This window comes from Lontra canadensis, unplaced genomic scaffold, assembly GCF_010015895.1.
Source record: "Lontra canadensis isolate GAN:19392208 unplaced genomic scaffold, GSC_riverotter_1.0 scaffold69, whole genome shotgun sequence".
Taxonomy (NCBI): domain Eukaryota; kingdom Metazoa; phylum Chordata; class Mammalia; order Carnivora; family Mustelidae; genus Lontra; species Lontra canadensis.
The window spans coordinates 6,644,970-6,789,148 of NW_022631063.1; the positions used below are offsets into that span (position 1 = coordinate 6,644,970).

At 40.5% G+C, this 144,179-nt stretch overlaps 4 protein-coding genes and 1 pseudogene across 8 annotated transcripts in view; 4 read left to right on the forward strand and 1 right to left on the reverse strand.

Annotated features, from left to right (window-relative positions):
* CERS6 (ceramide synthase 6) overlaps positions 1–8,337 on the forward strand; it is a 308,524-nt gene extending 300,187 nt beyond the window's left edge. Inside the window, exons 9-11 of one of the 2 annotated variants that reach the window (XM_032880376.1) lie at positions 3,950–4,106; positions 4,633–4,656; positions 7,183–8,337. In XM_032880376.1, coding sequence (XP_032736267.1) covers positions 3,950–4,106; positions 4,633–4,656; positions 7,183–7,335 — 334 coding nt within the window. In that variant the 3' untranslated portion in view covers positions 7,336–8,337. The remainder of the gene's footprint in view (positions 1–3,949; positions 4,107–4,632; positions 4,657–7,182) is intronic. The other variant, XM_032880377.1, reaches the window with a different exon arrangement.
* Positions 8,338–31,441: 23,104 nt separating this feature from the next.
* On the forward strand, positions 31,442–87,758 carry NOSTRIN (nitric oxide synthase trafficking). The gene is made up of 16 exons (XM_032880378.1): positions 31,442–31,625; positions 41,806–41,891; positions 53,616–53,699; positions 56,673–56,735; positions 56,975–57,056; positions 59,413–59,475; positions 62,619–62,717; positions 68,550–68,675; positions 74,588–74,686; positions 74,782–74,907; positions 78,868–78,976; positions 79,858–79,946; positions 82,705–82,830; positions 83,615–83,729; positions 84,824–84,913; positions 87,532–87,758. The coding sequence occupies exons 1-16, from the start codon at positions 31,599–31,601 to the stop codon at positions 87,636–87,638; spliced, it is 1,491 nt and encodes a 496-aa protein (XP_032736269.1). The 5' UTR covers positions 31,442–31,598; the 3' UTR covers positions 87,639–87,758.
* LOC116880870 lies at positions 51,631–52,963 on the forward strand (annotated as a pseudogene).
* A 14,434-nt stretch (positions 87,759–102,192) lies between the features above and the next one.
* SPC25 (SPC25 component of NDC80 kinetochore complex) lies at positions 102,193–112,561 on the reverse strand. Of its 4 annotated transcripts, none has more exons than XM_032880381.1 (7): positions 112,348–112,368; positions 111,489–111,641; positions 111,329–111,394; positions 108,254–108,400; positions 107,699–107,803; positions 104,174–104,272; positions 102,193–102,418 (listed from the first exon to the last, which is right to left on the reverse strand). In XM_032880381.1, exons 2-7 carry the CDS (start codon positions 111,625–111,627, stop codon positions 102,294–102,296), a joined length of 681 nt encoding a protein of 226 aa, XP_032736272.1. In that variant the 5' UTR covers positions 111,628–111,641; positions 112,348–112,368; the 3' UTR covers positions 102,193–102,293. The 4 variants fall into 4 exon arrangements, with proteins under 4 accessions (XP_032736272.1, XP_032736274.1, XP_032736273.1 ...); XM_032880383.1 differs by lacking the exon at positions 112,348–112,368 and adding an exon at positions 111,844–111,860; XM_032880382.1 differs by lacking the exon at positions 112,348–112,368 and adding an exon at positions 111,805–111,821.
* A 12,613-nt stretch (positions 112,562–125,174) lies between these two features.
* On the forward strand, positions 125,175–131,470 carry G6PC2 (glucose-6-phosphatase catalytic subunit 2). The gene is made up of 5 exons (XM_032880278.1): positions 125,175–125,392; positions 125,957–126,066; positions 127,962–128,076; positions 130,070–130,185; positions 130,959–131,470. The coding sequence occupies exons 1-5, from the start codon at positions 125,175–125,177 to the stop codon at positions 131,468–131,470; spliced, it is 1,071 nt and encodes a 356-aa protein (XP_032736169.1).
* The last annotated feature ends 12,709 nt before the right edge of the window (positions 131,471–144,179 follow it).

The following is a 144,179-nucleotide window of genomic DNA, read 5'->3' on the forward strand; positions in this document are numbered from 1 at the left end:
GGTGAAAAAACTGTAGCTGTTGATTAGGTTAAGCATTTGGCTTTTGCTTCAAGAACCAACATCCATTCTTATATTGCAATGCAGGTATTTCTAAGAGGCAGCATTAAAACCAATATCAGGACTTTAAAATGTAAAATAAAGTTGCAAGAATATATACATAGTAATAGAATATCCTCCCTTTTCTAATCCTATAATTCTAACTTTTGATCTCCAGACCTCTTTATACTCTTTTAAAATTTATTAGATACCTGGATGTCAAAGAGCTTTTGTTTATATAATTTATATCCATCAATATTTGCCATATTAGGAAATAAAACTGAAAAATATTAAGTATTCAAAAATTAAAGTTTATTACATGCTAACATAAATAACATTTTTAAGAAAATAGCTGTATTTCCTAAAACAGAAAAAAAAATTTGTGGGAAATGGCACTGTTTTACATTTTCAACTGCTTTTTGAGACATGGAGTGAAAAGACAACTAATGCAAAGGCTAATTTCTAATGAATAGCATAATGCAATCATTGTTGCTATTTCTACAGGACCTCTTTCTGTTCAAATGAAACTAGATTCCTTCTGAATGTCCAAACATACAGTATGTCAGGAAGCAGAGCTAGTTCTGAAATAAAATTGGTTTATTCCAGACCTGTCTTGTACATGCCTATTTAATTGATTACGAAACAAACACACAATCAACCAATACGTCTCGTGAGCATGTTACTTCTGGGTGTTTTGCAAGGTGCTGGAGATAGAAAAGCATAAGACAGATGGGGCCTCCCTCACTGCCTTGGAGTTCGACCTTGTTTAGATCTGCTGGCCTCCGACTTGCAAACTGACATTTAGAAAGATGGCTATTTCTTGGGATAATAAACAAGGATAAAATACAGGCTTATCCTAATGTGCTCCTCCTTTCAAATAACTTGTATTTTTTTCTAATTATTTGTGATGTATTTGGAAAAAATGAAGACTGTAAAGAAGAAAATACAAAATTCCCTAATGCACCCAAAAAAGCCTATAATGGCATTGTTTAATTCCTCTCAGGGCATTATAATTTTCCATTTTTTCTGTGTGTGGGTGCATGTAGTTACAATTGCAGTTGGCTTTGAACAACATGGATTGGAACTGTACTGGTCTGCTTATACATGGATTTTTTTTCAATAAATATAGTACAGTACTATAAATGAATTTTTCTTATGATTTTCTTAATACTTTTTTTCTCTAGCTAACTTTACTGAAAGAAGACAGTATATAATATATATAACATACAAAATATGTGTTGACTGTTATAGGTAAGGTTTCTGGTCAACAGCAAGCTATTAGTAGTTAAATTTTTGGCGAGTCGAAAGTTACACGTGGATTTTTGACTACACAGAGGGTTGGTGCCCCTAACCTGTGTTGTTCAAGGGTCAATAACATTTATTTTATGAAGTTGAGGTGATATTATGTATTTTGTTCTATCATAAGAAACTCTTGAAACATGTTTAATATTTGAATGAGTTCATAATTTCTGGAATAAGAATGAAAAATAATTACTTAACCATTCCCTACTATTGGGAATTTTGATTGTTTGTTGTTTCTAAAACAGTTACAGAGGTTTAATGTTTACGTATTTGAAATGAAGTCTTTGACTTTCTACCACACGCAAGGCCAGAACTTTCCAGATAGTGTTAAATAATACTGGTGATGCTAGCTGGCTGTGGTTTGTTCCTGATTATAAAGGCAGTAACTGTGGTGTTGTTAAATATGAAGGCAATGGCTGACTTGAGTTGGGTAAAAATCATATTAAGGAAATCCTTTGAGTTCTAGTTTTTAAACATCAACAATGGGGAATTGAACATTACCAGCTGTCTTTCAGTGCTATTGCAATAATTAGGTTTGTCCCAGTTTGGCCTATGGGTGTAATACATTATATTAACAGTTTTCCTAATATTGTCCCTGTCCACCAGCATGAATTCTACTATACTGAAGACTAATATACTTGCAATGAATTGTCAAATTTAATTCCATAGTATTGATTTTGAGATTTTAACATCCATGTTTATTGTACATTGTTCTTGAGAGACAACTAGTGTGACAGGATCTAGATATACTCTGTGCATTTCGTTCTGGTCTGTAAATGTGGGTTGCTGAAATTAGGGACGGGGAGCCTGTTTGTGTCTATTATTCACTCTCCCTTTTTCTTTACTTCTTACCCCAGCTGCACATTGAGGGTTTTTTCCCTTTAGTGAATCGACAAAGTACTCCTCTTAACCTCTCTCAAAACATGCATCGCACTCTTTCTTATATTAAAATTTTCTGTCTGTTTTCTGTTCTTGCAAAAGTGGTCTTTGTCTTACGAGTTTGCCATCCCTACCCCTGACCCACTAAGTGTGGTCCACCTAAGCTGTCTTATAGGGCAGACAGTGGAAATAGATGAGTTTTGGCAACATCCTTAGTGTCCAGACAGAGCCCTCCAGTACGCAAAGGAGGAAAGCAAAGAAGTCAGAGTGATCGCAAAATCCGGAGCCTACCGTGCTTCTCTCTAGCAGCAGTATGAGTCCAGGAGGCATGAATCAGCTTCTAAAGGCGTAGGAGAGGGCAGAGCAGGGACAAGAGTGGAGCCAGGTGACTGCCCCAGGTGGCTGCCCATTCTGCTCTTGATAGTAGGTTACCAAGAGAACTAATTATTTCGAATACTTATGCCCACCTCATGTACACACCATTTGTTATCTTCAAGTAATTAAAAAAAAAAATCAATCCAGGTGCCTGGGTGGCTCAGTTGGTTAAGTGTCTGCCTCCGCCTCAGGTCATGATCTCTGGGTCCTGAGACTGAGCCCTGCATCAGTCTCCCTGCTCAGCCCAAGTCTGCTTCTCCCTTTTTCTCTGCCCATCCCCCTGCTTGAGCACTCTCTTTCAAGTAAATAAATAAAAATAAAATCTTTTCTTTTTTAAAGATTTTATTTATTGGGATGCCTCGGTGGCTCAGTTGGTTAAGCGACTGCCTTTGGCTCAGGTAGTGATTCCAGGGTCCTGGGACTGAGTCCCGCATCAGGCTCCTTGCTCAGTGGGGAGCCTGCTTCTCCCTCTGCCTGCTGCCCCCTCTGCTTGTGCTTGCACGAGCTCACTCTCTCTGACAGATAAATAAATAAATAATAAAAATCTTTAATCTATGAGAGAGAGCACACAAGAAGGCAGAACGGCAGGCAGAAGGAGTGGGAGAAGCACGTTGCCTGCTGAGCAGGGAGCCCGATGTGGGGGCTCGATGCCAGGACCCTGGGATCGTGCCATGAGCCAAAGGCAGACGCTTAACTGACTGAGCCAACCGGTGCCCCCAAAGTAAAATCTTTTAAAAAAATCATTCCAATACTCATCTCAAGCATCATCTCAAAATGATATCTTTCAACTGTCAATTCTTTCCCAGAGGAAGGCTTATAAAATTAAGTACATTATAGGGTCTCCCCAACTGGACTGTAAACCACTTGAGGACAGGGATTGGGTCTTAAGTGCATTCTGACCACTGCTGTGCTACGCATAGTTTAGACTTATTAATGAGTGTCTCTGGAATTAATTAACCTTTTTTTTCCCCCTTGCACTGTAATGTTATCGAATGGTATTCCTCACGCTTACTTAAAGACCAAAAGCAACTTTGAAAACAAAACAGACCTTTTAATAAGTAGTAAGAGAGAGCGTCACAACCAAAAAAATGGGACGGAAATTAACGGAGGAAACGACAGCAGGCGAAGGAAGAGCAGAAGCACGTGGCTCAAGCTAGAGCTTAAATGGGTGTTATGACACCAGGGACATCATTCCAGCGATGACTCTTCTAAGTACCTGGTCCAACTTCAGACCATCCTTGCAGGGTGGGTCTAGTTAGTGGGTATTGCTGGCCTTGTGCTTCTGGACAGCAACTGACGCTCCTTGGAAGGCAGACTGAAAAGCTGTGTTCCATGATTCCTTTCTCTTTTTCCTTAGGGTGTTAAATACCACATTATTTGAAAGCTGGGAGATCGTTGGACCTTACCCTTCCTGGTGGGTTTTTAATCTACTGCTGTTGCTAATACAAGGCTTGAACTGCTTCTGGTCTTACTTAATCGTAAAAATAGCTTGCAAAGCTATTTCAAAAGGCAAGGTAAGATGAAACTTACTGTTTCTGATACATCCCAGAAAATTATGTTTTTTGCTTGTTCTTAATCAACAAGAACATTATCATTTTGAACTTTATGAAATCTTATATTTTTTCTTCATAATTTAGCATAACCTCCTGGAAACACAAATCAAAATTTCGTTTTACTTCTACTTAGTTAATTTTTTTAAGTTTTTAGCATTGGTTTGCTGATGATTCCCACTGATCTGCATTTATAATTTTAGACTAAATGGTATGTTATTTGTTGTGTTCTTTCTTTCCCTCTGTCTCCCATGGTCCTTCTCTGATTAAACTTGTGCTGAACAGAAATTTAATAACTTCTTGCCTTTTATGATGCAGTATGCCCATTTATGATTTTTCCAATAAAACTTAGTTAAATCTCTCTCTTTAAATAAGGACTCGTGAGGCTGATTCAAATAACGTTTCTTGGGAGCAGTGACTTTTCCAGAATGTTCTCTGTGACATTTTCTTACTTTCATTGTTTATTCTCTTCCTTCTGCCACCCTGGAAGGCTGGGAAGTGGAACCCTTTACATGTAAGTTCCTCATACCTCTCTCTCTCCCCCCTTGTTCTGGGTGCCACTTTAGCCTGTTGGAGGGCACTCAGAAAAAATGCTTTTGTTTCCACGTGTCTCGTTCTAGCTAATAAGTTGGCACTGACCCGCAGCTTTCACTGAACTGTGGTTCCCACCAGGTGCAAGGGATACTAGAAACAGCTCAGTGAGTAGTGCCCTTTTGCAAGAGCTTGCATTCTGCTAAACTTTGCACCATCCAACAGAAGGAGAGGAATTTTTTTCATCAGTGTGTAACATGTTTGCTAAAAAAAAAAAAAAAAAAATAGACAGAAATAGACAAAAGTGAAGTAGAAGAAACAACACTAAGTTGGGGAGAGGATCACCATGGACCAGAATGGAGGCCTGAGCGTCAGCTCTTGCCCCAGTCTGCCCTGACCACCTTGTCCTCGGTGAGGTGAACAGAGCTGGCCCCTTCCATGGGACTTGGGACATCTAGTACTGTGCAGCCAATTCTCAGTATCAGCTCTTATATAAATCCAAAATATTTTGATCAATTAAATGTTCAGAGATGAAAGTTCATTTTTTCCTCTGTGACCTCTTATTCTTTAAAATGAGCACTTGTAAGCACCGGATGTTCTACACAAACAATGAATCTTGGAACACTGTATCAAGAATTAATGGTGTATTGTATGGCGACTAACATAACACAATAAAAAAAAATGAGCACCTGTATTTCTGTTAAACACTCCTTTTCCTCCTCTGGATACAAATTACATCAACATGCACAGTGTTGTCCTCATGGTAACAGTAACCAAGGACAGGTGGATCCGATTACTTGTATCCTTACTGCATTGCTCTTTCCAGCAGACACAGTCTTACCAAGAGACGATTATTAATCTCATTTTAGATGCCAGGCTGCAGAATATCTGCCCTTGCTGTTCACCTAGGACAGTTAGATTCATCTTGGCCATGGTTAAGAATTCTGTTTTTCTATGAGTTACTTTGAGACCTTCTAAATTATTCCTTTCCTTGAAAGTGACATAAGCATCTTTTTTTTTCCCCAAATACAATTAAAAATCATCTAACAAGCATGCAGATGTAAATTGATCACTCTCTGAAACTGGAGTTTTCTTTCCTATTACCAGCTTAATTTATGATTAATGGATGTCTCAGTGTCGTGGGGCTTTACTCTCATGCTGTCTTTGTGACCCATGTTTGTTAAGTTCAAGTACCCTAAACAATTCAGTCCTTTTGGTCTTTCAGTATCTAAATAGTCTTGGAGACGGTCCGTGTGCATTCAGTCTCATCGGAGGAGCATTGGAATGCAGTCCATTTGTACCGTTTCTATTTGGTTGTTTCTGGTGAGAAAGGAGCAGCAGTTCTGAGCTCTCACACGGCCTCTTCCCCACCCACCTGACAGAGATTACGTTGTCCTGAAGCCACAGTGGTTTCTCCAGTGGGCAGCATGGGGGGGCACAGGGAGGATGTGATGTGAAAAAGCCCCCAGTTCATTCGGATACACCTCCCAGGAGACTGCCAGCGCACTTCTTAGAGAAAGACAGGCAGCTAGATTTGGGGAAGCTTTGTTGAAGCCAGGCCGCCAGATCCCTTCTGCCACCCGACTCGAAAAACAAGTGAACAGGGCTCGGTTATTCAGAGGCCCTCAGGCATGTTGGGTAAAAATGCTTACCATAATTTAGACGGATGGAGTAGGAGGTTCAAACTATTTTAATTTTAAAAGCAGTTGAGTGTTTTCTTAATCTCTCCCTAAATTACTTCCTTGCTAGACTGTGACTTTGTCCTTTATGGTAGCCCATATGCTGGTGCCTGAGCTTGCCATCCTCATTACATAATGAGACTGGGTAGAGGATTGAAGAACTCTGGAATGATGGAAGCCCAGTTGTGATGACCTGGTCAATAGATTTTCTTTGGGAAATATTTTAAACTAGACCTCACCTAGCAGGTTCCCAAAATGCCTCCTGCTGCCATGAGTTGTTACATAGTATATAAAACAAAATTTCTACTTAATTTTAGCAGACAGAAGAGAAAAACAAATTAAGTCATAAAATAATATATTACAAAGCCAAATAAGAATGATGCTTTAAATTATCTGAGCTAGTGTATCCCACCATTAGTGCAGCGAATCCTTTACAGGATTCTCGTGGGGAATGTGACGTGTGAGAGTAAATTGATCCATTTGTACCAAATTCCTATAGTACCATTCCAATTTTATAATATGTTACTTTACCAGTAAGAGTGGATTTCAGGATCTAGTACATTCTCATTGTGCAAAGATACCTTAATGCCTAGGCCCCCCTGTAATGCCTAAACCCACCTACATTCCATTCCTCAATAACGGACTTCCTCACTCAAATTGCGTATCTCCCCTGCAGGAGAACTAACTATTATGGCAATGTTCCTATCCTCTTAGATTTTTAACGTTTGCATCTGTTTCCCTTCATGGATGATTGCGTGTACTCTTCTGACCATGCCATACCTTGATGATTCCTTAGGAGCTGGTTACACTCACCTTCTTGTATTCCACAGGTGTCCAAGGACGACCGAAGTGATATCGAGTCCAGCTCAGATGAGGAAGACTCCGAACCTCCAGGGAAGAACCCTCACACAGCGACCACCACCAATGGGACCAGCGGTACCAACGGGTACCTCCTGACTGGGTCTTGCTCCGTGGATGATTAGTTCCTCAAAACTACAAGTCCCGAACAAAGTGAACTGTTTGTTCCTGGAAGTATTTAATAAGTTGCAAATGCAGTTCCTTTCATTATATCTCAGCACCAGAAAAAAAAAAATTAGGATTATCAAAGCATTTTGAATAGTGCACTGCCATATGTCCTGTCTGTGAATGAAGAAGAATTACCATTCTCTCTACGTAGGCATGCTGTATGTAATTGACACAAGGGAACAGTATTTGCATTTGTACTGTCTTAGAATATTATTTATATTTCTTTTTTGTTTGTAAATCTGTGGACAAAAGAGGGTTTCCTCACCCTTTTTACTCTCTGGGTTCATGACAGTGAGGGAGATGCTCCATGTGCTTCTACCCCTTTCTATTGCTGTAACTCAGTTTGATAGGAGTCTCAGCTTACCTTGTCACTTAGAGCACGCAAAACCCAGTGCAAGATTCTCGTACTGCTCCGAATAGGTTTGCTTTCTTTGTGTTACTGTGCCGGTTTTGAAATTGCCTATATAGCCTACAGTGACCATTTTCCCTGTGTAAAGTTTAAGCAGGATGAGCTAGGCTTTTTAATTGCCACTCTTCATGGTCGATTCGCACAGCTCAAATTAAAGACTATGGTTTTTTGAGAACTTTAAAAAATTGTTTTGTATTAAATTGCTATGGAATAGACATCGTTTCTTGTGCACATGGCCAGATATCCCCAGTGAGTACGGTAGCCAGCTGGAGATGAACTTTGTAGGTTACAGAGGTTTGTGTGTTTGTGTATTTTTGTTGTTGTTGTTTTTATTCCCTCTTATGAGGTCAGTGCTCTGGCTCTGAAGGAAGACCTTTGCTTAAGGTCATAGTTAGAGACAATGAAATTGCTCTTACTACTGGGAATTTGTCATGCTCTGAGAATAACAGAAAGAGAAAGCTGATTTCAACCAGATTTCAGCACTACCCCTATAATTGCCACAATCTCCTGTCATGTCATAAAAAAAAAAAAAAGAAGCTAAGTATATTTTGGCGCAGCAAAGGAGACTTTGAACAGCTGGCAAAGGTCAGCCATAGCCCAAAGCGCTTTCTTGCAGCCAGCATTCGAGGAAGTGTGCTATCTAGTATTTGATCTTGGTGTCTGGATTTTTCTGAGCAAAATAAAGCCAATGGGAGAAGGACAATTTTACTGTTTGTCTTTTCTCCTTAAATATGACCCAGACTGACTCTCCTGTTGCTAGAAACTGAGCAGTGTTGCACCTGAAGCCCTCTGGTTTGTTTCTTTGAAGACTTGTTCGGTTTCCAGGAGTTTTTATTCAAATGGAGCTATTTCCAAAAAAAATAATTAAAATTCTACTGGACTATGGCAATATCAGCAATGAGAAAGACTGCTGAAAATAAGTTGCTATAGTCTCCTGACACAGCAGTGTTATTTATGTATAAATAAGAAAACCATTCACATAAACCAAAGATTTTATCTCTTCCCTTCCAACTTTTAGTAAGGGGGAACAAAAAGGTATTACAAACACTTATTTCATAAACAAAACAAGAGTCTAACACCATAATGTAGTAAGTAGCATAAATGTGTGAGTTAGGGGATAGTAAAGACCGCAGCATCAGAAATACTAAGGAGTGCATGTCCTGCTTACAGCCATTCACATTCGATTCAAACTTTTGAAAAAATTGAAATAAATCTTTGTGCCCACAATTTGTAACCTTAATAGTTAAGATAATGCCCCCAAACAGAAAAAACCTCACACCGTAATATTAAATCTTTCCCTACCTATATATGAAATAGTCTGTTTCTGATAAGGCCCATAATGATAATTGAAGAGCCTTAGACATATGTCTGCTTGTTTATTGAGAAAACGATGCAACTAATTCTTCTCGTAAAACCTTGTTATTTTATTTCACAAAACAGGGTTATGTTTAGGAGTGTAATTTGTGGATGGTTTGAGACCAGTCATAAAACATCAAAATTTCTTGTTAGTCATCTGAACATCTGCTAAAATACAGATATATAAAATGAAACAGCATATTACAGCTGAAAAATGTTGAGACGGTGCAAGTTTCCTTTCTTATCAACTAAACTATGGGGAAGAGAAGTGAATTGTACCTTGCTGTAGTGTCTGGGACAAGTCTTCAAAAGGGAGAAATAAACCAGAGAACCACCATGTGTTCAAATTCGGGTCATCTAATACTCTACCACAGAAGAATAATTTCAAAAGATTGGCTCGCAAATTAGTGGTTTGGGGGAGTTGCATGGAAAGACGTAAACCGAGTCTGTCCTTAGCAAAGGCAAATCTAAGCAATTTTTTATTTTTCCCAAAATTCCTTTGGAAGGAGCTTCAGTGACCAGTGACATTCACTTAACACAGTCCCCTATGTATCTATAGATTTTTATTTCATTTTGCATTCTAGGGCAAAGAGTTCTTTTTGATTAATCCAAGTGGTGTTTGTAGACCGGTGAAGATGCAAAATAATATATTTCTGTCTACTCCTCCCCCTTATCATGGTGGCATGATAAGACTGAGAGAGAAAAATATGTGAGATATCTTATCTTCTATTGTGCCAGGCCATAGCTTTGGAAGTGCGTTTTGTATATGCAGCTGTAGGTTACTGACAGTGTTGTTTCCCATTAATTACCTTAGCCCGTGTTGATAGCTCCTTCCTCCTGGTCATATTCAAACCCTTCCAGGATACCAACGGGTGTGTAGGAAGGAGTCTAGAAAAAGTAATATTTTATTCTCTAATGCTGTATAGCTTTTCTAGATCTCTTAGTGGAGAAAAAAAGTAGAAAACAAGTAGAATTTGGCTGTGGGTCAATAAATGATATGACAGTGTGTGATCTATGTATGTACATTTATGTTTCTCCAGAAACATAAAACCAAAAGAGCACTGACTCATCCTTATCCATATTCTTTTCATAAAAACTATCCACTGTATATACGAGAAACTTCCCACCTCCCTCTCAACTTCCTGTTCATGCCACTCACCCAGATGAAAGTTGGTAGGATCGTTTCTCTTGCCTCAGGCTAAGATCACAGAGGGCCTAAGGTCAGCATGTAAGCCAAATGTAGTTCACATTTCCAAACTAAGTGGTACACCTGTGGAGAATTAAATAACTGTCAGTATTTTGGATGATTAAGCTGAATGTTGGGGAAAATGCATATGGGTGCTGTTTCACCCCAAGGTTTTGTTATCATCCAACTCCTGCCAGACTGCTAGACAGATGGTGTCCTGAGGTACCATCAGATAATGAAACAGGTAGCAGAGAATGATGGGCTAGGAAGAAAGGTAGACTCCCCAAAGAAAGCAAGAGGTTGGGTGAGAGAAATCACTCTTTAGTGAGATAAAATCAGACCATGTTTAGCCAAAATGGTGGGTGAGCCTCAAAATGTCCCATTCTATTGCCAACTTTCCATTCTGAGTATTTGGTAGAGGTTGGGTTTGAGTGAGCTACATGCTTTCACATGAGGCAGGAAGGGCCTGGATCTCCCACTTCGTGTGTTTGAACCTCGTCGTTATTTGGGCTGATGTAAAAAAGGAGATTTCAGTTCACCTGAGTCTTTGCAAAAGAGCTCTTCTGAGAAAACTTTATGGACCCCCATGATTGTTCCCATTCTGTTCATGACTTTGTATCGATAGTTATTTTTGTCCCTTTCTCAGAATGTTAATGCCAAAGTTGCCTGAATATTTGCGTGTTTTTTTCTTAATTTGAAGCGTACAGAATAATTCCAAAGGTGTTAAGAGATTCTGTTTGTTTGTGTATGTGATGATGTCGTTAATGTCCAGAGAGGCTTCAAGAAATCCTTTGGAAACAAAAGGTTAAATGTTTACATTTCCTGTGATAGTTGAGGTCTTAAGATACTAATTAGCTTACTTTTTTTTTTCTTTGTCTTTGGCTGATTCTGCTTTGTAGATAAATAGTATCCCTGAAATCTTTAGGACATTCAATTAAGAAAAAAACCAAATTAGGTCAAACTCAGCCTGATGAGAAAGTGATGACAAGCCGCTTCAGTTTTTAGGTAACTCGTGTGGGACGAGAAAATGCAGTTAGCTCTGGTTATTACACTTGCTCTCCAGCATGCCGTTCATGAAAGGAATACCCTCAGTAATCCTAACAGTCTTTGAAGTCATGCATAATGCCGCAGATAGTAATTGGTACTGGTTCACTGTGGCCACAGTAGTTCTTGATGGAAGCAGGCCAGAGAAGGACCCTGTGGTCCGCCTTTATGTATACGGTCCCCTCCCTTCCTCTAAGGGACCCTCAGTAGACGCTGGGGAGGCCTATCCATTTGTCCACTCTGTGCAGTTTTTAATGTCTCTCATATATATTCAGGGGGAACATCGCTGATGCTGGTTTTCATGGAGAAAACTTGATTAGAGGACATAAAGCATTATAAGGAACAGTTTGTAAGCTCCGCAGACACAGAAAGGAGAACCTGAACTTTTTCCAAGTCTTTGTAACTGAAGTTCAGCCTCGAAGCCTTTGAAAGGAATGGCTTAGCAAAGGGCCACAAGCTAGGACCCCATCAGCTCAAAGAAATAAAAGTCTCTGCAGCCAGATGGCCTGTCGTTTGGCATCTTCACAAGACTAGGTCTTCTCAAGATTGCCAGGAACTGGTGGGAGGGGTCGGTTAGCCCAAGATCTATCTGTTCATCTCATCCACCCACATTCCTCTCAGCCTCCTGGAACTCTTGATAAGAAGAAACCAAAATATTGTCACTTATCTGCCATCAACTTCCCAGCAGACTTTGGATCAGTGGTTGACCACACTTCTTTTCTCTGACTGATTCCATTTTTCTTAAAAAGTATTGGGCCCATGTAATCTTGTTTTCCTCCAGAGGCCCATGAAAGCTTGGTTTCCTGTTTTGCTATATGTTGCATGGCCTGGAAACCAGGGACAACAGCTGTTGGTATGATTTCTATGTTAAGTGAAAAATTAGATCTTAGATCTTTTTTTTTTTTTTCTCTTGGATCTACAGTAATTTTTCTAAACTGTCGTAAAACTGCCCTTAAAAAATTAGAGGCTTTTAAAGATTAGTTGCCAAAGCTAAATGAGCTCTATAATAGCAACAGTTCTGTGGCAATTCTGGGAGTTTAACTTAGAGACTCATTGAAGATGGAATACCCCCTCCAAGTTTGATCTCCAAAAGTTTCGTAAAGCCTCTAAGCCTATGATTCTCATCAGCTCTAGGTGTGCCCATAGAATTGATTACCTCCATAGCCATTTATGGCCAAGCAAGGGGGAGAGGGTTCGTTGGGGATTTGATTTTTTTTTTTCAATTTGCAGTGAGAAATAGGATAGGTGACAAAAGCTTAACTTGTTTTCTTAAGACAATTCAGTGCTTGAGCATCTCTGTCAGAAATGGAATGACGTACTGTTAGCCAATTAGAATTATTTTATGTATTGTTACTGTGTTTTGCTGATTTTTATATGAAAATATAATTATTCATTCTTGATCTCTGGAAGCAATCATTATGAGGATCATTTTACTTTGGAAAACACTTTTCATAATAAAGATAAGTATTAACAGTCAAGTGTCAATGACATTTTCTTTAAGCGCTCTTCGGCTGCTGTGGGTAATATGTCTCATCATCCTGGACAGGATTTATTTCAGGACACACATCATCCCTAGTTTCTTGCAAACTTTCCTTAAATCCCAGTTATCATTATGATTACTGAAAAGGTAGTATTATATTTATATGTCATATATATATGTCAAATATATATATGGCTACATATATATAACATACAACATATATATCTCTATCTTGTCAGGAATTTAGCTAAGCTATTCCATAGTATTGCTGCCCCAGTATCCATTTTGTTTGCAAGGTGCCCTGCAGGAACCCTAAACTGCCCCTAGCCCCTCAAACAGATGCACACCCTGCAGAGCGGTCCTGAGACTCACAAGCAAATGCAGGTCCCTGATAGGACCTCCCCAGTAGCCCCTGTGATCAACAGTCTCCCCTTCCAGCGCCTTGAAGGCCTTATGTTGCCCCTAGTAAGACCACCATGGGGTTTACCAAAACCCCACTCTTTTGCATTGACCCATCCAGCCTTAGCCCAGGAAGCCCAAAGCATTCTACTCACAGACCCTAATGAAGGAATGTGCCCCAAGCCCTGTCCCAGTCTTCACCCTGCTGTCACCAACCTTTGTGGCCATGTGAATAATAAACCTAATTCAAGTTCTCTTGTGGTCTCTTGCTGAGCTTCAGTTCACCATCTGACACCATGTGCTCCACTTAATAAATATTAATTTAACGTAGTTAACACATTTGTGTGATATATATATATATATATATATTTAATAGGTTGCACTCTTTGGAAATTAAGATATAAAAACTTTAATGTTATGTTTATATGTAGTGCTTTCTGGAAAAATATTAAATATTTTTTATAGAGATAAGAGTTCACATAATCAGACTGCACTGATTTTTCCAAATCATGACAAGAAGCTCTTAGGACAAACCACCCAGAGCATAGCACACCCAGACGCATCACTGTCAGCGTATGCACAGCTCAAAGGAGCTTGACTGATATGTTCTCTGAGCCCATGTCCTCCTTTGTTAGGGCTTCTTTCCCTCTTTGTCTGCATTTCCTGTGTAACACTGTCTTCCCCAGCCGCTCTTCCGCTCTAAGCTTATGTCATCTAATATCTCCAGAGCCATAAAAATAGCACTGACATTCAACCAGATACCCCACTATCCCCCCACCAGTATTATGGAAAATAAAGCAGGTGCCCTATTAAAAATCTTACAAATATTATAGCCACCCCCAACCACAATCTGATTGCAAGCATGAGTTAGCCTAAGAAACTACCAAAATTCCTCCAAGGCAGAGAAAGATAGGCTACAGGCTACTATGCCACTTTGGGAAGCCATGAACTCTTCTAGTTCTGTAAGCAAAGTATCATCTCGCAATTATCCATATCATGGCTCAGCATCTCCGGGCCCCTGACTCCTGGGGCTGCCACATCCAGCTTCGGCACATGGTATTTCTGCCCCCAATTCTATTTCCACCAACCCTGCACTTGCTTCACCAGGAGTAGCAGCCGCAGTACCGACAAGAGTGACAGACGGCATGATAGCCAGCCATGGGGGTCGGACACCTGGATCTACCAGGATGCAAGGTGATCCCTCAGAACCAATGACCGGTGGTGACCGGAGCCTGAGGGCCATACCCTTGATCCTCCCCAAAGCCGCTGTAGCACAAGGAAACAAAGTTTCTATCATTCCTAAACACTGAAGTTAAAACATTATATAAAGTCTGTATCTGTCAGGATACAGACTATCCATCTAGGCAGGAAACAGAAAGTCATCGTCAGATGATTCCTTTGGAGAAACTTCAAGAAAAAGACTGCTGTCAGAGGAGTGGGCAAGATTAGGGAAGGTAAAGCGCCCAGAGGCCAGCAAGCATGGGGAGCCGTTAGCACCCTGGGCTGGGACCAGATGCCAACGAGAGAGAGCATCTTGGAGGAGAGGCCGTGCTGTGGGCTGGGGAGCAAAGACGATGACACCTTTCTCTCTGCTTTCTCATGCCTTCGCCCCCATTGGCTGAACTCAGAAAGTTGTCGGTGGGAACCACAGAAGATGGAGGTGGTAGGGGTCCGTCCCTCACTGGATAGAGCAGAGACCTGGTGGGAAGAAAACAGAGGAGCCCGCATCAGGCTGGCATTCCTGCATTCCTACCTGGAGCCTGGCACAGAATGGCACACAGCAAATGTTTGCGGGAGAAACAAATGAACCCACTTCAGAGAGCGTTGGTAAGATGCGAGCTCTTAGCAGTTAACCTGCCCTCTGCTGAGGAAGCAAGATGAGCGAGAGAAAGCCCTTGGTCTCTGGCTCTGAACTTGGTACTGCTGTTGAGTGTGTTGGGGGGTTGGGGGCGCAGCTACTCTCAGCACAGCAGCCGAGAGGCATGGTGGCCGCGCTCAAGTTAGAGAAGCCGCCTGCGGTACCAGCCTCCCCGGCCCAGGGATAAAGCACATCAGGGGAGGAGGACGGAGGCCTGTGGCTGGAGAAGTGTCTAGAAACAGAGAAGAACTGAGAAGGAGCTGAACTGCAGGAGCAGTCATGGAACAGAATCGTGAAAGCTCTCAGCTCTGGTGCTCCTGACAAGTGTTTTTATTTTTGTTTTTGTTTTCAAGATTTTATTTATTTATTTGAGAGAAAGAGAGATCACAAGCAGGCAGAGAGGCAGGCAGAGAGAGGGGGGGAAGCAGGCTCCCTGCTGAGCAGAGAGCCCGACGCGGGGCTCGATCCCAGGACCCTGAGATCATGACCTGAGCCGATGGCAGAGGCTTAACCCACTGAGCCACCCAGGCGCCCTCGTGACTAAGTTTTGAAGCAATTCTTTACCCAAGAGGCTGGGTTGTTTTTTCACTTAATGAATGATGAAAATATTTGTATGGCCAAAGATAACTTGAACAACAAAGGCTTGAGTTCCTGCCTGCATCATTCGATCACTTAAAAATATTTATAGAGGGCCCACCAGGTGCCAGGAATGGTTATGGCACTGAGGACGGAAGGGTAGAGAGTACAGATAGGGTTCCTTCTTTCACGGGACAATCTAGAAAGAGAAAGAAAACACAAAACAAAGAAGTGCAGAGTGTTCGGTTGCTGGGTTACTTGAACACCAGCAATTTATTTTCCCCAGTTCTGGAGGCTGAAAGTCCAAGATCAAGGGGTCAGCAGGGTTAATTTCTCCTACAGCCTGTCTTCTTAGCTGGCCTTCTCACTGTGCCGTCACACAGTCACTCCTCTGTGCATCTGTCTATGTCCTAATCCCTTTTTTTAAGGATGGCAGTCATATTGGATTGGGGCTCCCCCTGAAGGCTCCATTTTACCTTAATCACCTCTTTTTCACCATTGATGAAATTTTTATATTAGTTTCATTTTTCCAACAAAAACGAAACAAAAGTTTCAAGGGTATTGTAATTTGGAGAAAGTTAACAACCTCTATCTTCTGCAATAAATATTGATTCATATACGTACTCTATTTTTGGAGCTTTTAGGGATGTGTACACAGAATGCATAAATGGAAAAGTTACCTAATTATCTCTCTAAAAGCCCTGTCTCCCAATACAGTTGCCTCCTGGGATACAGGGGCTGGGACTTGAACGTGAATTTTGGGAGACATAAATCTGCCCATCATACAAGGTAATTTCACACAGCGACCAAGAACAAAAGTCATGAGGAAACAAAGTGATCATATGGTGACTTCCAGGGCTCTTCAGACTGGACGGTCTCTGACACCTCATGGACAGGTGACTCGGGCTGAGACCTAACGGACAGGAGCTGCTCAAGGCAGGATCTTAGGTGGTCACAGACCAGGCAGTGGGGGCCGGAAACACAAAGGCTCTAAGACAGGAATAGACTGGAAGTTTTGAGTTGTAGCAAGAAGGCCAATGTGATGAAGCAAAAGAAACAAAGTGGAGAGTGTGGGTGATCACATTCTAAAGTTTAGGAAGGGGCAGATCACATAGGGCCTGTGTCCCATGGTGAGGAGAGCAAGTGTCAGGGTAAGAGTGATGGGACACCCTTCAGGGATCAAAGCAGGGGGCAGCACAATCTCGTCTGTTGTTCTCTTTGATGAGAGAGAAACCATGCCCATCACAACCATGACGGAGAAAACCAACTTCGTGTGGGTCAACGGTGACTTCAGGGCTGTGCTGGGCACCCCATGACCAGGTGGGGTGAGGAGCATGTGGCCACTGGAAGAAATAAAGGACGAAGGGCTACTGAGGCTTCAATCCATGGGCAATACACGAAGTCTGGGCAGAGAACGGGAGGTGGAAGCTTTTGCCGCAAAGATGCTAAGACCTGGGACAGGAAGAGCCTCCACGTTTCCTCTGAGGAAAGCAGCTTGAAAAATATGACCGATGGGCCGCTGTCAGCCAGGGGAGAGCCTTAGGGAGAGGGCAGACTTCCTGACTGAATGACGTTCTTTGTTGTTGTTACTTACTGTTCGAACCTTTCTTTGTGTGATTCCAAGGCCGCTCAGGACCGGCGTATTAATGGATGACCAACATTTCCAAAACACCCCTCTAGGGGTGGCATGCATCCAGCAACCATCCTTGCTGTTGGTAGGTTTTACAGCTTCTGAGTAAGCCTGCCTGGTTTCGCAGAAGCTGCAAATCAGGGTTTTATTCATGTGTTTGTCTATTTGGGTAAGCCACGGCCAGACTTTCACCAGCACGCCTCCACCACCTGTCATCGGTAACAGGGATTGTGGCTCGGGAGAGTGAGTGACTTGCTTTCTGTCACCCAACTAACAAGTGATCGAGTTGAGATTTGACCCAGACCTGATTGATTTCAAAACTTAGACATACCTTCCCAGTACCTTATGCTTCTTCCAATGTTTGCATTTGTTTCTGAAGACAGGCTGCTTTGAGTCCTACTGCATTTCAACTGTCCTTGGCTTTTTCCTTATCTACCTGCTTTCATTCTCCTTACAGATCTCAGACTTCCACCCCAGTAGTTTTTATCCCTAGTCCCCCTCTTTTTGAGATTAGATTTCAGGGCTCTCAACTAAATCAGGAGCCCTTCTCTGGAAAGATCCTCAATAAATCTTCTATGCCAATGACTGAACTCAATTGTCAAAGTTCACTGTCTTGTTCCAGTTCACAAAGCACACACCTCCTTCTCCAACCTCACCCAAGGAGCTTGCAAGTGCCAAAGTATAAGCCAGAACACAGGTTTAAAAGGCATCAGTGCAAGCAGTTCAATAATTCAGTGCATTGCAGACTAGAAGGAGAGAAGATATGTAGGTTGTGAAACTAGTTCTTCAGTGGTTTGGATTTTAAGAATGGGCTGGAAATCTCACAGGAAAATATTCCTAGGGGGTGAGTGAGGGATGGGGTACTACAGATGAGGAATGTCTAGGAAATAAATCAGCAGTCACCAGCCCTCCTTTTGGGGAGTCATAGCAGTCAGTTAGATTCATCAGGATTAAACTCTCAGTTCCTATTAATTTTGTTCAACCAGGACACTAGTAACTACCCAGTCAGCCAGCCAGCAAACGATGTATAGGATGCTAGGCCAGTTGGAGCCATATCACCAAAGATGAGCTCAAAAAGGTCCCTAGAGTCTTTAAAAATAGTGCTGTCTCTCTCTGTTGAAGGCACCAGACTGTTCATAGAACAGAACTCTGACATACTATATCCCCACTACCATTTCTTGGTTATTCACTTGTAAGTCATACCATGACTTTAGTGTATACCATGTTAGCTGCAAACACACAGAACCACAGTGCTAATGAATTCAATAAAAAGCATACCGAAATGAAGTCAATGTGTGCACTGAACACAACTCTCCATGAGCCGTTGTGTGGGGCATTGTGAGAGATACAAATAAGCCAGAGGCAAAGCTGTGAAGAGAAGGGGCTCTCCATCCAGTTAGAGAGGCTGATCACAAGCAGTGATTATTTTAATAAATCAAGGGGGCACTGAAAGAAATGATACTTATTCTGTTATGCAGATCAAAGTCTATGATAAAGGAAAAAGGTTTTTGAAAATGATAATTACTCTATAGACATGACATTATCATTATCATCTTATCAAATCTATTGTTAGGATAGTAATCACAGAAAAGTTCAGAGGAGGGAGAAGTTGCTGCAGAATCAGATGAGAAAGACTTCAAGGTGAAAGCCAAGAATGAATTTGGAAGAGTCAAGTGGGAAGAGGACGGACATTGGAGACAGAGGGCATGGTGCGAACCAGGGAACACGGCCATTAGCATTGCCTCTGCCTCTTTGTGGCCTGACCACTGATGCCCTTCAGTCTATCCTCATCCCTCCCCACGCCTCTTGACCAGGTCCCGAGTCCGTGGTCTCAGACGGGCTATGCTATGTTACATCTCCAGCACAGTGGCCCCACTCTGCCTCAAAGGCCTTTTACCTCTTTTCTATAGAGGTAACTCTCATATGGCCTTCAAGATTAACACGGATTCCTCCTCCCAGAACGCCTTAGTCGCTTGGAATGTGGTGCTCTTCCTAGAGAAGAAAAGGGCAACCACTGAACTCCATCAGAGTACTTATCACACTCCCCCTCGCTGGACTGTAAGCAACCTGGGGGCAAAGAACTTGCTTTTTCTATCTGGATCCTTAGCCAACACATTCACTACAGAGTTAGCACTCGATAAATACTTGTAGAATGGATGTCTGTATTTACAGAAATAGGAGTTTCAGGAAGATAAAGAAGTTTTGGAAGGAAAAATGAGTTAACATCTACATTTTGAATTTGAGCTCATGAGCTCATTCATTTGGAAATATTTATCCAAAATTGGCAAGATGGACTGTAACTAGGTACCATCATTACTTCCATTATTTCAGATCAAGAGCTGGGTGCACAAAGAGCAGTAGAACCTTGCCTTGGGCTCAGACCCAATAGGCAGCAATACAGATAACTTGGCCAGAGCTCTGGGCATTTCTCCATTGCCTGCTAAGGCAGAACCTTGGGACATCACTCCATTAGAGGGGTAGAGGAAAAAGCTAAGTCAGCAAAGAACTCTGCGATAACAAAGATAGGAAGAAATACAGTGTGTTAATGAGAATTCTCAGCCTCCCTTCTGCCTCTTTCTCCCTTCCCTTCTCTTCCTGAACTGTTCAGGTCCAAAGCTCTCAGATGGGACAAAGCAGGGCGGATGTTTCTGTCGGGTGAGGGACACGTGGTGGCCCAGAGTAGAGTGTTGAAGGCCACATGGGCTTATGGAAGTGTCTGCAGAGGAGGGTAGTACGGCCCAGAGAATCAGCGTGGGGTGCAGAGGGGACCTAACATTAGTTATCAAGCCTAGGCGGGATGACGAGGGCATGCCTGTGGGGAAGCACTCTGGATGGGAAGTCAGAGCATGGAAAGTCAGGGTGGCTGCAGTAGGAGAACGGCTGTATGCAGGGGAATGGAACAACAATTGAAGCCAACTTCTTACTGGTAGGAAAGGGAATTATATATATGGAGCAGAAGAATATGGGATAAGTATAGTATTGGATTAAAATTATTATAAGCATCCATGTAAAGTCATGGCTTTCAATATGTAGGTAGATAACAGTATAAGTGCAGAGGTAAACATATCTCTGGGTGTATGTGAGTGTATCTCAATACCATCCCAGCTGTCCACCCGTGACTCCCTGGCCAGCGCAGCTAGGACCCCAGGTCTTGGTTTTTAATCCATTCTAAGTCCATTTTCCACTAAAAGGAACCAGCCTCCTGAAGAAGTGGCTGAATCTTAGGCTGGGCAGGATAGCACAGGCTGAAAGCAAGGATTTTTTGAGCCAGGAAGCAAGAAAGTGTGCAAAGAATGTTGGGGAAATGGTTTAAGGATGCAAAACCAAGTTGTAGGGCCTCTCACTGGCCAAATCTGAGACACTTTGTGCACCAAAATGAATCATAGTAATTGATTATAAGGCACTGAATAACAAGGGAAACTGAATTCATGTAAATTAACACATGAATAAACTGAAAGTTTAAACTTTAAACTGAAAGGAACGAGGTATTTGCTTAGTTTCATGGTACCTCCCCACAAAATATTTATTAACTACAAAGGTGAAAGTAGTCATTTCACAGCCAAGAAGCCTGGCAGACAGCATCCTAATCAAGTAAATGTCATCAGTAATGGGACAAATGAAATCCTGAGTCACTTGATTGGATGCAGTAAGAAAGTGGCATCACCTCTGTGATACTCCTGCCAAAGATGCATTTATCAGATCCATGCAAATTGAGGGGCATTCTACAAATAATTAATTGGTAATCTTCAAATGTGTCAATGGCATGAAAGTCAACCAAAGACTGAAAACTTCCAGAGCGAAGGAGACACTAAAGACGTGACAACTGAATGCAAAGCAGGATTCTGAATTGGATCCTGTTGCTATGGAGAATGTAATTAGGACAATTGGTGGAACTGAGGAGTAGATCGTGGTCATCAATCAATGTTAATTTCCTGCCGTTGATGGTTGTATTGTGGTTTTGTTGAAGAATGTCCTTGCTTGTAGTAAATACACACTAAATACTAAGATGTAAAAAAAGAAAAAAATTCTGTGTCCTGAACTTGCAATTTGCCTGTAACTTCAAGATAATTTTTTAAATCAATATCTTTGTTTTCAAAACCCTAATAATATCTCAAGAAATTTTCAAATATTTAGATGCAGTAAGGACTCTTTTAAAAAACGAGAATGCCATCTTTGAGTTCCAAGAGCAATAAAGTAATAATACTAAATGCCTCCCTCAGCCTATTAAAGGGAAATTTAGTGAAAGAAGAAAATGTGTTAGTTAAAACTTCTCAAGAATTCAAAATTGTTTCAGGTACCTGGGTGGCTCATTCGGTGAAGTGGCTGCCTTCAGCTCAGGTCATGATCCTAGGGTCCTGGGATTGAGTCCTGCATCAGGCTCCCTTGCTCAGCAGGGAGTCTGCTTCCCTCTCTACCCTTGTCCCTGCTCGTGATCTCTCTTGCTCTCTCTCTCTCTCTCTCACTCTCACTCTCAAATAAATAAGCTTTTAAAAATCTTTAAAAAAAAAAGAATTCTAAATTGGTGAGTAGTCATGTTAGTTTTTGCAAGTTTTTGAATTATAGTAGTTGTATTCATCAATGCTTCACAAGTATAATAAACAATCATCTTTAATAATGCCTTGTTATGCCAAAATAAATTAAAATGGTAACAGTTATAATAAACAGTGTTCATTGAATATTTATTATGCATACTCTGCTATGAAGCATGTGATATTTTTACTTCCAGTTTGCATATCAGAAAGCCAAAGCTTAAAAGGGTTAGGAAATATCCCCCAGGACACCTGGGTGGCTCAGTCAGTTAAGCGTCTGCCTTCGGCTCAGGATCCTGGGATTGAGTCCCATATTGAGCCCCTTGCTTGGCGGGGATCCTGCTTCTCCCTCTGCCTCTGCCCCTCTCCCTGCTTGTGTACTCTCTCTCTCTGACAAATAAATAAAAATCTTAAAAAAAAAAAAATCCCCCAAATAAGGATACTAATGTATAGTATAACCAACTTTTGAAAACACATTTTTCACACTCCAAAGCCTATATTATTATTAATTCCTACCCTCTGGTGCCTCCCAGAGAGGCCATAGAGAAGGGGATTTTAGGGAGGATACCAGAAGCCTGGGCTTTGCTCTAGAGCCTCCCACTCCTTCACTGTTTATTCCCAATCCAATCCATCACTGAGTTCTGCTGGTTCCATTTTAAAACTCTACCCCTTTCTCTCCATGTTAGTTAAGGCCTCTCCATTTTTTCCCCTGGTTCCTGGCAACAGGCCCCCTCTCTTTCTGATTCTTAGCTCAGTCTTTTTAAGAGTCTCCGTGCTGTTGTCAGAGTGATTAGTCTACAATGCACACCTGAATATCACAATGTCCTTAAAACTCTGTATGGAAAAAGACTCCTATATGGCTCTAATTACCTTTGGGTTAAAGTCAAAACATGGCGCCCAAATCTTTCGCTGTCTAGGCTCTGTATCACTTCAGCCTTACTAACTATAAGGTCCCATGCCAAGATCCCCCATACTGTGTGCTCAAGGAATTCTTGTGGGATTTTTAATTCCCCGAATGCACCAACACACACTAACAGACAATATAATACGTGCCCCCCCAGCAGGTGTGACCAACTTTCACCTATGTTTTCTGGCATCTCTCCTTTCCCAGCCGGGATGAGCTGGGTACCTCTTTGGAATTCCCATCACATTTCTGTACAGACCTCTTTTATATAATCTATCACAGTATTATATGTCCTTCCTTCGTCGTACTGAGCTCCCTGTAAGAGGGATTAGAATTTATTTGTCGTTGGACACCTCATTATGCCTGGATCAGAGAGGATGCTGCATGAAAACCCCACTGAATGAGTGAGTGAGTGAGTAATCATCAATGAATTACCAATTGTATAAAATGCTCAGGAGATGCAAAAAGACAGAAAGAGTAATTTTCTGGAGAACCATTTCCGGTTGGGGGAGAAGCTGACTAATGGGTGAAATAACTTGAAGACAGAAGGGGAAGTGTTTCTAAGCACGTACATGGAACTGGTTGGTTAAACCTAGTTCTGAGTAAACGTGCTTCAAACCCTGTGGGCTCTCAGTCCCAGAGGTATGCGACGGCTTTAACCAATACATCAGTTTCTACGTCCGAATAGATAATGCAGGCACATCATATGAAATTCCAAATGTGTGAAACTCCCTCTCGTCTCTATGCCCATCTCCAGCCCCTCAGCCCTGGGTACAGAAGGCACCACAATAAATAATCACTTGGAGAGCTTTCTTTTTCTTTCTGAGGTTCTATCTTCATACCCTGGCAGTGTTATAGGAAATAACTATAAATTGATGATTTATAACATGGATATATAACCAAGGTGGAAAAGGCAAAGAAATCCCGCAGTGACATTTTATTTACATGTGCAAGGCTGTCAAACTCCTATTTTGCCCTGGAGACTAAAGCAGACCTAACCTGGACATTCTGACGTGAATATTAACTGAAATCTCTAAGACTGGTCCTAGATGAGCTTAGAAAAATGGAAGTAAATGCACATGACTATTAACATAGGTGATCAAATGAAGAGATAACACCATTCGGTTATAAAATATTCTTCTTGTGCTTTTTTTTCAAAGTTAAAGCCATCGATCATTGCTGTAGGATGACTTGATTATTAATTAGTTGTCCATTAGTCTTCATTTCCTACGGCTTATGAGGGAAAAGTAAGCGTATGCTAATTTGTCTGAGGCAATTTAGTCTATTTAATTTCATCTTTATTCTCTATTAATGCCTGGAGATTTTAAATTAATATATATGGAACTGGGACACGCACGGTGACAATTCACCCAAGCACACTGAATGCAAGGCTAGTGTGTGTTTATAAAGTCACTTATGAACCTTTGGACTTCAATTTAAAAAGCAGGTTATTCTTTATGAAGCAGAAGGTGGTAAAAAGGCTTATTTTGTGCAGCTTTAAAAACTACAATATAATTAATATGAACCGAGCATAAGAGTTACCTCAGATGCTACAGATCAGGCTGGCTGTTGACAATCCCGGTATCCCTGTGTGCCTCCCTGCTCCTGTTACAGCGTAAAACACTCATTAGTGCTTCTAAATGAGAAGGATTTTTTTCTCCAACCTGAGGGTTTAGGCAAAGTTACTTTTTTTTTTTTTAATGCATACATTAAGGCAAGGCTTTAGAAATGTATTTTTCAGCTTTGGGAAGATATGGAAATTAGGCACACTAATCACTGTAGCAACCAGAGACTAAAAATAAAAAGGCAATTTAGTCAGAATGAGATTGCTTCTACACTGCTCCCTGAGGGTGATGGGTGGGAGTGGTGTCACGTCTCGTAAATACTGTCCATGGTTCTCAAGGGCCTGACATGGCCACGGAGATCGTATCTGTAGTCTGTCAGCTCAGACAAGGCAAGGAGTCGGCTTTGTCCAGAACTCAGAAATGGGATGGCCCCGGCAAGGTATGTCAAGGTGCTTAGATGTGGTGAGTTGCCGGCCAGCCTCTCTGTCTGACCCCCTGAGCCCTAGTACCCGGCAGTGTGGCCCAGGCCTCTTGCTCACTCTGTCACTGGGGACACAGGCCAGCTGCCCCAAGCCCAGGGGCTGTCCCTTTACCTCCCTCTTGCTGGGGAAATAGTGATAATTCTCTTAGACATGCTCAGCGAAGTTTGCAAAACATAGCTCATTTTAGACTCCAGCTTTCTCAAATGTATTCTTAGCATAAGACCCCTCTTGATTTTATCTTTGGTCCCAAGACTCTTATCTCATCTCTTTCTACCTTTTTAACCAACAAATCTACAAGCAAGTTCTCTAAGTGGTCCTTGGGGATTCTTTTGATTCCTTCTCAGTTTCCTGTTTGTCAAGGCCATCTTTAATAAGAGTGTCAGAGATTCTCAAGTGCATTTGGGCCATTTCCCATTTTAGAGTTCCTGCCCAGGTCACACTTATCTTCACCCTCAATGTTTTGAACTCTGCTTCCTGAGAACTGAAGATAGAGGTCTGCCCATAAGCAACATTGCCTGTCTTGTCAATGGAAAGGAACTAGCTAATGAGGTCACTTTCTCAGTAAGGAATCCAGTGAAATGAAAACAAGTATTTACTGAACAGTTCCTTGCTCCAGGCACTTTGTTATAAAGAGCAGGCTGAGGAATGTGGGAGGCAGACCATTAAACTAATAATTTCAATACAATGGAATAAACGAATCAAAAGAGGTATGTGCAATGGATAATGGTAGACAAAGGTGAGAGTGTCGTGTCTGGAGAAAATGACACTATCTGGGCTTTGGAGAGAACGCAAAGTCAGCTAGGCCAACATAAAGGTAGAAGGGACTGGCGTTGTGGAAAGTCTGGAGGTATGAACTAACAAGGCTGGCTGACATCATTTCACTGATCAGTTTTTCCTTTTAAAAAATTAAAGTTAGTGTGACTGTTACTCTCTCTTAAGTGTTATTTGTCTTATTTTGTTTCTAAAGCAATGTATGCTTGGTTCAGATGTGAATATTATCCAGAAATGTATGCCAAGTCTCAACTGTCAGGGGTATGCTATTGTCTATCTAGTGTATGTGTGTCCAGATCTTTTTTTCTTATATATGTACCAAACTAGAATATTTATTCTTTTGCAACCTGTTTCTACGTCAATACGTATAAGTAAGTATTTTATACTCCATCATCAATTCTTGGGTATTTTGTATCCCACTGTTTGGGTTGACTGGCAGTGTAGTGCAGTAACTAAACATGGCAGTTTTAGAGTCAGATGAATCCCAGCTACACCACTACTAACTGCACGACCTTGGGTAAGTCATTTAACCATCCCGTGTAACCAACGTGAGTTCTCTTCTTGGTGAGTCATAGAAACTACACCAGGTGAGTTGTCACATAAGGAAATTTTATTTGCAGCAAATAAGGAGATCATGGGGCATAACTTCCGAAGCCATGACTCCCCAGGCAAGGGTGAATGGGTTCCTATATAGAGGCAGGCATAGGCTGCACGTGCACCTTAAGGCAACATTATATGTTATACAAACGAGGCTTGTGCTCTTCCTTGGGCAGAGATTTTAGGGTAATAATGAGATAAAGGTAACTGTTGGTCATCCCAGAGGTCACTCCATGGTCCATCTGCACAGGTGCAAATGCAGGGGGGTTACCTCAAACTGGTCTGGGTGGTCTGGGCCATGAGAGCTCTTCCTCTGGGCTGTTGTTATTGCCTGAGGGGTAGTTTCAGTTTCCCTTTTGGGATGTCCTGCCTGTAGGGTCCTTTGCCTGAATTAAGAGATAAACTGGAAAGAAGAGCTTAAGGAAAAATGTGAGACAGGTGGGTGGGTACAAGCAAGAGAGCAGTAAGGTTAGGTCTCCGGGTTTAGTGACATCTGTGCCCCAGTGTCCCTATGTGTATTAGAAAGATGAAAACAATACAGATCTATCTCAAATTATTGTCATGGGGATTAAATAAGTTAGTACTGTAAAGCAGTTAGAATAGCACTGGACAGATGGTAAGTCCTCTAAATGTGAGCTCATATCACCATAAAGGATTTAACAGGGTTGTGATACTGTTTAATTAATTTTTATTGAAGTGTAGTTGATACATAATGTTACTTAGATGTACAACATAGTGTGATTCAGCAAGTTTATATGATGTGCTATACTCACCACAAGTATAGATCCCAGCTGTCCCCATACAATGCTATTATAGTACTATTGACATACTCTCTATGCTGTGCCTTTCATTCTTGTGACTCATTCATGTTGTCACTGAAGCCTGTACCTCCCACTCCCCTTCTCCCACTTTGCCCATCTCCCCACACTCTTCTCCTCTGGCCATCATCATCAGCTTGTTCTCTGTATTTATGGGTCTGCTTCAGTCTTTTGCTTGTTCGTTCATTTGTTTTATCTTTTAGATTCCACATATAAGTGAAAGCAGATGCTATTTATCTTTCCTGCCTGACTTATTTCATTTAGCCTACCCTCTAGTTCCGTCCATACTACTGAAAAGGCAAGATCTCATTCTTTTTTATGGCTGAGTAATATTCCATTGCATGTGTGTGCATGCGTGTGCGTGTGCATATACATTCACACCACATATTTATCCATTCATTGATCGATGGACATGGATGGCTTCCATATCTTGGCCATTGTAGATAAAGCTATAATAAGCAGAGGAGTGCATATGTCTTTTTGAATTAGTGTATTGGTTTGGGTAAAAAGCTAGTATTTACTGAACCATATGGTATTTCTATTTTTAATTTTTTTGAAATTACTGGATCATATGGTATTTCTATTTTACTGGATCATATGGTATTTCTATTTTTAATTTTTTGAGGAACACCATACTTTTTATCACAGTGGTTTCATCGGTCCCTAGTGACAGATGTTAGTGCCATTTCTAATTTTTTACATGCTTTGGCATCTTAAAGAAACTTCCAAGGCAAGTTATGAATTGCCCTTAACCTCTATTACATTCAAGCTCCTGTGTCTTTCTGAATTAGCAATACCCAACAACTGCTTACAAGCACTTAACAAATGTTACTGAGCTATTGACTCCTCTCAGAGGCAGTGCTGAATGGGTTCAGTGGAGTATGGTGACGTGGCTCCCAGGCTAGACCCAAGGGAGTCCACTGCGAGTTTTCTCTCTGCAGAGATGCCACTCCAGTAATGCAAATGCCACGCATAGACAGGGAAAGGAAGCAGGAAGAGCAACGTCTGAGATGTCAGTCAATGAGTCAAGTTGGGCACCTGGGCTGGAAAGAAGCCAGAGAAAGCGTATAAAAGCCAGAGACAAACCTGAAGACAAAGAACTCAAAAGGATGCCTTGGGAACCAAACATTTTAGCGTTCCTTCTGTGAGATGCTTCACTTTATATAGTTCTCATATACCTATAGCTAGAGAATGATGTTATTATCAATGCAAGTCAAGGACAGGCTGCCCCAAGATAGGCCATTTGACGTGAAGATGATTTTGAGTTAAAAAGTGACCAAAACCCCACAGATTCAGGAAAAGCTCTTTACCTTCCTCCACTACTGCCTAAAAGAATTTAGACAGAGGAGCTGCTCCAGGAAGAGAGCTATCATGATAGATCACTACATTACAATATAAACTAGGGATGGCAGAGAGGGAGGAACCTGAGAGGTCCTATTTGTTCAAAGTCTTCTCCTTGTCCCACTGTCTCTGAGTGGCCTAGCAAGCGTTGATTTACCAAACATTTACTCTTTTTTTTATTCTTCCTGAAAATTGCATCCCTTCTCTTTGAAGACCCAGAGCCTTGCCCTCTTCACCTTAGTTCAGAATGACATGTATATCTCATTTTGCCTGATTGTCTTTGGAATTTCCTTATGGGGCCTTCCTGTACATATGCTAGTATTAAATTTGATTTTCTCCTGTTAATTTGTCTCATGTCAATTTGAGTCTTACTGTGGCTAGAAGGACCTTGAAGAGTACAGGAGTTCTTCCTTCCTCATAATATTAATTCCAAAACTGCAAGGCTCTTCTCACTCATGCTCACACAGGAACTCAGCTCCCTCCTCCCAGTCTCCCTGGACCATATCTGGGAGTCAGGGGAAAGGGGTTCTCGGAGGCGCAAGGACAAATGTACTCACGCCCAGGTGCCTCACCAGTGACAGCCTCTGGTGCTGGAGACATCCTAGAGAGCCTGATTGGCTGTTTGCTCCTCCCCCACCAGCCACCCCAGGGTGAGTGTGCTTTGCTGTGTTCTTTGGGTCAAAAGGAAGAATGAATCTCCTGAAGTCCTTAGAGAATTAATTCTTTATTTCTCTCCATAAACTCAGTCTCTGCCGGAGTTCCAAACATGTCCCCTGAGGCCGAACTGGGGCAAGGGAGAGGATGGCCAGTAGCAGCCATGCCCTCCGTCGTCTTTTCTGCCTTATCTTTTTAATCGTTCAAGAACGAATATTGACTGACCACTGTAGTGAATTTAATGTAAAACTAATCCCGATTCCCTGCCTTCTCTGTATCAGGGGTGAAATCTCCCCCACCTCCATGAATCTGGGCTGGTCTGTGAAAGGCTTTGGTCAGCCGAATGTTGCTGAAGTGATGATGTGTCAGTTCCAAGCCTGCACCTCAAGAGGCCTTGGGTGCTTCTACTCACTGTCATCTCCTCCCCAGACCCCTTGAACAGCTCTGGTTTGACTACTGGCTGAAGAAAAATCGCCTCAGCCTGCAGCCAGCCATCCGCCCAGCAGAACCCCGAAGAGCCGTGCTGGCAAGCCCAGCCAAGATCAACAGTGTGTGTAGATGACCTGCTTTCACATGAGGGATCCTGGGGAGACCCAAAGTACCACCCAGCTAAACCACACACCTGTGAACCAAGGAAGGTCTGTGCCATTTGAAGCCACTGGGTGTTGTTTGTTACACAGCATCACTGAAAATGGATAACTGATACAACCCTCTTTCTGATCTCCAGAACCAATTTTTTTTTTTTCCTTCAGATTCAAACACCTCTCTGAAAAGCTCAACAAATAGCCAAAGTCTAGTTTTTAGGCCAGATTCAGTCCGGATACCTGCTGCCCTCACAGCAGTCTGTGAGGAGGATACTGCAGCCACAAGAAGGTATTTTAGTTTAGCAGATGTCAGAAGCCTAAAGGAAAACTAGTCAGCCTGCTGGGAGAGACACACGTGAGAACGATGGGGGCAGCAACACCCTACCAATCTTCAATAGGGCCACGAAGATCCCAGTAAGTGTGGTGTGATGGCATTTCTTGTGCAAACCAGCAAGGGAGGTCGATCTTCCCATTTTGAACAGAGCTGGAGCTGAAATGAGACCAAGAGCCTGGGAAATCAGAAGGAAGGCCCTGAGCTGCCCCAGGCCCTCAAACCAAGGCTCCAGCCAAGTTGATCTACAATCTCTGGTGGCTGGGAAGCTGCCCAGTGGGTATCCGAATGACAAATTAACTTCAGTTTTTAACCTGTCTCTGCATGTCTTTCAGAATGCCGAGTGGCCTGATCTGATTCTCACCCCTACTTGCTACTGCTCCATGTTGGAACCTCCAGTGGTAAACGTCCTTGGGAGAAGCTAAGAGGAGAGCACTGTGTGAATGATGATTCCCTGACTATGGAGCACTCTTCTCCATCTGATTGCAAGACAGCATCTCTTCCCCCCTGACCGCTTCCTCTTCATTCCTTATTTCTAGGGACTTTGAAGGAGCCTGCATACCTAGGGTAGATGAATAGAGTTTGCGCCTACCCCCGGGCAGCTCTGAAATGTGCCACTGGCTTCTCCTGACAGAGCTCCTCTCAGACTGGGGGCCTGCCAGTCATACCAAAGGTGTCCGCAGCCCAGCAAATGGCCGCCGAAAGGCAACAAGCCTTTAGCTGGAAATCTATGGATTGACGACTGGGTGCAGAGAAAACAATGAATGATAAGTTGCTGATAGTGGATTTCTAGTTTACTGTTTACTCTTTTGAGTAATAATAAACAAGAAAGTGAGGGTGAACATAGGAAAACCCTCCTTAACTTCATAGTTTGGCCTCTTGGAGGGAGAATGATGGTTCTGAGAATGAGTTCTGAGAATGAGGGTTGAGTTGAGTTAGGCCCTGTGAGGTGGTTAATGTGTGTCACGCTCCCCATAGACTTTTCTAGACATTTTCCTACCATAGTCATAGTTCTGTGAATGTGGTCCTAATTGTTTGGTACCTGGCCCTGGGGTGATTTGGTTGGCGGGGGGGAGGGGGGATAGTGACTCCGTGTGTGTGTGTGTGTGTGTGTGTGTGTGTGTGTGTGTGTGTGTGTTAGATAAAGAAGGGTGTTGGGGGCATCAGAGCTCAGGATTGGTCAGTTTGCATATCAAAGTCACTCTCACAGGCAAGTTGTTTGTTATCTCCAGGAATTAGCTAATCCCAGGAGGGGCCCTCCGTCCTTAGGTCTGAAAGGCCCCAACATGCCAAAACGTCATGAAATAAAGAAAATGTTAAAATGTGATAAATACAGTAGGCCAGGAGACTGGGCGTCCTCAGCATATACCCTGAACACCCGAATTATTGGGACACTTGACGGCTTCTGGGCCTCCTCGCAAAGTCAGGCAGTTTAGGACTTGTATTCTGCCCTCTAAGTGTTTACAGAAGTCATTCTCAACATGTCAGCCCAGCTCTCTGACCCAGAGCAGTTCTTTGCTTTTTCAGGAAACAAACGGGATGAAAGTGCTGGGGCCGGACTTCCTCCTCAGGGTGTTTGACAGGGACTGACGCACTCTAGGCCCTTTGACTGCGGGAAGTCCAGGACACACCCAGCCTTGATTGTACTTTCTTGAACGCTGAACGCCGGAGCGTAGGTAAAAGGACAGAAGGAAAAACATTCCAACATGAGGGACCCGCTAACAGATTGCTCGGTGAGTAGCTCCGTGTGGTTTTGCGCCTGTGGGTGAGAAGGCAGCCTTAGAGGGCTCAGTTTATATATTAATGGGTCTAAACTTAAGGAATTTGAGACATTCTGAGGACAAACGTGTTTAGACATTGGCCGTGATACAAAAGTCTTGTGGCTTTTCTTTGGTTCGATTGCAAACAACCCTTTCTAGCAAATGACAGGGCAGGTTAATAATTGTCATCTTTTATTTTCATGTGGTTGGAACAACTTTGAGTGGGTATAGCATCATATTTGCTTGCAGATGTGGCTGTTTGGAAAACATTCTGAAGACAGATGCCCAAGGGGCCAACATGGTGTGGAGAGCGGCTACCCAGACGCTCAGAACCTGCAGGCAGCTTAGGGCTCTATGAATGAAGTTGGGGTGGGAGATTTTGGCATATTTCTCCAAATCCTGTAGAGTCCAGAACTGTAAGGCCTGCAAGTGGAAGGACAGGCGCCCCCACCCTGCCCGGCCTCCAGTGGTTCTCAGACTGGTCTCCCAACATGTGTGTTTAGTTCTGGGAGTGTTATCAAAAACAGAAGATGGGTCAAGAGTCCGAAGATGGTGTGAGGTTGTCAACAGAAATAGCAGAGATGAAATTTAGGAAATAAGGAGCAATTAAAATAAGGCACGTGGCCAGGGGTGGGTGGGGGGGTGCTCCTATACTGTGGATGTAAAATAATCTAGAATCATCAGGGTGTCAGCTCAGTAAAGGGTAGCAAAAACCAAGATCTGTAACATCAGAAGCAAGGAGTTGCATTCATCCCTCAAGTATTTTATTAAAAAAACAAAAACAAAAAAACAAAAAAAAAACAAAAAAACCTCCCTAACAATAACAAACTGTAGAAAAGCAGATAAATGAGGGCTGCAGGAAAGCCATAAAGAAGAGCGGCAGGGGATTACTGGTTACATTTTTTTTTTTTTTCAGAATTTATTTATTTGACAGAGAGTGAGAGAAGGAGAGAGAGCACAAGTTGGGGGAGCAGCAGAGGGAGAGGGGGAAGCAGGCTCCCTGCTGAGCAGGGAGCCCAATGTGGGACTCGATCCCAGGATTCTGAGATCATGACCCAAGCCGAAGGCAGAGGCTTAACCCACTGAGCCACCCAGGTGCCCCTACTGGTTACATTTTTGTTTCCACAATGGACAAGCACAGGTTTAAAGAAGGTGGAGCTGTCAAGGCGAGCCCACAAAATGAGTTCATGAATCAGATGGGCTAGATGAGATGAAGAGCATTGGCTGGTACTATTAATAATGACCGTGTAATAGCAAGTTCTGTCCACTTTCATTTTTTAAATGCAAAAGTAAATATGTGTCTAACGTAAAAACGAATTCCAACAGTATAGTTGTATGCAGATTCTAAGATGGAAAATTCTCCCCCTCCGTTTCCTCCTTCCCAATCTTTTCTTCATTGGTAAGCACAGACAATTAAAAAAAAAAAAGAAGTCTTTTATTGTTCATGTATTTGCTCTTTATTTTTCTCTCTCTGCATTTGCCCCCTTACCAAATGTTACCTCCTCTCCTTTCTTCCCACCGATACCCTGATGATGTTTTTGCATGGGGGTGGTTGAGCAAGGCAGGGATGGGGTAAGTGGAGGCAAAAACTTGACAGCAACAGTCACCAAAGAAGAAAGTCAGGACCACATGAAGAGTGAGATAGAAGAGAGAGAAACTAGGACCAAGCTAAGTTAAGGGAACAACACAAACACAAACTAGTAGGCTGTTGTTTTTTTCAAAGGCTGCCTTCAGATCAGGATCTGGGAGATATGTTTCCTTCTGAGCAGCCCCCCAAGAGAACCTGTCACCACATGTGTGGGTCAGCTTCATGCTCCCTCTTTAACATTCTTAAGGGTTCTTTTCCCTCAGCCAAGCCGTCTCCCCAGGGACTCCCATCTTTATCCACAACCTGAAGTTTTCTCTCTGGGCCCGGTGCCATCAAAGGTAGTCTGGGAGTCAAGAGGAGGCCGATACCCATCCATTCTGCCAGAGTTCCCAAATCCTCTAAGGTCATGGAATCTTTATTTAAATTTGCAACTGTTTCATTTTCAAGGGTTCACATTGATTTCCTGGTGCAGTTCTAGCTTGTGCTTGGGGAATAATGTTGTACGAAGATAAAGCTTCAGTTTGGCAGCAGAATAAAACAAAGGAATGGACTGCTAATGAAGGCTTCATGAAACACAGGAGTGGTTTCGTAAGGAAACCAAACAGAACCCAAAGATTTAACCCACCTGCAGAATGTTCCATTCCATCCCTATGGCTGGCATGGAACACATTTAATTCATAAGGCCTTAGCTTAACGATAGTTTTAAGCTAGTCTGCCCCAGGGGTTCATGTATGAAAATCAGTGGTTACTTGAAATTCAATGGGAAAAACATGGCCTCTTTATTTCTACTAATCTAACTGAAATTTTAGAATTTACTTCAGATGTACCTGGATGGCTCAGTCGGTTAAGCATCTGCCTTTGGCTCAGATCATTGTCGCAGGGTCCTGGGATGGAGCCCTGAGCTGGGTGTCAGGCTCCCTGCTCAGCAGTCCCCCTCGTGCCCCCACCTCATGCCTCCCCATGTCCCCCCCATGCCCTCCCTCATGCTCATGCACCCTCTCTCTCTCTTTCAAATAAAAAGAAAAAGTCTTTAGAATTTACTTCAACTTTGCATATAAGCAACAGACTTTGGTACTACCACAAGGTCTGTGATTTGTAACCAAATAAATCACAGATATTTTTATATAATATCACAGGGGTTGCAGTTATCTAGAAATCTTGTATATATTCCGTGTGATTTAGAAATTTAAATTATTCTGAAGACTTGTTATTTAGTATGTTAATTGAAGAGCACATGTAATTTTTAAATATGTTTTAATAAATGTATATCAATATAATGTTTCTTTTGTAACCCTATGCCATTTTCTTGAATGCATTTTAAAAATATTCTGAGTAAAGTATAGATTTCACAGCACACCCAAAAGAACCATAATACCAAAAAATATTTTAAAATCTCTTACTAAGGTCATGCTCCAGTGACCAAGATAGGCTAATAGCTGTCAGTGTCTATGCTCAAATTATTAGTTACCAGGGTAGCACAAAGATGGCCTAAATGTTGTGTGGGCTTTTAACTAATCTTAAGCGTGTCAGAACTTATTTGAGGAAGATTTTGAAGTTGTTTCCACAAAGGCACAGAATTGTCTCTGGGCCTTAATGTCTTGATGCCTCTGAGTTTAGCTTCTATACCTACAAAGAAAGGAAGGAAGAGAGAAAAGGAAAAAAGAAGCTCAGTGAAATTTTCAAATCCAGGTGCAAGGCAGTAGACAGGAATCGAACTATCTCCAAATGAAGTGATCCGACCATTTTTCTTCAAAATCAGCCCTTCCTGTGAAATAAAACCATGGAAATCGTGGGCAAATAATGGGCTGTAACCAAGTTTAGGCTTTTACTCCCTCTGCAGTGTCCAGGTAGGAACCTGTCAAAGCAGGCATTTTGGGCTCCACATAGTCTGTTCCTTCCCTTAACACCATCAGCTGCTGAAGCAGCCCCAGCCAGGCGGTGGGATACCTCCTCTAGCCGCCTCTAACCACCTGCCAGTCTGGGCAGCTCAGCCTGGGTCATGGGATGTTCACTTGCGCTAAGACAGAAGATAACCGTTACAATGGTCCATGACTTCTGAGGGATTCTGGTGCTTTGCACAGATAAGGAGGCAGGTCGGGTCTGACCACATAGATGTCCTGTGGCCCACAGCATCCCTGAGATAGGTGATATGTCCCCCATGTCTCACAGGCCTGTTTCCTCCTCTGGAAAGGAAGAAGAGGAGATATGGAGTAAACGATGCTTTTTAGTGTTCTGTATCTCATAACTTATGATGGTCTGCCATGGGGATTCCAGATCTCACCTAGACAGTCCCTTGGTTAGAGGAGCAGTGGTTTGAAATATTATCCCCCGTGAATCAGGATTCACATGAAATCAGTACCACCATGCCTGTCACAGGAAAGACATCAAAGAAAAGCTTATTTGATTAAATATAAATGGAATATCACAGTTTATCTGATACTCTGAGGGTATCACTGTCCAAAAACTTTCCATACTGCCATCTAGAATAGAAATGGGCTTTTCTAGAAGAACAGAATTTAACCTTCATCATTCAGATTGTGGAAAATCAGAAAGAACAGCTAGTCTGGGGTTGATACATTCTGTATTGTTTAGAAGTTATCTGATTATTCCATGTGCCCATGACTTTGCTCCATTTTTGGTGATGACAATGTTTATACAACAGAATTTGCTTACAAAAGCTGGGCAGAAATATCTTTTTAGACTGAATGGGAAATGCCTGTGTATACCAGTTTTCTTGGTGAAGGGGTTTTTTTATGAGCTCAGAAATGTCCCAGATATTCCATCACTAGCCTGAACTTACTTTATCAGGGAAAAAATACATAACCTTTTTCCTAGTAATTAATGAGCCCAACGAGAGACAGCACATTAGTAAAAATTCCTATGGAGATGTAAGATCAACAGTAGGTTCTTTTCCTGGAATGAGTATTTGGTAAGGGTGGGGTATTTGAAAATTCAGTGGGTGGGGAAAGAACACCAAAAATCCGCCTTCCATATGATTTTGACTAGAGAAAACATTCTTGTGTAGTTGATAACATTAGGAAGCCATTTGTCTGATCATAACACTTAAAGGTAACTATTACTCTGAATGAACCTAGTGCAATTATACTGATTAGCTATTTATAAATATATTTATTTCTGGTAGTTTCTCTAATTGATTGGCTCACTTAATATTTCTAATCACGGCTCTGCCCTTAACTAATGAAGTTAGTTTCAGCTCTTTGGTGCTTAACTATAAAATAAAGGGATTAGACGTTAGTGATTTTCAAGCTGTGCTCCATGGAATCCCTCCAGTGGCCTCTGGTGGATGAAGTAGGATGGGAAGGAGAGGTGAGATCCAAAGGGATCCAAAGGTGACATCGATCCAAAGCCAAGGTCAAGAGATTTCATCACCTCAAAGTAGACATGTTCCAAGATTTTCTGATCTCTCTCTCTGTCTCTCTCTCTCTGTCTCTCTCTCTCTGTCTCTCTCTCTCTCTCTCACACACACACACACATGCGTGCATGACAAGATGGTCCTGGGTTCTGCTTTGATATTTATGCAAGTCTGTTCTTCACAGATTTTGTCTTTAGGTCTGAGTAGATGGTACATGAAGAAAGGTACACAATGTCTGTTTCTAAAGAAGGGGTTATGCTACACGAATGGGAGTATTCTTAACAACTGTTTTATTTATCGATGTCACCTTTATTGCAAGGGAGATCAGGGTTTGTCAGGGAGTGTCAGGTACATTGCATACGAGGTGAAAGATAAAGATCCTCCCCATTGCTGTGATAACAACAGCCTGCTGTTGTCATCTGATCATGAGGTTAACAACAACAGAACGTATTGAGCGGCTTCTGGACTAGCGGGTGCCTGGGCATCCTGGAATTTGGTGAATGGGTTATAGGTATACCTGGGACGTGAACCGTGGCAATCCTCAAATTGATAGGATGTGGCTTGGGGGTGCTGCAGAGATCACAGGCCAGTTTCCTCTGCCTCAAACAACTTTGTCCATTTACCACACACTGTCCCAGTACAACTATCATTTTCTCTTTTTTTATTATTTAGTTTACTAATTTTTAAAAATATTTATTTGCTTGAAAGGGAGTGAGCACATGGGGGAGGGGCAGAGGAAGAGGAAGAGAGAGTCTTAAGCAGACTGCACGCCAAGCACAGAGTCCAATGGGGGGCTGGATCCTAGGACCCTGAGATCATGACTTGAGCCAAAACCAAGAGTTGGATGCTTAACTGACTGAGCCACCCAGGGGCCCCCCAGTGATGATTTCCTAGGTGTGCCATGATGTGAGAACATTAGGAAGTAACATAACAGGAAGTTATCTTTCAAAATCTAAAACTGGCAGGCCCAGGGTCAGTTGAAGCATAAGCTATGCTTTGAGTGGCCTCTGCTTGAAACCGTTGAGTTTGGATGACTGGGGAAAGACAGGAACGCTCCACTTTCTCACAGGATCTCCAACTCCCCCCAAAACAACTGAGTTTTGAACTGGCCTCCTAGAACTAGTCCACTGGAGGATGTACTTTAAAATAAAATAAGGAGCATTTTGATAGCTTGGTAAATAGAAAAATTTTCAACTGGTTCTGCTCATTTCTGCCTTGGCTAGGGGCAAGATTTCCCCTCCAAACCCCCATCCTCACACATGTCTGAGGTACCCTGTTCTCTCCTAGGACTGCCGGACACAGACTCCTCAGGTGATGGGGCTAGTGTGGGCCCGTCCCCTAGGGACAGCTCAGCTCACAGTCCCTTCCCTGCTCTCCTGGCTCTGCTGATGGTTCTTCTCCCTCCTGCTCTGAAGCCTCCAAAATCCTCTAATCCATGGGTCTGCTTTGTCTTCTCCAAGCCCCAGACCTTGGCCTCATAGGTTTTCAGAGCAGGAGAACTCACTCACTCTGCAAACAGACGTTCCAATCTTTCTCTCTTGCACATGGGCCCCTGGTGTTTGTGTTGGGTCTTTGTTTCTGTTTTGCTATGGGCTGGAGAGCGAGGCAGATAGAACATTACATAAAAAACTCACAATTTAATACTGTGAGACATTTCTAAATAAATCAAATAAGAAAGCTAAAGAACTTATAAAGGAAATCGTAAAATTTTACTGAACATAAAATAAGATTTGAACACATGAAAAGACTTACTATGTCCTTGTATGGGAAGTCTAAATACCATAAAAAAGCCGATTTCCACAAATTTATATATATATGTGTATATATATATATATATGTATATATGTATATAATGCAATTCCAATTAGGATCTCAACAGGGTTTAAAAAATGTAATTAGCTAAATCTTCATATGGAAGAATAGATGCCCAAGTATAGCCAAAGAAATTATGAGAAAGAAAAAACGGTTGTTTAAAGAGAAATCAGAAGTGTTAAATGTCTCTATAACTTAAGTAGTGAGTTCATAATGGCTATCATTTTTATTATCTGTATCATTATTATTTTATGAAACATAAAAATATTTCATAATTTAAAATAAAAAGTTAAAAGATTGTGTATGAGTTAGAACTATGTTCAGCTGCACATTTCAAAATCTAAAAATAAGAGTGGCCTTAAAAAATCCTATTATTTTGTTTCTCTCACACAGAACATAAGTCCAAAAGTAGAGAGCTAAGGGCTTGTGTAGTGGCCCCCAGGACCATCAGGAACCCAGGATCTTTATCTCTTTCTGCTCTACTATCTTACCACAGGGCGTCTATCCTCAAGATTACCTTATGGCATCAGCCATCATTTCTTTCTCTTCTTCAAATTTAAATTCAATTTAATTAACATACAGTGTATTATTAGTTTCAGAGACAGAATTCAGTGATTTATCAATTGCATACAGCACCCAGAGCTCATTCCTTCAAGTGCCTTCTTTAATGCCCATCACCCAGTTACCTCATCCCCACACCCACCTCCCCTCCATCAACCCTTAGTTTGTTCCCTATGGTTAAGGGTCTCTTACAGTTTGTCTCCCTCTCTGGTTTCATCTTATTTTACTTTTCCTTCCTTTCCCCTCTGTTCATCTGTTTTGTTTCTTAAATTCCACATATGCGTGAAATCATATGGCATTTGTCTTTCTCTGACCAACTTACTTCACTTAGCATAATACCCTCTAGTTCCATCCACATCGTTGCAAACAACAGCAAAATTTCATTCTTTTTGATGGCTGAGTAGTATTCCATTGTATATGAATACCACATCTCCTTTATCCATTCATCTTGTCAGTGGACATCTGGGTCTTTCCATAGCTTGGCTATTGCGGACATCGCTGCTATGAACATTGCAGGAACCATCATTTCTTGAAAGTTCAGGTGTCAGGAAAGAAGAGAAAGGAAACTTCACTGAAACCCCACACAAAACTCTCGCCCATGCTGCCTTGAGAAGCATTTAGTCACATGGCTTCCCCTAAGGGAGAGACACTGAGAAATAACTTTATGCCAGGGGCATGAGCCCCACTCAACATATACCTGTTTTCTTCTCATGATACTTCTGTGTGATTTGTGGGATGTTATTTGGTGATGTGGGAAGAAAATAAAAGGCTTAAGGGGAACTTAGTCAAAGTGTTTAGTGAACAGAGGAGCCAATAAAAAAGCTAAACGGTCTTAAAATGTTCTCTAAAACTTTCCCATTGTCCCAGTAAGGGGAGGAAGGAGGACTTATAATATCACATCATTCATATGCCAAGTTATTTTTATGGAACTAAAAATGGCTTGATTGCCAAATAGTGATTTTACTCTCATGACTTGGAGGAGAATCATTTCCTCTCGAGAGCCTACACCTAAACCCCATGGGATGTTTTGCTTGCTCTGCAAAGAGGTTTAAAATCTGTAAATTATTTGCTGCAGTTGTTTTCAGAAAATCATATTTCAGCTGCCAATCCTTATTTCAGCTTCTTGGGACAAATTGGAATATCTGGCCATTATGGGCCACATTCCCTGGGTCCAGAGCAGTGGGGGCAGCTGTATGTCCAGCTTGACCTCCCCATCCCCACTGCTCACTCATTCAGATGCTGACAGGTGCCTGCAGTCCCATGATTTTGCCAACCTTGCTTTAGGAGTTAACAATGTCTTTGTAAAGAGCTTTGCCCCCGGACCACTGTCCTTGAGCCCAAGGCGGTTTCAATGAAACCTCCTGTGTGTCTACCAAATCCTGCCCTGGTTTTCTGTGCTCAGTTCAGAGGGAAGTGAAACCACTGCATGAAGACAAAGAAGTTTAGTATCTATAGAATGATTGTTTTCCTATTGCCTAGGTATTGGTTCTTTCCAGCCCTGAAGGTAGGGACCTGGTCAGGTCATTTCTTTAGGTCCTTTCCTCCTCCATGGCCCCATGTCCTCTGCTGGCTACTCTGCTCGCATCAGACACCGGGTCCTCCCGTGACAACTGAAAGGTGACCTTGGCCCTGAGGATTCATGGATGTGAACCTGCCGTCTGTGTAGTAGGTGCTCACTGAATGGGAGCTCTCAATGCAGTGCCCAACAGAGTGCTCCTGGAGCACAGAAGAGGCTGGCTCATCAGATGAGCAGAGAGCTACAGCATGGCACTTGTTTCATAGAGAACGTTCATCCTCTTCTGTAAAATCTCATTTTATTTTTTTAAGATTTTATTTATTTATTTAAGAGACTGGGAGCAGGTGGGGCAGAGGGAGAAGCAGACTCCCCACTGAGCAGGGAGCCCAACTTGGAACTTGATCCCAGGACCCTGGGATCACGACCTGAGCCAAAGGCAGATGCTGAATCAATTTAAAAAATGCAATGAGGTATCATACCTCCCAGATGAAAACTCTGAGGGAGGGCTCTTGGGACCGTTCCACCACCCAACTGAGCTACTGTGTGTCAGGAAAGCTGCAGAATTCATTCACATTTACTCTGTCCATCTGAACACTTAAAATCTATTGTCATCAGCATCTACTTTTACAAATACGATTTTCAGGAGGACATTGTGGAGTTCTGAAGTAAATGACAAAATCTTTCCCTTGGAAGTCTTATGTCTGGAGGCTAAATTCATATAGAAATGAATTCCTAAAGGTTTATTCCTACATGTATAAGAGTTTGGGACAACAAAAATGTTTAGCTCCTTGTTCCAACATTCTTATTACTAGAATTAAATGAGATACAGAGGGACTAGGGAACATATTACTAACTCGTTATTCACTTACATCGTCATATCTCAGCCCTCCTACGATATTCACTTTAATGAGTTTGGGTTTTGACACCCAGGGATAGTGTTGTGAAGTTTGGGAGGGGGACACAGAAAATGGTGACTCAAGATACTTACTGCAGAATGTACTTTGGGACCCATCCTGGGAACAAAAGAAGTGACAGAAAGTCAGACTTCAAAGTCACCCCACTGCTGAGTGGTTGCCTGGGGAGAAACAGACAGACCAGCTTTATTTTTGAATAGTTCTCCAAGATAGTTCACAGCCAGGCGGAAGAGACTTAATCTTTATTTTAGGAACTCACCCAAAAGGTGTGCGTCGCCGTAGCTGCACGATCATTTACGGTGACAGTCATCATTACGGAGCATGCTGAATTCAGAGGAGTTCTATTTTGGACGTGCTCATAACCCGTCTGTGCATCTTTTCTCTTTCAGTATAATAAAGTGTACAAGAACCTAAAGGAGTTTTCTCAAAATGGAGAGAATTTCTGCAAGCAGGTCACATCCATTCTTCAGCAAAGGTACAGAGCGCACGTTTGCAAAAAACGGTTCTTCCTCTTTACTTGGAGCTAGCGATATGACTGTTGGAGTGATTACAATCTGTCCTACTTTCCAGAACTCGGTGTTATATTTTGGTACTTGAGAGACTGATTTGAAGAGTGATTCTCCTCTGTTGCACATTTATCACTGCGGTACCATGATAATCAAGAAACAACAGGAAGTAATTCTGCGTGGGAAGACTCAGTCAAGTCTCTTTTGACTCCTCAGACTGAGTTTATCACCCCCTCCTGGGGCACTCCTGGTGCCTGCGTGTCCACCATTATTGTACTTCCCACACTGATGGCAATTATGAGCTGACATTTCTGTCCCCCCACTACAGGGTCAGGCTTGCTCATCTTTGTGTCCTGAGCTTTGAGAGTCTGGGCTTTTGACTTCGTCGGTAAATGTCTGATGAATGAAAAGTGACCATTTTCAGTATCACCTTGTCTTTTTTTTTTTTTTTAAGATTTTATTTATTTGACAGAGATCACAAGTAGGCAGAGAGTCAGGCAGAGAGACAGAGGGGGAAGTGGGCTTCCTGCTGAGCAGAGAGCCCGATGTGGGGCTCGATCCCAGGACCCTGAGATCACGACCCAAGCCAAAGGCAGAGGCTTAACCCACTGAGCCACCCAAGCGCCCAGTATCACCTTGTCTTAAGACTAGATGTGATATGTGTCAATTTGGTGACTGTGCTAAAATGAGCACCCTGAACTCAGTCAAGAAAGTTACAGAAGTTCCTGTTTTGAGTTGGGCCATTAAGGGTCTTCAAGCCATTTCCCCACATCTAGACAGCTCTATAATAAACAACTCTAAAAAGGCCTCCAGAAGAGACTGCATATTCTTTTAAGGTAACCATTTCAAATTTAAAATAATTGCAAGTGTAGAAGACATGGGCCGATGGCCTCCTGCGTTAGTAGGACAACAACAGACGAGAATATTAGCATCTTCGGGAACCATACATGAGGCCAAGGAAAGATACAGGAAAGCTCAAACAGGCATTTATTAAAAGAAAAAGCAACCCCCCCAAAGACCCACAAAACAAAAATAGGTTTGTCAAACAGAGTTGAAAGAGAAAAAATTAAATTAAGATGCTTCTGTGGCCAATTGCCTTGATTCTATGAGAGGAACAGGGAGGACCAATCTGAGAGGGAATCTCTTCCGTAAGAAATTTTTTTTTATTTTAAAATTTTTATTTTAAAATTTATTTTATTAATTTCAAAAGAAATTAATAAAATATGGCCAGTTAGCTATTATACAAATTCAATCCATTAGCTATATGAGAAAGCACTTCCCTCCTGCAGATCTGGAAGCATCTGTAAATATATTAGCCATGCATATGACCTAGATTAGAAACATCTGGGCTTTGATTATTTTGATGCACCTGTGTTCAAAATTCGTGCCCAGTAGAGACCTATGAAGACAGAAGGCAGGTGGTAAAAAATGCCTCGCAAACTGACTCAACAATGAACAGAATAAATCTGAGGCAATCACTGCCCCCAAACTGCCTTATTGCTTTTCCCTTGTCCAGGTCACTCGAACCCCTCCACCCTGCCACAGACATATCCACTTTATATATGATCAGAGCCTGCATTTCTTACCCATGTCTCTCTTGAAGTTGCTTCCTCGGGCTACCATCTTTCCTAGATTTAGTCACGCACAAAGCCTTCCACCCACATTGTTCTACAGCGTCAAACAAGCTCCAATGAAGTAAAAACACTTGGGTAGCTAAGAATATTTCACTCCATGGTTTTACCTTCTTATGGAGCAGAATTCAGAATCTGAAGATCTTTTTTTTTTTTTAAGATTTTATTTATTTATTTGACAGACAGAGATCACAAGTGGGCAGAGGAGGAAGAAGAGGAGGAAGCAGTCTCCCTGCTGAGCAGAGAGCCCGATATGAGGCTCGATCCCAGGACCCTGGGATCATGACCTGAGCTGAAGGCAGAGGCTTTAACCCACTGAGCCATCCAGGCACCCCCCTCCTTTTTTTAAGATTATTTATTTATTTGATAGAGAGAGAGCACAAGCAGGCAGAGCAGCAGAAAGAGGGAGAAGCAGGCTCCTCGCTGAGCAGAGAGCCCCACTCGGGACTCAATCCCAGGACCCTGGGATCGTGGCCTGAGCCAAAGGCAGATGCTTAACCCACTGAGCCACCCAGATGCCACCTAGAATTTGGAGATCTAAAGAATACTACTGGTTAGCAAAATTACATGCACTTTTCTGGGATAAAAACTACATAGTGTAAATACAAAAGGGGAATCTAGTATGTTAACCTGACCAGCAAATTTATGCTAGATATTAGGTCATTTATGCATTAGATGCATTTTGTAAAGCTAATTAATTAACTAATTTTAAATTTTAGGTAGTCAATATACAGTACAGTGTTGGTTTCAGGAGTAGAATTCAGTGATTCCTCACTTACATACAACACCCAGTGCTCATCATAAGTGAGCTCCTTAATACCCCTTACCCATCTAGCCCACCCCCTACCCACCTCCCTCCATCAACCCTCAGTTTGTTCTCTGTTGTTAAGAGTCTCCTGGATTTTTACCGTGTGACTGGGACCTCTGCCCACCCAATCAAGCCCAATACCTGGAAGCCATCCATGACCCCTTGTTCTATCTCATCTCATGACCAAGTCTTCCTGTTTCTCTCTTAACCACCTTTCATACCTATAGCTTTCTTCTCATTTAATGGCCTCTGTCATTAATGGGGGGGAATCTCTTAACCTAGTAGGTGAGGATGAGGTCACAGTTTCTGAGCATGTGCCTTTGTCCTTTAAATCCGATCTGTGATTGTGTTAAAGTGAACCCAATGACATCAGGCATCCTGGGAGCTGCTGTGTGTTTTTGGCTAAGTCAGAGTTGCTGCTACAAACAAAGGGAAACTGAAACCACTAATTGGACAAAAGAAGCTAAGCATGACCATGAATTGCAGAATTTCCAGGCAAAATGATGTTTCAATAACAGCTGCACTTTTTCATCATCACCAATTAGAACAAATTGGTAGGCAGCTGAGCTTGGCAGTGCAGCATTTCTGGACTTAAAGCTTGATTGTGGTGCTGTCTCTTGTAGCCACATGCTAATGTGGACTTGCCGTGCAGAACTACACTGCCATGGCTTTGAAAGCAAGATGCCTGGGACAGTTGAGTATCCAAGGACAGTAGAGGCCTTATTCTGGTAATGTAAGTGTACTAATAAGAAAATATTGTTTATATTATTATTATATTGTATATTATATTATGTATTATTATTTACATTATTTATATTTATCCCCTTTATATATTTATATTTATTCCTTGACTCCAGTCCCATCTCAAAACGGTACCCGTCAGAGATGCATAGAACCAGTGCTCGTCTCTGCTCTAGACCCTACTGCCCTATACTGTCGGAGTCTGTTCACTTGCCTGTCTCCTCCACTGGAGGCCGAACTCCTTGAGAGTCTGTGTATCCCAGGGGACCAGCACAGAGCCTGGCACAGAGCAGGCATTCAATAGACGTTCACTGAGTCAATCAATGTGTTAATGTAAGAATGACTTCAGGCACTCAGAACTTTTAAGAAGTTCAAGATAGGCTATTTCTTTTTTTTTTTTTTTTTTAAAGATTTTATTTATTTATTTGACAGAGAGAAAGATCACAAGTAGGAAGAGAGGCAGGTAGAGAGAGAAGGGGAAGCAGGCTCTCTGGAGCCTGATGCGGGGCTCGATCTCAGGACCCTGGGATCATGACCTGAGCCGAAGGCAGAGGCTTAACCCACTGAGCCACCCAGGCGCCCCAAGATAGGCTATTTCTGAGGCACAATAAATAAGGGTGTCCAAGAAATTCACTTACATGGTATGTAGAATATTCTTTTGAACAAAATCTAGAAAAGAATGACAAAACCCTGCGAGACACCATTTATCCAGCACAATCTTCAGATCAGGCACTGTTTTCAATTCGTCTTATACTTGTTCTCCTTTACTTTTTTAAAATTCTCACAACTCAGTGCACTGTGAACGTACTCTGGTCCATTCCTAATATACAGATGGGGATGAGGGAAAAAAGATACAGTTTGATTTCTACCCAGCTCATCGCAGGCTTGGTGTAAGGGCATCCGCCAACTGGGCAGGCAGTTTGAGGCACCACCAACCATGGGTGTTCCAACACGTTCACAGGCCCTGGTCCAGCTCCCTTCAGAGTCTGAAGGTCCTCTGTGGGAAGGGACATCAGCAGCCCTTAAGCCCAGTAGCTTTTTTTTTTTTAAGATTTTATTTATTTATTTGAGAGAGAGAGAGAGAGTGAGAACAAACGGGGGGAGCTGTAGGAGGAGGGAGAGGGGGAGAGGGAGTAGCAGGCTCCTTGATGAGCAGGTGCCTGATGTGGGGCTTGATCCCAGGATCCTGAGATCATGACCTGAGTCAAAGGCAGATGCTTAACCCACTGAGCCACCCAGGCGTCCCAAACCCAGTAGCTTTTAAACCTGGTAAGACAGAGGTGTGTGGGAGTCCTCAGGGACCCCTTCAGGGAGTGAGCAAAAATTAGATGTGGAGGACTCAGCTCTCTTGTCACAACCACTCCCGTTATATCCAGAATACATTTCTATGAGGTGGTGAGATTCTGTATAAAACTTTGTTTTCCAGCTAAAAAGTTTTGAATAGTGCCCTTTTTGTCCATTTTACCTGCCTTCCCTCATGACAACACTTCCACCTGACTCCACGGACCTCACTTCGTTCCAGAATGACCAGGCAGGGAGAATGTGAAGTCTAGAGCTAGGGCAGCTGTGCGCTCGCTCCCTGGGCTGGGAGTGGATGGGAACTGAGTGGGTGTCCTGAGTCTGGCTCTCCCATTTCAGCTTCTCATACTGTTCTTAGCAGGCAGAATTAAGGCAATCAATACTGATGAAGAGGGAGTTGTAGGCTAGCCAAAGAGCCCAGCCGCTTGAATAACAGAGCTTCCATGTAAAAATGTCCTTTAAATGTCCTCTAAATAACGGACTTTTAAAGATAGCCTATTTGTAAGACGGGCTTGTGACTGTCTTTTAAGAGGCAGACTGCTAAGGCTTAGGGGACAAGGTCAGCACACCAGCCCCCAAGCTGGAAGCTGTAGGCAACAAGGAATAGGGGTGTTTACGAACAAAGATTTCAGATTACTAAAACGCCTTCTTAACTCAAAATGAAGGGATGGCTCTGTCACCTGCTGTTCCCAAGCTTGAGAAGGCTTTGGTTCAAGTTTAATTAGTCTCTCATAGACACAAGGGCCAGCTACAGTCTTTTTCTTTTTTTTTTTTAATCACTTTTGATCATCTTAATTTTAATAGAGCAGGATACACTAAAATTGATGACGTGGTCACTTCTATTCTTACAGTTTAATTTGTGCTCTAACATATGGAATCTGATGCCATATATTTTTCCTCTCTCCTTTCTTTCAGAAGTGTCATTTATTTTAAAATCTAAGACAAATGTTGGTCTTTGACTTACTGGTTGGTCTTCATTATTACTAATGAAAATTTATTGACCTGCCTCCACATGCTGAGAGGAAATTATTAGAATATAAATGGATTAAAAGTCAATGCATGCCATTTTCCTGGTTCAGGATCTTTGAGGCTCACTGGAAAGTTGTGAGTCTGAGTTACCAATTGAAGTACATATAAGTACATCATCAGTTTCATATGTGCCAAGACAACTGCTTGGAGAAGAAATCTCAACTATAGGGCTAGAACATTAAGCACTGTGTTTTTACAAGCTTGTTTCTGATTATTTTAATGAGGGAATGAAATTCTCTGTCTCAGGTTCACTCTGCCTCTCTTAACTCCCTTTTCATGCCAGAATCCATAATGAAAGCAGCTCCCTTCAAGGACTGAGAAGAAAACAATGGACACAGGGCTGCACATTGCCATCTTTGCCTTGGGAAAACCCTGCTGTCAGTTCATTTCTATTTAGCAGGAATTCCCAAAGGAGATACACACACACACAATTAGACCATAAGCGCAGATGAGCCCACGGCAGTGTCTGTTTCAATGTATAAATGATCTGACTTGTAAAAGTAAAAGCTGTCTCTCTGCTTGCCATGGCTTCTTAGAGCAATTTTCTCTGGGGAGGAATTTACCCATTAACCCCTGTTAAGATACAGGCCGTGGGCTGCCAGAGGCGAGGAACCTTTCCTTTAGTAGGCAGGGTCACCAGAAAGAGAGCTCTGAGTGTTACACTCCCCTTGTATCCACACCCATCCTCCTGACCCCACTGGCATTGCATTTCCTTCTGACTGGCAGGGTGAGCTGCTGAGGAGTCTGAAATGGTCATTAGGGTTTAAAATGCAAGAGAAGATGTTTGCAACCTGCTTTGCTTGATGAGTTTAAATGCCGGGTCTAAAATGTTATAGGGTCACCATCCTGCTGCAGGTGGAGAGGCAGGGACACTGTGTAGTACTGTTCTGAGAGGCCCCGCCCACCTCTGCCTGGTTTCAGAGAGCTACACTGGGGACAGCTGATATCATAGCTCCCTCCCTCCAGCTCTCCAGATCTAGGAACATAACTTAGGACCTGTCTAAGGCAGGGAACTGCCTCCTTCACATCTGGGAACATAGCTTAGGACCACACTGCCTCTTTCAGAAGAGGCCAGGCCAAGCTCATTTGTCAGTGCTGAGGCTGCTGGGAATCCTTTCTCTGGCTGCTAAGCCGCCAGGAGACACGGTGATTCAGAACACTGACGGCAAAGGTGAAGTGAGAGGTGGTGTCAGTTTTTTAAAAAATACTTAACCTTTGTCTTCCTCCGCAATTCTCTATTCCTGCCTCTTCCCCATTATTTCAGAAGCAGGAAACTGGAGTAACCAAGCAGGTGCTTTCTCGAGCCAGACTGCCCAGTTTGTGTCCCAGCTCTGTCCCTTCTTCCTGTGTGACCTCAGACAAGTTAACAGACTAGGCTGTGCATTGGTGTTCCCCTCTGTGAAAGAGTAGAGTACGTGTGCCTACCTGATGGGAGTTACCACAGATTAAATGAGGAAATACACCTAAAACACTCAGAATGGTGCCTGGCATGTTCTAAGTGCCCAAGAAATGTTGGATGTCATCTTTCTTTTCTTTTTTTTTTAAATTTTTTTTTTAAGATTTTATTTATTTATTTGTCAGAGAGAAAGAGAGAGAGAGAGAGAGTGCATTCAAGCAAGTGCACAAGCAGGCAGAGTGGCAGGCAGAGATGGAGAGAGAAGCAGGCTCCCTGCCGAGCAAGGAGCCCAATGCGGGACTCGATCACAGGACCCTGGAATCATGACCTGAGACGAAGGCAGCGGCTTAACCGACTGAGCCACCCAGGTGTCCCGGATGTCATCTTTCGTGTGCAGACAGAGCACAGGTCAAGCGTCAGCCACATGTCAACAAAGGATGGCAATGCCTTTGCATAGGCAGCGTTTCTCTTCACACAAGTATCTTAGAAATCAATTAATTAATTGAAACTCTGTAGGCTGGTTTCCTACGGCACTCAAGAGAAGGCCCGCAGAAGTACTGGGACTGTGGAGCAAAGGTGACCGGGCTCAACACAGAAATGAGCAATTGCCTCAAAGCCAGCAGGACCCTCCTCCTTTCTGGACACCAGAGCCCAACTTTTTTCACCAGGTGAATCTGATTAAGTCAACAGTTTAAAGGAAAGCAGCTCTTCCTTCTGGCAATTGTACTCTTTATTTCTGCTTGGCCTCTGGGACTCCTTGTACAGCCTACCAGAACATTCTGAAAGTGAAAACAAATTCTGAGGAAAAGCCTGTGCCTGTCCTGTTAGAAGCCATTCTGAATTGTTCTGGAGCCAATGGATAAGCAAACTGTGGATTCTTTCCCCCGTACCTCCCATCTCTGTATATTTTTGGAGTGTTCTGAATGTTTAGAGATCCTTGGGGTACATAATAATCAGATTAGAAAAATTACGATTTAGTAAGAATTTGTTTGGTGCCCAGCACTGAGCTGAGCAGTATGCATGCTTCACTGGATTTCATGCTTTCTGTGCTGCTTCCAAGTCGGAGTGGAATGCTGGAAAAGAAAGTCCTTAAAAGCCCTCCAGTTAGTGACACACTAGGACAGGGTTTGTGTCTAGCTGCCATAAGGGCTAGAAAGCAGTGTATTCTGACATTAGGGCTGAGCAATGCATCAGGACAGGAATGCATCTAAAGAATTTAAGCTTTTCGAAGGTGGGAAACAAGAACAAATATAGCAGAGACCAGTTAAAAATTCCAACCAAGATCTGATGGGAAGTCCATTCAGTGATTTATTCATTCAAGATATGTACTGAGTGCCTATTACGTGCCTGGTACTGTTCTAGGTCTAGAGCTATAGCAGCGAACAAAGCAAATTCTGGCCCTTGAGGAACTTACATTCTAGGTCTGTTCAAAGACTTGTTCCTAGAAATACACAGTAAACACCTGATAAGATAGTGCTACATTCTAGGACATAGATACAGCTGTAGGGGGGTAGCTTCTGAGGTAGTGCTGTTTGGGGTTTACTTGAAGGAGATGCCATGTGGTTATGTAGCAGAAGAACTACCCAGCCACAGCATGTGCAAAGGCCCTGAGGCAGGATTGCATTTGGTCACTAAGCAGGAGCATGGGATGACTGGTGGGAGGGGATATCAGAGAGGAGCCAGGTGTCAGATTATGCAGGTCAATCAAGCAATCCATCTCGCTGTCCAGCCCTTCTTAGGCTTGGGTCATTTGTACATTTTACTCACCATAACACCTCTTGAGGTAGGTCTGATTAGTCCCTTTTAGCACTGCCTAAGGCCATTCCAGAAGTTGGGGTTTGGGCTTCTACAGCATCTAGGTTCATCAAGGTGATGGTCACTCCGAGCTTGCTGCTGAACAGCATTCTCTCTCTCCATCAACTGGAACATATTCCTAGAGTGCAGAACATTTTTTTTTTAATGCAATGAGATATTTATCAGCTTCATTATTTTAAAATATTTGCTATTGCCATTCCTTATTCTTGGGCAAGTTCTGATTCCAAATGTTGTTTTCTGCACCTAGGTCTTAACATGCATCCTACAGTGGCCTTCTTTCCTGCAAAAAGTGGCAAAAATAACTTAGAACACAGCTATACTAAGAGGGAAAGCTGAATAGAAATTTAGCATAGGCCAATAACCTCTGGATTCCATTTCATAAAACAGAGCTATCATTCTCTGTTTTGTCCATAACACTGAGTCCAAATTCACTGCTCTGAAAAAAATACAGGTATTAAGTTTAGTGACTAGGGAGTTCTGGGATTGTTTTTCAAATGAAATGAAGTCATAAATAATCCTAAAGATATGTTATAATAAAAATAGAACTCAAAGGCTAAAATCTATGCAATAACAACAAAATAAACAAGCCCATTCTGGTCCAAATTAAGAAGGAAAACAATACAGATCGAACTTAATTTCCTACACTTTTATTATCTTCAGCAGTGAAAATGAGAAGATGAATAAGAGTATGTTGTTATTTTATCTATAGATGGGCCTATAAGTAGGACACGGTAAAATCAGTTTAAGATCACGGTGATTCAATCTATTCAAAAGAACCAAGGAGTTTGCTTTTGGAGACATGCCCAGATTCCCTACTGAGTCTTTTCCTGCACACAAAGTAACAGAAATCCATTTTCTAAATCTGGTTTTGTCCAATTCTGTACTTTTCCATTAGGAAGCTCCTTCTTGCTTCTTGTGTAGGAGTCGCTGGGTTGAGGGGAGCATTGAGAGGAGAGCATGTCTCCTCTTGCTCTCCTCTCCCTGCCATGATGTGTGCTTGTCCAGTGGCTGAAAATAAAGTCTAAGTCTACAAAAAGACCAAGGAGACCTTTTGCTTCTTCAGAAACTTAAGACCTGGAATGCTATTAAAAACAAAGATCTGTGTGGGGCACCTGGGTGGCTCAGTGGGTTAAAGCCTCTGCCTTTAGCTCAGGTCATGATCTCAGGGTCCTGGGAACAAGCCCCACATCGGGCTCTCTGCTCAGTGGGGAGCCTGCTTCCCCCTCTCTCTCTGCCTTCTTCTCTGTCCACTCGTGATCTCTCTCTGTCAAATAAATAAAATCTTAAAAACCAAACAAACAAACAAACAAAAACAAAGATCTGTGTATCTCAACAAATGAGAGCTGGAAATGGCAAAATGAGAAACCATCATCATATCCAACGTGGGGGACCTCCCATCATCTATAATGAGGACAACAGTGTCACCATGACCTTTGGAAACATCCCTGGAATTACTCTACTTAATGTAAGCAAACTGAACATTTTGGAACTTACTCCTGGTGGGCATGGAGGATGTTTCCACATTTGTACTGAAAGCGATTTCCTCGAGCTGGATAATCTGGATGACACTCGGCATAAGGCTGCCTCCCTCAAGAGTAACTATCACCTTCCCATGCCCAAGATGCTTGATACACACCTTAGCAGAACCTTGAAAAGCCCAGAGATCCAAAAGCCCTCCGAGCACCATGGAAGAAGATGCATCACAGAGTCCTGAAGAAGAATCCGCTGAAGAACCTGAGAATTCTGTTGATGCTAAACCCATATGCAAAGACCATGTGCCTGAACACCATTCTCACCAGGCCAGGCGTCACAAACTCTGGGTTTGTGTCAGGTGGCAGTGGTGCTAGAAGCCAAGTCAGAATAGAAGGGGGTCCCAGGCAAGCAGCCTGTGGTAGGGAAGAAAGGAAAGGAGGCTGTTGGCGTTAAGGAGCAGAAGAAGCCTTTGGTGGGGAAAAGGTTGCAAAGATTGCAGTGACAAAGCAACAGCTGAGAAGCCCACAGAAAAGAAAACCCACCATCAAGACAGGAAGCTCGCCGCATAAACCTACTTGTATTTCTTGCGTAAATGTTGAGCCATTTTGGACAGCTAATTTTAAATAAAGACATGATCAAGGACAGTGAGAAACAAAACAAAACAAAACAAAGAAAGCTACTTCTTGGCTAACTTCATCATAATTTATCACTTTATCGCCAACTATTATAATCTAGAGCTAATCTGATGGTGCTAATGTCCTAGAGCAAGCAGGAAAGTCTTCTGTTCCTTACTCCATGAATTGGTTGGCTAGGGCTGACATAACAAGGTACCACAGACTGGGTGTCTTAAAAAACAGCGATGTAGCATCTCATAGTTCTGGAGGCCAGATGTCTGAGATCAGGTGTCATCTGGGTCGGTTCCTTCTAAGTGCGTGAGGAGGAATCTGGTCCATGCTGCTCTCTCACCTCTGGTGGTTTGCTGCCCATCTTTGGGACTCCTTGGCTTGTAGATGCATTGCCCCAGTCTCTTGTCTTCACTTCCACATGGCATTCTCCCTGTGTGTGTGTCTCTCTCTATGTCCAAATTTCCTCTTCTTATAAGGACGTGGCCATATTGGATCTGGGCCCATTCCGATGACCTCATCTTAGTTTGGTCATCTGAAAAGTCCCTATTTCCAAATAAGGCCATATTCATGGGATCTGGGGGTTAGGGTTTTAACATTGTGGCAAGATGGGAAGGGCGTACAATTCAATCCATAACACTGGTATGCAAGAAGTTTAAATGAAAAACTCCCCCTTTGTGGGCTCTTCTTGGAGATCCTTAAGGATTTCACCTAAGGACAGAAGGGGATCCTTAGAGTAAACACATCATCTCTTCCTTGTGTAGACATTGCATTGTCAGTCTGAGCCCTCCTTCACACGTGTGTGTGTGTGTGTGTGTGTGTGTGTGTTTGATATCTGGTCAGAACATCCAATCTACCAACTATCCCTTTGCTAACAGGGCAAACTTGGAGATTAACTATGCCAAAGGACTTCAGAAACTGGTAATCAAGTTAAGCAAAACATTACAGAGCACGAAAAAAAAGTAAGTATATGAAACAGGTAAGGTAAAATCATTCATAAGAGTTATAATAAGTGACATATGTTCGAGGCCAGCTTCCTCTTAGAAATGTGGCAGGTGCGCAGCATTCAGCCTGGCTTATGATTTCTTGGGCACTTACTGTGTGCCAGGCATGGTGTTAAGTACTTTCACAGATACTCCCCTTTAAGCCTCTCAACAACCCTTATTAAGTCTTATTATTGTCCCAGTTACAGACAGGTCTTGAGGCTTGGAGAGTTTTAAGAAACTTGCCCCAGTGACACAAATAATAAGTGTCAGAACTGGGCTAATCCGGTGTCCTTATGATTCCTAAGCCCATATTCATAAGAAGCCTCAGTGATGATATGTTACTTTGGAAGGAGTGCTGTTAAATTGGAGGGTCTTGGAGTCAAGGAGTGTGAATCCCGCTTTATCTCTACTCCATGACCTCCAACAAGTAACCTGGCCTCCCTGTGCCTTGATTTCCTCCATAAGTTAGATGGAGTACTGATATGAGTTGCCTGGTGCATGGGTGTGCAAGTCTGGATGGGGGCGGTGTAGATTATATGAGATCTTGTATGTGGAGATTAGTTCGTTGGGTCCTGAAAAACTGGTGGTTCACATTTTCCTTAATACATTTTGGAATAAAGTTGATTTTTTCTTTTGGGGGAGAGAGGAAAGATACTGGATATCCTAAAAGAGATTATAAAAATGGTCCATTAATGGTAATTGGTTACCAAGATTCTTGACCAATGCTTGCAGATGTCACCCCTAGCTGGAAGGGGCACGGCAAAGACCTCTTGGATGGTGAAAGGGAGAGGGACAGAAAGAAGCCTTCTGGAGCTCACATTCTTACTTCTTCTTTGAAGGCATCCTCTGTAAAAGCAAATAATGGCTTTGTGACTGTTTGACTTTGAGCTTGACTTTTAGGAGAGTATTTTAGTAGACTGTGAAGCAGCCAGTATAGCCAAATGGTTGAGTATAGACTTTATTGACACTGCCCCAGATTTAAATTCTATCTCTACCCTTTATCAGGCGGGCGAATCAGGGCAATTTATTTTACCTCTCAGTGTGTATTTAAAATGGAAATAGAACCTATCTCATATAATTGCTGTGAGGATTAAATGAGACAATACAAGTATTGTGTTTAATATCTGGCATGGAGTTCATTATGACTTTGATTCTAATTACCCCCTAAGAAATGAGAGGGGTAAGGATGCAGCGGTGTGGGTCTTATGTATTGCAATCCCAGCGTCTGGCCTGCATGCTCCCAGAGAGTTGGCATGTCCAGAATGTTCAGTTAACGAAGATTAGCACAATGATATTTAATAATAAACATTAACTGGACTATTACCTATACCCCTAATCTGTGTTGTGTAGGTAACCTGAATTATTTCTATTTTAAGAGACGAATTACCTGAGGGTGAGAGAACTCATGTGATCTTTCTAAGGTCACATAGGAAACAGAGACCCCTCTGAGGCTGAGGTTCTAGGCTTCCAGCTCTGCTGCTCAGCTCCTCTGAGGAGCAAGTGTCAGATTCTCTTTTCCAAAGGGTGTCTGAGTTCCTGTTTAAAAAATCAACTCTGGGACACCTGGGTGGCTCAGTCAGTCAAGCATCTGCCTTCGGCTTGGGTCATGATCCCAGGGTCCTGAGATCAAGGCCTTCATGGGGCTCCCCACTTGGTGGGAAGCCTGCTTCTCCCTCTTCCACCCCCCCCTGCTTGTGTTCCCTCTCTCACTGTGTCTCTTTTTGTCAGCTAAATAAGTAAAATCTTTAAAAAAAAAATCAACTCTATGGAAGTTTAATTTACATGGAACAAAAAGCACCCTCCTTAAGTATATGGTTTGGTCGATTCTGATAGGCGTATACTATATATGTATATAGTGTATATAGGTGTATACTATATATGTATATAGTGTATGTAGGTGTATACTATAGATGTAGCCCCACTAAAATCAAAACATAGACATTTTCATCACATCAAAAGATTCTTCATGCCTGTTTGCCGTCCTTTCCCCACCTAAGTGACCACTGATCTACTTATTATTGATACAGATTCATTTTGGGCTTTTTTGCAAAAAAACTGGAGGTCTATACTAAGTAGTCTCTAGTCTCTGGCTTTATGCCTGGCTTTGGATATGCAGAAAATCTGGCATCCTCTGGTCTAGCTATGTAATTCTCTGACTATAGGGTGCAGCCTAAGTCACTTGGAGGCAAAACCTCGCACCATCCTGATTTCAGCAGGGGCACATATCTGTCCCCACCCCTCCAGCAGAGTCTACACACACTTCTGTCCCTGAGGTTTATAGATGCAACTGAGCTTATCCTTCTGTCTTTTGAAGGCCAGTGATATGGGCTGCGGTGAGCTCTCCCCTTTCTGTGGGAGAAAATAGCATCACACTTCTTAACCCCCACCATGTGCCGTTAGGGGCAGGGCAGTGTCCTCCTTTTGTTAAATGGAGACACTGCTTATAAAATGACAAAATATCTGAGCTGTGGTCTTAAAAACCAGCAGGGAACAGTAGCTGGACCCCAAACCCAAGAGCAGCATGCGGGGATGTCCCAGGGCTCTTGGGTCCTACGCCCTTTAACTTTTCTGAGCCTAGCTCAGTGCACTCACTGGTGAAATGAGGAGCCTGAAAAGGTGGTCTTGAGGCCTCTCTCCCCCTACCCAGCCCACAATCTCCCGCCTGTTCTAAATGCCTGCTCACCCTTGGCTACTTTATGTCCCTGATTTTCTACAGACATGAAATGGAAGATGAAAATTGAAATGGAAAATGATGGAGAAAAGGCTGTCTATGTAATGATTACAGTGCAAATCAATAAATTGGCAGAATTAAATCCCATGGACACACTGAAATAAGATTAGGGAAATGAGAGCAGTTGTTGTAGGTAGTGGATCAGACATGACGCTGCATTGCTCAGACTTTACTGGGAACATGACACCTACTCTTGTGCCCTCCTGTTTTGCCCCCAGCTGTCTCGTCAGTGCCTGGACCTGGGTCTCAGAGGGCATGAAATCAGCGGCGGACCTGCATCAGTGAGTGGTGTTCCCCCTACCCCCCCCCCACTTCCCACCCCTACTCCCCTCTCCACTACTTACCCCAACCCCAGGGGGAAGCATAAATACTTAAAGTGGGTATGCCATGAATACTCTGCTTCAAACTTGCCCTGAATAGGCAGGCTGGAACACACCGTTTTATTTCCCCAGAAAACAATTTGGAAAGTAGATATAAATCCTAATACTATGCTTTTGTGTCTTTTATGTTCTATTTCTAGAAAACTTGGCAAAGCAATTGAGTTGGAAGCAATAAAACCAACTCATCAAGTCCTGAGTGTACATGAAAAGAAGAGAAAATCAGTGAGTCAAATCTCTCTTAAAGCAGGATTTCTGTCTTTGACCCGAGGAATGAAAGGTGATCGAAAGTGATGCTAGCTTTCAGGAATCTGTCATTAAAAGAAACAAGAGCTCAAGATTTATGTACAAAGGTGTTTGCTAAAGCATTGTTTGTCATAGTGAAAAACTAGAAACCTCTTTATCATCCAAAAATAAATTATGATAAATTCAAGCAATGGAATATTATGCAACCATTAAAATCTTATTACAGAAGAAATTAATGACATGGAAATTTTTTCACTATATAGTGTGAAATAAAAATGATCTCAATTTTGTAAAGTAAATATGTATATATGAATAGAAAAAAAATCTGAAGGAACCTCCCGAGAATGTTAATAAGAATTATTTCTAGATAGTGGTGTTTGAGGTTATTTTTATCTCATACTTTTTGTATTTTGATTGTTTTTCAATGACTAGATATCCCTTCTGTAAACAGAAGAATTATAAACACAGTTCTTAAAAAGATTTTTTTGTGTGTGCTTAACAGTTTGGGATTGGGTAAAGGCAATAATAGATATAATCCTCAGATAGTCTTAAAATTGGAAAAAAGAAAAAAAAACCTATATTCTTTCAGGAGCACCTGGTCCTCTTGTCTAGCATATTCTCTGGTCTTCCCGTATCCGTTTCCTTCCAGAACAATTTTATCTGTGCTTCTTTTTCTTTCAGTTATTAAGCACATGTATATTACATGAATGTAATAACATTCAGTTATTAAGCACTTTAAAATCTATTTTCAGGCGACATAAAGGGGTGTTTAATAAACGCTGCTCAACACTGATAGGGGTGAGGTCATGGTCAGAATTGGTTCAAAGCCAGGTGCAAGTTAGAAGTTCAGAAATAGTCATTGGTGGCCCTTGTGAAGAGAAGGGGTGGTGGCTAGGGTTGGGTTCAAATGACCACAGCCAGATAAAGGAGGTCCTAAAGGTAGTAAGTTAGTAAGATGGGGGATCTAGAAAAACCTGATGGAAGAGAAATAAGACAAAACATTTTTATTCAAATTCATTAAACTTAGTCAGGAAATGGAATTGATGTTTGTGTGGACATAATGTGTGTTTTTACCACAGTGGATGTTCTACTGAGGGCTGGGGTAATGGGGGAAATTTACACAGTAATGATTACTAAGCAATATAATCTTCCACCTTTGCAAACCAACTTAATAAAAACCAAACACCAGTCTACATTTCATTAATTACAAAATATTTTCATACCCCATAATAATACGATAATCACTAGCATTTCTTTAGTACTTACCATAAATTAGGCACAGTGACTCGATCATTATCTTAGTGCTTTGGATAATTAACAGCATGATCCGTGGTCCGATTTCACAGCCTTTATTCAGCATTGCCCTTCCCCACTGCACCCCTACCACCCCAACCCACTCAGTCACAGAAGATAAAAGATGAGAATTCTTTTCTTCAGGGTGCCTGGCTAGCTTAGTCAGTAGAGCATGTGACTCCTCATCTCATGGTCATGAGTTCAAGCCCCACCCTGGGTGTGGAGACTACTTAAAAAAAAAAAAAAAGGATGAAAATTATTTTTAAAATGAACTTGTTCCATATTTCACATAGTCAAAGTGACATCATGCACAAAATTATTTTCATTGTATTTGTTACAATAAATTGTATTCCAAATTTAATCAGCTGGACTAAATAAAAGAACAGCATTGCTAGATCTCAGTGTGGTTGAGTCATGGCTGATCTGTGGGCTTGGGAAGAAACATCTATGGTCCAAGAAAAAAACATCTTCCCCTTAGTTAAGTCTGCTCTCCTTGGGTTGTTGTCTAGATGCATTTGGATCATTACTGTTACCATCCCTTTGGCTGTTCAAGGGCAGAAGAAAAGTTAATTATGATTAAGAATTCAATCTCTTTGAAATTACAACAGTGTTCATTTCAGGGGCAATGAGACACTTGGTAAAATTAGCACTACCAGGACTGTTAGGGATTGTCGACGTGCTAAAGTTTGGGCCACATGGAATGATGCTGAGCTGAAGATGTGCTGGAACAGAAAGGGACACCAAACTATCCAAGACCCCCTCCATGCAAATCACATGCACTGGTGTTTTTACAAGTTTTTGTGTAGTTACATAGTTTATACGCACAAATAGTTATTTTACCAAATGCATTCAAGCTAAATCCTGTCAAGAGGTTTTGACATGGGGAAAAGATAATTCAGCTGCTCTTCTCAGGATACATGTCCACTGTAGGATTCTGAAATTCCAATGGATTGTGATACTGAATATGCCAGAATTCATAAGCCAGCACCATGACTCAACAGAAAGACCGAAAAAAATCATTTTTCTTTTTTTCTGTTCACAGCTTGATAATGAAGTTGAAAAGGCAGCAAATCTTGTCATTGGCAACTGGAATCAACAAATCAAGGCAAGTATACAAATGAATGTCATTTATGTAAACTCAGTTTTTAGGACTGAACCTTTCTGCTTTTGCACGAATGTGATGCTGTGTTTTAGTGTTAGTATTTCTAGGTGCTAACCGAAGAGAAAAATGTTTCCTCACGTGAATTATTCTATAGATATACCTTTCAACTAAATCAATAGAAGAGCAAGGCTCAAAATATGTTTATTATTTATAGCTAACATAATATTTATTGTGTGCCAAATGCTATATATTTCTATATTCAATCATTGCAACACACACACACACACCCCACCCCCCCACAAAACCAAACCAATGTGGTATGTCCTGTTTGACAGATGGGTGGGGAAACTGAGGCATAGGGAGGTAAATAATCTTCGTAAAGCTGGTTAATTGTTGAACCGAGAATTGTTACATTGTTGGGTTCCAGAGTCATGGCTCTTACCCATTCCACTACACTGACTGCCTCTCTGTATAATCTGTAGTTTAAGGTAAGTGACAAATACTCTCTGAGTTTTGGATATATCATTTGTGATATTCATGATCTCTGTCTCACTAGTGAGAGGAGTACTGTGAGAGGTGAGTAGCCATATGTAGGGGGAATACATATATTGATTCCACAGATGTGTATGGTCCACTTCCTGTATTCCACACTCTACTAGGGCATGATTCCTATTTGTAAGTAATTTAAAATGTAGTTGGCTAGATAACATATGTGCAGGAAACAGTAAATGAATTCTAGGGAGAAGAATTATGATCTGGTGTGAGAATTTAGAGCACATCAATGCAAGTTCTTACGCAGAGAGAATAACAGATGGAACCCATATATATGTAGAGAAGATAATTCTAGAACAATCCAGTTTAGGAGGAATTCAAGTTGAAAGAACTAGAAACCAATGGAGAGGAAATCTGTTAAGAAAACCCAGGGATCCACTTTGAAAGAACTTGTGGTCCAAAAGCTGAACTCCCTTTTCATCTTCAGAGTATCCGTACCCAAAGAGAACTTTCCCCAGTAGACAGCTGCTAGCAGCAAATAACCAGAGAGATCCCTCAAAAATAGGGAGCCCAACTCAGTCCTCACTGTTGCCTTTGAAGCTCCTGCTGAAATCAAGGATTCCATAAGACCAAAGAAATTAATAGGAAATGTTTGAGGGGTGCCTGGGTGGCTCATTCATTCAGCGTCTGCCTAGGCTCTGGTCATGATCCCAGGGTCCTGGGATCGAGCCCCATATTGGGATCCCTGCTCAGTGGGAAGCCTGCTTTTCCCTTTCCCACTCTCCCTGCTTGTGTTCCCTCTCGCACTGTCTTTCTCCCTGTCAAATAAATAAATAAAATCTTAAAAAAAAGAAATGTTTGAGATAAATGAATTTCTATACCCACTAGTAGTACTGGTAAAAGAATGCTCATGAGAATCACTTTTATAATAAATGTTTAATCAGTGTCCAGTAATTTGGTTTTCGTTTTGCTCTTGATTTTGTGAGATTTCTTAAACAGAATTTGGTTTTTTATTTTTATTTATTTATTTTTTAAGTTGGTTCCACGCCCAGTGTGGAGCCCAATGTGAGGCTTGAACTCACAACCCTGAGATCAAGACTTGAGCTGAGATCAAGAGTCAGGTGCTTAACCGACTGAGCCACCCAGGCACCCCAAGCAGAATTTGTTTTTTAAAAATCCATTCTCTAAATATTCAGCTTTCACAGAAATTCCAGTATAACGAACCAAAAGAGAGAAACCATGCCCAGCAGCCATAATTGCTTTCAAGAAAAAAAAAAAAAAGCATCTTTTATTCTTTCCCAGTTTCCACCAAGTAATTTTTCTACATAAAATGATTTTATTTTTTTATGAAGAGTGATGGAGAAATTAGAGAACATAAAATTCTTGAGCTCTAATGATTTTCTCTCCAGTTAAAACTGAAGTGTTGCAGCATGTCAGTAATGAAGTGCAGTCTATTGGGGAGACAGAAGTGGAAGCCTTAAAGGACCCAAAGCTCTTCCCTCATGTTCTCCTTTCTTCACGGGCATGGGACTAACTGGAGGCAGAGAAAGAGGGTTAGTGAGTATCCTGTTTTCCTGAATTCCCTTTTGCCGAAGCTTCAGAGGTTGAGAGACATTTGGAAGGCTTTGCCTCCAATTCCTAAAGAGAGAGGGAACTGAACTTTTCACTACATTACCTGGTTTTGCAGTCCTTGTGACCTTGACGTGCAAAGTTAAACAGTCTTTTAATCAATCCAGTTCCTGAACAGGCTGGATCCAACTCAAACCAATTTCTGTTTTCTCATTTTATCTCTGGGACATCATCTTTTTATTTATTTTTTAAACATTTTATTTATTTATTTATTTATTTGACAGACAGAGATCACAAGTAGGCAGAAAGGCAGGCAGAGGGCAGGGTGGAAGCAGGCTCCCTGCCGAGCAGAAAGCCTGATGTGGGGCTCAATCCCAGGATGCTGGGATCATGACCTGAGTCGAAGGCAGAGGCTTTAACCCACTGAGCCACCCAGGCGCCCCTGGAACATCATCTTCTTGGTTGGAACTGTGTAGAATAGGAAATGATCACCATGATCATAACCCACTTTGAGGTTTGAGGGACCAACAGAGTAGGAGGATGTTGAATGCACTTTTACCTTCCCAGCCCACCCCCGCTCCTCCTCCCCACACCAGTACAGGCCATTTCACAAAATGCCAGGCAAATGCCCACCTCTGAAACCTTTGCATCAGATGCAAAATTGCCCTTTTGCTGTAAATTTTAAGAGAGCATCTTAAAACAACCTCAGTTGTGGCCCAGGTTGATTTAAAAGAATGATGCAGGTGGTCTTCCATGTCTGCTGTGATGTTTTTATGGTAAAGCTATTCCTTTCATGATGCTAGCTCAAACAATGTTTTGGAGGCTTGGGGGCCTTTGTGATTTGGAGAAATGTATAGCCCTCTTGAGTGTACTCAATATAATGAAAAATATACAGTGATTTCAGGGCAAAATGTTAGCCTCTGTGATATTCCAAGCAGATTTTGAGGTGAGGGTAGAAACGAAGAACTAAAATTACACAATTGTTTAAGCTAGCACCTGAACATGACTTGTTCCAGAACAGAAGAGTTTTTCTCTTGATATTGGTTTCTCATCCCTTTTTGCTTTTTGTATGTTTTTGACTCTAGGCCAAGAAGAAATTAATGGTTAGTACCAAGAAGCATGAGGCACTTTCCCATCTTGTAGAAAGCTCCAAGCAAACTGTGACGAAGAAGGAGAAGCAGAAGGTAACCTGTCATGACCAGCTGTGTGCATGTGGCTTGGAGAGGGTTGGATCTTCTACTCTGAGCTATGAACACAAGAGAACTGGCTGACTTTGTGCTCTGCATGGGGTCTCTGCAGAGCTGTCATGTGGCAGAACCTGAGAGGGATTCTAAATCATCCCTGGTCCACATATATTTTTAAAAAGGTATTATTGACAGATGATAAATTAGACCAAGGGTCTCCAAATTTTTCCATAGGGACCCTAGTAAATATCCTCAGTGCAAGTAAGTAAAAAATGTATGTATATATATATATATATATATAAAATGAATTATCATGTACTTTACCAATATTGTGTACCATCTGTAGCACTTTATATGTTATACTAATGTGCTATGAACATTATAAAACATAAAAAAGTACTTGAGGCATGAAATAATATTTTAAATGATTAGCTAATCATGATGCCTTCACGTGATCACTGAGTGACACTTCCAGGCAAAATTTACACATGGGCAAGGTTCAGCCTTCACCGTAGTAAATGTAAATTCATATTTCTTGATAATTTTCAACTTTTTGGTTAACTCTTTTTCAGATTTCATTAGATCATCCCAGTTTTTGTCTTTTCCTGTGGGTGACGACACACTCATAACCAGTGGCAGGGGAAGGTGTCAGCTCTGACATTTTCTTGTGGCTTTTTCTTGTGCTTACATCAGCAGAACTAATGTCAGTCTATATCTCAGAAGTCTTTTTGAGACACTTGTTAATTTTGTGTGTGTAACCTAATTAAAGCTAGATGATAAATCTGCAAATCCTCACTCCCCAGACACAAGCGGATGGCCACGCGTCTCAAGACACTGAAAGGGAAGACATTTGTGAAGGCGCATGTCAGCTTCTTACTTTCTAAGATCCCCACTGTCCCTCCAGAGCCCATAACTGTCCATGGGTGGGCACCAGGGTCAACTCAGGATGTTAAATCAGAGTAAGCTTGTCTAGGCAGAAAGGAACACAAATAATGTTGGAGATATGCTAGATTATCTCGCACACCTCATATGGTATGGGCTCCAAATTGGAAAGCTCTGAAATAGTCAGTATCTTCCCCAAAAGATGAAGCCTCCCTATGAAAATGCAGGCCGCACCCCCACAACCCAAAACATTCTTAAAAGAAGAAGAAAATTGTCATTGCCAGTAAGGCTGTCATTTCATCTGAAGAAACTATTAGATGAATAACTCAAACTCATTGTTAGCAAGATTTGACAACGTTCTTATTTCTTCACCTGTCAATCTTCCCAGTTTGAAACAATCATTAACAAGTATTGAATAATGAAGCGGGCTTTTGAGGAGGCCAAACCACAGTGTGCCACAATGCTGAGCACCGGGGCCTGGCACAGGCATGGGGAGCCCTCATTAGAAGCTATTCTTTATTGATGTCAGGCAATAACAAAGAGATAAGAGCTGGGTGGCTAAATGGTAGATTTCCTCTTCCTTCCCTCATTAGCAGCTTCCATGGGAGGTGGAAGTCTGTGGTCTTTCTCTGCCCTCCTCCACCTGATCCTTTTACCATGGGACCTTGACTCTCATGATATCAAGACCCCTAACATCTTCATTCTTTATCTGGTAGCTTTTTTTTTTTTTTCTCAGTCCTAAGGCCAAACACCTAAGGCAGCATTCATTCATTGCATTTCACAGAGAACTGCCCATCATTTCCAACCTGAACAGAGCGGGCTCTGACCTGCTCAGCAGTTCTTCCTGTTTTCCCTCTCATCAGTCCTTGTTCTCAGCAGAGCTGATCTAATCTCCATTCTTCTCACATCTCCATCCTCACTACCCACTCTCAGTGACTGACTATCTTGCCTCCTTCCTAACGGAGTAAATTGAAATCGGTTCAGCCACCTGCCTACTAAAGTCAAATGTGTGGTGGGACAGACCAACTCTTCATCGTGTGCTTGGATTCCCAGCCCATCCTGCCTCTCAGATATGCTTCTTTTGATTGTTTTCCTTTTGCCTATATCTTGGACATACCCCTCTCTAATAATTGTTTCTCATCAATCAACATATCCTTCCCCACCCCATCTTGGGAGAGTAGGAAGAGTCAAGGAGACACCTTTCCATGCCTTTATTTTTGTTCCTCTCCAGATTTTATCTTCTTTCCTTCTTTTTATGATAAGATTTATTGAAAGGGTTGTCTGTGCTCTGTCTCCATTTCCTCACCTCCCGTTCAGTCTTCAATCCATATCAATCAAGCTTTCCCCATCATTCTATGAAGAGTGCCCCTGCTTGGAAAACATGTCATCCTTGTTGCTAAAGCCAATGTGTACTTTCCAGCTCTTATCTGAACTTCTTGGAAGCGTTAAGCATTGTTGACGTCCTCCTTCTAGAATATTCTCTTAACTTCAGCGACACCTTACTCTTTTGGTTTTTCTTTCTGGTAACTTTTTCTTAAACTCCTTTAAGGACTTCTCTCTTTCTGCCTGATCTTTATATATTGCTTTTCCTGATGATTTCTCTCCTGGGATTCATTCTGTTTTATTCGGCATTGTATTTCCAGTGCCCAACATAGTAGTCTCAAATCGGGTACTCACTAAATAACCAGTACTCAATAGATATGCCCTCAAGAATTCTTCTACCACGTCCAGGCTGATAATACCCCAATTTATGTCTCCAGTCCAACCAGGCTCTGAACTGCCTCCTAGTACCTTAAACTCAACATCCAAGATTGGAACCATCACTTCCCTCTACCAAAAATGTTCTGTTATTCCTGTTTTCTATATCTTTGAATATTACCATGTAACATATCATCATGGTTCTACCTTCTAACCCAAATACTTCTTGAATTTTGCTACTCGTGCTTTCCCCCAACCCCAACTGCTCTCTCCCAGACCTCCATCACCACTACTTGCAGCTCTCTGACAGACTGGTCTCTTGGCATTCTGTGTTGCCTCCTTCTATCTCTTCCTCATCTGCAAGCCCACCTGACTTTTCTGAAACTTGAATATGAACATATCATTCTCCTTTTAAAGGCCATCAGAGGCTTCCTGGTGACCTCAGCTAAAGTCTGAACTCCTTTATGTGGCCCTAAAGACCCTCCCTGACTTGACCTTTGCCTAGCTTTTCAGTATTATTGTTGTTCTCTCTCAAACAGTATGCCCCAACCTCTCAAAAAATTTTATTGGTATCATGTTATGCTCTTTTACATCGCTAATTATGACTCCCATTTTAGCTTCATTCACACAGAGTTACTTCTGTGAGTACCCATTGTACGCCAAGGCTCAGCTTATGTGTCATTTTAATTCCAAGATTAGTTTAGGTGCCCCTCTTGATGCCCCAGTGATACCTAATACTTGTATCATTCTGGGATCTATCACATGGGATAGTGTTGGCCCTGTGGGTCTCTGACAGCAGGGGAAGACTGTCTAGTTTACTTTCTAGTCCCAGAGCCTAGCACATGGCACATTGTGGCGCTTAATAGATGTTTGATGAATAAATGAGTGAGATGTTTGTTCCAAGAGAAAGAAAAGAAAAAGCATTCAGTATTTGACAAATTTTATTAAGTTTTCTGAGAATTTCCTTAAATAAGAATATAAAAGTCTACCATTCTTCTTTTATATCTATTTGGGGTTATTTGTTGTAAATTTGCTTAATGGAAACTTCTAGTTGATATAGCTCGATCGTGTTGGCTGGTGAATGTGAGCAGTCATCTCAAAAGTGACTGCCTTCTCATTGCTGGGGATGAGAGCATTCTCAGTAAGAATCTAAGGATGATGATTTAGCAAAGTATAGCCAAGGCACACTTTCAGCTTTTTCACTATACTGTTATCAGGTTAAAATTCACAAGCTCATGTTTCTACAGATAAATGTGGTTCATTACACTTGATATACAAAACCAGATGTGTCCTGTGTAAGTCATACATCAGAGCTGAAGGACAGCTGAATGGCTAGCATATCAATCAGAATAATTAAGTGAGTGGTGTTAATATTCACCACTTTGGATGAATGTTCTTCATTACTAAAACGTTAGTCAAAATGTCCTTAAGCCTAAAGAAGGTCATTTATAAGAGCCTTTGTCTCTGTCCTTGAAACTCCTAGATTGCTTAAGCCAGAGGGATCTTTGGTGCTCCTTGACCTGTGCGTTGAGGACCATTTGTATCAGAATCGCCCTGACGGTAGTGAACTTCAGATTTCCTAGTCCCGTTCTAGAATGGCTGGATCAGTATTGCCACCTGTGGGACCCTGAAAATCTGCAATTTTACAAGCACTCAGGTCCTTCCTACACATATTCAAGTCGGAGAACCATTCATGTAATACAACTTCCTTTGTTCCCCAAGATGTGAAATTACTTGTCTGAGCATTTTGAGAATCAATTTCAGGGACCCTGGTGCAGAGCGTTTTGTTATCACTTTGATTTTCTAGAAGCCTTCACATACAGAATGGCCAATTTTGGTGGCTGGCAGGAGGGGGCTGTTTGTGAACTACAGATCACTGGGGAGCGGCATGAGTGGAAAGCACCTGGCAAGCAAGCAGTCCACAGCTTGTAGTGGACGTTGGTCTGCGCCTCAGGCTTTTCACAATGAGCCAGTTCTAAACTTCTGGGCTTGCATAATCTGCCTGTCCTCGAAAGAAATTCTGGGCACAAGAGATGCCTGGGTGGCTCAGTCAGTTAAATGTCTGCCATCAGCTCAGGTCATGATCTCAGGGTCCTGGGATCAAGTCCCACATCGGCTCCCTGCTCAGCCAGGAATCTGCTTCTCCCTCTGCCTGCTGCCCCACCCTGCTTGTGCCCTCGCTCTTTTTCTCTCTCTCTCTGTCTGACAAGTAAATAAATAAGATCTTAAAAAGAAGAAGAAGAAGAAGAAGAAGAAGAAGAAGAAGAAGAAGAAGGAGAAGAAGAAGAAGAAGAAGAAGAAGAAGAAGAAGAAGAAGAAAAGAAATACTGAGGCACACAGAGGATTTACCAAATGAGAGTGTTGGGTCCATGGTCAAAGGAGTGAGACTGATACAAAGCGAAGGTCAAGCAAAGCTTTATTTTGCACCAAGCATCGAGAATCAAACTGACCAGCCAGGGCCGTCTCTTGCAAAGAGATGACCCCTCCCAACCTCACAGACTAACTTTTATAGAGTAAAGGCCATGTGGTTGAGCCTGGCCACTCACGGGTGGCCAATTGAATTACAATTCATCCTATACTAGCTGTTTGAACTAGCCTATCACTCTGGTCAGAATTGGCACCCAAAAGGCAGGACCCACATTCTTGGGTGGTTAGGGAGGCACTTTCCTGATTGGATGTCTCCACCTGGCTTGACTCATCCTTGTATTCTGGGCTCTGTTACCTCCCCCTGACCTGACACGTCCTGGTATATGGGCTCTGTTATCAGGGGCTTGTCAGTCATATTTTACTGGTTTCCCAGACTTGCTTCTAAGTAAGTTCCTCTGAGGGGGAAGGGTCAATCTAAGTTTACTGCATAAACAACAAAATGGCTCGCTCTGGCTAAGCAGGCCCTTACAAGAGTACAGGAATCATTAGTAGATGACAGTTGAGCTGCACTTGCTTCCCCCCACCTGTCACTTGGCCTCCTCCTTGATTTGACCAACATGAACACGTCACGTCACACTGAAGGACCTCAGTTTCCTTATGTGAACAATGGAAGGAATCATATAGACAGACCCTTAAGTTTCCTTTCAGCTCTGATATGCCTTTTCTCTGAGAAAGAGCTTTGATTTTGTCATCTGTAGTTACTGCGGCTGACTTTAGCTGGGAGATGAGAATCGGATCGTTGGGTTGCATGTAATCCTTTACCTGGGTTACCAAGGGCTTTGATAAATGTGTTAAGGAATATGTGGCCCTGACGTTTTCCTTTAGCTCCTCAGTAAACTGAAAAAATCGACGGAGAAGTTGGCAAAAGAAGATGAAAACTACTACCAAAAAAACCTGGCTGGCTGTGCTACCAGACTCAAGTGGGAAAACACACTGGAAAGTTGCTACCAGGTGAGTCCTGTGCTGGCATTTTTCTCTTCTTCCGTAGAGCGTTGTGAGGACTTGAAAAGGAAGGTCAGATCTACAGTTACAGGACCAGATGAGCTCTGTCCTTGGTGATGACCTTCACTCATACTGTGATGTTAGGCAAACCACGTGATTTCCAATCGTTTCCATTTCCCCATGGATCCATTAACCAGTGCTTATTTACTGAGGATCGGTGGCCAGCTTCTAATTCTCAGTGGACACGATAGCACTCAGCTAACTTCAGAAAGTGCTGTCGAAGTGCAGTGTAAATTAAGGCTTGAGAACTTGGTGCTCAGAAGTGAGCTTTAGGCCTGAGAGCTGTTTATACACTAATCACTTAACGGAGTTCTTTGTATGTGGAGCTTTGTGTTGGGCCCTGGAGCAATGATTAAAGAGAACCATCTAGTCTGGGAGGTGTAAGTTTAGCAGCAAAGATGTATAAGGAAAGTATTGTGGCAAATCATCTGATGAAACTTAAAAGGTATGAACAAGCAGATCACAAAAGAGAAAATCAAAATCACCAATAAACATATGAAAAGATGCTCAATCATTTGGCAAAGATTAGAAAGTGACAACATCGTGTGTTGCCAAACGAGAATTGCTGGGACACAAGAATTCTTATACCTCTTCAGTGAGAATGACTTAATAGTATCTAGTAAAACTGAGATGTGCATGTAGTTACAGCACGGCAGTTCCCCTCCTAGGCATATATCTAGTATACACCTGTATACCAAGGGTGATGTGTAACAATGTTTACTGCAGAGTTGTTTATAACTGCATGATGAGAAAAAATTGTACAGAATCCTCATACCTATCAGTAGAGGAATTACTCTTAAAATGTGCTCTAATTTAGAAAGTAGACTAATATCTAGCAATAAATATTAATTAAAACTATATTTAAACACAATTTAGGGGCACCTGGATGTCTGAGTTGGTTAAGTGTCTGGCTTTGGCTCAGGTCATGATCCCAGGGTCCTAGGATCGAGTCCGCCTGCTTCTCCCTCTGCCTCTGCCCCTCCCCTCCTCTCGAGCTTTCTCTCTAGCTCTCTCCCTCTCTCAAATAAGTAAATAAAATCTTAAAACACACACACACATACACATACACACACACATGGGGTGTCTGGGTGGCTCAGTGGGTTAAAGCCTCTGCCTTTGGCTCAGGTCATGATCCCAGGGTCCTGGGAGCGAGCCTCACATCAGGCTCTCTGCTTAGCAGAGAGCCTGCTTCCCCCCATCCTCTGCCTGCCTCTCTGTCTACTTGTGATGTCTGTCTGTCAAATAAATAAATAAAATCTTAAACACACACACACGCACACACCAGTTAACCTAAAAGCATAATGTTGAAGGAAAGAAACATGCTATTTATACATTGTGTGTAAATTAAAGGATTTAAAAAACCCACACCCCAACCTACAGTGAGTTTTTATGTGTGTGTTTGTAGACTTACACATATAGACTGCATCTATGTTGTATGAGGGAGATGGTGGGAATTGAACTGAGCTGCTACGTACAGTGACACAGCTTATGGACAGCCTGGCAGAGGACAAAACAAACCCAGGCTCAAAAGTTACTCCAACTATGGTCTCTCTGAACAGCTTAGCTCTCTACTTTTTAAATCAATATAAATCTGACCCAGTGAAACAATGTTCAACTCTGGGCGCTAAGAACACGAATGTTTTGGTTTCTTTTTTCCCCACATTTTAACTTTAAGAAAATGTTTAAATCGAGATACAGTTGCAAAAAGAGGCCATCAAGACACACTTTGATTAAGCACAGTGATGTGGGAACGATACAGGTGCTGCTAGGGACAGGCACGGCCCCAAGGATGTTCACTGCGTTATATTTTGTGTTCATCACAACATCATGAAGAGGTTGTCATTTCTTTCCCAATTTACAGTGAAGGAGTGGAGACGTGAAGGTACTTGCCCAAGATGGTGACAGGGTTCAACCTAGCAATCTGATGCCTTGGGCTTGACCTCTGCTCTCTGCTTCTGCACAGGCAAAATTCGAAGGGCCATATTTAATCTCTTGCTGTTCCACTTTCAAGGTAGGATAGATGCAGAGTTAGGGAAGAGCAGGGAAATTAAAGGAGAGAAGAAAACTAGGCCAAAGAGTAGAGGAAATGAGGATAAACCCTTCTTTAATTTATGCCTTCAAACACGGAACTTTCCTTGCTTCTGCTCAGTAGGTTTTAGATGAAGATGACGAGAAAGGGCCAAGGATTTAATTTTCAACTTTGTCCATCTGAAACCTGACTCTCCAACCTGGCCTCTGGTGTTGCCTCACCCCCTGGAACTTCTCAGTGGACCTGTGGCTTTTCCACAGAGGCTGGCTTCCTTGGAAGCCTTATAAGATTATGGGAGAGAAATTGCTATTCCCAGTCCATCTTCCAGATGCCCTTCAAGGGCTAGGAGAAAAATACTTAACCTCCGTGTCTGCACTGTTCTCACCCCTCTACATCACAGGAATGGGGGATAATTATGGTTTCCACCTCGTATGGCTGCCAACATGTCTGGTGTAGCCGACATCCAGCTGGCTTTCAAAATGTCTTAGGTATTGCTATTACCAGCTCCCTTCTCAGAGGCTCTTACCAGCTCTTTCCTTTTTCTCAGTTTTCTTTTTTCCTGTTAGGGTCCTCCTAAACCTCTCCTCCCGACCCACCCCCTTTCACCAGCCCCAACTTTTATATGAAGACATCATAGAAATTATCTTTTTTGTTTATAAAGTCTCCCTGATGGTGACAAGATACACACTTATCTCTATTTCAAAAGATGACTTTGCAGGCAAACAAAAGCACAGACTTAACTATAGAGAACAAATTGGTGTTGTCAGAGGGGAGGTGAGTGTGGGTGGGGGGCATGGATGTAATATCCAAAGGGGATTGAGAGGACATTGATCTTGATGAGCACTGAGTAATATAGAGAATCATTGAAGCATAATATTGTACACCTGATTCTAGGATAACACAGTATGTTAATTGAACTTTTTAAAAAATCTCTTTTAACTGGGATTTAAAAATATTTAAAACTAGGTTTTTTAAATTAGAATCCAAGTCCCACGGAGAATCTGCTCAAAATGAGAATCTCCTTAAGGAAAAGAAAGATTTCCTTTCACCCTTCTTGTATCTTGGTTTATTGTTCCCACCATGCCAGAGGCCAATATCGTGCCTCCCCCTTGCTTTCAGTTCTCACACTTCCCTCTTACCTCAGCTCCCTTACAGCTACCTTCTCCCTAGTGCCAGCTCAGCCCTGTAAACTCACTGGAGACTACTTCTGCCGAGTCATCCTTGCCTGGCCTTACTTTCTTCTTCCCTTGGCTTGTATACTCTCCATCTGCACCATCAAGTCACTAACTCACATGTTACACTATGTGTTCTAGATCTTCTGTTGTTCACAAACTCAGGAGAAGAATGTTATATTCATGAAGATACATAGCAAAAGTGGGCTGAACTGCATTAAAGGGGGATTTTATTATAAGTGTGTGAGGTGGAAATGTGACAAGTATTGTTCAGTTTCCTTTTTCCCCTCCCTTCTCCCAGGACCATTATTCTGTAGAAATGGGGTATAAGAATTCATTTAGACATCCTATAATGTATCCTCTTACCCCTTCTTACTCTCCAAATTGGATTTACAAGTTCTTTCAGGGAGCCTCCATTGTGCTCGAGGCAGTGTACCAGACACTAAAAAATGTCAAGTTTCAAGTGAGGTTAGGAAGTAATAAAACCAGTTCTACAAACCATATGTCAATTAGTCTTACTATTCATACTCATACCATGCTCAAGGCACATTACCTACCTTCCAAGAACAAACAATTCAGTTGGTAGAAATAATCTACAATATATTTTGAAAAATAATAGCCATGCTACTAAGAATTACCAAGAGCCAAATATTTGTTTCCAACAGTAAGTACTCAAGGAATTCTTTTAGAGAGGCATTTGTAATAAGTGTCAAAAGCATTAAAAATGTTCACCTTCTCAATAGTGTTCCTCATCTGAACCACAATAATCTGAGTGATTATTTCCACAGTTCCCCCAAGGGTGGTAGTGACTGTCTCTCTAGATGCGGGGGGTGGGGGGCAGTGGGTGCCTCATACAGGATACAATGGATGCCTCAGGACAGTAGGGCTTGGCTGTCTCCCAGAACCCCGTGGTGAAAAACACAATTTTCTTTCTATAAATTCATCTTGAGGAAATAGCTGAAAAACAAACCAATTTCTTTTCAAAATACATTAAAAGCAAAAGGGCGGAAACCATTCAAATGGCTAGCCTTAAGGGGATGACTAAATGAATCAACTATGCTGTATGCAGTCCCACACAGCGGACTCTATTAGATGGTGTTTCTGGAGACAAACAATAGGAGAAACCACTCTTGTACAATGTTAAGTGAAAAAAATGGGATACAAACTTGAATAATTTCCTAGGTAACTAGAAAAATAAAATTGTACATATACACACACCTAGATGGACCGAAATACATCAAAATGCTAATGGGTTAGCTCTGGTAGGAGAATCATAAATAATTTTGAAATTAGATTTTTTTTGTGGCCCTTTATAGTCCCAGGACAAGATCTCCAAGCAGCTAGCGTGCTTGTTAAAATTCTGACTCCTGAGCGCCTCCCTAAATGAGATGAATCCGATGCTCTGAATGATTTTTAGGAAGGGGTCTAGGTGATGACTAAGCATGCTAAAATTTGAGAGTTCTTGCTCTGGAGAGAATCTGGTATTTCTTTGATCAGTTTTATTTAAGCAATTTAGATGAAAATGAAATCCTTCCAAACTCCTTGAGTAGTACCAACTGGAAGACCCTATTGACAGGACTGAGGAGAATGAATAAAGGATGTGAGTTAGCGTGGGGCCTGGGCCCCAACCTGTCTCCAAATCTGCGGTTCCCTGCTAGCTCTGACCACACTCTCATATATGTGCTATTGTAAAGGCACAGGAGGACAGTTCGAGATCCTCCTGAGTATTTTGCTTCTCTACAGTCTATTTTATACCAAAAGAATAAGATCATAGAGAGCAGTAATTCACTGAGATATGGATTTCACCTTTGCACGGTGGAGTTTATCGCTGCCTCTTTTCATGAGGAGACATAGATCATTTTAATGATTTCCCTGAAATGTAATTAAAATCTCTTAACCATTACCATCTCCACCAAGAGATACTGGTGATTCTAGTCTCAGGTTGATGCGGGGGGCTCAGCCCGTGTCAAAATAAGGAAACAGTGGCCCACCAGGATACAATGTGTTCCTAAAACCTGGCCTAAAATTTCATAATTTTGAAGTTGATCAGACTTTGGGGTTCTGCTCTTGTCAAATAGTATGAATGTATTTTCAAGGTATGGATAAGGGTTTTACTGGGCTTCCCATTCCTTCTCTAGAACTCACAGATGCTGGGATGCCTTGGTGGTTCAGTCAGTTAAGCTTTTTGGCTCAGGTCGTGATCCCAGGATCCTGGGATCGAGTCCCACATTGGCTCCTTGCTCAGCGGGGAGCCTTCCGCCTGCCGCTCCCCCTACCTTTGTTCTCTCTCTGACAAATAAAGTAAAATTTTAAAGTTAAAAAAAAAAAAGAACTCACAGATGCTTTTCAAATGACCTCTTTTCTCCCTTTACTATATGAATGCCAATTAACGCATAACATCAGCCTATATACCTTTTGGGCCAAAACAGCCTGCGGAAACTATGCGAGTTAAACCAATCCTAAATGAGGATAAACAGAACACACACCAAATCACATTCCTGTACTGGGAACCTCCCCCACGGTAGCCTGGAAAAGACATCATCAAAAGGCACTTAACATGACCATTACCGCAGGCTTTCTTGGGGTGTCATTGCCTGGCTGGATGCCTTTAGCTTTGCACAGCAACTGGCTCATCTTCTGTCATTTTCCATCCTTTTCAGAGCATCCTGGAGCTGGAGAAGGAAAGAATTAAGCTTTTATACAATAACTTGAACCAGTACACCCAACATATTTCTGTTTTTGGCCAAACCCTGACCACAGTGAGTAGTCAACATTTCTCTGTTTCTGATGCACATGGCAAGAACCGGCAGCAAATGTTGTTCAGCAACCTTATTCTGCTTTCTTGGCATTGCAGTGCCACACGCAAATTCACTGTGCCGTCAGCAAGATAGATGTGGAAAAAGATACCCAGGCTCTCATGGAAGAAACTGCAGTTTCATCCACAGAAAATAAATCTGAGTTCCTATTAACCGATTACTTTGTAAGTATGGAATGGAAGGAAGTTCCCTTGATAGGGAACCTTGTTCATAGGCTGAGGAATGCATTTGAAAAACACTGGGCACAGCCGTCAAGGAAATATCTTGTTTCGTAAATGAAAATATTGATATTTTTCATAGTCGATATATATAAAACAAAACAAAATAAAAAAAGAGGACGTGGTTTACAAGCTGGGCAGTAGAAATATGTCTTTGGTGTCCTCTGGAAGGGAAGAAAGTCAAATGGGATTCTAGACTGAATCTTTATGCTCGGTCTCCTAGAGTAATGCCAGGCAGACGTGTTTCAGGACCTATAAATAATCACTGTATAGCCTGTCAGTTGTTTGTTGCTGCATAACAATTACCCCCAAACTTAGCAGGTTAAAACGAGCATTTATTATCTCACAGTCTCTGTGGGCCAGGAATCCAAGTGTGACTTCCGTGGGTGACTCTGAGTCCCTCACAAGGCTGCCATCAAGGTGCCTGCCAGGACTGCAGCCATGCCAAGGCTCTCCTGGGAAATGACCTGCTTCTGAACTCAACCACAAGGCAGATGGCAGGCCTCTGGTCCCCCCCCACCTGGTGGCTACAGATACCAGCTCCTTGACATGTGGGCTCTCTCCACCTGTGGGTCATTCACAAGAGGCCAGCCTGCTTCGCCTAGAAGCTAGTGATCCAAAAGAGACAGAACCAGAGTGTCCAAGAAGGACATAAGCTAATCTCAGAGGTGACATCTCTTCTTATTCTGTTTGTCAGAAACAAGTTGATAAGTGCAGCCCAATAGTGCAAGGGCAAGTCAGTAAGTGTGCGTGGAGGGGATCGAACAAGGGCAGGACTCCTGGAAGGTGGGGATCATGGTCAACATTCTTCATGGTCCTTGCCTTTGAAAACTTCACAGTATATTACAGAAGCCTATTTTGAGGGCATTTGGGTGATACTGTTATTATATGAAACTTACTAAAAACTGATCAGTGTGCCTGGTCAGAGCCTAGGCATCTCACTTCTTTGTTATCTGGGGGGAAATTCTTTGTCTTCTTGGGACACACCTCAAGGATTTTGTCCTCCGCTCCCCTCTTGTTAGTCTTAGTCAGTTCTAGGAGCTGATCATTAATTACGACCAGCAGCAGGAAGAACTCCTCTGCTCTATTTCTTCCAGACTTTCAAGGTCCAGATTGAGAAGGTTCATTTCCACCATATGGAGAACTAGCCTACTGGTCATGGCCTCCTATAGGCTTAAAAGGGCAGCTGAATCCAACATCCCAGGAGTCCTGTTCAGGGAACAAGAGGTGAAGGAGGAGGGAAGGCAGTTAGGTTAGGCACGACAGTGGCTCTGACCAGCTCCCCGCCAACCCCAAACAGCAGTAAGTGGCCACCCATTTCTTGAGTTAAATCTTTTTTTTCCTACCCTGGCAAAAATGAAGTGAATTAGCAATAGCAATGTCTGTTCCAACCAGAAACAAATGTAGCGATGGGAGTAGAAAGGAAGTTAAAAGCGCTCTTCTAGCGCCCGACTAACTCAGTCGGTAGAGCATGAGACTCTTAAAAGCACTCCTTTTTTTTTTTTTTTTCTCTTGCCAATAGTGTAGGCAACCCCTGAGATGGGAAAATGTACAATAAAATACATGAGTCACTTTCTTATAAAAATGCCCCTATTGACTAAGCTGTCATTCTTTTTAAAAATGTGTTTAGGCTTCTAGTGAGATGTAGGGATGCAGGCACGGCAGTTTATCCATAACTGACATGGATAGTCAGTTATGGGTAGTCAGCCCATGGGAATTTTTGGTTTCTATGGAACGTCAGTGCACCAGAGCTAAAGACTATATATATATCTCTTGTCTAAGAGAATGGACTGTATATCCAAATGGGTAAATGGGATTTCCTTATTATCCTCAAAGTAAAACATGCCCAGAATCTGCCTTTATAGACATTGGCAATAAGCCTAGACTGGTTTATATCTAGTTGCCAAGAAATGTACAGGGACTAAGGTAAGACAGGAGAACAGTCCAAGTGCAGATAAGGGGATGACCAGCGTGAAAATACTCATAAGGTTATTATAAAGGCCGTGCTCAGAAGGTTGCATCTGAAGTTTCAAATTCCACCTTCAATATTGATCTTTCTAAAGTCTTTGGAAGAGAAGGATGAATTCAAGAAAGTTCAAGGATAGCAGTATACTCTCTCCTTGAGCTGTGCCAGCAGCGATCCACTTCTGGAACTATATTTGTAAACAACAGGCGTCCCCAACAGCCCAAATGAAGTCTTGGCCTGCCGGGGAGCTGGAGCCAGAGCCAGAGTATAATGTGCATTTCTCCAGCGAGGAGGCCCTGATGGGTGGAGTTAGGCACCCTGGTTTGGGGGCTGTTGGGCCGCAGGGTGGGGTGGCGGTGGGGCGGGGTGGGCATTCCCAGGAGCAGATGGGAAGAAACACTGGGATTCAGAGATCCTGGGTTTCAGACTGCTCCATTTGTGTCTTCATTTATTTCTCTGTCAGAGGGAAAATAAGACCAATCTCACAGGGTTGTTGCAAGGATCACATGTAATAATGACACCAACTTTTATAATATACCATTCACAATATGTAAATAAAATATGTCTATCTCTACCTTATTGTTCCTATAAAGGCTATTCTCTGTACTATAATTCCTCAAACTTTGTGACAGTCTATCTAAAGCTAATCTGTCCACCAACAGTCAGGATGCTCATTTTTCTCCTTCTGTATCGGCAAAGTCCTGACTCCTCCACTTCTGTCTTCAGATGTTAGTGTCCCCTCATTCTCTACGGGGTCCTGTCCATCTGCTACCCTCCACTTCAGTCACCTCTCCACCCGTCCCTGACGTCCTCATTTTGTTTTTCATTCGACCCTTGAAATAATAGATGTGAACGCTCAAATATTGATAACAGTTTCTCACATTTTATATGACAAAATCCCCTCTTCAGCCCATAAATCTGGCCTAAACTGCCAAGACAACTTTTCCTTCCACTGTGTTTGCTCAAGCAACTGGTCTGTGTACTGTTTCTGATATATCTCCTGTAACCTCCTTCTGCCCTTTCTTTGTGCCATTTCTCCTGCCCTGAGTACCCTTTTCCCTCCTTCCCCTTGACTGAGAAATCCCGATTAAGTCCTTTTAGCCTCCTTGAAACTTTCATGTCCTGGCACTCGCTGAATCACGCATTCCTGTCTGCACCACTCATGAGTGAATGTGCCTTGAATTGCTAGGTCTCTTAGTGTTATGCTTCAAGGCCTGACTGAATTATAGACCCATCTGGGAAGAGCTCATAATATCCCCAATAGCCAGGCAGTACAGGGCAGACACAACAAACATTGGTTCCGTTCCTGACACTGTCCTGGCTCCTAGCAAACGCATCATGCTACATTTGTACCTTTAAAGAACTCTAACTTGAATCAAGATTAATAGGGAGCAGGTGCATGGGTGGCTCAGTCAGTTAAGCATCTGTCTTTGACTCAGGTCACGATCCCGGGGTCTGGGATCGAGTCCTGCATTGGGCTTCCTGCTCAGTGGGGAGTCTGCTTCTCCCTCTCCCTCTGCTCCTCTCCCCACTCGTGCTATCTTCTCTCTCTTTCTCTCAAATAAATAAATAAAATCTTCTTTAGGAAAAAAGATTAACAGGGAGCCGTAAAATATCCAACAAATAGATTTACTTATCAAGAAACTATGAAATAACTATAGTAAGGCTCTTTCTCCAACGATAATGTGTTCTATTTTAGAAAGTGCTCAGCTGTGTACATACAAGTTGTGGATGAAGATGTTTTCTTATTAGGCAGGTCAAGGACAGATGGAACAATCTAGAAAATCAAAGGTTATCCTGACTTTATTTTATTTTTACTCTTTTTCTTCTGTCAAGTTAATATTAAATACAGTTGTCAGTGAAATTCTCAGTGCAACTGGGAGTAGCAAACCTTACTTTTTCTCCTTCAATTGTTAAGCATCTTTTTTTTTTCCCTAAAGGAAGAAGATCTTAACAGTGCAATGAATAAAGAGCGACAAGAGTCTTCATTAAAATCAAAACTGTTGAGACTGCAAAAAGATATTGAAAAAGCCTCAAGAGACCAGGAAGGTGTGTAATTATACCTGTGAATGGCCCGATCAGGGAAAGTGTTCTTTCTACTCAGGGGTTTCATTCAGAGGTAGGGCGAGTCCACCTTTGCTAACTGGGGCAGGGATCACCTCATTTAAAGATTCATATGTCAGACCTAATTTATGTGAATCAAGAAAAATGGGAAAGAAGACAGGAGAGCACAAACAGATTGAAAATGACATTTGGGTATATTTAAGAGCACTCGCCAAGCACTGTGTCTCCAGAAATAATAGCATTTTGCCGTGTTTCTGAAATTGGCTGGAATGAGGGACAGCTTGCTTGGTTTAAAACACGGTAAACCTCCTGGAGCACACGGGTTTAGTTTCCTTGTTTATTTCTTTGTAAACGATCCTTCTGAATGAGTTGGGGATGTCAGAACGGGAAACAGCTCTAAAGCGATGTGGGTAATAAAAACAGCCCCGCGCTCCTGATTCTGGTGTGTGGAACTCATTTGATGTGGACCAAAACAACACACTGAAATGTAATCCCAGAATCCCTGAATCCAAGAGGGTGAAAAGTTAGAAACTACCACAGTGAGGGAGAGCCCAACACTGCGATAGTTTTGGGAACCGACCACGGACCGGGTCCCCAAGGAGGATTCACAAAGCTCATCTTGCAAAATAACAATCAAGATTCTTTTTAAACACCAGAATTTCTCAACTTTCATTAAATGAGGGTACAGGCCACCCATTCAGTCAGTCAAAGTTAGTCACAGCTACAAAGAGAGAGAGCCTCGGCCACTGGGAAATCGCCCTGGTATCCCTTCTGGGCTCAGGCTCCCCCTGCATGTGCCCCCTGTCAGCTGTGTCCCCCCAGGACAGGAAGGACATCAGTGACTGAGGGGACGGTTTCATTGTCAGGCCTGGAACGCATGCTGAAATCCTACTCCAGGGACGCCGCCTTCTCAGACCCAGAGAGCCAAAAAATCACGGCAGCCTTGATGGACGAGGTAAATATTTGCAGCGTCCACTTTCCTAGATTTAATGATGAAAGAGTTATTTTTAGAATGCTTGTTTTCTGGGCCTGGTTGACCTCTGCTTGCCTTTCTTTTCTCATGACATAGAACAATCTAGTCAGAGAGCCTCCTTGACAAGCCGTTTGAGGGATCTGGAAAAATTCAACTACTTAGACATGTTTGCTTTAGTGTCCTTCCAGGAAACCAATTGTGCCTAAAATAGAATTCCCCAAAATAGAATAATTCCATCAAGGTCTGGAAACCACGTGTACTTTAAGCCCGTTAAGAGAAGTGATTAAAAACACAGGGTCTGCATTCAACAAGGCCTGTATTTGGATCTCATTCTGCCCTTTCCAGGGACTTGGGACAACTTTACTTTTCTCCGTACCTACCTCAGAGGGTTATTGTGAAGATAAAGTGTGAGCTAGAAAGGGCCAGCACCATGCACTGAGGAGAGCTGAAATCCTAGTAACTACAAAGAGTTCATTTCCTACTTACCGGTCCGCTAACATCAGGAGCTTCTGAAAATAACAGGAGAACGGAAAGCTTGGCCACAGAGAAGGAAGAGGGGAGTCTGGAGTGTGCAGCAAAAATTTCTGAGGAAAAGGGAAGAAAAGTTTAGAGACTGAGGTGGTTTTGAGGGAAGAGGAGGTACTGTCAGGAGAGGGCAAGGAGAGGCATCTCTGGGCCTTTTTGCTGAGGGCCTGGCCCACAGCAGCTCCCGGGTGTTTGTGGGGGGTCATGGACAATGCGGCCGCTTCAGAGGCACCCACAGTGAAAGGGAGGCCAGCAATGGCCTGTGGATTTTATGTAGGAGTGAAAATGAACAGATACTATGAGCTATGTGTGCTAGATACAGGTTTTCTGCTGTGACAGAGAGAGAAAGTTGACTGGGATTCGTCTGAGAAAAACTCAGGAAGAGATACAAAATCTTTAGCAATGTTTTGAAGGAAACAGGCAGCTGGAACGTTGTACATAGTCTGACTGACTCTTGTGAAAGCCAGGTACCTCATCCCTCTGTTCAAACAGGCAATTTCGGTTGTTCTCTGGGGAAAGGAGACAGATACAGCCAGGTACAGTTTAATCTGTTTTTTAGCAGAGGCTTCCTTTAGTGGGGGAGCTGTTGTAAAAACAGGCCTCACGCTCTCAGTGAAGAGAAAGGCCCTGAATTCTGTTCACTTGGGAGCAGAGGTCTAACACACTTGCTGGGACACATGGCTGCGGGTCCTATGAGACTAGAAAGCAGTCCATAGGACATTCTCTGTGACAGTGAGAAATGTTTGGTTTACGAATTCTATGCAATCCCTGTTTACCGAAATAAAGTCCTATGGAGCACTTTGTGATGGTGTGAAGTTGTAAGTTTATTTCTTTGGTGGTTCTTGCATAGAATTTTGTTGTCATCATTACCAGCCTAGGACATGTACTGGGATATCTGGGTACACGTTGGCCTGATTCACACAGCGGAGGGTGCAAGGTTGGAGAGGGTCCACCCCCTGAATTGACAGTGTTTATGATGGAGCCAGTACAAACCTTCAAGTATTTGGATGCCAAATATCTTTGTAACTTGGTTACACACCGCTGCATTGGGTGGAGGGAGACTGGGGATATTGGTAGACTTTGTGTTCCCCAGGCAAGGTTTCTTACAGGAGGAAACTCTGTTTCATTTAAATTCTTCCCAATTCATTGTCTCTTGGTCCTTCAAGTGCCATATTTGAAGCAAGAATGTTGGCAAGGCATGTTCTATGAAAAATTTTTGCAGAAATTGAATGTATAGTAGACATTGCCTTCAGAGGTGGGAAGGAGCACCGCATAGAGGAGGAAGGAGGCTTGCCCTATGATGTTCCCGGATGCAGACTAGGTCTAATGGTAGAAGGTATGTGATGGGTTTCGATTTCACCTTAGGTTAGCCTCCCCCACAATGCAGTGGGTCATTCCCCACCGATCAGAAGAGTTCAGTGCATGGTTGTGGTCCCCTGGCAAGGAATGCAGGGTTAGGAATCCCCATGCTGGACGTGTGGAAAAGGGAGGAAATGATGGTGAGGAAGAGATGGGGTAAGCAGGCTCCTTCCATTGTTTAGTTTCCAGTTATCCTGACTGAACACAGCTTGACAGAGAAGCTATTATGAAGTTTCTAGTTCAAGGTCAAATGGAGAACTAGGAGTGTATCTTTAGCTTCACTTATTTTTACACCCAAATGCTCCAAATATTGTTTCCAGTTTCCAGAAGTGTTACTGTAAACTTTTTGGGTAATATAAGACCTCACCTCTGTAAGAAAAACAGTAACAGCAGCAGCAACAACAAAACCCACTTCACACCATTTCAGTTGGATCCTATTTGATACAAGTTCAGCTGTGCTCACAGTACGGAGCACTATGTTCAACTGCCTTTCTTCAAAGCCCTCCAAAGCTCTGCCTTCTGCAGTCAACACTTATTATTCCCTTTCTCACTCCTCAACAGTAAATTGAGTAAAGCTATCTGTTGCCACAGAACCCTCATCTGTCTAGGTTTCCAGTTTATCCTGTTCATAAGAGTCCAGAATAAGGTGCACTCAACAACCACACGTTTCCTTTAAAGTGCTTAAAGGTCCACTTTTTGCTCCCTTTAGCATTTTCTGTGCCTGTCTGCATGAGTTGCACGTGTACTTTTCTAGACCTCTCTGTCGTCTTGGGAGTTTTCCTGATATCCCTCTACCCACGCAGCTGTGCCTCATTTTCTAGAAATTTACTCACATGGCCAAATGATGTGTCCACAGACCCGTTTGAAACTAGACCTTTTGCAAGCAAATGCCTACAAACTGTCATCGGTGTTAGCAGAACTTGAGCAAAGACCTCAACCCAGCCATCCCTGTAGTAACTCCATCTTCAAGTGGAAAGAGAAGGTAAAAACTTAAGAGATGGATTGTAATTTCCTGACGGGGCTTTTTGTATGGAGTGGCTTCAAGTAGTACCAGGGCGGAAAAGGCTATTATGAGTTCTATATGGCATAGATCTCGAATCCCAATTGTGGAATTTTAAGATAAATTTATTTTTATTCCTTTTAGTGTAGTAACAAGAGCTCATCACAAATGAGTACTTCCTTTGCAGACTAAATATGAGGAGCTAATAACACTTTGGATTCCTTCTTCTTCCTCCTCATATCTTAACTTCATTCTCTGAACAGGCTTTTAGAGTAAAATTTCATACGGACCTAAACTCTGAGATAGAGGAATTGATGATGAGCTCGTGAACGCACAGGAGTCGCTCCTCCTTGAAGCTGTTTTCCATTTCCTGTCAGAAGGGGGAGCTGTAACCATCTTGTGATAAACTGATCTCAATCACTTAGAGTCCTGGCAATTTCACTTGCGTTAAAGCTGATTAAAGTTGAATGTGAGGAAGTAAAGCTCTGAATGTTATTATTTGACCTGGAGCTGCAGGTCAGAATTGGAAACACGGGCTATAAAACGCTGTAATGGTCTAATTCTGAAAATATTATGGCTTCAGAAACAATTAAGGTTTATAGTAGAGTTTAGGAAAGTATTGAATAACTTATTTATACTCTCCTCCCCAAAATTCAAAGACAAACTCCTGAGGTAAAAAACTGTGGAAGAGTTAAACTTGTCAAAAATATTTTAGATGAATGTGTTGTTAAAATGACTTTTTTTTTCTTTTTACTCTCTAAAACAGCAACAGACACATAGTTATGTAAAAATATCTCGGCCTTTTCTGATGAAGAGATTAGAGAATGTGGTGAGCAGGACATGTCCTGGTGGGCAGAGAATCCCAATTTCCTCATCTACAGGTAATCCCATGCCCACAATAATTTGGGCCTGGGTTCTGTTGGTAAAGCACATTGTGACATTTACATTTTATTTTCAGGGTCACATGGGCATATATCAGTACAAAAAAAATTGCATTTCAGTTAGGACTGATTGATTTGTTAGCATTTGTAGCTCTCTGTGCAGATGTAATCCAAAAATGTGGGAAGGAGTCAAAAAGCGGAGGGTTGGGGGAAAAAATGTATGCTATAAGAAAGGTCCCTTAGATGACTGGCATCCGTGTTATTCAGTCTGCAATTTGCTGTCCATACATTCACCCTGAACCATTGTGAGAAACTCTGTCTCCACAGTCTTCTCCAAAGGTCCATAGAAATCCTGTCCTTTCTGTGAGAAATGTGGTGATCCCAAGACCTACCTCCTCCCTTTATTCAGCTGCCTGACCTTAGCTGTTTGCCAGCCCACACCCCCCACCTTTCACCTTTCAACACTCACACACACACACTCGAACACATTCTCTCTCTCTCTCACACACACTCATTCACACACACCCACACACGTCATTGTCCCTTGTTTAACTATAGTTTCCAAACTCAATTCTCGAGTTTCTTGATGAGAAGTTGGCAAAAAAATTCCAGGAAAACCCCAGATGTAATGGTTCACGTGGTATAGTAAAGACTCCCCATCACTTTAATACATAATACCAATATTATTTATTTATAAATAATTATCAATTATTTAATAATTTTATTATTATTATATAATAATATTTAATACATAATACCATATGTATTAGCTAACTGATGTTGATAAAGAAGTTCATGTGGGAAACAGTTTTCAATTATCATCTTTATTATTTTTTTCTCCAGACTCATCATGTTTCAAATTATCATACAGTTTTTGATTATATCATATACCTAGTCCCTACACATAGTAGTGTGTCATAAATGGTTACTCTACCAAGGAATGAATACTATGTGAAATTGTAAACTTTCCTCTTGAGAAAATGTCAGCAGATTTCGGCTCTGCACCACACCATTCAACCACTCAGGAGCTTCCCATTCTGTTCATCTTGCCTACCGACCCAGCATTAATAATTATAACCGAATCCAACTTTCAGCCTCCGGTGTGGCCCAGCTCAGCAGCGGTCTTTGCAAGGCTCAATATTCTTTTCAAGCCAGACAAGAGGATGAATTAAATTTGGAAAAAGGTAAGAATCATTTTCAAATAGTTTGACTGCCTTACCATCGTGAGATCTTTTACTTGAATGAAACTCCTGTTTTGTTTCAACAGCCTTACAAGTTACTACAACATCAAACCATCTCAGGTTTATAATCACCCTTTTTGGAAAAAACAAAGATAAGGCACACCAGAAATAAAAGTCACATAATGAAAATAGCTAATATTTAGTCTGTGTTTACTCAGTGCTAGACATCGCTGTAAGCACATTGTCCCATTTAATGTTCATAATAGCCCTTTGAGGTAGGTATTATTGTTGATTCCCATTTTCTTGTTAAGAGACTGAGGCATGGAAAGGTTAAGTACTTGGCTGAAGTTACAGGAAGTGATAGCATAGGCTTTGAACTCAGAAACCCAGAGTCATGCTTCTTATCACAGCACTAACTGGAGTAGAGTGTCAGTAATGGAAAGTTATCACAAAGGTAGCCCCACCTTTTTCTTTTCAGAGAGGTAAACACACAGGAATATGAAATGATTTCCTCTCATGGCTTAGGGTAAGCGTGAGTTCTAGAAGCCGGGTCAGAGAACTTCCAGCTTAATGTTTCTCCCACTTACCTCTCAGAAAAGTGGTTTATGGCCAATCTAGGAAATGACCCCCTTCTCTGTGTCACAGATTTTTGTTGAACATGGAAAGGTGTGTTGTCATGGGTTACCCTCAACATTAAATAAGAAAAAGTCACTGGCCTCAACTTTCTTTCTTTTTTTTTTTTAAATATTGTTATTTATTTATTTGACAGAGAGATGACAAGTAGGCAGAGAGGCAGGCAGAGAGAGTGGGGAAGCAGTCTCCCTGCTGAGCAGAGACCTCAATGTGGGGTTCGATCCCAGGACCCCAAGATCACGACCTGAGCCGAAGGCAGAGGCTTTAACCCACTGAGCCACCCAGACGCCCCTAGCCTCAACTTTCTTTGTGTGTCCAATTAGCAACCATATTTGGATGTTAAAGCTAAGGCAGAGATCTGGAAATGAAAAGGTGAGTGAGAAAGAGTTGTGTTGTAGTAGAGAGTTTATTATCTACAAGCAGGAAATGGCACCCAGAACCAACAGGAAGTCATGATGGATTTTGCAGTCACACAACAGGGACACCATGTACTTGCTATTGGTTAATGGGTGGTTCCTTTTCAGATTGCCAGCCAGATTTCTTCCAGGAACTACTTTTCCTTCTAGGTCAGAAATTAAAAAAAGATAAGAAAAAGGGAAATAAAGAGTAGACCCTCTCCTCCCTTCATCTTAAATCAACATCGCCTTTATTTAAAAGTTGAAAGTGTTCTGGAAGTCACTTTGTTCCTCATCATGTCATCCTAGGGTTACCTACAGCAGTAGGAAATGCTGTATTCCCACTTCCTGTGTGAATAAAAAACACATTTCTCAGATGCCACCTAGACTCCAGGGCCTGGATTTGAGTTACATAGTCACACAATAAACTGATTCTCTTCTTTTCCTTTAGTTCTGTTGGCAGCAAAGTCTACTTATACTTTATATCATAAGTGGGTTCCTTAAGTAAACAAAACCATTGGAGGCTTGGGGAAACTGGCAACAAAATTTTAAATTATTTGTTTGAATTTCTGTTAGCAGACTGTGTTGATATGCTGACCTGAGATCTGCTGGCCTGACAGAACTCAGTGGAGGTAGAACTTAGGCTGAGAATGATCTCCTATAAGAAAAGTGATTTATGAGTGAGCTGGGAAGGAAGGGGGGTGGACAGTCCTTTGCCTAAGAAAGAAAATAACTGGGGAGGAGAATGAATGAAAGATAGACTGAAAAGTTACCTCAGAAGGATGCTCAAGGTAAAGGAGCTCTTAGATCCTGAAGGAAGATGATGTTTCAGCTTTGATGTATAGTCAGCAGCCAGAGTGGTAGGACTTTCTCCCAAGAGAGGGTCTTAGCCAGAGGATTTGAGGTACCAGGTTAAGCTTTAGGGTTACTAAGATCAGAATAGTGTTGTTTTTTTTTAAAGAAAGAGAATTAGAGAAGGGCCATGTGCTTCTTAGCAATTCTATGTATTTGATTCATTGCTTTAAAATGTATTGTCTTCAAATTGATATTTTATTAAAGTAATCTATGTTGCTGAATGAGGGGGTGTTATGTTTCTGTGCAAAGCTGTGAGTTGGAACTTTGGACTATAATACTGGCTCACGTAGTGGAGAGAAGCTCTCGTGATCTAAAGAAAAGTCTGGTAGCTGAGACAAACCTTGTAGTCACCATACCAGACTCTCTCCGTCACCAACATGAGAAACCCTTAAAACACAGACACGGAGAAAGAGTTTGATGACAGGCCATAGGCCGTATCCAGAGTAAGCCATCCAGCACAAGAAGGATGTAGGACCCAACGTGATTCTGTTCTTAATGAAACTATCTTATAGCATAATTTGTCCATTACCTTATTCTTTTTTAATATTCTCTGCATTATGCCTGCTTCCTACAGAGGTGTTCAATAAATTTTGCTTCATATGAATCACGTGCAGAGAATGATGCTCCCAAGTAACTCCTTGAAAGCAGAATCTCCTTCCAATTGTCTTACCCACTGGGTCTGGGCGTGTACTTAAATGGCAGAGCACCCTTTGTCTAACTAAATGTGCATGTTCACAGGTGACATTGTGACTATATACAGGAAACAAGAAGAAGGATGGTGGTTTGGTTCTCTGAATGGAAAAAGGGGCCATTTTCCTGCCGCTTACGTGGAGGAGCTCCCTTGAAACACTGGGAACCCCGCTACCCAGGCATAAGACAAGATTCTGAACACACCGCCTTCCTCTGTCAGCCGTCCAGGGCCGTGCAATAAAGACAAATGCTGTCGTCTTTACAAACGGAGAACGGAGTCTTACCTGTGTGTCACCGCACGTTGTACTCTTGCTTATTTGCTTGAAACAGAGTCGGAGGATGGAAAGCAGAGGGAGGGAGGAAGGAGCTTAGCGGCAACTAGAGTTTTCAAATCCCAAGAGACCCTAGAGAGGCCCCAACACAGGGAGAGAGACGGAGCTCAGATGGTTCAGCCACTTGCCTGAACTCTCACAGTTTTTTGGTAGCACCACAGAGATTAGGACTCAGGTGTCCTTTTTGTCTGGGTTATGTGGCAACAGGCCAGAGTAAGCCTGTGAGGGGTCCAGCAGGGGCTGGGGGGCAAGGAAGAGCTGATTAAGGAGATGAAGAGCTCGGCAGAACCTGGCAGGTCAGACCCCAGGGAGGGAGACCCAGGTTAGGAGAGGGTAGAATAGAGAATTGGGAGCTGAGGCCAAGAGGGAGGGTGATAGAGAAGAGAGGTCTGGCTCCTAGGCAGAGGAAGTCAGTGTAGACAGAATGGAGTTCCATCCTCAGCCAGCAAGCTTCTGAGGAAGTGGCTTCTTAGATAGCCCCTGTGCACACTCAGAACTGCTCTTAGAAGCGAGGTCAGGTATGAGCCAGAGATGGCTCGGGATCTGAGAGCAAGAGCGAAGTGGATAGGAAACAGGAAGGAGACAGTGCCTGAAATCTCTTGCCTCCTTGTCCCTTTGGAAACTTCATATACCAATTTAGAGATAAGAAATTTGCACTTCCCAAGTAGGTCTTTATGAAAGGAACACCCTAAGCAGCTCCTTAGTGAAAGGAACCTTAAAAGCTAATGAGTCTCTGTGGATAGAAAGTTCTAGAAACCAACATTTACTGTTAAAATGGAATATTTGCTGCTTCCCCAGATGCCCTTTAATGGGAAAAGATTGGGGCTGAGAGAGGGTAGGCCACAAATTTTTCCCAAGGGGAACATTTTATTTTATTTTATTTTTTATTTTTTTAAAGATTTTATTTATTTATTACAGATAGAGATCACAAGTAGGCAGAGAGGCAGGCAGAGAGAGAGCCCTATGTGGGGCTCAATCCCAGGACCCTGAGATCATGACCTGAGCCGAAGGCAGAGGCTTTAACCCACTGAGTCACCCAGGCGCCCAGGGGAACATTTTAGAATGAAGAAAAATGGTATAGCAGCATCTTTTAGAAAATGACCTAAATCAGCCTGGAGATCACACTCTCCTGAATGGAGGGTTGTAGTGTTGGTAGAAGCATCCAGACATGTTTACTCTTGTTCCAAATAGCATGACATTAGAGTAATTAAAATCCATTTCACTACTCTAGTACCACCTACCTCTTCTTTATAAATTTATTAAATTTCACACTTTCAAAAAGGAATTTTCCAAACCAAGGTACGTGTATTTTTCATACTCTGCACCATTTCACTCCTACAGCAGGATATAACGAACAGATAGAAATATTTATAGATGTAGATACCAGACCTGAAGGAGCTCCAGTAAAATTTGTTATGTGAGACATAACTTACAACCTAGAAGAACAGATCAGAAGTTTTAATGTCATCCTTAATGGCGTACTAATGAAGGCTTTCTACATGTAGAAAGTTGGCTGAATAATAGGCCATTAGACCATGAACAGAAAATTGGAATTTATATTTCCTCTTCATCTTCCTTCTTTCCATTAAGCCCTGATGTATAAAAAATTGCGTAGCTATTGACTGCAGCCTACAACAGATCATTTGTGTAGAAAAAGTGATGATAATGGTGGCTGGGCCTGGGAACTCACTGGAAGTAATTTTCAAAGAAAGATGCTCCTCTACCTTCGTAAATCTGTTTAACTTTGTGAAAACATAAATGATTTTCCTGTTTTGTAACATTGCTGCAAATTCCTTTTGCGTCTGTGACATATAAATTTTAACATTCAAGAAAATACTATCATCAAACTATACATATAAATATAGTTGGGTAGCACAGACTTGTTGAATATCTTTTTATTAGGGCAAGAATTTTCTGATTGGACACATGGGAATGGTATCCCTTACATTTAGATGAAAATTAAATGTATATTGCAAAGATTATTGATGTATATAAATCTTCCATACAGAATAAAATAATTTTTAATATTAATACTTTTAAACTCCTAATTAGGCTTTCATAATGACATTCCACTATGCAGTTTCATATGTCAGGAAGTTTTTAGCAACATCTACAGCCTGAAATATAAGCAGTCTCTACTGCTTTGATTCTAATGCACTTTTCTTGTTCTAATTCAGGCTGATTACCCACCAGAGCCAGATTTTCACTGAAGACATCAGAAGACATTATTCTACTTTATCATCTCTCTAATAGAATACAAGCTTATATATCTATCATACTATCAACCAGAAAGATCTATTCATTTCATTCTTTTTGCATTTTCAATTACCCATAATAATTAACATTTATAATGACAAAAAGCACTTTAATCACTTAAAGTGTCTTCTGATCTATCAAAAAGTAATATAATACCCAGTTTGGGGTAAAGTCAATTTTATTGCATAGTACTATAAGGCTTTAACTGATAAGTAATTTGAGTATAGTGTAACTTTGTTCTTCCCTCCAAAAAGCCCCTACCTCCCCCAAAGTCTTGATGGCCTTAGTGGATAATCAGCCTGAATTAGAACAAGAAAAGTGCATTAGAATCAAATAACATGGGCGCCTGGGTGGCTCAGTGGGTTAAGCCTCTGCCTTCGGCTCAGGTCATGATCTCAGGGTCCTGGGATCAAGGCCCGCATCGGGCTCTCTGCTCAGCGGGGAGCCTGCTTTCTCCTCTCTCTCTCTATGCCTGCCTCTCTGCATACTTGTCATCTCTCTCTCTCTGTTTCAAATAAATAAATAAAATCTTAAAAAAAAAAAAAAGAATCAAATAACATGTCTTATTGTCCTTTGCAATGTTACACAGGAAGAGTGGATAACCCAGGGAAGATAGGTTTCGAGGCAGGACAGAGGACAAGATAGGTGGTACTGGGACTTGGACCAGGGTTGGGGACAGGGTGGAGAAGAGCAGAAACCTTTTGCAGAGGGAGTGCAGCTACAAGGATAGAGTTACATGGATAGTGTCAGGGATTCTAGTATGCTGTGATCCAGAGTGAGAGCCTCCCACTAGGCAGCACTGGGGGGTGAGAAATCAGCAAGTCAGAGAATCCAGGCTGTGCTTATGCAAATGTAAGCTCAGTTTGGGGAAACTAAGAGAGGATGTGTGGGTATCTGCTCCTGGGAAAATCTGCCCAAGGGGGAGAGCCCAGTAGCCACTCACCTGCAGGGTCATGGGAATGGGAGGAGAGCAGCTTTGGCCTCAGGTTGGAGTAAATAGACCTGCCCAAAATTAAACAGTGAAACACTCTCCAAGGAAGTGTGGGATAAGGAGAAGCCGACCTGGGAGAGGAAGCAAACTAAACTGGCTAGAGAAAGACCTTGGCTCCACAGTTGAGGACTAATGATGGAGATCTGGGGACACAAAGGGAGTCACACCCAAGAGTGCCTAGAAGGGACTGGGGCCTGCCTTGACAAGTATTTGCCATTTGCCCTGGCAAATGTGTTGCTGATCTCAGTTTCAGCTAGCTTGTACTTGAGTTTTTTCGTAGCTGGGGCAAATGCCTCAGTGCTTACCCAGAGATTCCCAAGAGTAGTGCTGGAACCAGCAGCACTGATGTAATCTTGGATCCAGTTAGAAATGCACATTTTCAGCTCCCACTTCACACTGGTCAAAACTCCAGCCATCTGTGGTTTAGCAGGCGCTCCTGGTGATTCTAATGCAAGTTTAAGTTTGCGAACAACTGCTTACTTGAATGAATCCTGAGACTAGTGTCAAAACAACAGCAGAAACTCCAGAGAAGGAGTATGGTTGAAGGAGAAATACATACAAGGAGTCAGCTCTAAAAAAGAATACCCCCTCCTTTGATCCAGCAAGTTTTTTAAAGATGAGTGGTATTGGGGACTTTGTTGAAGAAGTCTTTCTCCCTTGTAGGGGCTGCTCTACCCCTTTTCCTCTTCTTTCTCATATTCACCCTTGGCCCAGAGAAGAAGGAACACTCTGGACTGCATTACACTCTCTCAAAAGAGACTCTTCTCTTTCTCAGCCACTCACTTGATAATCTCAATGGCAAGGAAAGCATGGGATGGGTCATCTTTGATACTAGAGAATGAGAAGCAAACAGCTTTCCCCTCTCAGTCCATTCCTCTGTGCTCCCTACTCCACCAACCAGGGTCTAGAAGTGGATAATCCTACTTCTAACTTGTGATGGGAAGGTCAGTGGTAGCCTCACATGACGCCATCGAGGACTATGTCTTTCACCTCATTTCCTCTCATCATGCAGGCATTTTATCATCTCACATCATCACCAGAAGGTGTACAATACAATAAGATATTTTCAGAGAGAAAGACCATAACTTTTATTCACATACCTTTTATTATGGTATGTTGTTAAAATTGTTTAATTTTATTATTAATTATTTTGTTAATCTCTTACTGTGCCTAATTTATAAATGAATCTTTCTCATAGGTATGGTGTATATCGGGGTCAGTACTAGCTACAGTTTCAGCATCCACTGGAGGTCTTGGAGCAGATCCCCATGGATAAGGGGGTGACTACTAAATTCTGTCGGTCATAATGAATAATACTGTTACAGACATTCATGAACAAATTTGGGAAGGGGGAATGCATTTCTTTTGGGTAGATACCTAGAAGTAGAATTGTTAGCTGTGTATTTAACTTTAAGAACAATCCTACAAGTTGTTTTCCAAGGTAGCGATGTTATTTTGCATTTCCACCAGGAATGTATGAGAATTCCAGATGCTGCATAGCCTTGTCTGTACTTGATATTATCAGTCTTTTACACTGTTGCCATTCTAGCAGGTGTATTTTAATTTTACCACAGTTCTAATTCATATTTCCCTAGTGACTAATGATGCTGATCATATTCCCACATGCTTGTTGACTATAAATTCACCATTCTCATCCAACTCACTAGCAGATCTTCACGAATAAACATTTCCCAGGTTGTTGATTGCCTTTGGAATGGTTGTTGCTTACCCATATATAAACTTGCCAGTTTATATATGGTTTCTGTGGGGCAGAATAGCCCAGGCTTCTCACATCACCCTTGTCAATGGGAGGGTCTTTCAACTAGATTTGGAAGGGTAAATAGAACTTACTATACAGAGTGGTTGGAACATTAAAGATCTATCACTTAAATACTAGGTCTTAAAGACAACAAGTCCTTTTCCTCAAAGAGCCCTCAGTCTCACTTTTGTAAGGGCAACAGACCAGTTAACAAACACAACACACTGTGATAGATTCTATAATAGGGCTACATCAAAAGGAGTATGAGAACATTGAGGAGAGGCATTAATCAGGATGAGGAGGTTGGGGAAAGTCAGCTGAGGAGCACAAAGGCAAAGGAGGAAGGTGGGGTGAGCCACCGGAAGTTGAGAAAGAAGGTGCTGCACGTCACCACTGGAAAATACACATGTACGATATTCATCATGCACTAGGCCACAGAGCAAGCCTCTAGAATTGTATGGAAATTATTAAGAAAAGGATAATTTAAAAGCCATCTGCATTTAGGGAGCACGTACATATGTATGCCTGCATACACTTAAGCACATGGATGTGTGTGCGCACACACACACGCATGAACATTTAAATAGCCCAAGGTCAATGAAGAAATCTTAATGGAAATTAGAAAATATTAGAAATAAAAATTAAGAAAGCTACTACATGTTAAAACCTGTAGTTCTAGGAAAGCAGCTTAAAAATGCTATAGGGAAAAGTAGAAAGGCTAAAATGAATGAACTAAACATCCTAATTATGGATTTATAAAAACAACAGCAGAATCAACCCAAAGAAAGAAAAGAAATAACAAGGAAAAAAAGAGCAGAAGTTCATGAAACATAAAGCAAAATAAAATATCGAACAAAGCTACCTGTTGGTCCTTGGAAAGGATTAATAAGTTGAGCAAACCTCTGCAAGAGTAAGAGAAAAAAGCATAAATAAATGCTTTTTATAAGGAAAAAGTGGGCATACTACAACCGCAGCAGATATCTAAAAGCTAAAATTATATATTATTAACAACTTTAAACCAGTTAATTTGCAAACAAAGCCAGCCCAAAAGACAAATTTCTCAAAAAACATGCATTATCAAAACTCCTTCAAAAAATAGAATAATTCAATAATTTAATTACCATTAAAGAAATTCAATGAGTAGTTTAAAAACTTCCTACAAAGAAAACACAAGCCCACAGAGTTTTATAGGTGAGTTCAAAAATAGTTAATCCCATTGAGACTTTTTCAGGAAATAGAAAAAAAGGAACATACCCGAACTATTTCAAGGGTCTAGGACCTAAGATAAGCTTGATGCCAAAACCAAGGTTAATATACAAAGAAAAATTATAAGCCAATCTCATTTATGGCTATAGATATAAAAATTTAAAATAGAATATCCACCAAATCCAACACTATTTAAAAAAAAAAAATCACATATCATGGCTAAGTTGGATTTATTCCAGGAAGGCAGTGTTGATTCAACATTTTTTCAACAATCTATTGATATAAATCACCATGTTGACAGAATAAAGATGAAAATCTATATAGATGCAGAAAAACATGATAATATTAACAAACATTTGTGGTAATTACTTTTGATTAACTGAGAATAGAAGCAAACCTCCTTGGCCTGATTAACAGAAAAGAAACTGGCAAGTTTGGGAAACTACACATGGTACAGTATGGCTGATGTTCAAAGACTTTAGATGGCATGCTTAAGATCGTGTACTATAGATGAGACCACATCTTAATTCTCGGATTTTTCCACAATACCATTCTGATGCTTAAAAACAAAACTTTTCACAAAACAATTTAAAGTATTCAAGATCTACCATTATAGAGATCACATTCATTTGAATCTCAAATATTTCCTCTTTCCAGTTAAAGACTTTTTCCTCAGCTGCTTCCAGCTAGCTGCTGAGAGAAAGGGAAAACATGTCTAAACTCTAAACATTGTTCATGTCGTACCACATCGTACATTTTTATACTTCTCACCAGGATATATTTACAATAACAAGAAAGGAACTGATTTTAAATAGCTTATATTTCCTCTAGTTTACTTAAAAAGTGGACTCTATTTCTACTTAGATCAAACCCTTATCTTTATTCAGAAAGAATCTTATTCTTTATTAGCTTGTCCTTAAGTCAAGAATTGACTGCAGTGGGGTGTCTGGGTGGTTTGGTCAGTTAAGTGACTGACTTTTGATTTTGGCTCAGGTCATGATCCCAGGGTCCTGGGATACAGCCCTACATCAGGCACCCTGCTCAGCAAGGACCCTGCTTCTCCCTCTCCTGCTCCCCCTGTTTGTGCTCTGTCTCTCTCTGTCAAATAAATAAATAAAATCTTAAAAAAATAAAAAGAAATATTAAAGGGGACTCTGAGTAGAAAGAAGAGACCAAAAATGATGAAGACAAGAAAAAGGACATGAAAAACGTATGCATGAGTAGCTCACAACCTGAGCCAAAGGCAGGCACTTGACCAACCGAGCCACCCAGGTGCCCCATCTCTCTCTCCTTCCCTCTGCTGCTCTCCACACTTGCCCGCTCACTCTTTCTCTCTCTCTCTCTCTCTCTCAAATAAGTAAATAAATCTTAAATTGAAAAAAAAAAAAACCAACAATTCCCAGTAGGGCGATCTTTACCATCTAAAAATGGTTGAACATAGGGGCAATACGTGCAGGTATTGTTGAACACAACACAGAACTAAATGTCTTTGTACAGAAATTTTCTGAGTTGGAAGAGAAGCAACACTTTGTAATCTTTCTTAGCTGGGAAATTGAAAATTTTAATCCATTAGAATATTTTAACATATTTTATGCCAATTCTTTTTTTTTTTAACTTAAACAATTTAGTGATTGAGTTTGATTTTTAAAGATCTTATTGTTCATTTGATTACAAAGTGTGCACTAGATTAGTCTACTGAATTTGGGTTCCATTTTAATCAGTGTAGCTACTCATGCATATATTTTTCATTAAGGAAAGATCTCTTCTCTTTTTACCTCGTGTATTATTTCCATATCAGGAAGACTTTAAATGGTTAAAATTATTTTAACCTTTTATTTAACCTTCCTAAATATAATATATAAAAAACAGCAAACTTAATGAGATCGTTTGCCTTTCATGTGTATTTTTATTCAAAGTGAAATTTTCATAATGTATCAACTTTATAATGTAAGCTAATGTGTTAATGTCAGTTCCAGAATATTCCTGGGTAGGCACATAGTGACCCTCAAAAATTAAAGTCTTTATATTTGAACAGATAAAGACTCATACATAAGTCAATAGCTCTCCATCTGACATTTCCATAAAGACCTGGGGTGATGATTGTAGTCTATAGGCCTAGAAACTGCTCTTAATGAGCCATCCAGCCCCAAAAGGCCAGGTACTCTGCTCATTGTTTCCTCGAGATCTGAAGCTGTTTTATCATCTTAGTGAAGCCTTTTCCTAAAGATCCAGACAAAACGTATTCCCCTACTTTCAAGATAGTTGGCCTTTTTTTTCTCTTAATCATTATACTTCTATAGAAACACAAAGGCTAAGTTATATTATTGAAGTTCAAGTTTGTCTAGAATCTTTGTTAAGAAATTTATCTTAAGGGCACCTGGGTGGCTCAGTGGGTTAAGCCACTGCCTTTGGCTCAGGTCATGATCTCAGGTTCCTGGGATCGAGTCCCGTATCAGGCTATCTGCTCAGCAGGGAGCCTGCTTCCCTCTCTCTCTCTCTCTCTGCCTGCCTCTCCGTCTACTTGTGATCTCTCTCTGTCAAATAAATAAAATCTTTAAAAAAAAAAAAGAAAGAAATTTATCTTCACATATTTCCCTACACTATGGCACAGAAATGCATGAGGTGTCGTCCAGGCAAAGCTCATGGACTAGGTGCCAGATTGCCACCTAGGTTTGAATTCCAGTTCTAATGCTTACCATCTGTGGGACTTGAAGTTACTTAAACTCTCAGTACCTTGGATTCCTTATCTGTAGAACAAGGTTATGCATAGTATCCACCTCACAGGCTGATGGAAATATAAATGAGTAGATATATGTGAAGGGCTTATAAGAGTAATGGAGACATAAAAGTTTTTTTAAAGTAATACCATTGCTCTAAGGTGGCCAGCCCTAACCAAGTCAAATTTTAGAATGAATCAACTTCCCAGCTGAGAAAATGTATCACTATTAAGTTCCATGGCTTAAGGCCATTTGTTTGGTATGCTAGTACAGTTCTCTTTATGCATTTGTCTTTGGATCCCAGCAGTAAAGCTGGCTCCTACACTGTCCTTTTGGGACTCTCCTGCTACCTGGTCTTGTTCCCCAGATCTTGCCCTACCCACCCCCTCAAGTTAGAAGTGAAGCATGGGTGTCCTTGAAGAGAAATGGACCATAAGTGGAAGGTACTCATTTCTTCTCTCATCCCCAAGCTTTATTTCTGTAACTTGCCGGTGAAAGGAACCCTTCAGAGTTCCTTGCCAAGGCAACTGGCCCAATGTCTTCACTGCGTGTTTCAAAACATTATATCATCAACAGTTTGTGGTATGAGACATGGTCTTCCTCTAGTTTCAGCAAATGATGATCTTTCTTTAAATTTGATGTTCATTCCTTGTAAGTATATTTCAGGTAGCAATTCACCACATGCGTATTCACTGTAGTAGTTATCTATTTTTTTATATCAAATATCTAATCTCTCCCTTGGAGAACTATAACATCCCTACTCTTGGTTCTGTTACTGAGGTTAATCTACCTCCACTCCTGGGCTTTGGCAGGGAGCTAGTCTAATCCAAAGCATATACTTTATTTACCCCCTGATCACCAGTGATTAGTTCAGGGATTGGGACAAGCTTCAATTGCTGAGGTCTACTGTGTGGGGCCTTAACCCAGAAAAACAGCTAAGCAATGGATCCTGCTAATATAATTTGAGCTCCAAATCAAGCTAGGTCCACAAAAATAAAAAATTGAGTTTAGATATGATTTTATGTATTCATTTAAATGTCAATATATCAAAAAAATATGAAGATCTGCTTAGGAAAACCATATTTTTTTGCTCATCGTACTGCCACTGTTAAAATACTACCTTGGGCCAAGCCCATGACAAAATAGGAGAGGACTTTGTTAGGCACAAGCCCCACATGCTTCTCTGGAAACAAAGGAGCTGACGGGTGCCATTTCCCTCCCCCACTCCTCAGCATAAACACAGAGCCACCTGAGGGAAAGCAAGTCAGCCTGGACACTGATTACCCAACTTGCTTACACCAAGCCCCCCATCCCACACCATGCTCTGGTGGGACTGCCCTTTTCAGTCAAGCTTGTCTCAGTCCCAGTGCAGCAGGCCCCTCCCCCAGAAGATCAGCACAAACCCCTAACACCACCAGATCTCCCATCCAGAGTTCTGCAGGGCCTCAGTTCTCAGTTCTGGTGGAGTTGATGTCAGGCCTCATTTTGCAAGTAGAGTAGAGCACACCTTGTTAAAACTCACCACAATCAGGCCAAGGACCAGACACTGCCCACAGCAGTCAAGGAGAACCTCTGCAGACCACTGCCCTAAAGGACAGAGAAGCCAAAACACAACAGCGGAGCGCACACAGCATATAATGTAGATACTCTGTGAAGAACCAGACCCTGGGCACTACATCACCTCTTCTTCATAAGGCCATTCCTTTAGGGGCAGGAGACCTACTGCTTTTCCAGCATACAAAAGAAGGCAGAGACTTAAATAAAATACCAAGATGGAGAACTTTAGCCCAAATAAAAGAACAAGATAAGGTCACGGCCAGAGATCTAAACAAAACAGGTGTAAGTAACATGCCTGATGAAGAATTTAAAGCAATAATTATAAGGATACTCACTGGGCTTGAGAAAAGAATAGAAGACATCAGGGAGACCCTTACCACAGAGATAAAAGAGTTGAAAAAAGAATCAGAGATTAAGAATGTAATAAACGAGATTGGAAATAGGCTTGATGCAATGAACAGCAGGCTGGAAGAAGTAGAGGAATGAATTAGTGGCCTAGGAGACAAAATAATGCAAAATAATAAAGCTGAACAAAAGAGAGAAAGAATTATGCAACATGAGAATAGACTTAGGAAACTCAGTGACTCCATCAAATGTAATAACATATTAGAGGAGTGACAGAAGAGAAGGAAACTTGGGCAGAAAATTTATTTCAATAAATAACAGCAGAAAACTTCCCTAATCTGGGGAAGGAAACAGACATTCATATCCAGGAGACACAGAGAATGCCCTTCAAAATCAACAAAAGCAAGCCAACACCTAGACATATTCTAATTAAAATTTCAAAATGACAAAAAATAAATCTTAAAAGCAGCAAGACAGAATAATTCCTTAAATTACAAGTGAGAACCCATAAGGCTAGCTGGAGATTTCTCAACAGAAACTTGGCAAGCGAGAAAAGAATGGCGTGATATATTCAAAGTGCTGAATGGGAAAATCTGCAGCCAAGAATATTCTACCCAGCAGGGAAGGCTATCATTCAGAAAAGGAGAGATAAAGAGTTTCCCAAAGAAAAACTAAAGGAATTCATGACCACTAAACCAGCCCTGCAAGAAATATTAAAGGGGGTAGGGGATGCCTCAGTTGTTAAATGTCTGCCTTCAGCTCGGGTCATGGTCCCAGGGTCCTGGGATACAGCCCCACATTGGGCTCCCTGCTTAGCAAGGAGCCTGGTTCTCCCTCTCCTGCTCCCTCTGCTTGTGCTCTCTCTCTTTCAGTCTCTCTGTCAAATAAATAAATAAAATCTTTAAAAAAATAAAAAGAAATATTACAGGGGACTCTGAGTATAAAGGAGAGATCAAAAATGATGAAGACAAGAAAGAATCAGGGAAAATCTCCAGAAATAAAATGGCAATAAAAACATTATCTATCAATAACTACTTTGTAAATGGACTAAATGCTCCAATCAAAAGACATAGGATGTCAGAATGGATTAAAAAAAAAAAAAAAGCCATCCATATGCTGCCCTATAAGAGACTTATTTTAGACCAACAGATACCTGCAGACCGAAAGTGAGGGGGTGGAGAAACATTTATCATGCAAATGAATGTCAAAAGGAAGTTGGAGTAGCAATACCTATATGGGACAAACTAGACTTTTTTGTTCTTGTATTGTTTTTAATCCTGCTTTGACATTAGGGTAATACTGTCTTCACAGAATGACTTTGAATGTGTTCCCCCTATTCTATTAAATAATAGAAATCTATTAAATAAGATTTTAATAAAGATTTTCTTCTTCCCTTTTTTAATATTTGATAAAATTCACCAATGGAAACGTGTAGTCTTCGACTTTTCTGCACTGTGAGATTTTTGCTCCCTACTTCAACTTTCATTCTTGTTATTGGTCTAAGATTTCCTATTTCTTGGAGTCAAGATTCATGATTCAATCTCGGTTACTTATACATTTTTAAGAATTACCTTAAATTTTAGGAATTTTTTTTCCCCACTAAGTTATCTGATTTGTTAGTATATAACTGTTTATAGTAATCTGTTATCACATTATGTATTTCTGTGGTATCTGCTGCATTGTTTTCTAGTTTTCATTTTGGTTTTTGAATCTTTTTTTTTTTCGTTAGTGTAAAGCATTGCCAATTTTATTTTTTTTGAAAAACTGGTCATTATTCCCAATGTTGTCATTGCTTATTCTGATCTCTATTTATTTCTGATTTTTATTATTTGGTTCCTCTACTAAACTATAGTTTTTTCTTCTCTTTCTAGTTCCTTGGGGTGTAACGTTTATTTCAACTTTTTTTTCTTAATATAAGCATGTATAACATAAATTTCACTCTGCTGTCTGATTTTGCTGTACCCCATAGGTTTAGGAAATACTGTTTTCTTTCTCATTTGTTTTGACATATTTCAATTTGCTCTTTATCTGGCCCATTGCTTGTGTATTAGTGTGTTCTTTAATATTTACACATTCTTTAATATTAAAAATATAAAATGTAGGTTATACACACTCTAATCTCTAGGGCAGTTTATTAGCCTTTATCTCTGCAGAAATAATATCAATCAATGATTCCTAAAAGTGGTCTGCACAATGGGATGGGTCAGTGTGAACATTCCCACCAACCCATAGCATTCTTCTCAGATAAATTCTACTGCTACATGATAGTGAGCAGAGTTCTGAGCTAAGTCTGAGGCAGCTGAGGGGAAGTGCTCTGAAACTCTCTTTCTACTCTAACTAGATAACTGGCTGGAAAAATACCCCTAGAATTCAGGGAGTGGCAGAAGGAACTGGAGGCATGGAGGCCATTGTTCCATGGCTTTTAGTTGTGCCCAAAATATCCTGAACCAGTATTATGTTGCTTCCATTACAGACAGCATACCTAAATACAACCAACTTCACAAGGAAAGTAGAGTGACAAAAACAGAATCTTAGAACAAATTGACATTTGAACTCTAGTCTCTACTGAAGACTCCAAGATGTCGAACTTATATCCAGACCACAATTAAACAGTATAAATGTTATAAAATGGAAATGCATTGTAAATTTTCTACATTTGGGTTTTCAAAAATGTATCCTTTTCAAGTATCTTAGCAGAATCCTGCTGGCTTTCTGAGGTTAAGGTTTGCCCTTCATTTTAACTATAGATTCTTTTTGGTGTGAGAGAAAAGTATTCTTTCCTTTATGATATTAGAATGGTAGTAGATAGTAGTATTTATTTTGCCAAGTACATTTCAAAATTTGCTACCCTTAGGTTGGACCCACATTCCTAATTTTTTATTACTAGTCTGTGGCTTTAAAAAGCTTGGAGGGGTGCTTGGGTGGCTCAATTGGTTAAGTACCTGCCTTCGGCTCGGGTCACGATCCTACGGTCTAATCAAGACCCACATCAGGCTCCCTGCTGCTCTCCCTGCTTGTGCTCTCTTGCTCTCTCTGGTGAATAAATAAATAAAATCTTAAAAAAAAAAAAATAGGGGCACCTGGGTGGCTCAGTGGGTTAAAGCCTCTGCCTTCAGCTCAGGTCATGATCCCAGGGTCCTGGGATCGAGCCCTGCATCAGGCTCTCCACTCAGTGGGAAGCCTGCATCCCTTCCTCTCTCTCTGCTTGCCTCTCTGCCTACTTGTAATGTCTGTCAAATAAATAAATAAAATCTTTAAAAAAAAATAAAAAATAAAAAGCTTGGGAACCGATGAGACACAATGTCAGTTGTAGGAATTCCTATTCCCAGGCTAGCCTTAAATTACCCATGCCTGCCATTTAAAAAATATGTATATATACACACACACATACATACATATACATAGTATACTATCTCTCACTTTAGAAAGGACACATTTGACTTTATAAATTTTATTTCTTAAGATTTTAATTAAAATAATTTAAAGAAATATACCACATAGAAATGTTAGAGAAATACAGAAAAATTATAGGCAAACAATGGATAATGAGAATTCTTTTTAAAAGAGATACACAATGATAAGAAAAAAAGAGAGAGAGATACACAATAGGGAAGAAAAATAAACAGTTTTTATATACTATTCATACATCAATTATAAACCATAGCAGTAAAAGCTTTCCGAACATTGGCAAGAAAAGCCGAGAAATTGTTGGTCTTCCTTACATTCTCTTGGAATTCTGTCAGGCACTCAAGATGAGGAGAACTATCTGACACTAGGAAAAAAAAAAAAAAAGATAATTTGAATGAGTTTTTTTATGGAAGAGAAGTGTTTCTAAATTTAGATGCTTTCATCTGATTCAAATCATTTCAGTTCCATTTTACTGAGATGCTTTGAGCACAAAACAATAGATACACTTGATTTTCATATCCTAACCTATCTTTTGGACCTGCTCTTTGTTAAATCTCTAAATATTAAAATCTTAAGTACTACAACCTTACTTTACATGTAAACAGATGGTAGTCAAGGGACTGAGGAGCTTAGTAATAAAGAACAGAATGCCATTTCCCATTATCTTTCTATACATTTTGTTTTGACTAAACTATTTTACCGGTGTGTGTGTTGTTTTTTTAAATGGTTAAGTCAGTTTTCTCTATAAGCCTTTGGCTTGGCTTTTAGTTTCTGGTCACTACATCAAAAAAGAACAACTTTCAATGCCAGCCTTTAATAATTTATAATTATGGGGAAAATTTAAGCTTTTGTAAGTTTTCATTAGAAAATGTGACTGCTATTCTAAAAGTGGTAATTACAGGGTTTACTAATCACATGAGACACAAGACACAAGTAATAGTACAGTTCTCACATGTAGTTGTACAAAATGGTACATCTTGGGAGCAAGTCTCCAATGAGGGAATGAAGGAAAGGAATGATTCAGCTTTCTCTCCCAACAATTTGGGAGAGATTTTTCCAAGAAGAAATTCGACCATGCTCTTTGGTTGAGATTGTTTAGGAAACAAGGACCATGACCATGAGGGAAAGATTAGCAAAGAGCACTTGGGTCAAAATCACACTATAGATTCTATTTTAGTACACTATTAAATATTGTGATACTATGTAGCAAGAAAGAATATACAATTTGGAGAACACTAAAAACCTAGGTATGTGGTTTTTGCTTTGCTTTTTAAAATTTAGCGTTCATTGAAAGACATTCACTGAGAGAGGAAAAAAGCATCTGTACATGAATTAGATTCCTAAAATAAAGAATTCCATGAGAATGAGGACCAAGTCACCAGGGTACATCAGGGAGACAACTCAGCAGTTCTCCTGAGTGCTTATCTGCTGTAAGTGCTTTAAGATGAGAACACAGGTCTAAGGAGCTGAGAACCATTTTCCTGAACTCCAATAAATGAAAAATTATTTTAAAAGGGGCATTAGAAGAATAAAAAAGGAGATAAATATCTTTCCCTTCTCTTCTTGTTCTCCTTATTATCAATCATATATATTTCCCATAAATCGATGACCTTCTTTCTGGTCTGCTGGAGAGTTAGTAAATGAGCTAAATTATCAATGTGTGGGATTTTTCAGGAGATGGTAATATTTCTTAAATTGATTTTTGGGAAATAAATGATTATATTCTGATGACTTAGCATTTACTTTTAAAATCACCTACTTGTATAAATTATAATATTCACATTTACGTGGTTATATCCTCTACAGCTTTAGCTTTAAGTTCTTTAAAAGCCTAATTCACATTTGTGTATGAAATGCAGTGATCTGTGGTCTTTAAGACTTTTCTGCCACTGAGGCACTGTGTCATCCTGAAGAGAAGGTACATATTAAGGATCCTACATAATCACTATGAATCACAACTATACTCACAGCCTTTACAAGACAGTATCCCATAAAGCAAGACTGGCAAAAAAGCACCACCTTGTGGGAATTACTTTCCGTCCTATTACTCTGTACGTGGAGTCAGATAACATTTGAGGATGCCAACCTTAAATGCCAGTTAAGAGATAGGAATACATACCTTCATACTCCCTGGCTTCATTTAGGTGGAGGGAAAACATAAATGGGTTCTCAGGATGCTTAGGGTCAATGTTAGTGAATATAAACTGTAATTTATCACCTGAAAAGAGAGATTAGATTATTTGGTATGAGAGGATTTTATCATGCCAAAGCTTTCCATAGGGATGAGCCATCTCACCACTGTCCTTAGTATCTTCACGCTAAATGCACACACACACACACACACACATACATACACACTTAACCAAGCTCCACATGTACAAGTTACAAGTTAGTTTTAAGTGAATTATAGTTTAAATATGATTTTAAAAAGCATAAGTAACGAAAAAAAAGAACTGATAAATTGGACTTCATCAAAATTAAAAACTTTTGTCTTTCCAAGGGAATTACCAAGAGAGTGAAAAGATAACCTACAGAATGGGAGAAAATATTTGTAAATCATATCTTTGACATGGATTTAATATATAGGATATATTTTAAAAAACCACAACTGAACAACTAAAAGAAAAGCAACCCAATTCAAAAAATGGGCAAAAGCACTTAAATGGATATTTCTCCAAAGAGATACAAACGGTCAGTAAGCACATGGAAAGATGGTCACCACCGCTAATCACTGGGGAAATGCAAACCAAAACTACAGTGAGCTATCATTTCACACCTACCATTACAGTTGTAACAAAACAAGCAAAGAAGAGTGTGGATAAAGACGTGGAGAAATTAGAACCCTGCTGGTGGGAATAGAAAATGGTGCCGAAGCTGTAGAAAAGTTTGGCAGTTCCTCAAAAAGTTTAAATCGAGAGTTATAATAGGACCCAGGGACTCCATTCTGACGTGTATACTCCAAAGAACTGAAAATAGGACTCAAGTAACTTTGCCAATGTTTACAGCAGCATTATTCACAGCAGCCAAAAGGTAATAATAACCATGTGTTCACTGCTACATGACTAGGTAAACAAAATATGGTATATACATACAACAGAATATTACCTGGTCATACAAAAAGGGATGAACTTCTGATATGCATACAACATGAATGAACCTTAAAAACATGCTAAGTAAAACAATCCAGATGCAAAAGAACAACTATAGATTTAAATACAACAATCCAGATGCAAATGAACAATTACTGAACAATTATGATTCCACCTATATGAAAGAATAGGTAAATTTATGGAGACAGGAAGTAGATTAGAGGTTATCAGGGGCTGGGGGAGGAGGAATAAGTTATTGCTTGATGAGTAGATAATTTCTGTCTGCAGTGATGAAAAATTCTGGAAATGTGGTGATGATTACACAGCACTGTGAATGTAATTAATGTCAACAAACTATATGATAAAGAGTTAAAATGGCAAACTCTAGGTCACATAGTTTTACCACAATAAAAAATGTGTTACTGAACAGATTTAATCTGACCTTTTCTACACAGTAATCCAGTCTTAATGTCTGTTTTCCAAAAGACCTCCAAATGCTCCCAAAATAAATGCCCATTAGAAATTAAAAATGGCAACCACAAAGTAGAAACTCACGTGCATTTTAATTTTGCTCTACAGCATAATTAGGAAATCTCACTTTTAAAATGGTTTTAATTACAAAAAGTAATATTCAGAAACTTTGAAAAACATTTCTTACATTTTTGTTCAAAATGAAATAATTACATTAGTATACCAGATTTCCTAAAAATACTTATTTACTTATTTAAGAGAGGAGTGGGGAAGGGAAAAGAGAGAGAGAATTTTAAGCAGACTGCACCGAGCGGGGAGCACGATACCTGTCACGGGGTTTGATCTCACAACCCTGAAATCATGACCTGAGCCGTAACCAAGAGTCCGTCGCTTAGCTGACTATGCCACCGAGGTGCCCCCCAGTACACCAGATTTTTTAAAATGTTAATAGTAATGGGAGGGATACATGCCAAAGAGAAAAAGACTTCCTAAGATAATGAAGGGTTTAATTTGGGTTCTCTTCTTTAAAAAACATTATTTCCTGACTTTGAGGGCTATGAGAAAGTTCTATTTTTAAATCTAAAATAATTTTAAAGCCTTCTTGTTCAAAAAAGCACCTCAGGATGACAGTAAGTCTCCAATGAGTCAAAAATTCAGAGTTGGACTTTGTATTTCCCTCTAATCAAAAGGTTCACATTTTTTATTAAAAGCTTATTCCAACAGGTGGTGGGCCAGAGAAAAGACTAATAGATATATGAAATTGAAAGCCCAGACGATCAAAGAAATATAATTAAGTATACAGAAAAAAGGTTTACCTTTCCAATAATAATCAAAGAAATGCATTTAAAAATAAATGCTCCAATTATATCTAGTCAACTGCCAAAAAATCAAACACAAACAGACTTAAAAAACTACAACTCTGACAACAAGACAATGAAGTGGGTACTCTTTACATTGTAGAGTTGTGCACAAAAGAATTAATATGGCAGGCCTGATGCTCTATCATTAAGACTCTTAAAAAGGTCTGCTTGCAAGATGGTCGTTGGCTGGTGTGTTGCCCACTGCCCCCCAACCACCCCAGGTTTGAAGATTCACTAGGAGGTCATAGGACTCTCCACAGGGTCATACTCAGGGCTATGATTTATTATAGTGAAAGGCTACGGCAAAATCAGCAAAGGGAAAAACACATGGGGGAAGTCCAGGGAAAACAAGCACAGGCTACACGAGTCTCTGATGGGCTTCCCTGGTAGACAACACTTTACAGGTATTGTCACATTCAGTGCTAAAGGAATTAAGCACAGTGACTCTGTACTTAATCTTAACTCTGCTGGGTTAAGATTCTTAAAAAATTATGCCTGAAAAAGTGTTTCTTTTAGACTCTGCCCCAATGCCTTTTTGGGGCTGTTTTTTTTTTTTATCCTCTCGGCAATAAATCTGAGCCACGAATAGGACTATATGCAGAGCCCTATAAGTCCTTCTAGGGAATCACCAAACCAGAGAGTGATCTTGGGGACTGCTAACACAATGAACAGTGCTATAAACTGGCATGTATACTACATACAACAGCTATTAAAATATTTACATGCTTTAACCCAATAATGCTTCTCTGGGAAATCCATGGAAGTTATACAAAAGAAATGGAGAAGTCTGTATTCACTGTAGTACTTCTAAAACTGAAACACAGGCAGAATCCAAATATTAAGTTAGAAACAAACCTGTATTAAATGACAGATAAAAGATTGGCTAAATTAAGATACATTAGTGGAATGAATTATTACACCACCATTTTAAAATTACCATAGGAAGGCTATAGTAACCTGTAAAATGCTAATCACACAATATCAGTAAGAACAAGGAACAAAATTATTTTGTGTTGGCAATCATGCCAAATATACATTAAAATACCAGATGAAAAATAACCAAGGCATCAGTAATGATGTTAAGATGAAAAAATTTTTAATTCTTTCCTATTTTCTAAAAAGTTAATAATGCTGTCATTATTTTCTTTGATAGCATTTTTGAAATTCACTACTTAGGATACACCTTTCTAATCTCTTACGTTTTACTTACATTAATATACGTACCATAAATTTTACGAATTTCTAGTCCAAGTCGATCTTTATATAAATCTGCAGATTTCTGTAGTCTTTTCAACCTCTCTTCATTAGCTTTGTTAGCAGCAGAAATAGCTAGGATTTTTTAAAAAATACATATATTTGAATATGAAGTTTTTTTAGACAAAGAGACTTTACAGCATAAAGAATGTGCCTAATGGTTCCTGGCAGAGAATGTGTGATCAATAACTCTGCTACATAAATTATACTATGGCTTCTCCAGACAAATCTTACTTAGTGAAACTGTCTCCCACTCTGCTTAATTAAGCTCCCATATCAATTGCATTATGGTTCTAGTTTTATTAGAAATCAAAAGGACCTTTAAGTAAAACAAGAGAAAATAAAGCCCACTTAGCTAACTTCACACGGCTTCCTTGCAGAAATGAGTAGCTGGCTATGCCTGCTAGATATGTTACCCATTTTTAGTAATGAACTGGAGTGAAGGCAAGAGATACAGAATTGTGAGCCATCACCACTCTGAAATTTAGGTTAATGTTTTAAATATGAGTACAACTGGAAACTTACTTTCCTTCTTCTTAGCATATTCCTCCTTAAGATCCTGAATATTTGAGGTCAGTACTTCCAGTTCCTGCTTTTTGTCTTTTATTCTAGCAATCAACCTTAACAAGTTATCTTTTTTTTCTTGAATGACGTTATTCTGCCTACAGATTTCTGTAAGAAGCACAAAATGTTAGAATATATATAGTTTGCTCTCCAGCATCTATCACAGATAAGGAATACTGACTTTATCGTAAGATCAATAATGTTTTAATTGATAAGTGCTTCCTAATGGTTCAAAAATTATAAAAACAGAAAGAAAAAAAATCCTATTCTTTTCTATTTGCATTTGAAAATAAAAGACCCTTGCAGCTTTGCTCTTCAAATAAGCATATAAATAAAGCTCACCACCAAAAAGAACCAAAATCTGGACAATGTTTTTACACAGCACTTTAAAGAACCAGTTCATTCTAATGTTATATTAATGATTCTGGAAGATACCAGAAAAACAGGAAGAAGTGTAGGAGGAGAGGGAGGGAGACAGAGAGGAAGGATGAAAACTTATTTACATTGGTAATAAACAAAACACCCAGGAATAATCTAGATCAAGAAATATGTAGGCCCCATAAGAAAAAAAGGGCAAAACCTGTCTGAAACACGTATTGATTTGACCTGGATGTATGGAAAGACATTTTATGCTTCTAAATATTATAAAGATGTCAATATTTCCCAAATTCATTTCTTTTTTTTTAAGATTTTTATTTATTTACTTGACAGACAGAGATCACAAGTAGGCAGAGAGGCAGGCAGAGAGAGGAAGGGAAGCAGGCTCCCCACTGAGCAGAGAGCCCGATGCGGGGTTCGATCCCAGGACCCTGAAATCATGACCCAAGCCAAAGGTGGAGGTTTTAACCCACTGAGCCACCCAGGTGCCCCCCAAATTCATTTCTATATTTAATGCAGTCCCCATGGAATTTGGAGGGAAGGGAAAGGGAAGATCTAGAAAAGTATTATAAAATTTATCTAACAAATACACAGGTGAGAATAGTTAAGGAAATATGGTAAGAAAAATAATGAGGATAGGGACTTGTCCTATTAAATTTAACATCTGTGATTGTGGCACTTTTAATACAATAGTGGGGTACCAGCTGAAGAAATGACATACAGTTTAAACAAAAACAGCATTCCCAAACAAACACTGGTAGATTTAGGTAATTAATATGAAAAGTGAAATATAAAATCAAGTGGTAGATGGTTCCCCAAACTGTGCTGAAATTCAAAATAAATTCCATATTTATTAAATATTTAAATATAAAATGAAATCTTGCAAAACCTAAAAGGCGGTATCTGAATATAAAGTTAGTTCTATGGGGAAAAAGATCTTTTGGGGGCACCTGGGTGGCTCAGCTGTTAAGCATCTGCCTTTGGCTCAGGTCATGATCCCAGGGTCTTGAGATCGAGCCCCACATTCAGCTCCCTGCTCCGTAGGAAGCCTGTTTTCCTTCTCCCACTCCCCTACTTGTTTCCTCTCTCGCTGTGTCTCTGTCAAATAAATTTTTAAAAATCTAAAAAAAAAAGAAAGAAAGAAAGAAAGAAAGAAAGATCTTTTTACTCAAAGGCAAAAAGAAATCAAAGAGAAAGACATACACCAGCTATATAAAAATTAATAAATGGGCAAAAAACCTTATATTTGATTCAAATAAGCATAAAACTCTACTATATGCTAGGAACTTTGTTCAATACCTTATATTTCTATAAATTTACTTCAATTTCACTATAATACATTTTGTAGGTCTAATTTAAAAGAGGTAAAAGCAGTTGACTGACTTGCTTAAACCTTTATGTGCTAGGATACAATAAATAGTAAGACAAAGATTCAAACTCAGGACTTGATTTCAAAGACCATGCTTTGAGCACTAAATATTCTCCCTCAATTTTTCTTAATCTAAAGAAGACAGAAATATAAATTCCCAAGACAAAAACAGATGAAGGGATAAACAGAGGAAATGTAGACTGCAGATGGTTAATAAATATGAAAGACAATTTAAGTAGTAATCCCAGAAATGCAAATAAAGCAATGACATACCAATTTTCATTTATTATAACGTTTACAAAAAGAATAGCTAGTGTTGAGAAGAATGCAAACTACTAGAGTCCTTGTGGCATATTTTTGACATTGCAAAACGAGTCTTAAGAATATTCATGTCCTTTGATTAGTCATCTCATTTTTACAAGTAACCTTAAGAAAACAAGATATGGGAAAGTATTTATATACAAAAAATTGTTTTCAGTATTATTTATAATGGTGAAAAACTGAAGACATCCTAAATGGCTAATAGATAAGGCAGCTTAGAAAGTAAACACAGGTAAAAGGCTAGCATATAGCCTACCACAGCAAGAACAACAGGAAAAATATGGAGGAAAACAGTAAAGAGTACTAACCCTACCACCAAGGAACTGAGGAACTCCAGCTTTTCAACCCCTAGCCTATGATTTCCAGTGGGAAAACAAATTCATTTTTCAAATAACGGGCATTTACACATCTGCACAGATGAATCTCACAAACATACTGTTGAATTAAAAAAAGGAACAAAGGGCGCCTGGGTGGCTCAGTGGGTTAAGCCTCGGCCTTCAGCTCAGGTCGTGATCTCAGGGTCCTGGGATCGAGCCCCGCATCAGGCTCTCTGCTCAGCGGGGAGCCTGCTTCCCTTCCTCTCTCTCTGCCTGCCTCTCTGCCTACTTGTGATCTCTCTCTGTCAAATAAATAAATAAAATCTTTAAAAAAAAAAAAAAGGGAACAAAATACACAAAAATGCCATTTGTATAACATTCAAAAACACAACACTAAATACCAATAGGTTAAAACACAACACTAAATACCAATAGGTTAGTTCTGGCTGGAAGGTGTGAGAAGAGAAAAGTAGATGTGGAAAGTTCTATTTCTTAAGCTGAGTTGTAAGTACACAAATGTTTATTAGTTTTATATATATGTGTGTATACACACACACACACACACAAACACACAATACATTGTTTTACTTGTATGAGGGATTGCATAAAGAAGTTCAATCTAAAAAAAAATCTCTGTGATCTATAGCTTACGATTTTGATACTCCAAAAACATCTCAACCATTCGTTCTTCTTCCTTTAATTTCACAGACAGCTTTTCTGAAAGAGAAGTTGGAATTGAAGTTTTAATTCAGCTGAAATAACTAAAAAGCAAGAACAACAAAACAGCATGTTACAAGCTAACCTCAGTTACCTGCACATGCTTTGATGGAGTCTTTGTAGGTATCTCTCAGTCCCACCATCTGACAGGAAGTGTCACTGACACTGCTTTTGAATTTATTCCAAAACTCATTTATGCTTTTATCAAACAGTGCGAGTTCGTCCTCTATCATTTTGGGAGAAAATGCTACAAAACAAATAGAACATCATATTTCTTATGAGTTACTGAAATCAAATCAGGCTCATCTTCTAATCAATATTTTGGTAGTGTGACCTTTGCTAGAAAATACTTAGCAGCTTAGTTTTAACTCTAGATATTCCCCGGGCAGAACAAGCCACCTGGACTTAACCACGGTTAAAACTCAAGATTCCAGGAAGGACATCTTTACCTCCTAGGTATCTGTCAGTAGTGTAACTGCACAAGACACTCGCACAGCTCTATGACCTTGGGGAAATGATCCTGACTCCGTTTTCTCACAAGTAAAATTGGTAACTTAGAAGGCGTCCCCAATTCTGACCATTTGAATTCCGGCCTGCATTGCCAGGTCCCACATGGACGGCCCCCTCTCCTAGGATAAGACCGCACATGAACCCTGCCTCTCCCTCCCACTAAGGTCAGGAAAAGTAGCACTAAATAGGCGACTGGAGTGGGAGTTTAGTGGGCTTGGTCCCGGAAAAGTACAAGTCACCTGCACTCTCTGCGCCTTAGTGTCTTCTTTTGTAAAACAATGTCCGGTAAGACTGCAAGCTCCCCCAGTTTTCTGTATCGCTAAAACTATCCCCCAAACCTAAAACCTTCCCAGAAGGGCCACAAATCTCTCGTTCGCTGAAACCCGGAACCTTTCAGGCTCACCGCCGCCCACCCCGACGAGTAAACCGTGCATTTCACAGACCTCGTTCCCGAAAATAAATCCCGCCCAGAAACCCACTTTCCCTAATAGCGACAGGAAGATCCGGAAGCCCTAGATCCCACCTCCCTCATCTTCTCCAGGATGTCTGAGCCCCGCCACCTACCCACAAAAGACCTGAACCAATTCGAGAAAAACCGAGTTTCCAGAACCAAGTCCTACAGCCGCGCTGACTTTCGTATTTCAAATCTTAGGGCGCCTTGCTCCTCCCGCCCCCGGGCGTCCATTCGCCTTTGGATTGGCTGATAGCTACGCTTTTCATGAAGGGATTGGTTGATCTAGACCTCCGGTATTCTCGCGAAAGGATAGGGGAGAGTGCCTTCTGGGATTTGTAGTTTTTTTCCGAGACACAGCGGACTCTCTGCTCTGCTTCGTAAAATACAGATTAATAGCTCTTGGAGGGACTTGCCCCAGCACAAGGCATTCATCATTTTCAAATAAAGCCTTCTGCAACAAATATAAGTATTGAACTTTAATCGCAGTCTGTTGCCAAATATATTCCTTTTTCTTTAATATTCCCTGTAGCTCAGAGTTAATTTAAAAAAATAAAGCTAGGGGCGCCTGGGTGGCTCAGTGGGTTAAAGCCTCTGCCTTCCGCTCAGGTCATGATCCCAGAATCCTGGGATCGAGCCCCGCATCAGGCTCTCTGCTCAGCGGGGAGCCTGCTTCCCTTGCTCTCTCTCTTCCTGCCTCTCTGCCTACTTGTGATCTCTGTCTGTCAAATAAATAAAGTCTTTAAAAAAATAATAATAAAGCTAATAAAAATATCATTGCTTAATCTGTCTCATCATTTAATAACTTTTCATTGGGAAGTGATTGGAACATTACTGTTTGTTGGCTTCTAATATGAACATTTCCAAAATTTCTTAAGTCTCTGGTTTTGACCATGTGAAACAGAAACAAAGCGCAGTACCTAGTACTGGTATTACTTGCCCCAGCAGAAACTCAATGACTCAAAACTCTTTATTGACAAGTTTCTTGGTATCTACACTCTCTGATAGTCTGTGTTGCAGATAAAAGTGAAAAGAAGCAGGGAAGCCAGAAGTAATTCAAGATTTTTAAACTGTGATATTTGTAAGAATAGTGATGTTGTTGGCAGAATGGAAATCATCTTCGTGATTGTTTTGGTGTGCTGGGGGAGGGGTGATGCAGGGAGGCAGAAGCAGGAGAGGATATTGTTGGGAGATCAAGTGTTAATATCCCTTAGGCATGTTACTTCTTTAGTTAATTCAACAGTGGCTAACTGCTCCAACTCTGTAGTAAGACTGCCTCAGTTTGAAATCCAGGCTCCATCATTTACTAAGTTTGATGTTGGATAAGTTACTTGGCCTATAGGACCTTAGTTTCTTCATCTGTAAAGTGAAGGTAACAATAATAATAACACCTTCTTCCTTCATATACCAAATCTGAAGACTAAAAGAGGTAATAAATGTAAATACCTTAGAAGAGGTCCCTCTAAGTACTCAAAATGGTTTCTTGTTTTTATGATTTTATATCCCACCTATTTCCTATGCAATAGACTGTCATATTAAAATACATATTCTTTCTTAGAACAAAATCCAAGTTGGTAAAGAAATAAGAGAAATTCTTGCAATTGAATACTCACTTTAGCTAAGGCAATGCATACGGTTCCCATTACAAGAAAATCACACTACTTGTTGAATTCTGACCATAAGGAAACATGCATTCTGCTATGTCTGGAAAAGTATAGAATATATTCCTTCCACTCAATCCAAGTTGAATTAGCTAGTTAGGTGTGGTTATTTAGCATTATCCATTTAATAATTTGCCAATATTGCACAAATATAACAACTTTAGTTTCAATATAATGGATACTAAATTTCAAACAGTAGTCTGAAAACATTTTCAGTAATTTCTTTAAGCCATTACTAGTTCAAGATAATAAACTAATTCCCCAGCTTGGAATAGTGCTTGGACCATCTCTCTAATGCATTCCTGATAGAATCTGGCAAAACACAACTGATCTATGAGCAAAATGGAAAAAAGTTTATTAGCAAGACTGTGAGATATTCACCACTGACACAAGGCTACAACTATATCTCTTAGACAAAGATGAACATTTTTCAGCTGATTCATTTTTCTGCCTTCTTTAGCGGATTACTCCTGCTAAGTTGACTCCAATTATTACTGGGTGGAAACATCCAGATGGTCCTCAGAATAGATTCTTATGGTTTACAGAAGATCTCTTCTTTTCTACTCTTCCAGCTTCTCTAACAATATTTTGGGGGTCTTACTAGAATGATACATTGCCATCTTGCAGAACTTCAAACTGGAAGGAGCTAGAACTCTAATAAAATCATCTACTATGTTCCTTGAAGACCAGAAAGAGGCACAAACTATTCAACTTGAATTTTCTAAAGAGGATGGACAAGATGTAGGGAAGCTGTACTGGTCATGAACTCCAAGTAAATGAAATTGATTCACTATTTGCATCCTTCTTGATAAAGCTGAGGATGAAATCAAAAATAGGAAAAGAACACAGAAGAAATACACTTTAAAGAATGAAAATATAAATGCCTTGTATTATGGAATTAAAATTATTATTTTCATCTCTGAATGTTTGTGTTTGTGAAAATACACAAATGATTATAGGCTGAAAGTTCTTTACTACTATTTTCTTTCATTATCATTAAGGATTCAAACACCAACAGTAAAACATAGGTGTAAGTAACATGCTCAGAGGTACCTGATATTGGGTACTCTATCCCAAGAGCTAATTTAAACCAACAAAATCAGGACAAATCATTATCAACATTTAACACATCACAACATAAGTCAGCTTCCATCCTAGGGACTATTATTAATAATCTAAAACATACAATTTGCGTAATAGCTCCTTTCATTTCACAGATATTTATCCAAGGACTTCTAATTTCTCATTATATTTATCTTAAAACAAAATTGTATCTATTGTCATCTCAGAACTTGAGCTGAATAAATAACGGTACTCATTTCTAGGGTTTTCACTGATCCAGATTAGTGAATACAGTACTTAACAAGATTCATGAAGAGGTGCCAATTGGACCACCAGTTGGTCCAGTTGGCTTGATGAATTATGTATGGGACCTTGGACTGGGGCAGCAAGATTCATGAAGAGGTGCCAACTGGACCACCAGCTGGTCCAGTTAGCTTGATGAATTATGTATGGGACCTTGGATTGGGGCAGTGGTTTTCCCACTGATGTGCAGACTTTAAGGCAGCCCCTGGGTGTCCATTGTCTTTTGTTCTTTCTCAGGGCTCATCCCCAATCAAGAAATGAAGGAGAAACTTCTGTGTCATTTGTCAAAATGTTCCTCTATAAAAGAAAAGGTGAATGGTTTCTCTCTATTCCACCAATCATAGCTAGAAACAACCAGTTTTTCTTTCTGCTCAGCACAGCTTCCTTGGCTTTAAAAAGAGAAAAGCAGAAGCTCCCCCATCACAACTCCATACAACACCACCATCATCACTATCATCATACATACCTGCCTTTCATTTCAACCAAACCAGGAGCTTTGGGATGTCTATTAGGTACCCATGTATTGAGAGGGGCACAATAATCCCTGGCATATATGGTCTATAACCCACGGCGAGGGGGTTGGTGGCGGGGGGGTGGTTGTAGGAAGTAAGAAGTAGGCACATATTTCCTGTCGGGGTATTTCTGAGCCATGGTTATAGGAGTCTTGGTCAGACTGACTGAAACTCTGTTGCTCCTTCCCTGAAAACTTGATTCTCTCTCCAACAGATGAAGGATCAAGGGGTACAAGAAGAAAGGTAAGTGTCCTCTGTGGCACATATCTTTGCTGAGTAGATACTTTCCATCTTGGGGGCAAAACTCAGGAACTCCAAGTAAATGAAATTGATTCACTATTCACTATATTGATTCATTATTAAAATGATACCAAGCAATGCTATGGTTAAGATTAAAAATTTTCCACTTTTCTGGATATAAGGATCCCTTTATGACATATACATTTATACTGAACTCCCCAAATCTAGCTAGTACTTGTACTTGCAGTATCTGTTCATTGAGAAAATTAAAAATGATAAAAAGTTCCTATGAGTTCTTAGGGAGAGGAAAGTTCTTTGGGCAGATTCCAGGTTAAGAACAGGTAATAGAAAATGCTTGAATTCTAAAGACTCTTGAACAAAAACATTAAATTCTCTAGATCTCTGAATGGCCTATGTCAGGAGTGATGGGAAAAGATGATTCAAGAAAATGTCCCTTAGGATAATTGCTGTGATCAAAGCACAGTATATCCAAAGTGGAGTCAATCTTTAGTGTCAGATTTCACCTGGAGGCTTTCATTTCCTCCCTAAAATTTAAAAAAGGGCTAGGACCTTCAGCATGGTGGAGTGAAGAAGTCGCCAAATCCTTTCCCCAAAAAGCAACTGTAAAACTGGACAAAAATATCAAAAACAACCATTTCAATGTCCTGGAAATAACTCAAAAGCTTACAAGGAACCAAGAAGCATTTATTCCTGAAAAAATACTCAAAAACATAAATTATTTTGAGTATTAAAAATACTCAAGAACATTATTAAGTCAGAGACAAAAAGCTACATATTATATAACTCCCATTGCATAAAATACCCTTTGCATAAAGTAGCTAAATGAGGCAAATCCACAGAGACAGTTCAGTCTTTGCTTGGAACTGGGAGTGGAAACAAATATTAACTGCACGAGGGCATAAGGGAACATTCCACAGAGATGGAGACATTCTAAACTGGTTTGTGGTGGTGGTTGCACAACTCCATAAATTTACTAGAAATAACTGAATTGTACATTTACAATGGTGAATTCTATGATATATAAATTATCCCTCACATTGTTCATTTATACCTCAAAATCGTTAAAATAAAAAATATGAAGGACATCAGCACTTCAAAGAAAAGAAAGTGTACACTTTCCAAATACACAAAAGACATTCTATATAGTAATAAAGATTCCAATGTACAGTAAAATTTGGGAATACATACAGTAGGTATTCTCTGTGCCATCTATAAATAGGAACCCAGGTGCAAAGTGTCTTAACTGTATTATGAAGAAAATGAATAGTACTGCCCAATGGGCCACTCTGTTGGGTCCTTCGGTGATCCAAGGAAAAGTTCATGATCATTTCTAGAGAAGAATGAATAATGAGACAAATGGAGGGGTACCTAGGAGATCAAAAACTGGGTCACTTAAAATACTGTCATCATGGAATGCTAGTATTCCTGGAATCCTAGCTGGAATGGAAGTAATTATTTTCTAAAAGTCACTAAGGTCTCAACTCAGTCTGAAGTAAATCCATTTTACATTACACAGTGACACTGGAGAGATTCAAATACAATGCAAGTTATTTTACATCAGGCAGATAAGTTTGTTGTGAAAGGATAATGACCATGCACAAAGACATAAAGGTCAATACCTCCAAAATATGGTTTTGTTTACTACAACTGCACCAGCAACACAAGCTAAAGTCATATACCTCTGAATGATGTTGAGTTGCAGAGAGCACTATACCTCAGAGATGAATGGTTCAGCTTATGATAAGAATATATCTTGTGGTTATATATTTGGCATGTGGAGCAAATTAAAAAAATTCTAGCCTCTGTCCTGCAGGTTGCAATCTAAGTAAAACAGGCAGGATTTACTGACAATCAAAACCCCAGGAAAAACCTAAATGAATCAGAGTGAGAAAGTTTTGGAAAGAACTGAAATTATTCAACTATTGGAATTAACTGAAAAGAGGGCAAGAGTACAGAGTTTTGAGAATGTCTATAGTATGAAAAGATTTTTAAAAAGTCATTAAGAGGAAGGAAGCCATTCAGACAAGCAAATCATCCTAGGCAGATTGGAGTACTGAAGATAACTCTGAAGAAACAGGAAATGAAAAGATCCAGGGTGTAGACACCATGGAAATTAGATGGGATTCCAGTGAACCTTATGCTGTACTTACCTCACTTGGGTCAGAGATTCCAGTAAGAATCTTGTGAAAGCTGTGGCCTTCTTCCAAGTAATGTGCACATGCACTAATATTTTGCATACGATTTCAGAAAGTTTGATGATGTCAAATTTGGGTCTTGGCCTAGTGGTCAAAGAGATTCAGCTAATATTAGAACTAAATCACATACTCTTAAAGATTTCTTCCACTCAAAAGTGCTTTAACCTGGCACGGCAGAGCTCTAGTCCTTGAACAGAACATGGAGGAATTAAATGGAGAGTTCTACCACAGCGGGAAGAAAAGGTCTTGATCCTGAAAAGCATGGTGCTTGTGCCATTTTCTTAAGACTCTCATTATAAGGCGGATATCTGGCTTGATTCTAGGATGCAGCGGTGAAACATTCAGATTTGGTTCTGCTGTCTTGAAGTTCTCTTTGCTCTCAGGGTACAGGGGAAGGTTGAAGTTTGTGACCAATTCAAAGACTGAACTCGGGTAAGTGTTTAGCATAAAAAAGAGAGAGGATGGATTTAGCAAGAGAAAGATGGATAGAGGGAAGGGGAGAGAAAGGAAGGAGAAAGAAAAGGAAGGAAGAGAGGAAGAGGTGGAGATGTCAGAGCTCAAAGGAGAAGTAACAATATTGGAATGTTAAGACTGAAATGTTATCACTTTGCCCTACTTCTACTCTGTTCAAGAATCTCATGACAAGAGGTCAACTCCGCTTTTACAAACTATTTGGCAAAGTAAGAACGACGAATGTTAATTAGAGCTAATATTTTGAGTGTTTACCTTGGGCCTTAATAAAGGTGGGTGGGGAGAAGGGAAAGGAGATTCCAAAGAAGGGAAACAAAAACACACCAAATCTGCATCCACAGGGAAGAAGAGGAATAGTACAGACCTCAAATAAGGGAGCCAAGAAAAAATGCCCTGGGGTAGAAGTTGTGAAAGTAGTATAAGAGAGGGTCAGCTACACACAGGACACACAAGAGGGGTATGACACCCTGTATCATCACTCATCATTCATTCAGAGACAAATTAAGATGGAGTTTCTGTAATTTGATGTGTATAAGAATCCCATAGGAAGCTTACTAAAATGTGCATTTCCGGACCTCCATCCCAAAGAGTCTATTTCCATAGTCTGGAGAGGGTCTGGGAATCTATATGCTGTGGCAGGAAACAGGTGGTCCACAGACCACACTTTGAGAAAGTCAACCTCAAAAGGTGAAGGATAGAGGTAGATAGATCTATCTTTTTTTGGATCTTGGGCTGCATAGCTTAGAGATGGGTTTGTTCTATCATTTGGTGAACTGATTTGGGACAGACCTTAATCCTAACAACTTTGACTTTGAAATAACTCAGTGTATGAGGCAGACTCTGTTAAAAACTCTATGTGAAGATTATTAGTACCAAAAAAGAACCAATTCCCTGCCTTTCTCTCTTGCTGTGACCCCCATGGGATAAGTAAGTACTGGAGAGCATCCTTACCCCAAGCCATAGCAGCTCTGATGGCAGCTGAGTTTTATATTATCTTTTATATTTCTATATTAAAATTTTATATTAACTGCTCTTTAAATTTAATGTAGTTTTATAATTATGTAAAATATTTACATGGTTTCAAAGTCAAGTCTAGAAAATAAGTGTATTTAAAGAAGTCTGGCTTTTCTCATTCTCTTCACTCTATCCCCTTCTTTTCTTTGTGGAGAACATTTTATGATTATTTATTCTTCTATTCTCTTCAAACAGAAGCATATTACTTTTTCCTTAGATAAACATTATATTTAATTTTCTCCATCTTAACCCACTGAGCCACCCAGGTGCCCTATATTTTCTCCATCTTAAAGAAGCATTCTTGACCCAGCCATTTTATAACATCTTTGTGGGAAAAATGCATTTGAGTTTCAACTAACTGAATAACAAACCTTTTTTAAGTCTCTCTATATAAGTTAGTACTCATATAAAGTTCTGTTTGATAATTTATTCATTAATTCAAGAGATATTTATTGAATAATGGGAAAAGGCCCAGGTGCAGGTCCAGGTTTTGTGAGAGGTAAAGCTCTTTTAATATCAGGGCCTCTCTTTAATAAAAAAAAAAAGAATATAAAATTATTAATATGCTGTACAACTCCCAGCAGCTCCCAGTAATAACCTGCCATAGGAGGGGTGCATGTAAGCTTCCTGGGAAATCAACCCCAGCATGGGCTTACGCTGGGGTCTATGATGGTGGCTAGTACACAAAGCAAAACATGATCCCTTATTTTATGGAGCTTGTGCTATGGTGCTGGAAAGAGAGATTCAACACATAAGCTCAAATCAAATATACAATTACAAATTGTAAGTCAATCCCTGGTATGGGCTGAATTTCATCCCCCAACATTTGTATACTGAAGTCCCAAACCCTAGTACTTCATAATGTGATTATGGAGATAGTTAAAGAGTTAATGAAAGTAAAATGAGGTCATTAAGATGGGACCTAACCCGGTATGAATGGTGGACATCCCAACAGAAGGATGACCATGTGAAGACACAGAAAGAAAATAGCCACCTACAAGCCAAGGAGAGAGACTTCAGAAGAAGCTATTCCTGTGGACACCTGTTTAAGACTTGCAGCTTCCAGAACTGTGATAAAATAAATTTCTGTTGTTTAAACCATCCAGTCGTGTGCTTTCTGTGTCTGTCCCAATGGACTAATATAATCCCTTAAAAGGAAAGAGTGTTTGAGAGAAAACACTGTCAAAGGAATGGCAAGGATACTGGTAAGAGATGGCATCTCTAAGGAAGTACATATAAGATGAGATATGAAAAAACTGAAAATGATGAACTCCAGGGAATAAAAAGACTTAACAGATCCTGTTAAAAGGCAAAAGAAATCAAGGTGCTTTTACTTCAGTTAATTATACCACAGTCTATAGAACTAGATAGTCCTCAGGAGACGATCGGTCTCTCTAAATTAACTCTCCTAGATGAAAAATTAACGTGCAGCTAAATTCATCATGGTCCACAGACTCTGAGGCACTGAATGAGCATGACATTGAATTTTTAATTGTGAGACAAAATGTATTTGAAATCATTCACACCCTGGGACATTTCAGAAGAAAATGAATACGATGAAATATGTAGCTTAAACACTTCTCAGAAAAAGAACAAAGAGGAGTTATGTCCTTCCTCATGGCTCATTAAAGAGATTATGGGAATTATAGAACCTGAATATGCAAAACAAAAAATACAGAAGCATAAACTCTGATTAGTCAAGGCTAATGCCTCGCATAGAGTAGTGCATACCTGAAAATTTAATTTATCTCTGGTAAGCAAGTCTATGCTTTTTTTGACTCAATTAATAAAAAGAATTATAGAATTATAGGATAGACAAGGGATTCCCTTATTTCATGGGATGCCACAGCAACTACTTCTGATGCATATTTATTCAATTTGTTTTGTGACAGACTGAATTTTCGAATGGACAATGGCCAGACCAAATATGACAAGAGAATTCTTACCCAAAACCTCTGAAGCAATCTTCCCAGAATGGTCAGGATTTGGTCAATGACTGCCAGCTTCCCTGTTTTTTTGCCCCAGCTTCTTATTCAGGACCAACCAGTGAAAGCTAAGGAGGCTCCCCAAACCAATCACATGAAGTGTGCAGCTTCTAGTTAACTTATCTCCAGCTTGCCTGTGTCAACAACCTCTAATCAGAGCATACCTGAGGCCTTCTTTAGTCCCACTATACAGTAAAGCTTTTCTACTCCCTGCCTGCTTCTGAATCTTTGTCAGATGCAAGTGATGGTAGCTGACTCTTGCAAACTCAGAATAAATAGCCCCTGTCTGTTCTCATTTGAGTGGCTTTCCTTATTTGCATAGTTGTCTGTCCCAGAGAAGAAGATGTCTGCTGGGTTGCCAGGCTATCAGCAGAGGATAGGAATAAGCTGTGAGGTGTGCATCTGAGTGCTACTTGATACTTCCTTCAGAGAAGATGTCAGAGACTGGGAAGGTAACAGTAGCCCCTGAATCCCCATAACAACAGTGTCTCTGCTGTCCAATGATGGGATAAGCCATCCAAGAGAAGTTCAAAGTGGTGATTGTATCTATGAAGTTCTCCTTGTGCTCTGGCAGCTGGCCAGATGTGCTTCTGTGTCAACCAATCTTCTCTCAGGACTACACAGAAAAGCTTCACAGAACGACGATACCAGTGAATTAATGGGGTCTGGGTAGTTGAAAACATTTGAAACAAACTGGTCATAACATTAGTTTTTATTCATTTTACCACTGTTTAAAATATCACCAATGTCGGCTTTGAACCCCAAGACACAGCCTAGACTAAGAAGAAGCATTGGTCTGGAAATAAAATTTAGTCTCTAAACAGAGTGCCTACACGAAAGAAATGACCCACGCCTGGTTGCTAACACATTTTTCCATCACTAAAATGAGGATTACTGAACTATTGTAAAGTTAAAAGTGGATAATAGGAGGGAGTATTTTTGAAAGCAAATAATTGGAAGAGCATGAATGCAAGCCTTCTAAACCAAAACAGAGTTTTCAGCACATTTGATTTTATCCCAACACATAAATCATTCAGATCAGATGAGCACACTAGTGGGAGAACCAAGGGTGTAATTCTGGGCCACCTGGGGGAAAAGCAAAACTCTGCCTGTGCAGAGAGCCAGTGCTGGCTGACTTCTTCCTGGTTCTCCTCCCACTGAAATGATCAGAATGATAAAGGAGACTGGTAAGTTTCTCACTGTGAATAGAGATCAATATTCATTTCCTGGTAGCCATTTAAAGTCACTTTCTGGGGGGCACCTGGGTGGCTCAGTTGGTGAAGTGGCTGCCTCTGGCTCAGGTCATGATCTCAGGGTCCTGGGATGGAGTCTTATGTCAGGCTCCACACTCAACAGGGAGTCTGCCTCTTCCTTTCCTCTGCCTTTGTCCCTCCTCCTCCCTGCTCATGCTCCCTTGTCCTCTCTCTCTCATATAAATAAAATAAAATAAAATAAAATAAGAAAATAAAGTCACTTTCTGAAAAATGACCTGGTGCCACTTGCCATCCCACTTTGACTGTCAAACCAGAGTTCTCACCCACAGAAACCATTTTATTTTAATTTCCTTCCAGATGAGTAACCCAAAAAACTAGGTGAGGGAGGTTGCCCTCAGTATGCCCTCCTTTACGAGGCACGCATTTCAGAAAGTTATCACCATCGTTTCACCTCTTCTTGACCACAGTATCAAGATTGTATACAACTGTTACCAGCTTTATAAATCTCTCAGTAGATTAGGGTTCTTTCATTCTAGATTCTCTGAAGTCTTGAGAAGATATATCAGCCGGTGTGAAAACTGAGTGGAACAGGAAGATCCTGTTACATATAGTAATTTACATATTCAACATCACTGAAGCTTCTTTCAGGTTGACTTTGGGCAGGGGGAGGAGCTTAAGGCTGAAAGGAGAACAGACAATGTATACATTTCTTTATAATAATGATTCTGAACCCCAGCTGCACATTGGAATCACTTGGAAGGTATTTTTTAAATTACCAATGTTTGGGTCCCATCACCGGAAACTTAATTTGTCTGGGGTAGGACAAAGATACAGCATTTAAAAAAAAAAAAAAAAAAACCAAAAAGATTTTAATGGACAGTCAAAGCATTTTCTCCAGGGGTGGCAGCAGAGACTAGGAAAGTGCTTATGGGCATTGGATTCCCATGATGATTGTGCTGTTAAATGATAGGGCAGGACACCAAGAGAAATCCAAGGGGCCGTTCTCAGCCTGTGAAGAAAATTCCTCATGGAGAGGCCATGATGAGAGAAGACAAGGATGTGAATGGCAGGAGAACAAACACTTGACCTACCTTCCCCCTCCACCACTGTGTGACCTACCTTCCCCCTCCGTGAAAAGCACTTCATTGCTTTTCAGGGACCCTTGAAGTCTTGCACACTTGGTCCTCTAACTCTAGCACCTCACTGCTGACTTGGACCCTGGGTCTCTCTGAGCTGCCCTTCTGTTTATTCCCAATCTACATGTTTGTTTGGGTGCTTCTCTCATATTTCTGCTGAACGCTCTGTTCTCAACAAACCATTTTCCTGATCGGTGAAAAGCCTTTTAAAGCTGATTTTTGTCTTCCTGTCACGTGAGTGATTCCCTGGTGTTCTCAATTGTATTCTCTTGTCCATAAAAATATGACTCATTCCGAACACAGTTCTATCACCCAAGTGACCTCTGTGTCTTTGTTCCTGCCTTTCAGTCAAAAAAATAGGTTTCCTGGCAGATTTCATATATTTCATGTATTTCCTTCTCTGTTCCATATATGTCATATCATTCTCTCTGCTAATAAAGAAATATCAAAATATTTTTATTTGAAAGTCTGCATTCAGAACATAACCTGTCATATCACATACATTTTTCATGCCCAGATGTTTACTCATCCGTTTTCCTCAAAGACCCAATAAAATAGTCAAAAAGCCACAGTCTATTTTAAATTAAAATGCATGGCTTTAAGGGCTATTTGACATGCAGTAATTATTTGTGTAGTCTTCTAGCAAAGCATAGAAATTGCCAATGTCTCTGCCCTTGAAGGAAATGAAGTGTGCAACAAATTTCAAGCAAACATGAGCCAACTGTACACACAAAGGGAGGCTGCATAAGAAATTCACCGTGTCTCTACCTAAATTTCCCCTCGACTTGCCACAGATCAGCATGTACTTCACCTCTTTGGCACCAGTTAAAATCATCAACAGATGAGCTTTCCGGCAGAGGAGGGCTGAAGTGCCCTCTCACAGATGGTCAGCATCACATGTTGTGGTAATGGCCAGACCCACCATGAACATAACGTATAAAAACGGTGGCACTCAGGGCAGTTCAGCTCCAATTGCTCTGTGTTTAGAACTGACTCTATTTCAAGATGGATTTCCTTCATAGGAATGGAGTGCTCGCTATTCAGCATTTGCAGAAAGACTATCGAGCTTACTACAATTTTCTAAATTTTATGTCCAATGTTGGTGATCCCCGGAATATCTTTTCTATTTATTTTCCACTTTGGTTTCAACTTAATCAGACAGTTGGAACCAAGATGATATGGGTGGCAGTCATTGGGGATTGGTTCAATCTTATTTTTAAATGGTAAGCCTTCTATTTGTTTTATTTTGTGTAAAGTTTGTTCTTAAATTTGTGGCTTTGGCTTAATGATCACATTTCAGATGTGTGTAGTTTTACTTGGAAAATCTTTCAAACATGTCAGTTAACTTGAAACACTTATTCATAAATCGAACTTACAGAAAGCATAGAAATGTATACTTTATCTGACTTATCAGTAAATTCCAAACCCTATAAAACATATGCTGTGATTAAATAAGAAGTTAATTAAATGAGCAGCACCATAATGAAAGGACTGATAATTCTAGGAACCACTTGGATATCCCCAGTCTAAGAATCGAAAACATCCACAGAAGTTTCCCTACAAGGAAAAAAGTCGCTCTTTTTATTGGATACTAGGATGCCAAAAACTCCAAGTGACTGTGTCATCCTCTATAATAAGAGACATACCAGAACCCAAAGTCTCTTAATCATGAGCTTTCCCTGTCAACCCTCTGCTTGACTCATTTTTATAGGAGAGATCACTATTCCCAGTTAAGCAATAGTTGTGTGTTTAAATGTGTATGCATATTTATATTTCTTTAAATACAGGATATTGTTTGGTCATCGGCCTTACTGGTGGGTCCAAGAAACTCAGATTTACCCAAATCACTCGAGTCCGTGCCTTGAACAGTTCCCCACTACATGTGAAACAGGTCCAGGTAAGCAATTACAGCAGCCTCGAGTTACTAAAGATATTCCAACAGAGAGTCATTATGTGTGGTTATTACCTACCTGCTATATGATATTATATAGGGTATTAAAGAAAATGTCATGAGTGAGGATGCTAAAAGTTCATAAGCATAAAAATTGCTAATGAAAAGGCAAGAAGTTTTATGAATGACCATTCTGTTATATGTAAAAGGGTAAATCAGGGACTACTTTCCAAACGATTTTATATTTTGCATTTATTTCTTGGAAGAATGTAATGGTTTGATTCTAAAACAAACAAAAACAGTTAGCTAGAAGAAATTTGCAAAGAACTGTATTAAAATCCTAGAAATGTTGATTTATCTGTGACTGAGCAACTTTCAAAGTTATTATGGATCTTCTGAGAGTGTCATGAATGAGGTAAGAACTTCCTGGTTTTACTATTGCCGGTAGACATTGTTCCTAATCTCAGAATTTTTTTCTTTCAAACGTCTTTTTTTTTTCTTGCTTATATAACATATAAGTAGACTTCTTGGGCCACTTCCTTTTATAAGTTAAGATTCTGTATGAGTGTAAAATCTATACTATGAAAGTTGATAAGATTATGAAAATGTTTTTAAATACATATATATGTATGAAAATTTATTTTCATACTTTAATTTATGAAACTTTAATTTATGAGAATGTGTATTGTACCTTAGCACAGTTTGTTACATAGCAAAAAATTCTTGCCATTTGACATCTTGAAACTAATACTTAATATACTGAATATGTAAGTTTCTAATGAGTTCTCTGAATTTATTTCTTTCTTGCTCCCATAAAACTATACACCTATCTGTTATATTATTTATCTCACCATACTATAATTAATTCTTCACATATATATGGCTCCCTTAATAGGCTGTCCCATCAGGACAGGGGTGCTGTGTACTTTATCCTTGTGAAACCACTGTGGGATGGATGGATGGATGGATGGATAACCTTTGAGACAACTGAAATGCTACTTTGGTTTATCCCAGCACTTCCCAGGGTGTTCTACCTCATAAGACATTTTCTGGAGAAAAAAAAAGAGAGAAAGAGATTGTATTCTATCTTCACTCCCTAAAGATTTACAACTCATGTAAGGATATAATAGGCTCTGAAAAATCCTGTATAAGATATAACTTTAAAAGAACTTGGTCTATAAGGAATAGGTTGTCTTTGTTTAACATAGTGTTTTTCAAAAAAAGAGTGGTGCTTAATCTGAATAGATCTCCACTTGGTAAAAACTCATGGTGAGCATCAAAGCAAATGATTTTTTTTTTTTTAATTAAGCAGCATGGGAAAGACATTCTGGAAATAGAAAGGCTGCCAGGCTTCTGTCAGGATTGATGCCCTTTACAGCTTCCCTCATCCATTTAATGACAAAGACACCTGTCGCAATGACCAGGCACAAGGTAGACCCAGAGGTAGCCGCTAGAACATGGCAGTCCTTTGTAAGTCAGTTGGTAAAGCAGAACATAGTAATGGTACCGTTCAGATGTCTGATTTTCCAGCCCAAGGAAAATGAACTGATTCAGGGTCCAATGCAAGTACTTTAATTTTCTCATCAATCATAAGATTGGCATGAAAGACATGGAGGGCTGGGGCAGATTTCGGTGCAACAGCCCATGTTCTTAATTAGCCTTGAACATTTTGATTTCTGGGATTGTGATGAACTTGAAAAAATCTGAAAAAATGTTTCTTGAAAGTGTTTCGAGGCTCCGTTTGACTCGATTTCTTTTATTTCTACCTGTTTCTAAACATTATATGTAGCCTGTGGTTTTTTCCTGAGTTCTGTGTCATTTTCATGGCTAATACTCTACTATTTCTGATACCAATACTCTATTAACCACCTTTCAAACGGATTAGCACTTTGTTGTTGCAGGAAGCCCATCCGGCCATGCAATGGGCTCATCGTGTGTCTGGTACGTCATGATAACAGCTGCCCTGGGCCACACTGTCGGTCGGATGGACAAGTCGTTGACCATGTACCCATACAGGTCAGCTTTGCTCAAGTTTCTGTGCCACTGGAATGTGCAAACAGAAAGTCTTGAATACAGAAAGACTTTTAAAAATTTACTTTGGCATATTTTTAGTTGTTGAAATGTGCTTATTCTCTTCGATCATAGCCAAAAAACAAAATGAATAGAAAGTTAATAGTTTGCTTTAAGATAATGCCCTCATTAGCTCAGAGCTGTTGCCACATTATAAGGTTGGAAATGTTTAATTGATTAATGACTCGCCGGAAGTGCCTTTAGGTTTCCATAACACAATAATCATTTTGGTAGCTCATAAATAAGTCATTTAAAATTATATAAGGAAGTATTTTTGCATGCATATTCCCTCTTCTAAAATTAATGAGAAGTTTGGGACTCATAATTCCCCTTGAATGTATCGGCTTAGAAAAATTATGTTTCCTTCTTTGAATAGCCAATGTTTTTGACATCAATAACATATATTCTAGCTTTAAAGACTATACAGCCTTTTTAATTAAAAGCATTCTAAAGGCAAACTTAAATGTGAATCTTAGTAGACTTAATGTTAGTAGAGTCATAGTGTTTAGAGAGACCCGGAATTTTAATATTAGATTATTCAAAATTCTTATAGGAATTGGGATATTTCCTTCTCTTTTCTCCTGAAGTACTTAACTATCATTAAAACAATTCTGAGCACCACTTTAATCATACATTATTAGGCTACCAAGATAAGATTTGTCAGTTAATTTCTTAAAAAATACTATAACATATACCATTACATTAAAGTTCTTCTAAAATTAAAAAAAAAATTTCCAAGATCCATCACATATTCTACTTTTTAGAGTAGTATTGGACAATATAAGAAACCACCAAAGAAATTTGGATATTTTCTAAGTTTATTCTAATGAGACCACAACCTGTACACCTTAATATGTTCGTTATCCAACCCCAAACAGCAACTCAGAAGCTATAATTTAAAGAAATTAATATTTTCTATCTATGGACAGGTTTTCAAAAGAGAATCTAAATAAGCCTCACCTTTTCCCTATAGTGCATTTCTTCCTCAATCTTCCAGACCTTGAGAAATGTTTGTTTCTTTTTTTTTTTAATTCTATAATTCCCTTTTGGTTTTTATAACTGCAACATTTCCTTTCTTCCATCAATATTTATTGAGTGCCTACTCCTTATCTTAATATAACCAAATCCCTGTTTGTTCTTCTTCCATAAGGATAACTTCTGTTTACTTCTTCTTGGAAAGTCTCATTTCTTTCTATTTCTTAGTTTTTCAATAACCAGTTTGGTCCAGTTATCAGGAACAAACATTCAGCAGCAGAACTCCAAGCATTCTTATAACTGAATATTGCTAAATCTTTATTAAAATTATGAGCTTGGACTACAGTATTTTTGTAAACTTTTTTGAAAATTGCTGCTTCTAATCAAAAGTATATAATGTCTAAGTCAATTTCCTAGTCTCATTTTCTGTATGTCAAAAAACAAAGAATCGGGACTCTTGAGCATCTATAAAATTAAACCCAATGAAAATTTGCCCTTGATGAAATGCTTATGTTATTTTCATCAGAGTAGTAGCTGCCTCTCCAGTGAGTTTTCTTGAGACAGAAAAGAGTAAACCCATACAACAGAGAGTAAAAATGTATATGATCCATTCTAGGTTATTCTAGGTATTAGTAATTCCCCCAAATTTGAATTGCACATACTCCATTAAAATAGTTATCAAGATGTCAAATTAGTTTCTTTTTATAGCACTTATTAAAATCTCAGGATATTGCACTGGTTAAGCTTAATGCATTGCTATATGTAGAAACCTCTGTTAAAGCTTTTAAATTCCTAAGGAGCACATGAAAACATTCTGGGGGGAAAAAGACCGACTCTAGAATCATAATGTTATGACACAGTTAGATGGATCCCTCTGAGAAAGATCATCTGGTGTCACCCCCTTAGTTTTACGAGTGATACAATTTCTTTGCTTTTTACGTTTATATATATTCTTTCATCGTAGACTGACCTGGTCGTTTCTTTGGAGTCTTTTTTGGTTGATTCAAATCAGTGTCTGCATCTCCAGAGTATTCATAGCAACACATTTTCCTCATCAAGTTATTCTTGGAGTATTTGGTGGTAAATATAATCACTTACCTTGAGTTGTGTCATTGGAAAGATTTAGTGTCATTTGTTTTATGTCATCAGATTCTCCCTAGGAGTCGGTACCCTGGTCTCAGGTCTCTGTCAAACCGCTGATACCAAATGCTGCCCTGGGAGCAAAGCGGTTCAGTACACCTCTCAAATCTCCATGTGCACGATGTGCACGGTTTCATTCGGTGAGATGGGGTTCTCTGAAGTGTGGCTAGCACCATGTCCATCTCCCAAGCTATCAGCCCAGACAGGGGGCTTGTGTCTTGGTTTGGGGGACTTCATAATGGCCCTCCAGGCTGTACGCCATGCCACTCTCTTCAATACACCTGAAGTGATTATTACATGACCAGGGACTTCATTGAGCAGCTGCTTTGTATTCTTGAAGCAGCAGCATTCTCCATGATTGAGTTTCCACCATTCAACCCCACACACCTTTCAAAGGTTCTCTAGTTAACTGGCTTTGGCAATTGAAATATTAATTGCAAGCACCTAGATCAGTGCTCTGCCTATCAAGTGTTTGCCACCCAGTGCCACAGACTCCTGAAAGATTCACTTGTGCTAACATGGATGGTGTAAAGAGCATGGGGCAGGTATTTTAGCTATTGCCTAGGGAAAGGGCTTTGGAAAATGAATAGGGTCTAGACGTCTAAAAGCCTTTGATCATGAACATGATGGTGAATTCTTTAATACAGAGAGGAATGATTCCCGAGGGGCTCAAGGGCACATGGTGGTCTTCAGTGTCTCTTTCTAATCCCCAGGCATGCTTGTGGCGGAGGCCTTTGAACACACCCCAGGCATCCAAACCGCCACCTTGAGCACCTATCTGAAGACCAATCTCTTCCTTTTTCTGTTTGCCCTCGGCTTTTACCTGCTTCTCAGACTGCTTGACATTGACCTGCTGTGGTCTCTGCCCATAGCCAAGAAATGGTGTGCCAACCCTGACTGGATCCACATTGACACCACGCCTTTCGCTGGACTCGTGAGGAATCTTGGGGTGCTCTTTGGCTTGGGCTTTGCGATCAACTCAGAGATGTTCTTTAGGAGCTGCCGAGGGGAAAATGGCTACAAGCTGAGCTTCCGGCTGCTCTGTGCCGTGGCCTCGTTGATCACACTGCAGCTCTACCATTTCGTCAAGATCCCCACTCATGCAGAACATTTATTTTACATCCTGTCTTTCTGTAAAAGTGCATCAATCCCACTGACTGTGGTCGCTCTGATTCCCTACTGTATTCATGTGTTAATGAAACCAAGTGAAAAGAAGATTAATTAGAGCTGTGCAGGGGCTTAGTGCTCTGCGGTCCCAGCACGACGCTCCTCCTCCATCCTACAGCAGAACCACAGAGCAGTGGCAGGCAGGAGGCTTCCAAACAGAGGTCACAAAATGGCGGACACAGGCCGCATGGCCCATCCCATCGTACCTATGCTTAGTTTGGCCTTCACTGTGGTCTCCCCCACAACCCCATTTTAAATTATTTGCCAACCAGAATATTTGACATAAATATTATTGTCTGGTTTGAAAACCAGAATATTTGACATAAAATTCTGAATTTCTGTATTTTTTTGACACATCAGACAATATGACACTTCAGGGTCTGCATTCCCACCTAGAAACAATCTATCATTGCTGACCAATTGCACCAGTAAGAAGCAGCATTCTCCATTTTCTCACAGTCCCAACAAGAGCCTCAGTGTCAGTTACCTTCATCATAGGAAGGTCAGGCCACTTATGGCTCCTGTGGGCATTTTAGTGGGAGCCCCCATCAAATCCAATCCCCTCAGTTTTCAGATAAGGAGAGGGAGTTTCATCCCGTTGTGAAAACACTGGCTGTTGTCACACCATTGTCAGAACAGGAAGTAGAACCCGAGTTTTCTCATGTGTATTTCCATCATGTGTTTTTGTTTCTTCATTTTTAAAAAGTAAAAATCTGTTAAGAGTGAATCCTTCTGTGATGATTGCCATGTAAATCAGCTGTTTTTCCAGAAATGTCATTAAAAACCCACATCCTGTTTGACTTACCCCGTGCAGGGTGCTGATGGGGTCAGTAATGGCTCTAGATATGGTTACATATCCAGGAGAAACAGGTCAGGTTACTGTCTGAACTTGAGCTTCTGCTTAAGTTCCAGTATCTGTTTTACAGTAGTACTTTCTAGTATATCAATAAATGTTGCTGAAGACCGTCTGCTTAGAACATTATTTACCAATCTTTCAAAGCCAAGGAAATCAAGTGCTTTCCTCAAGGTCATGCTCCAACCCAAGAAAACCATTATTGGGTTAATCTTTATGTATACTGAACTGTGATAAAAATCTATAGTTTTACTTTAAAAAATTATTATTGAAAGAATATTAATATTATACTAGAATTTCTCAAAAAGAGTTTTTCTTTGCTTCTTTCTTCTCATTGGATCTCATAATTCTGGGCTTGAAGTTAATAATTATGTCATTTCAATCAAGTACATTTTGAGTCAGATTTTGCTACAGATCCTAGTTACCTATAGTCCTCCACAATGTTTTATGTAACTCTTCTGAAGAATATCAGTACATGAATTATCAGTATATTATCAGTACAGTACATTATCAGTACATGAATTATCAGTACAGTACATGAATGATGATATATTAAATCACCCATAAATATTGAAAACATAACAGCTGAAGCAAGTATTATTTGGCAAAATATTTGCTGAGGATAACAAAACCTCTAAATATCAAAGTAATTATTGTTTCCTTTCTAAATGTATTTTTAAAGTATATGCTGTTGCTTTTATAAAATATACATAGCAGCTTTATCGTTAAAGGTAATCGAACTTGGTTTCAGTGGTCAGATGATTCCTAAGCAAGAAGCTGAGGAATGACGAAAGATTATCTTAAGAATGAATTGTCTCATGTTGATGGGACATTTAGGGAAAGGAGAAAAGAACGTTCTTAAGGTGGTGACCCTTGGTCATTGGTTCAAGTCCGCCCCAATTGTCCTCAGAAGTTCACTTCAATCCTTTAACACTTTACAATGCATTTGTCTCATCTTGAATTCTTCTGCGCTTGTCAGAGAGCTCATTCCTATCTGGGATCCCTTTTCCAAAGCTTTATTTGAGATTAGTAATTTTAGTTTGGAGGAATCCTCCATCTCAACACAGACTCAGACTGCTGTCACCAAGCATGAAAAAAACTGTGACATTAACAGTCGAGGGATTTGCTCCAATGTTGACTCCACTGTGTAGCCCTCCTCGGTTCCCAGGGAGAAGTTCTCTTCAGCCACGCATAGTAAGTGCTATCTGTTGGGTGACATGTGGTCCTCGGAAGGGGAATACGATCAGATGTGGGTTTATTTTCTATAATCAATCCCCAACAATTCCACCCCTATCTGCCATAAAGCCTGAAAGTCCCCCTGTGATTATATTTCCCTTTTTACTCTAGTTAAAGTCTTCCGGAGGGATCCATATGGTGGCAAATTTCTTTTGCAGTAGAAACTGCTTAGGCAGCAAGAGGAACAGCTTCTCACAGCCTTACAGAAAATGCCTCCCTTTAATAATGATGGAAAAAACTCTTGTGCATCCAATTTATTTGCCAAACATAAGTGGAATTGAGCTTGATTCACTGTTAATATACCCATATATTCAAAACCTCTACACATCTACATATTCAGGAGAAAAATGTCAGTATCATGAGCTTTCAGGATAAGAACATCACGACAAGTGACTTGAGAAACTGTCCAATCAAACATATATTTGAAAAGAAAAGCAAAGAAATTTATTATTGCCGACACAAGCTCTCACGATGAGTGTTGAATCCCTTTCCTCTGACAACCTATTGATTGGACATCTACCTTAGAATTTTAAATTGGTGACCTCTCTAGACCTATTTCAGTATAACAGAAAGAAGATTTTTAAAATTACATTATAAGATGCCCTTGAAAGTTATATGTCTGAATGCTTTACATGTATTTACAATCTATAAATAAATTCAAGATCAAATTGGCACATACACATACCAAAAACGTTGACATAAGAGAAAGTCAAAGACTTGGCTTTAAAATGTGCCTCATCTCTTAAGTATTACAAAACTGTATATTCTAGCACTCTTTAACAAAATTTACAATGATGGAAATGTTCTATACCTGTGCTGTCTAACACGGTGGCCACTAACCACATTGGCTCTTGAGTTCCTGAAATGCAGCTAATGCAACTGAGGAACTGAATTTTAAAATTTTATTTACTTTAAATCACTTTGAACCTAAATAGTCATGTGTGTCTAGTGGTTCCTGAATTGGATAGCACAGATCAAATCACATAGTGCTTCTTCCTGGGGAAAAAAAAAAAAAGTATTTTTTATATTGTCACCTGTCCACAATCCTGTGTGTGAGACAACATGAATGGTACTAACTCCTTATTTTATTGCTCATATAACATGGACAAGGTATGTTCCCCCTAGCCCTGAGATCTTTAATTAACCCCTGGATATTTATTTTCCAGATGAAACTAATAATAGTTACTGTTAACAAGGTATGTATGGTGATAGAAAAATCCCATTGTGAACTTTACACATTAAAAAAAAAAAATCAGCCTGTGTGGTAACTGAACATTTCCGGGGCTGGAAGGACTAGAGTGTGCCTACAGAAAGTGAACAGTAGACTCTGCTGCATTTCCCCGGGAGACCCCTGCAGATCTAAGATGCTCTCTGTGCATAGCCTCTTTCTCTCTCCCTCTGGCCTGTGAGCTCGGACCACCTGGTCTTTCTGGACCCTTAGCTCTCTGTTGCCTCAGATCCAGGGCTCTAGGCTCCCTCTCCCTGCACTGCGTCCTAGAACCCTCGAAAGGCCACAAAGTTGGGTAGAGTTTTCCCCTTATGACCACATTCTGGAAGTTTGGATGACCTTCTGACCAAGTTTTCCTGCTTGTCTGGGCCTCCGGCACCTGGACGCAGCACACCAGTACTTCCGTGCATATTCAGAAACTGGTCAAAAAAGGATCCCTAGCGTCGAGTTGTCCCTGCAGATTTTGCCCTACTTGAATGACTGTTGTGACCACACTGGGAATTGCAAACCGTCTTCCGGATAATATGTGGACCTCAGAGCTGCCAAGGAACCAAGGTAGTGTTTTAAATTTTTCCTCCTTCCCTACCTTTAATGCTTTTGGATGGCGATTTGACACTGAAAGTAGTGTGGTGCTACATGTTAATTAAAAAAAAAAAAAAGACTTCTTTTTTCTTGAAAAGAATTGTTAGCAGCAGGAGAGGTGTATAAGAAGTAACAACTCCAGAAACTTCTGCCAAATGACAGCGACTTATGGGAAAATAAGAATTAGAAGTGCTTCATTTTAGCTGTGCAAAGGACGAGAGCAGTCTCCGTCAAATTTGGGGGTGGTTTGGGGTGGAGTACGAGTTACTGTCTTTGCTAGTCTTTGATGGAGATCACAGTAATGACTTGGGAGGAATCACATCTCATTTCTTTGGCAGCACAGAAGTGACTGCTCTCCAGGAGGGAGAAAATTCAAAGATTGAGGTTATGAAGGTTAGTGTAAAGCTGATTAATTATTTTCTGTTTTGAACTTTTAAATTTCTTAGGATTTTTTTTTCTTCTAACATTTTGCCATGTGATACTGAAAAGGAATCTGTCTTCGGCTCAGAAACCGTGGTATTTTCCCCAAAGAGATGCCAGGACGGGGAAAGGTAATGAGAGAAGAACAGCAGCTGTCGTCCTCCAGGGTGGGGTTTGGGGCACAGATCAGGGCCCACCAAAAGGAGTGTTAGCTCAAGGAGCAGCACCTCAGCCTGTGTCTGGGGCTGGCTCAGGTGAAGCAGAACCCATTTCCCTGGGACAATCTGTATATTCTGCAGGAGCAGCAGGCCATATGTGTGTCTGGAAAAGAAAGCCAGAACTCATTAAGATGAAGAGCTTCTTTCCTCTGCTAGCTGTCACCTGCCTGTGCACATCATTGGGCCAATCACACTCTAACTTCTGTTCAAATAACTGACTTCTTCCTGGATTCACTGTGTGTCTTATAAACAGCCGTGGCCAGATTGCCATCCTTGCTCACACATTCTGCCATTAATGGGGGGATTTTCTAAAGGTGGCCACTGTATTTACATGTCACTGCCTTTCCTAGACACCACACTTGCCTTCAAGCTCAATAATTCCACATTAAAACATCTGGTCCTTGAGATTTCTTTTTCTACAGAATCATTTCAAACTCCACCTTTTTTAGATTTTTTGAATGAAAGAAATGGTAGAGATGTTGCTATCTTTCTAATGAAGCTTGCATTGACTTAACAAAGGAAAAATAAGTATTCTTGTCTGACTTTGTGAGACTTTATGGTGCATCTTATTCTCTTAGCATTGAAATGTTGATGCCTTCCCTGCTCATGCTGGCCAATCAAGAGGCAGTGTCACATATCCCTGTGTGGATCCCAAAGGGGATCAGAACATAGAGGGGAGGTGCTAGAAAATTCTAGGACAGATAGATGTATGAAAGACTTTGAGGAGTTTGACAGCAAGCTCCCTGGACTGGAGTCATTAGGCCTACATTCTAGTCTAGTCTAGTGGGTTTCTAGATCTGACCACTGTGATGCTGGGTGGTCATTTAATGTTGGAGGTCTCAGTTGAGTAATTTCTCAAGTGAGTAAAGTGACTTAGAATGAAAGGTTCATGCATTCCAGCTCTGACATTCGGCACCCCTGAGGGTCTCATTCAATCAAATTGGAAGAAGAGCTGGAGCATATTAAATTTTACTTTTATGCAATGAAAAAGACTGTAAATTCTAGAAATTAGTCCATGTTTAATTTGCTACTTTAATAAACAATTTTAGATTTATATAATACATTTCAATCTTTAAAACATTCTATTCTAATTAGAATCTGATTTTTATAGCTATGAAAAGAGATGCATGGAATAATTTAATTGATGTTACTGGGCAAAATTAACATGAGAATATTCAGACTGCCCACTCACCTATCTTACAAAAGAGAGACTATAATTAAATTACCAGCTCCATTTCCCCTTCCTCACCATCCTAATGAAGACATTTTTCTTGCAGGTAGAGATACTGAGGGGTTATACATAATAACAGGCATACATAATAACATAATAACATATATAGATAATAACATTCTTCAGCTCAAACAGGACCCCTCCTGTCCATGCTTATATTTTCTCCTGAATCTCCCTGGGCGCCTACCTGACAAATACTTTATGTGCTAGAGATGCAAGGATGAGCTCAAGATGGGCCTGAGGGGTTGGAAGAATTGGATTGAGACTACATCTAGATGAGATGGTAACATTATTTCCCATCTCTTCCAACCCACCCTGTTTCAAATTCATCCTCTTTGTGAGTCACTTTCTTTTCAGCTCTGGCTATATTGTGCCAGTAGAATCTAGATCATTCCCAGACTAACAACATTTTCTTATGTGAGGGGACAAGAAAACATGACCACAAAATACAATTCTCTAAGTAAAAGCCTGCTTCACTAGAAGCATAATAAAGCAGGATACCTGGAATGTTCCTGGAAAATCACTAGAATGAGCAGCAAGGATTTCCATCCAGTGATATCTCCTTTTCATAGCATTGACATTTGAAAAAGACTGTGATTATTTCTTTCTTTCAACCAATATTTTTGATCTACCTTTAGATATCAAGGTCATATTTTAAGGTTATTTGAGCAAGGTCATAGTTTAAGGTTATTTAAGCACACATCAGTATCTCAACATGGCATTATTTATACTAACATGTCAGTATGTTTATTAACAAAACTAAAAGTATTAAGATTGTGTTCATCCATAATTAATGGCAACATCTACAGCTACACTAAATACTTCAGTGGCTGAAACAAATGAGGGGTATTTCCTTCCCATGCAGCAGGACGGCTCCCAGGTAGGCTGGAGTAACTGCTCAAAGATGTCCAGCAATCAGGCTCAGCCCGTCTCCTTGCTCTGCCAGTCACGGTGTGTGGCTTCTGACCAGATGACCACAGCATGCCTGCTGTGCCTCCAGGAGAGAAGAAATGAGGAAGGAAAACAGCCTTTCTTCAACCCAGGCTTTGTTCCAAAAGGAAGAGCCTCCAAAGAGACTTGAGTCTGTATTTTTTTCTTTTAATTCATGAGCTACAGAGAGAGAGAGAGAGAGAGAGAGAGAGAAAGAGAGAAGCAAACTCCCTAGGGAGCAGGGAGCCCCATGTGGGACTCGATCCAAGACCCAGGGATCATGACCAGAGTGGAAGGCAGACGCTTAACTGGCTGAGCCACCCAGGCACCTGAGCCTGTATTTCACTAATCATAATAGTTTCCTCCCGCCTTCCCTAGCCTTAGGGGAGGGAGTCTGGAAAGGTAAAGACTTTACTTTCCAACCTCTGTAACAGAGGCAAGCAAGGGAAAGGGATGTAGTATTGGGTGTAGACAAGCCAGCCTATGAGACCCATCATAGTGATTTCTCACATATTTAACAGTTAATGCAACTTATGGCTGCATTCCTTACCTACAGCCCGCTAACTGATTTCATAGTAGCATGCAAAAATTATAAGGGCAAAAGACCTTCTAAATTATAAAATGCTTTGTGAATGTTATCACGGGGTAGATATAAACAATTAACTGAATTTTCATCTTCCGAGAAATTTTATTAAAACATCGCTCATCTCTTCGTTTGATTCCATGCTTGGTGTATTAGGAATACATACTCCCGACAAATAAATGCGGAGTAGCTTCTTTCTTTTCTGTAATCACTCATAATAATTTTAGGCACTTGTTCTGTGTCACCTTGGGTGAACATTTCCCTTTCTACCTCCAGCCATTCTGTGGCTCTCAAATTTATCCTTTTGTATCTGAGAGTAGGAGCTGTACCTGAATCATACAAAGGAGGGAACTGCCAATTTACCAGCTGTGCATTCTTCCTTTTCCTCCTGCACATTCTGTCTTCTCACTGATTTATTGGATTGAGTTGTTGCACCCAGACAGCTACATGCCAATCACGTGTACCCTGATTACTCATTATGAGCCTAAGGATACCCGACAACTCACTAATGAGCACATTATAATGCTGGCCAGTGCTAATTAGATGATAATCATGTGCACTGCTTTATTTACAGTCTATCCATTTAAATTAATTGGGCATTTAATTGAACACAGTGTGAAAGAAATTGGAATTGGGTTTTCAAGTTTATTTAAGTTATTTTCACTTCCCATCTCTTATAGGCAGGTGAAATTATTCCCTTGATCTGGACATTTAGAGCAAATATGAATGGAATAAATGCTTACTTTATAATGATACACACATATATGTAAATTTATCTCAAGATGTGTTTGGAAACAGCAACCAAATTTGCAATTTTTTTTATCTCCACTAACATACTTATGTGACCTGATTACAGAAAGATTCTGCATGCATAAGAGACATTAATCAATCCAACACTTAGCTGGAAATATGAGGTGAGATCCTAAACCAACCTGATGGGAATGTTCTGGTATTTTCTTAGGATAGGACATTTACATTTAATTCATGAATAAATACATGGCAAACTGTACCTAATTGTGATCCTATGTATTTTCTCTTTTTCATGACACAGTATCCAAATATCCTGGGGTATACATTTTTAAATGAGTGTATAATTGCCCAAAACCGCATGCATGAATGCATTACTGAATTCAAAGTGACCTTTCATTGAAATAATTTCCTAAGAGCATATGTAGAGTAGACCCAGAGTAACTATATGGAAAAAGGTTTCTAGACAAAATAATCCAAAGCCAATTCTACTTTTTCCCTCAAATAACAGCGTATCTGGTTTGTGGTCATCTGTTCTCATGCAGTTTGGAGAGGTATCAAATGACTCAGGATCTCTTCTCTAAATAAGCTAGGAAATGTGCTGCTCCAATTGTTTATAAGAACTGCTCATAGAAAAAAACCCATAAACGGTTTTTCTAAAATAATTGGAAGAAAACATGTCTTGGGAAGAGAACTCAAGGGGATTAGATCAAATGGCAGTTTTTGCAGTTATATTGTGTTTCATTAAACAATCTTAAGTTTTCTTTGTTGACTCAAACAGGTGAATCAAGTGAAATAAATGAGGTAAAGAATTTTAATCACTCTGATAAAGGCCAATATGATTCTGTTTGTAACTTTTGGCATCAGAATGTTTGATTCTTCCAGGTCTTACCATGCTGCTTGTTAGTCCAAATGAGTCCAAATCTTTAGCCGAAACAAGTTTTACCAAGTTTCCAGGTACGGTATAAAAACATGGTCCAAGGGAGATGCTGGGCTCATGTTTTTATAAGACCCAAATTGTGTAGAAACAATGGAGGCCCAGACCAGGAAATTCATGGAACTGTATATTCCAACCCTGTCTTTCCAATATGGTAGCTTCTAGTCACATGTAGCTAGCAGGAACATGACAAGGGGCTAGTCAGAGTTGTGTTGTGTTTTAAGTATAAATACACATCTGATTTTGAATATTTAATATGATGAAGGAAATGATCTTATTTATAATTTGTATATTGATTACATGTGATAATAATGTTTTGTATATATTGGGTTAAATGAAATATATTATTTAACATTCATTTCACCTGTTTCTTTTTTTCTTGCTGTGACTAGAAAATGTAAAATTAAAGATGTAGTTTGCATTAGCAATTCATATTTTTATTGGAAGACACTGCTCTAACTTAATGGGTTAGTTGTTTTGGGGCTGACAAATTACTGACTACTTGTATTAATTTAAAATGATTATTCAACCAAGATGCATTGAGCTATCACTTTATACCAAGTACTGAGTAAAGTACTGGGAATGTATTTCCTTTCATGTAGATACTGAAACTGGATTTGAAAGACAAATCACAGGAATAGGAGAGTCCAGAAATAGATTCGCCAGGAATCCCACTTCTTATAGTGCATTCTAAATTTCTAATCACAAAAGTGAGCGTGGTTGTCTCTTCCTGCATTATTCAGAATAGCTTGGAAACAATCTTAAAGTTCAAAAAAGGGGATGGGGAAAAGAAAATTTGTCGAGACCTAATGTTTACCATGAAGCCAATGAAATGATAATATGGACCCATGTTTATTCTTTTTGTAGAATGCTATTCATTGTATGTTGTGTAGAAGTGAGTTTCTGATCATTATGGGTGGTATGATGCCATCTGTCCATCTGTGTGTGTGTGTGTGTGTGTGTGTGTGTGTGTGTGTGTGTGTGTGTCTCCTGCAGATTGGTTTCCTGAGATTTCCTTTCCTAATCATCCTGGAGACTCCTATCATCTCATTCCTTTTTTTTTTTTTTAAGATTTTATCTATTTATTCAAGAAGGAGAGAGAGAGTGAGTGAGGCGCAGAGGCAGAGGGAGAAGCAGGCTCCCCAATCAGCAGGGATTCTGATGTGGGACTCAATCCCAGGACTCTGAGATCATGACCTGAGCTGAAGGCAAATGCTTAACCAACTGAGCCACCCAGGTGCCCCCCATCACCTAATTCTTGAGTTAGATCACCTGTTTCCTAGGTCCCATCTCTTCCTCTTTCTTCATTTACTTTTATTTTAGGGAAAGCCTCCTGTGGCTTCCTGCGAAAATATGTGTAGGGAGGGAAAGTTTTGAAACTTTACATGACTGAGAGTTTCTTTAGGCTTCTCTCATTCCTGAGGAGAGTTTTCTGGATATGGAATTCTAGGATAGAAATAATTTCCCCTCAGAATTTTGAAAGCATATTTTTACATCTTCTGACTTTTAGTGTTATTGAAAAGAAATTCTGTGTCATTATAATCCTTTAGTATATATAACATGTTTTGCCCTCTCCTTGAAAATTTGAGTGTCTTCTTTCCCCAGTTTTCTAAGATTGCATAATAGTGTGCCCACAGAGGATCTTTACTTATTTATTATATTTGACATTAGTTGAACCCTTTCAGGTTAAAAGTTTATATTCTCCAGTTACAGGAAATATCTTCAGACCATATAATAATTTACTCCCCTCTAATCTTTCTTTCTAGAACTGCAATTAGCTAATTATTATACCTCCTGGATTGTTCTTCTAAAATTTTTCTTTTTTTTTTTTTTCTACTTTTTGGCTCTATATTTTTGTCCCACTTTCAGGGAGATTTCCCCAATTTTATCTTCCAATCCTTCTACTTTTTTTTTCTCCTGTAAAAATTAATTACTCAGGGTTATGGGATGAGTTTGATCATAGCATGAACCCATCCGAAAACATTAAAAATCACAGAAAGACTTGAGATAAATGTCAGATAGAACAGAGAAAGCAAGTACCCCTATTATCTGAGAAACATTAATAATGTAAAATTGCAGAGACCAAATCCTTGCCAGTAATATAAGATATGGGATAGATATGGAAACACTGGCGCTCCCTGGTGTTGTAAAATAAATTTGCAACTTTATTTATTTCTATATTTTTAAGGTTATAATCCTTTACCTTGTCACTGAGCCTCAAAAACAATTGCTTTCCCACATTATTTCAAACCCTCTGCTGTCAACCTTTTCCCACTCATCAATAACTTTCAAGTACCTTATTTGAAAAATGACTCTTACTCATTCATTTTTCACACCCCACACATTCCACTCCAGGAAACTGGCAACCTCCCAGCACAGAGCTTATGTTCTTCTTTGAAATGCACTCTTAAACAAATGGATTTTGGTTTTCTTTCTTCAGTATTACAGGATGAGCACATGCATACTGAAAAATATAATTCCTTCTTGCAGGCATCTTTATTCTGCAATGTTATTGTCCCTGCCATTTTTCATGACTTAACTAGAGTGCTGTCCTCCACCCCCTCCCTCCCTGACTTGGCAACCATCAATTCTTCTGACCTAACTAATTAACTTACTAAGCCACCTTTATGGTTATTTACCAGGAAATATGGGACAGACACATAAATAATATACTTCAATATACAACAGCTCAGGCTTAATTTGTAGGCACAATTTCACTTGTTGGCCATGGGAAAAAAAATGTGTGCATCGAGGACATTTGGGAAAGAGATAGAGTAGGAAGACATCTTGATGGCAGGACAACTTGATAGGAACAGCTACTGAATTTTTCACTTCTGTTGTCAAGAGCTCTTTTTTGTTTTTGTGGTTTTTATTTTTTTTATTTTTTTGGATGTTCATTTTAATGAACTCTTGCTTTTATTTAAATAGATGGGAATATCTTCTCATCTCATTATGTAAATTTATTGCCATTCTTAATGTTTTCCAAACGTTTGCTTTGGCTCTGTTACCTCTAATATCCTTGTTCTGGGCATTCTATTGCTGTCATTTTGATTTTTGTGTTAAAATATTTCCTCAGTGCCTGGTGATTCTCAACAATCTATTCCTATGGAAGAGTGAGATACTGAAAAGCCAAGGGGTACGTGTTGCCGGCAGTGGGCTTCACCATAGAGTAATCTGATTGGGGAGTTTCGTTGGAGGATCTCTGCCCCAATAGTCTCTTTTCTTGGATTAGCCAGTTTCCCCAGATGGTACTCCTAAAAACTCCTGCCAGAAGAGGAGGGAGCTGGATTTTTTTTTTTCTGTTCATATATAGCTTCATATTCAATCCCTTTGTCTTCAGCTGCCCCTTCAAAAGTGACTTGTGTCTCTAAGTGCAAATGAGCTTCCCCATCCATCCCCAATTCCTTTGCTAGAATTACTGAAGGGCAGCCATCCTGCTGCAGAAGGAGTGTGTACTTCTGTTTCCATACAGGGGCAACCAATGTGGAGGGTGGTGACAAGGATTAAAAACCTGGGTTAGAGTCTTTATCCCAGGCTGCTGTCCTTTGTCTCTTCAAAGTCTACTCATGAAATGAAAACAGTGCATTTTACTTTGCTGCAGCTTCATATAGTGTTATACAAAACAAAACCAAAAAAAGCCACACTGGCAGATTCTAGTGCAGTAAATGTTGACGTCATCACCCACCTACTACACCCTGAATCTATAAATCCACACTCCTAACTGGTAAGTCCCTGCAAATACTTGCCCCTTTCTTCCTCTCCCAGCCTGAGAGTATCCAGAGTATCAAAGCCCTCCTTTACC

Bases quoted from the DNA above. Each gene is read 5' to 3' on its own strand.
- SPC25 (XM_032880381.1), bottom strand. From the start codon at position 111,627: ATGATAGAGGACGAACTCGCACTGTTTGATAAAAGCATAAATGAGTTT. The intron at 104,273-107,698 runs GTACGTATATTA...CTCTCTTTTCAG, and splicing joins AGAAATTCGTAAAATTTATG to GTGATAAATTACAGTTTATA. The intron at 102,419-104,173 runs GTATGTATTCCT...TTTTTTTCCTAG, and splicing joins TGAAGCCAGGGAGTATGAAG to TGTCAGATAGTTCTCCTCAT.
- G6PC2 (XM_032880278.1), top strand. From the start codon at position 125,175: ATGGATTTCCTTCATAGGAATGGAGTGCTCGCTATTCAGCATTTGCAG. The intron at 126,067-127,961 runs GTAAGCAATTAC...TTGTTGTTGCAG, and splicing joins TACATGTGAAACAGGTCCAG to GAAGCCCATCCGGCCATGCA. The intron at 128,077-130,069 runs GTCAGCTTTGCT...CTTTCATCGTAG, and splicing joins TTGACCATGTACCCATACAG to ACTGACCTGGTCGTTTCTTT.
- NOSTRIN (XM_032880378.1), top strand. From the start codon at position 31,599: ATGAGGGACCCGCTAACAGATTGCTCG. The intron at 59,476-62,618 runs GCAAGTATACAA...TTTTGACTCTAG, and splicing joins ACTGGAATCAACAAATCAAG to GCCAAGAAGAAATTAATGGT. The intron at 83,730-84,823 runs GTAATCCCATGC...TCCAACTTTCAG, and splicing joins CCCAATTTCCTCATCTACAG to CCTCCGGTGTGGCCCAGCTC.